This window comes from Phytophthora cinnamomi (assembly GCF_018691715.1).
Source record: "Phytophthora cinnamomi strain GKB4 chromosome Unknown Contig0, whole genome shotgun sequence".
Taxonomy (NCBI): domain Eukaryota; phylum Oomycota; class Peronosporomycetes; order Peronosporales; family Peronosporaceae; genus Phytophthora; species Phytophthora cinnamomi.
The window spans coordinates 3,081,401-3,223,417 of record NW_027150933.1 but is presented as its reverse complement, the minus strand read 5'-3'; the positions used below and the strand labels follow the sequence as shown (position 1 = coordinate 3,223,417).

Sequence of the window (142,017 nt, the reverse complement as noted above, 5' to 3'; positions counted from 1 at the left end):
GTTGACTTCACTTCCAGTCATGAGCTGGAAGCGCTTCACGCGCGACTTGCACGATGGACGCATCGAGCAAGTCTGCGTTCTTTCGGACAGCGAAAGAACGAAGAGCGAGCGAGAGCGAAGAGCTGAGGCAGCTCTTCATGGGAAGTACCACTGAGAGTGAAGACACTCTCAGTGCGAAGACGAAGCGAGAGCGCTTCGAGGAACAAGGTTGGGACTCGCTGAAGTCGAGTCCCTATTACGAATTGTTGAGGGAGTACAAAGACGTACTCCCGGAAGACATTCCTGCGGAGCTTCCGCAGGATAAGGGCATTCAGCACGAGATTGATCTCGTGCCGGGCACGAAGTACTGTGTCACGCGGCAGTGGCCACTGCCGCGAGAGCAAGTGAAAGCGATCGACGACTTCTTTGAAAGTCGTCGTAAAGCAGGACAAGTGCGGGAATCAAAGTCCCCGCACAGTGCTCCGACGTTCTGTGTCAAGAAGCCACAGGGCGGATGGCGCATCGTTCATGCTTACAACAAGCTGAACGATGCGACGGTACCGGCGCAGACGCCGATACCACGAAAAGCTGCTATCATCGATTCGTTGGCCGGGAGCACCGTTTACAGTGCTCTCGACTTGCGAGATGGATTCTATCAGATCCTAATGCGTGAGAGCGATACCCCTCTCACGGCAGTGAGCACGCCAAGTGGCATGCTCTGGGAGTGGCTAGTAATGCCACAGGGGCTCAAGAACGCCCCTGCGACCTTCAACAGGTGCGTGACGCACTTGTTGCCTCGGTGCGCGACTTCGCACCGAGCTACTTCGATGATGTATTCATCCACAGCCGGGCTGTGGACGAGAAGACCGACGTAGAGATGCACAGGGTGCATCTCCGGAAGCTACTTGAGCTTATGCAAAAGCATAAGCTCTACGCGAACCTGAAGAAGTGTATCTTCGGGGCGAGCGAGATACCCGTCCTCGGGTGTCTCGTAGGGAAGAATGGTGTCCGCCCTGACCCGGAAAAGGTCAGAGTGATCAATGAATGGCCAACGCCTTCAAGTGTCAAGGAACTGAGGCAGTTCCTTGGCTTGGCCACGTACTTGTGCAAGTACGTGGAGGGTTATGCGGGCAAGATCCGCCCGCTGTCACAGCTTCTTAAGAAAGAAGCTGTGTGGAATTGGACACCCGATTGCCAAAAGGCATTCGATGCAGTCAAGCGGGGCTTGACTGAGGCGCCGATCTTGGCAGTGGCTGACCAAGATCGCCCATTTCACGTAGTGTGTGACGCATCCGATTTCGCGATCGGATGCGCGTTGATTCAGCACGATCACGAGGGCCGTGATCGTGTCGTCTATTACCAGTCGCGTCAGCTGAAAGCAGCTGAGCGTAATTATCCGGTACATGACAAGGAACTCCTTGCCATGAAATATGCACTCGCAAAGTTCCGAGTGTATCTACTTGGAAGTAGACCATTTGGGGTCTACACCGACCATGCTTCACTGCGCACCGCAGTGAAGTCGCCACACATATCACAAAGAATGGCGAGATGGCTCTCATTCTTTGCGGAGTATAACTTCCGGGTCGAATACAAACACGGAAGATTGAATGTAGTGGCCGACGCGTTATCACGTCGGACGGTTTATGCAGAAGCTGCTGACGTCAATGCCATTGACGCCATGCGATCGAGCAAACCCACATCATCTCTGTTGGATGATGTGAAGGCCGCGTACGCGCACGACGCGGACGCGAAGCTCATGCTGGCCTATGGCACAGCGCCTTCTGACAAGTCCCGTCAGAAGTTGCCTAAGCACCTTCGTGCGCGTGCACACCGATATCGGGTGCACGACGGACTGCTTCTTTACAATGCAGTCGACGACAACGCGACCCGCGTTGTCGTGCCGAATGGCCATGAGGATCATGTACGAATATCATGATGCCCCGACTGCGGGACATCTCGGACGTGAGAATACTTACGTCCTTCTCACGCGCGATTTCTACTGGCATCACCAGTATAAGTGGGTGCGCAAGTACGTCCGTGCTTGCGAGGTATGCCAACGCGTAAAGCCTGCGCCGTTTGCGCAGGCTCCATTACAATCACTACCGACTCCGTCGGAGTGTTGGAAGTCCATGTCATTGGACTTCATCTTTGGTCTTCCCCCGGACAGCGGAGGGAATACCGGTGTTGTGGTCTTCGTCGACCGCTTCAGCAAGATGGTACATCTTGCTGCGGTGCCGGTAGAGGTGACCGCGAAGCAGACGGCCCGTCTGTTTGTCGACATGGTGTTCAAACACCATGGCATGCCGTCCGACATCGTGTCGGATAGAGACCCGCGCTTCACAGCGCACCTGTGGCAAGAAGTGTTTACACTTCTTGGGAGCCAGCTTTCCATGTCGACTGCGGATCATCCGCAGACGGACGGTCAAACCGAGCGCGTGAATCGCGTGCTCGTCGACATTTTGAAGAGCTACGCTCACTCGTTCCAAAACTGGAGCGAGTGTTTGTCGATGACGGAATTCGCCATCAACAACTCGGTGCATGCCTCGACCGGGCATACACCGTTTTATGTGAATGCCATGCGGCATCCCCGTCTGCCGAGTTTACTCGGAGTGGTGGCTCCCACTTTAAGTGGGGGAGGATCTACGACTGCAACACAGCAGTCGCAAAAAGCCGCTGACACTTGGACGGTGTCAACCGCGACAACAAGGACCAAGACAACCAGGTCTGCGCGGGGCGCAGACCTTGGCAGGAAGAACCAACGGTCAGCGCAGTGCGCTGACCCCCATAACAAGGAAAACGAGTCTGTGCTCTGCACAGACTCCACAAGGAACAAGGACCACGGGTCTGCGCAGGGCGCAGACACCGCGAAGAACCACGCAGAGGTCGGGCCTCTTGCGGAGAGCGAGCTGAACGAGTTCAGCTCGGATGCGATTGACTTTATCAATAAAAGACAAGCCGTAATTCGGTTTGTCCAGGACACGATTGCAGCTTCTGTGGATAAACAGAAGCTGAACGCCGATAATATTGGCAGGCACAAATGAATTCAACGTGAATTCATTGGTTTTGTTATCTACTCAAAACCTGCCCAAACATGCAGTTTCGGATTTCGGAGCAAGAAAGCTTGCTCCGCGCTTCATCGGGCCATTCACGGTGATGGCACGCCATGGTAACGCATACACGCTAGACATACCGTCTACCATGCGGCTCCACCCGACATTTTATGTCGGGCGGTTAAAGCCATACTTCCAGCACGAGCCAAGTGGCTCGTCTGACCCGAAGAGACAGACTCGATAGGGGAAACCCTCCTCTCCAGCGCGTAGTCGCGCTGGAGCAGTTAATACAGTCGGGCCTACAGCCCGACCGGCACGTTCAAGGCGGTCTGGGAGACCGCCAGAGCCGGGACACGAAGGAACAGAGCGGCAACCGCCACGCTCTGAATGTACTCCACGACCGTCACTTGGTCGTGGAGCAACACGAGAGGAAGGTCAACACGGCGTTGACCATCGGAGCGTGTTTCCACCACCTCCGCCACCGCTGCGAGACGCACGCGGAGAAATTCGCTGGATCGTCCAGCGAATTGTTGATCATAGGAAAACAATCCGAGGTCCGGATTGTTTTCGCATTCGTTGGAGAGGTTTCCCTCCCCAACACGACACGTGGGAACCACGGAACGTCCTGATGGAAGACGTTCCGGACATGGTGAAGGAGTACGAAACCCAACACGCACTACCAGCAAGAAGGTAGTGCGAGCGCTGTAGTAATCTACAACGCCTGACGCCTCGCGTGCTAGATAATTAGCACGGAGATCATTGAAGCTCTCAGGTATACATATAGTATACCTGTTGTGGTCGCGGTTGCTATTACGCACCGCCACCTGGACGGACAGTGCGCACGACGCACGGACACCAGCCTCCACCGCAACAGCGTGGAGTTGCTAATACTTGCCACTTCGAGAAGGACTCGAAGTGCTTTGGCGCTTGCTTACCCGATCACGGTAAGCAACAGAAATTCGCTTAGAGATGTCGACGCATAGACGCGGTCGACATCGAAGAATCGTACACAGACACTGTGTTGTATTTCCCCGTGGTAGCGGCGCACCTCGCGCTACCGCGCATTGTACACAGCAACAGAGAGTTTACACTCTGTTGCAATGGTGGTCTTCACCTTGATCGTGCTCATTGCGGATGAGCACGGAAACCCCAGCACAAACAATTGACAAGCAGTCAATATTAATTGACGTGTCGAGACCGACACGTCTAAGCTTAACGGGGGGGTGGTGTAACGGGGTTACACACACAAGTGACAACAGTCACTTGTGCACGATAACGGTCACAAGTGACAACTGTCACTTGTGCATGACATTTGTCACTTATGGTTTAACAGATAAATATCTGTTAAAGGTTTTAGATACTTCCTCACATTGGTGTAAGACACACCAATGGATACATTGAAGTGGGCCACCACAATTAGTGGTCCACACATACCCAAAGATCCTATTGGTAGAAAGCAGCATCTTTCTACCAATCAGAGTCATGCATATTAGCGGGGCTCTGACAGCCAGCCGCTGTCAACCCTTTCATAGATGATAAACAGTTTTTAGCAGATTTTAGAGGAAGATCAATTTACAAACAATACAGTTCTCATTTTACCTTAAACTAGCTACTTGGTGTTTTATCTGATTTATATTATACTTGTGGACTCAAGTATAATTAATTCAAATTATTAATAAACTCCTACGCTTCCTCATACACGCAGCGCGACGTGTAAGCTAAAGTAGTGAGCCAAAGTAGGCCCACTACACCTTTTCTCCATTGGCACGAATGACGACATTCAGGTAGCTTGTTGCTGTTTGCATCATTTGAACTCGATGATCTACCAAGGAGACATGAACGAGGCATTCCTTAACGTATGAAACAGCATATGGAAGCGGTCGAAGACTACCGGTGTGAAGATGATGGAATAATGTACATAGTCGAAAATACTTTGTGCGGGCTGCGCCGGTCCAGTCTAGAATGAAGCAGCGAGGTGAATCGCGGGTTTGTGGAATACGGCTTTAAGCAGTGTGAGGCTGAGCCATGCCTTTACTTCTACCACAAGACGGCGAGTTCGCCATCGTGCTTCTGTACGTTGATGAGATACTGTGCGCGACGAACAACGTCACGACGAGAATATTTGAGCTGTTAGACCATACCTATGGAGTAGAGGACCAATGTCTCCTCAACACATACCTCGATGTGCAGTTAGAACAATATTGGAATTCATCAGACGAAGTACTGCGAAGAAGTTATCGAGCGATTCCATTTATGGACACTCACCCAAGAAGGGTTTGATGGAAACGAACATGCGTTTGGCTGCGGAAGACACTGATATGGGTCGACGCAAGGAGGACTCGTGAACGGCAAAAACTTCCCGTTTCGTGAGCTGGCTAGATCCCCATGTAGGAGAACAGACCTTATGTTCTCTGTTGGACAGCTTAGCAGATACGTGCAAACGCCTACACAGCAGCACATTGGCACCGCCAAGAGAGTGCTGAGATACCTAGGTGGGACCAAGATGAAAGGAATTTTATACACCAGGAACAAGTCAGCAGCGCAAAACCCCGAATGAATTATTGATGCATATTGCGACTCCAATTGGGGCAGTGATCCTAACACGCGCAAGAGCATCACAGGGTTAGCTCACTGCATGCTGGGAGGTGCAATTTCGTGGACATCAAGACGCAAGGCCTTGTCGCGAAATAAACCGCTGTGGTGGAGTATGTTGCAGCATGCGAGGCATGTGTGGAGGGCCAAGGGCTATACAACATGCTGGTCCAAGTTTTTCCAGACTTGGAGTCCAGGTTTTGTACTGTCATCGATAACCAAGTAGCCGACGTAATGGCTACTAATCCAACCTACAGTCGCATGCCGCGCCACATCGATCTACGTTGATACTACGTGTGTGACAAGTGGCAAAGAAGTCATGGACTTGTGGGAGGTGAAGACTGACGTGAATCCTTCCAGTCTCATGAAGAAACCACTGGCCAGCGGTACGCTCGAAACATTGAGTGTTACGATCGGTTATCTAAGCAGCATCTTTCTCAGTGACTAGATTCACTTCGGAGGAGGACGTGTTGGAAACAGCACCACGTTTTGTCACAACCAGTGAAGTTGATGTCAGCTTCTGGAACAAGCTAGCGGTGGGATGGTAGAAACGTCGTAGCACTGATTTCGCGCTCGGCGCGTTCTCAGTCCGAAAGTTTCCCTAAGAATAGCAAGTTGTTTGTGAGTGAGTCCGATCCGCGCTCCGTTAGTATGTATGCAATACCACAGGGCGGTCGTGCATTTGGTGAATTCTGTCAATTGGTGGGATGCCATTTTTGCAAGTCTAGAAAGAGCGTCTTTTTCTTGCAAACCGCTACTTTTTGTAGTCTAGCATTCGAATTTGTGTGTCACACCAAAGACTTCAATTAGCTATACCACGAGCGTGGCTGGGAAACTTGTTAATGGTATAGACTGCAATTCAGCGAGTCGACTGCAGTTGTTTTTCCATTGAAAAGTAAACATATTGCAGCACCTTTGGAGATTTCTCTAATCCGTTTATTAAAACACACAAGCAAACGGGGAACCACATACTTGGGGGATATTTTGTACGCATCAAAGGGGTAGTTCAAAGACCTGTGCAACAACTTCGCAACCACTTTCACTTACTGAGTCGGCGCCAAAAATACTATCCGTTTGACCTAGCGGCACTCTCTCTAGCGACTGGTTCTTGATGATCCCGAAAAGTGTGTGTTGAAGCCTGCACACTAGCGCTTTTTTCGAGCCTTTTTGGGTGAAACATAAGAGCGGCCACCTTTCGCTAACCAAACGAAATCAACCACCACATGCTTGGTACCAGCGGTACCTATTTCTCCACATCGCGAGGTAATTCGTCCGTCTTGGCAAGATACACCTCTTGATCCCGCTAAGCTGCCGACAAAATTGCTTCTTCCTTCTGGCTGTTTGTGGTTGTAGATTGCCGTGAGAGTTTGTCATACATCGGCGACGCACTCTGCGTCTGTGGGTCTCGCATCTGTGAACACACCGTGAGTCCTCCCATCAACCAATTGGACCCACACATCCCCGTTGTTGAGCTCATTCGCCAGATTACAACAGCATTCAGCAATGCTTATAGCACGTTCTCTATCAGCAAAATCAGCACTCCATCGTCCAACTTCGTCACATCTCCGAGAATACTAAAGGATTTCACCGAATAGTACTCGGGTCACTATTTACTTGTGCCCCAAAATGCGAGCACTGTTAGGAGGGGGGCTTCTAAACTGTGTAGGGTCGTTAATACTAGAAATACGGTAAGGACTTTGATGAGAGGCACTCGTAGAGAAATAACTCCAACTCGACAAAGAATACTTTTTCAAATTCACTCTATAACAATTACACGGGAAATCCCGCGCTACAAAAATATCGGATTAGAATGTGCCGTTTTGCAGTATCGACTGTGCTGCTATACTCCGAAAATCGTGTAAATTATATCATTGAGGACCGTGTTTATCGTGCTCATGTTGTAGGTAGCGGAAGCGGCAGGAGTAACTTAGGTTAGAGCGGTGCTGACGAGGGCGTAGGTTCCCGTTGTCGCAGTAACACTATAGATAGGTTCGGAAGAGCTCCGAAGCGAGCAGACTGCAGCCTGTTCATTCGTAAACTTCCTCGCCGCAGCTAATCCGCCACGCGACGCTCTCATGATTGGCACAATGACAACTGAATCATTTGCCCCAAACGCGACAGTGTTGGAAACGATCATTCGAAGAAGGGTACATCAAAGCCTGTTCTGTATTATGTCGCGTTTAAAACGAAATGCATAATCGCCTTTCTCGGCAACGACTTCGACGTCGTCAAGTGGGTTACTGAGCTCCTCAATCACTCAATCAGCGACAAGCGTGCCACTATTTCCGTACTAATCCACCAACATCACAGATTAGGGGGCCAAACTACGAGTATTACAAGATGGATGCGCGACAGCTCGTAGAGCTGAGCCTAAACTATGGGATGCGGTGTGGTGGGTGCGACTAGAGCTTGGAGACGCGAAACTTGGAATGGCACTTCCAGAGCGCCCAGCGCGACCCGCGGCAGCTCGTCCTCGCGTCCTTTGCGAGGCGGTGGTTTCCAAACGGAAATCATCATTTCTCGCCTTCTCAAACACCCCATCCGGTGTATTGGTGGTTGACAAAAAAGGCAGCTCTCACGTCTGTCATTCATTCGATACCAACTGTGTCACCGGGTTTATATATTTTTTATTTTCTGATCCAAATTTTACAACGTGATCCGGTTTCTATTTTGTGAAGGGTTTGTAATCGGTGAAATCCGTTACACCCAGTACAAGAAAAAAAAAAAACATTTGTCCCGACAGTCTTTTCCTCTCCTCTCTCGAATGGGAGATCATGCTCATTGTGCTGACATATTTGCTCGGATGAACCTCACGATTGGAAAACATTCTCAAGGAAGGTATTCATACTTAAGTAAAGCGATTGAGCGCGAGACGGCTAGGTATTAACAACCAGTACTACAGTAGTAGTGCTAGTACTATTGTAGTAGTATTTTTCTCTCAAGTTATCTCTTGCACGGTACTACACGGTAATCGACTAAAGTCCGTCCCCGACGGACCCCTTCATTTCTCATTGTGGCCCATCAGATCGACGAAGGGGCCTCAACGTGACAGCTCAAGCACGGAGTTGATGAACACGAACTTCGTCCCTGCAGCACATGCCCTTATGCGCCATTTTGCGCCCTATATTGGCGCAGTTGGCCTTCGCCCACTCGCACACGTTGTAGGTGACATCGTCACTTCCACAGACGACATAGTCGTTCCCACATGTAATATGGTCCAACTGCGCGCACGAATAACCTTCGAAATTGTCAGCGGAGATTCCGACGATCAGGAGCGAGGCAAATACGGCAGCAATGGCGAACTTCGTGACTTCGAGCTTGGGACGCGTGCGGGAGGTCTTCAGGTGTGGCAGACGAAGAGGATATATTGGCGAACGCCTGTGGTGTTGGTGACAAATGCCGAAGTGAGTTGATTAGCCCTTTCGCGATCTACCTCGTAACTGTACCATACAAATCTAAGTCATTCAACTGTAAGGCCCTGGTTTCTCCGTCTGGGTCTGGATCTGGGTCTGGGGATAAATGAACATGCAATTCCCAGACGCTGTCCCCAGATTGCTGGTGCTGGGGATTATGTTGCTGTACAAATACCCTGTCAAAATCGTTTTTCTGGCTTGAGTCTCCTCGCACCATCCAGATCTCATACACAGCCCCAGGGAGGATGACTCCTCAAAGTTGGAAATTTGCGTCGCGCCGGCACGCAAACAAGCGTCATGAAGATGCTGTTGTCGCCCGCCCCGGATGCGACGCTCCCCCTGATGACTTCCCCACCCCCTGCGCAACCCGCCCGCGAAGAAGCTCCGGCTGAGACGAAGCGCGCTCCTCCCGGGGCCCCGAGTACGCGCCACAAGCGCTGCAGCGTCGTTGCCTTTGTCTTCCATGGCAACCACGCAATAGTCTGCCTCTCCGAATTGATGCCTATCTCGGAATAAAATCCTCAAACAATTCCCACCCCCTTGGGGGTGGGAATTGTTGGCTTGTCTGGGGATAAACAGCCAGCCAATCAGAATCGTTTAATTTATTCCGAGATCCAGACACAGACGGAGAAACCAGGGCCTAAAAGGTAGCAAAACTCGCCCTTTAGCGAAGCCACATTACTGTGTTCGCATGTCTCGTTGGAGATGTGCACAAAGATCTATATCTTGATATTTGTATTGCATGTGATTATGCCATGCACCACTGATGATTTGCCCGTGGATTTTAGGTGAGAGTTGGTAAAAGGGCGAAAATGCGCCCCTTTTAGCGGGAGTATTCGTACGCTGTTTTACAAAACACCTTACGAAAGGGTTAAACGGTTCAGGGTGAACCGTGCCGGAGAAAATCGCAGTCAAAGTACGATACGGTTGTGATCGTTTGATAGCGTGAATGGCCTCATGGCCCATGGAACTTATCGCACTGTAGATTTGGTTTGAATTAATGCGATAATGTTTAAATTCACGGCAACTTGTGCTGGATGAATCTTCGGACCCACCAAGGTCGTCGGTGGTCGGGTATCTCGACTGGCGCCGAGAACAACACGATGCCCAACCAGAAGTGTAACAGCTAGTGCCTGTCGCGAATACCCGGGGTCTTGTTCCAAAGAGGAAAGTTGATCAATGAGCAGAGTTATTCAGGTAGAGAAAGCAAACTACGACTGCCTACAACCCCTTCGGAGGTGTACTCCTAGTATGCTTTCGTTCATGCAGCGTGGTGGACGCGTGCCATCCACCACTAGAAACTCTTGACGCGTGCCTTGATCCAGTAAATCTAAGAAAGACCGTCCGTGCTTCCTTCATAGGCAGCGAGGCACACTCAGTGAGCTGCTATTCGACGGATCGGGATGTTGACGCTCCGCAGCAGCCTGAGCTTGATCATAATCCGCCGACAGCGCCCCCAAAGCTCTGTGATGCGAGGTGCGTTATTCAATCTGCTCGCGCAGATCGTCGTCACCGCTGGCATTGATGTATTCCCGAACCTTGGTGGGGACATCCTGATCCAGAACCGTAAGTGACTCCCATGAGTCTTCGATAGCTTGTAGACCCATCCATGACACAAACAATTCCCAGCGGTCCAGAGCTGCGTTAAAGCGGTGATCGCGGATGGCTTCGACGCCAAGCACCATTCCTTGGCGCGACACTATTTCCAGCAGCTCTTCAGTCTGGTTCAGCTCCGAATCCGCGTAGAATTTCAGGCGGGATGCATGGACGTCGTACTCTCGCCCTGAAATGAGGTGCTGGATCATGAAGGAGTGCGGCTTCGCCTCAATTATCTTGAACGGCCCAACCCACTGTCCCAGAAGCTTGTTATCCGGTAGACGCTGGTCAATGCGTGACCAAAGTACGTCGTCCCCGACATCGAAGTTGACCACTGAGCCCTTGTGTGCTGCCATATCTTGTAGACGTCTGCGCTCCTTCTCGTCCATAACGTCTTTGTGCATGCCGTGTAGAGATCGACGCAATGCATCTAGCTGCTCGTCGACGACTTCAAGGTTAATCTCTCGAACAAAGTCAGCGTCGTTGCGACGACCGACAACTGCATCCAGCTGAGACGAAGTTGGAAGTCCTGTGAATAATTCAACAGGCGAGTGACCTCCAATAGATTGTAGAAGCGTGTGGTTCAAGTTCCCCTGTAGCACCGGCAGTAGATAAGGCCATTCATGAAAGCCGAGGTCATACTCCAGCAGGAGGGCTCGCAACACTTGTAGGACGTCTTTGTTGAGTCTCTCCACCGTTCCATTGAGCCACGGGGAGTAGATCGGCGAGAATTCTTGCTCGATTTTCATACGTGCGCAAAGATGGTTGACTGTTTCGTTCCGAACGTGGCTTCCTTGATCGGACACAAGCGACTCGGGAACTCCAAATCTCGCACACCACATCGAGAGCAATTCTGCAGCGACGAAAGCCGTGGGTGTACTGCACGGGAATAACTCGCAGCAATGGGTCAGCTCGTCTTTGGCGACCAATAGGTAGTTCGTGTCACCATAGCCATTACCAAGAGAGAGAAAGTCCCAATGCAGCGCCTCGTTTCGCATCGTCGCCATGTGACTAGGTCCGCATGCCGGGGGATGATGCGTGGGCCTTTGACGTGCTTGCAAAGCAAGCATCCACGGATAACGCAGATACTTTCTCAGTGATACAAGCAATCCAGAAGTGGCGCTGTAGCAATGTAACCATCGGCTCCTGGCCTCACTGGCCTTGTGCACCGGTGTGAGCCACCACAAAAATCCGTGTGAGTAGCTCTCTAGCCCTATTCGGGATCCAGGGCCGGTCTTCCACGGTCACGATACCGTCCTCCTCCTTCAGAGTGACTCGCAGACGCGATTTTGCTTGACCAGCTGCATGTTGCGCCTCGAAAATGTCATCCAGAGTGGGAAATACAAACTCGGCATCAGACATTGGGCGAAGGGGAGAAATTGCTGCCAGTGGAGCAGCGCGTTGACTGCGCGTCTGTACAGCAGTCACACGAACCACCTCACGCGTGTGCCAGCGGGATATGATATCTGCCCAAATGTTATCTTCGCCAGCAATGTGCTCGATCGTGTAGTGTAGCCCACAAAGCCGCATAGCCCAGCGTTGGAGACGATCTCTAACGTGCTTCTTGAGAGCATCGTGGGGCGCGAAAATATAGACCAGGTTGGCATGGTCGCAGTACAGTCGGAATCCTCTGGGTCGCAGCAGTAGGTACTCCAGGTCCTGGCACGCCTTCACGATCGGGTAAGCCTCCTTTTCCACAATAGTCCAATTGAGCTCATTGTGTTTGAACATTCCACCTTTGCAGATTATCATCTGATGATGCTGTTTGGCGACAGGAAGCTCGGGATCCCAGTTGACAACTTGGGTTACAACGATCGAGTATCCGGAGAGACTTGCATCCGTAAAGACTAACAGTTCGGCATCCGGATCAGGCGACGCCATGAGGACCGAGTCTCGGACAAGCCAGAGCATCGCTTCGTAGGCAGCTTGTTCAGGCGCTACGCACACAGTAGCGACGTTTAACGCATTTCGACTGCGTCCACCTACGCGCTTCTTCTCTGCCGCTAACTTCTATTGGAGCGGGGCGATTATGCGTGCATAATCCGGCAGTGAGTCTTGGAGCCAATTGGTGGCACAAATGAAATACCGCAGGTCGGCTATCGTTGCAGGTAGTGGAAGTGTCAATAGCGCATCCACGCGATCGGGGTCATGGCGAATGCCTGCTCCTGAGATTAGCCGTCCGCACCAGAGTACTTCCATCTTGAACAGTGAACACTTCGACACGTTCAGCTTCATTTTGGCCGCAGCCACCAGGGAAAAGAAGTGTCCCAGCACCTCGACGAACTCGCTCACAGACGGCGCAAAAAGAATAACATCATCGACCCATACTAGGGCTGAGTGAGGTATCAGCGGAGCCAGAAGGCGCTGCATCTCACCTTGGATGTGCAGAGCTGAGTCGGTTGCCCCTTGTGGGAATCTGTTTGGCGTGAACACACCATCCTCAGTAATGAACGAAAATATCTCCCTGCTCGCTTCGTGCAACGGCAGCTGCCAAAATCCTTGGGTGAAGTCGAATGACCCAAAGACTTTCTTGCCTGCGAAGGCATCGGTCGTGGTCGCATTGGTCGGCATCGATCCGGCGATGGGAATAGTGACTCGGATCACTGGCCTATAGTTAATGGTCATACGAAACTTGTCTCGAGACCCAGGCTTGCGTACAGGAACTACAGCAGACGCCCACCGGGACGCATTGTTCTTCACGACCAAACCATTAGCAACCAGGCTCCGCACGTACTCACGTACGAAATCAGCCTGGAGCGGTGCGCATTTGCGAGGTTGGCTGCGGTACGGGACTGCATCGTCTTGAAGAGTTACTCGCAGCGGTTCAACATGCGCTGGCGGGTCAGGTCTGATGGCTTTACTCCAAATGTCAGGATACTTGGTCAGGACACTTCGAACCGCCTCGACGTGGTTGGCCGGGAGACCCTCCGAGACTGCTTGAGCGACCAGTCGATCAATAACCTCCCTAGGATCGTGCACATCTCGTTCGTTAGGTAGGCCATCCCCAACAGGAAACTCGTCTTCCTCTGCACCCTGAAGAGGCTGACCAGCTAGCTGGGCCAGTTGGTGATCGATGTCAATGCCCAATACCTTTCGGGCATCCCGCCCCAATAGGAATTCTTCGCCTTCACCAACCAAAATTAGACATGGAACAGAGCGGATTGAGACTGGTCCCGCAATAGTGATCAACTCGAGGTTCAGTAGCACTCGTGTTCACACACCAGACGTCGTCCATCAGCCATTTCCACGTCGACCCGCGTGCTCAGTGGGGTAGGTGTCAGCGTGGGGAGTACAGCCAATAGCGAATCCACTTGGGGAATTATGCTCTTGTCAGCCCCAGTGTCCGGTATGTATGGCACCTCCACGAGACCGTTGATCCGGACAGAGCCTGCCGGTGACTCATACCTGGCAGCTTTGGATCGGATAGTGTTGGACCGCCTCTCCTTAGCCTCACGGAAACGCTCCCGTGCGTCGGCTTTCTGGGCCTAGGTGGCGGTGGGGCAATCCTTCCGCCAGTGCGCACCAGACATCCGTCCTGCGGCGGAGGGCGCGAGGGGCGTGAAGCCCGGCCAGGTACTGGAGGCGGCGAGGCAGCCGGCGGCGAACTTCGGGTCGGCGCTGGCTTGGTGGCTCCAGTTCGTGGTGGCTTTTGTTCTGACTTGGTGGCTCCAGTTCGTGGTGGCTTTTGTTCTGACTTGGGATCCCCCTTCTTAGCATAATCCTGCGACATGCGATGAAATCGCTGCTGTGATTTCGCGTGTTCCAGTATCAGATCAAAGAGGGAAACATCATCAGATTTGCAGTGTTTCTTCTCTAAATCGATCAATCGAGTGATCTGAGCCTTGAGAACAGGAGGTTGCAGACCGTCGACCAGCAGACGGCAACGAGCCTTCAATCGACTTTTGTAGCTAGCATCAGACTCATTCCCAGTGCCAACCAGGCCTTGTAGACCATTGTCTTCCACGATTCCGTTGAAGTCCTCGTAGTATCGGAAAATTCGGGCGTCACAGTCATCAATAGACAGATCCATCTTCGGCTGTTGACGGAACAGAGACGTGACATCAGGCACAAACTCGTTCTTGAGCGTGCGGCAACGCGCCTGCACGGCCTCCATGATGTCAGCGTCGGTGACTGCGGACAGTGGCTTCTTCAGCACGTAGGTAGCCATGTTCCTCAGCGTCTTGGGCCTCACCGAGCTCTTGACGGTGGCCACGACGCTTTCAAACGTCTCGTTGGTGACGCCACAGCGGTGGCGGATCTTCTCCACGTAGCGCTCCCACTCACGGTGCCACTCAATGAGCGCAGCATGCTCCCAGCTGGGCAGCTCCGGGGGCCGGATCAATTAGAAGATCGGTTACGGAACCGTCATCTCCACATCACCGTCGGAGTCCACTGCGAAGCCGGGAATTGTTGAAGTCCACTTCAACCGCACTGAAGACGAAACGAGTGTGTTCGTACTTAGTCGGCGAAGATTGGTAGTCTTGGGTAACCTTAGGTCGACACGCGCACCGAAGAGACGAAAAACCGGACAGCGGTGTCCGGGATAAAAAACTAACGCTTCGAAAAGCGCAAAGCTAGCTTTGTCGCGAATACCCGTGGTCTTGTTCCAAAGAGGAAAGTTGATCAATGAGCAGAGTTATTCAGGTAGAGAAAGCAAACTACGACTGACTACAACCCCTTCGGAGGTGTACTCCTAGTATGCTTTCGTTCATGCAGCGTGGTGGACGCGTGCCATCCACCACTAGAAACTCTTGACGCGTGCCTTGATCCAGTAAATCTAAGAAAGACCGTCCGTGCTTCCTTCATAGGCAGCGAGGCACACTCAGTGAGCTGCTATTCGACGGATCGGGATGTTGACGCTCCGCAGCAGCCTGAGCTTGATCATAATCCGCCGACAGTGCCTCGGCTTCTCGGGCGACAACGACTGTTGGGGCTGGAACATTGGCAAGAGGCGTTGATGAGGAGGTCAATATACTGCAGGCTCAACCTGCGGGCCATCTGGATGGTGATGCACTCGACCAAGTACCGCTGCTACTGCTGTGACGTGGCGGCTGCTGTGAGCTCGCTATCGCCGAGGTGATCGAGACCAACAACAAGGTGACCACGCACTACTGGTTCTGCGACGGCTCACCACTCAGCCCCGGTGGCGACAATTTCCATTCCAGCCCGCTCGTGCGACTCCACCACGGTCTACGTCACGTTCATCGACGACTAGAACGACGGACCCAGCGCGATCGTTGAGCTCGACAGCTTTAACTTCACGCAGACGGAGCTCGAATCGCTCTACCAGAATCCGGAGGACTGCTAAGCCAACTGGCGGGGATCGCCAAGCAGCCTTTGTACCCACAACCATCAAACTGAAGTATATCTATTAAGTGTTTGGGGCTTGCCTACGTGGTGGTGGGGGGGCATTAAAACATACCAAACAGTGGTAGATCAAGCATAAACAGCTCGTCCACTCAAAACAATCAGCACGGTCGTCATCGTGGAATCTCCTCAATGATGTTACCAAACTGTACGCAATGAATTCTAAGAGAGTAGAACGCTTTACACTTGGCAGATATCGAAGAGTACATCCACGTGTTGCAAAATTGAGCCTAAACCTGTAGTTGCCCCTAATCAAATATTCAAGTTCGTCAACGACGGTTTCTAGATAACCTCTAGTTATTCTACTGGCTAACAATTTATCAACCAAAGCGTGACGGGTCGTGATGTGAGTCATATGAACGTACTTCGTCAAATTTGGTTGGGGCAGTCCAACATCCTATGCGTCTTGCTATCGTTTCGTTGCAATTCTCTTCGGCCTACTCTGGGTCATGGAAGCACCTGGAACAGACAACTGTTGTGCATCATTCGCCCGTGTCTGCTCTCTAGATCGAACGAACGGCTGATGTGGTGTAGATCCATTGCCTCAAACCTGGTTAAAGTTGCGATCTCCGACGTGCTGATGCTTTGCAGGAGAACATGGGACTCGCTCATAGAGCTGTCCCGTACAACGTAGACTTATTTAGTTGCAGAATAAGGGGGATTATCTCCCCCGCCTGGGACCACCAGTCCTCACTCCGTCTTTTAACTGCTAATACACAAGCACCTCCGGGCATCCTTCCTCCTCCAAGACCTCTTCCTTCGGCACCTTCACGCTGTCCTCCGCTGTTATATTCCTCTGCTATTCCTTCCTCTAACATGTCCAATCCAAAGCCTTAACAGGCCATGCGCCCAATGCTAACAAGAGGACCCGTGCGAAGCTGCCACATGTCAAGCAAGCCCGACGGACCACGTCTGCTCGATGGCTGCCACGTCGCAAGCCACTTCCGCTACGAGGCCATGCTGCCCCCATGATCCATGCTGCTCTACTTGGCCTGCTGCCCCCCTTGCGCCAGCCACTGAGCTGCAGCGCCGCACGAGTCACACACATACCGTGCTAGCCGGCTACTGCCGACTCGTGAGGCCACGTTGCCCACTGCGCCAGCCACCGTGCTGCTGCGCTGCGTTGAGCAGGACGTCTGCCACGCTATGCATAAGAGCCAGTAGAAATGCGCTGGACTCCGCGCCAAACGCGCTACATGCTGTGCCGGCCACAGGCTGAGCCCCTATGAGCTGTAAGACCGCCTGACAAGGCAGGCAAGCCTTTCGTACTCATGTACTAGTACTTCAAAGCGAGATACTATACCGCTGCTTCCACGTTTTCATGCGAAAGCTACCTTAGAGAGCTTTCATGTAAATACGCCCATGAGAGACTTGCACGACATCGCAAAGTCAGGCCTTCAGCACGAATATAGCAGTGGACATGCTACTCAGTGCCCCTGTCCATCTATATTGCTGCTACCTGAAAATGAACGACAAGCTCACATACACGAAGCATCTGTCAATAAAATTGAATTGCCTACATGACATGCTACACAATGCCTCTGTCAAAATAACATATCACATGAATATGAACAACAAGCAAACCAAATACAAAATCAAAATCATGAAGCCTCTGCCCATGAACTAAAACTAAGATCTACCCCCTTGCAATGAGCGACAAGCAACACACAGCCTCTGTCGATAGCGTACGATTTCAATAATATACACGACAAGCACAGAAAGCCTCTGTCAATGTCAGATACTGAAAAAAAAAGAGATAACATGAAATGAAATACTTCGATGTACATCACATTAAAGGGAAAATAATCCTTGCTCTCAACGACAAGCACACAAAGCCTCTGTCTTATGTCTCCACTATTGTAATACCTACGACACAAAACCAAAAACGAAATGCGCCGATCACAACGGCGTGTAAGGCATGAACCATGAACAGCCAAAACATTAAAGAAAAAAAAAATAGCTGTCGAGAGTCGCCACATTATGGTGATCCAGAAATGCCACAAAGGCTCTGCCGGTGGATTAAACTCCTAAACATGTGACATATACAAAATGTCAGGTTCTAAATAGACCATCTCTCAATGGATTCAGTCGCACACATACTTCCGCTAGTGCATGATATAAGCATAATTATTCACAAACGAGAAACATCTCGATAAGGACACTAGGGAGAGAAAATAGAATACCTCCCAAAGATATGAGCCCGCACATTTAAAGCGGAAAGCTGTGTTGCTACGGAAGATATTAAGTAGATGCAGTCCATGCTTCTAGAGCTACATGCTCCTACAAATGGCAAAGTAATTTACTCTAAGCGAACTATAAGTCGCTGAGCTGTAAGGAAAAAATCTACAAGCGTTAAATTAAAATCACATTGTCAACAAGATTATGTTGCAATTGTCAGTCTAAAGCGACTGGGTGGCTCAAAGCCTTGAAAATGTAATACTTTGACCAGATTGAGGAAACTGGGAGGCTCATAAGCCTACCTGTTGAGATGGCCAAGTCCTCTCAACGACTCATGTAAAAGGAGAGAATCGGGAGTAACATAAGTTACCGAGACTTCCGAAAGGAGACACAAACAAAACTAAGAGCAAAACATTCAATATCCACGAGCAAGAAGTTCGAGTAATGTACGCTCGGCGAACAGGTTTTATCCCAACCAGAAAAAAGGGGTTTCCTGAGTAGCCACTCAAAACCGCAAAGATACAAATAAAAAGGTGAATACGTGCAAAACACATCTACAAAATCTAGTACATGCAAATTATCGGTGAACAGGTTTCTCCTCCACAAGAAGGTTTTCCTGACTAGCCACGTACAGTCGCAAAGCAAATATCTGCGATCACGAGCAATACGTACAACACATTAGATGATACATAATCGGTGAACAGGTTTCTCCTTCATAAGAAGGTTTTCCTGACTAGCCACGTACAGTCGCAATGAAAATATCTGCGATCACGAGCAATACGCACAACACATTAGATGATACATAATCGGTGAACAGGTTTCTCCTTCATAAGAAGGTTTTCCTGACTAGCCACGTACAGTCGCAATGAAAATATCTGCGATCACGAGCAATACGCACAACACATTAGAGAATACATAATCGGTGAACAGGTTTTCTCTTCACAAGAAAGGTTTCCTGATTAGCCCACCATAGCTCAAACTAAATGACCAAACATTAAGCACAACAACCTTTGGCATATCGCCCTACAGGCGAAATAAGCCACACGGGGTAGAAGATCACCAATGGTGAAGGCACAAATTGCCCAAGCCAATTGCTAAGGTCACAATAAAAATGCCTAAACTTATGCAAGCTACAACCTAGCAAGCAACGCACGTTCTTCGATGTGGGAGGCTGTTAAAGTTGCGCATCTCCGACGTGCTGATGCTTTGCAGGAGAACATGGGACTCGCTCATAGAGCTGTCCCGTACAACGTAGACTTATTTAGTTGCAGAATAAGGGGGATTATCTCCCCCGCCTGGGACCACCAGTCCTCACTCCGTCTTTTGACTGCTAATACACAAGCACCTCCGGGCATCCTTCCTCCTCCAAGACCTCTTCCTTCGGCACCTTCACGCTGTCCTCCGCTGTTATATTCCTCTGCGATTCCTTCCTCAAACATGTCCGATCCAAAACCTTAACAAACCTGAACCATGTAGCACGTCAAAACTAAGCGCCTCAGCGAGCCCAAGCATATCACACCACTACTGGTCAAGCATGCCGGTCGCGATCCAGACCCCCGAGGGGTACAATGTGACGGATTCATGTAACTATGCATGATTCGTCAATTTCTTCATACGTAAATTGTCAATTGGTACATTTGGTGTACAAGTCAAGTGATAACTTGACCAATGATAGTTGAGAAGGAGTTTTTGTCAATCGTTTAGCGGACGTAGCTACAACAAGGTAGTGCAGCAACTTGCTAGCGACAGTTAAAACTTAATGTCACCCTTCAATTTTCCATCGTGAGCGCTAGTACCATTACATACAACCCAGTTATCGGCGGTGCCACCACCGTACATTACAACAAAGTATTGTATAATTGATTTCACAGATCAATAATAAACTATAAAGCCTTTGCAGCCTAAACAAACGTTGGTAAAATAGGATCATTTCCTCGGAAAGGGTTTCACACTGATGTGGTTTTCCTTTTCTCCTTATGGCTTCAGTACTGTTCGCATCGATGAACTAACTATAATGACGACTATGTAGTAGCAAACCGTTGCCAACATGCGGCCGGCACAAGAGTTGGCAAGGTCACCCAGTAGTGCCAGGCAGAAGCGAACAAACGTAATTTCTTGAGGAATACTTAGCACGTTAGTCAATAAAGCGAATAATAAGCGCATTTCGTCTATTAGTTGTGGAAACCATGGATTTTTAGTGCGCTAGTACAAAAGAAGTTCGATAGATGGCTATGACATAACGATCCTAGCGTGCCACACCATATGTTACGGTGTAAACTACCGAGCATCCCACCAAAGGCCCCAACTTGCGAGTCAAGCGAGCACATAGATTAAGGTTATATAGCCTCCCTCCTCCCCTCCCCCCCCCCCCCCCCGCCCCAAACGAGCACTCTCGCACAGTATCGCCTCCCTCTTCATTGACCAAAATAAAGAATCACAGCGGAGGAGGCCACCACCGAACCACCGACGCGCAGTCCAGACGCTGAGGCCCACCACCAAGAGCGACCCGCGCCGCGTGCGCCACGGTACCAGCCCACGGTGACCACATCCGCGTGCACCCGTACGCTGCTCATGTTCAACAGCCGCGAGTCTCTGCGCGACGACTACCTGTTCGAGACGCTCGCGGCTGCGAGGGCGTATTCGGCGCGCACATGACGGGCGGTGGATTTGGCTTCTTCAACGTGGCGCTCGTGCAGTAGCAGTACGCGCAGAATCGCATGGACGCCGTACGCCCCGCCGACAAGTTCGGCTCCGACATGCCCAAGCTCGATAGCTTCCCCACGCGCATAGGTGACGGCGCTCACGTTGTGCCGGCCGGCGTCCTCACCCCACTTCCGCCTAAATTTCCATCTGAACAGGATGATGATGTATGAGAGACAAGTACATCGGCGTGGTTTGAGTTCGCGAGTCAACGAGTGACAAACGTAGGCAGGACGATGAAGCATTCCGCTTGCCATAAATCGAGCCGGCTGCTGCTACTGCTGTCGAGTTCTTCGGCGCAAGGACACCGTGGCGTGGTGCGTCATCCCTTGGTGGCTGTTGCAGCGCTTTGACGGCCGCTTGGCACTGCAGTACACGCTCCTTGCACTCACCGCCGTTGAGCTCGTGCTTGATGTTCCAGTTGACCCTGGAACGCCAGATTCGACGGATTCGACGGAGACGATGAAGCTGAACCCGTGGCTGCCGCTGGAGTTCTCCTGGGTGGACGAGGAGCGTCCGCCTTTTGTGCCCGAACCGATTCCCCCCGTGTCTAGCATGTGCATGCGCTACGTGCCCCACGCTCGACTTGGTGCGGGTCGTCTGCTGGAAGCGATGCGGGATCCGACGACGATGGAGGGCTCGGTTACTGACGATGAACGTGAGGCGAAGGCTGAGAGCGACGCTTGGACGGAGGACTCGCGCTTCCCGCTGCCAACTCTAATGGTGGAAATGATTACTGGCTTGGACATTTGCATAAGGACAAACTGATGCGAACGGACAGTCTTCCAAAGTCATTGCCATGCGATGCAACATCTCTCGCCAATGCGAGCGCCTCCCTGATATCCATCGCAGCAAGTGGGATCCTCGTAGCACCCGAAGCCAAATCATGTGCCCCTCAAGTATGTAGTGAGATCTTAGATCCATTTTTTTGTGTATGTAGTGCGGCGGAACAAGAACGCCTGTGCCTCTCTGTACTGTGTCTTGCTTAGTGGCAACTCTAGATCTCCAGCACTCCCACAATTTTATAATCAGGAAAATGAACGAGGCGGAGCGCTGGGCAAAAAACAAAAACAAATGGTCATCTATTTCCGAACGGAGGTAGTAAAAGTTAAAATACTCGTAGAAAGCGAAAACAATTCTAATTCGATTGCGTTTTACACGCGCTTTCCGAATATACAATATGTTAAGAATGAAAACAGTGAAGTCACCCGCACCAAATAAAATCGCCACCGTTGGAGTACAGGATTCCTATAAACTTATCCATTTTGGTAGTACAGAATTCAAACAGGATTTTCAACCGAACGCATACAGGACGTAAGAAAAAAAAAACTTTCTAGTGTCTTCAACCCGAACCCACACACACAGCTTTCCATTTGGCAGCCGCTGCTCGCCGCTCCCCCGGTCAGATCACTAAGCAGCGCCGCCACTCCACCAAGCAACCGCCGCCGCCGCTCCTAGCAACCGCCGCCGCCGCCTCAAGCAACCGCCCCGCTGCGCCTGTCAGCGGTCGTTGCGCGCGCACCAAGCCGACGAGGGGACGTCTGCTAGCACCTCTTCACTTGCACAATGACGGGCACACGGCGCAGTCCACGGTTTGCGGCGCGCAGTAGCAACCACCAGACACCAGCACACACTAACTACGCAAGTGAGTGCCCACGAGCACGCGCCAACGTGCCAGCGATGGTCATCCCACAGGGCACGGCTTCCGAAGGCGATGGTGGGTCCGAGCGTGGAGTCGGTGTAGTCGGCAACGTCGACAACCGTGCCGATGAAGGAGTTAATTCTGCAGGTCGCGGGGATAGCAACCAACACGAGGATGTGAACGAGGAGAACACTAACGAGGGCGTAGAAATCTGTGATGGTGATGATGCTGGCGATGGTGACGACTGTGAAGACGTTGGTGACGGCGACAATGGTGGAGAAGCCGCAGCCTCCGACAATAGTGAACGGGTCCAGGATTCATCCACGATTCCTGTGTGGCTTCGTGCTCCAGAGCCGGTGTTCGTGGACGCGCCCACAACGTGGCGTAATGATTGGAAAGAATGAGACACGTCTTTCTCACAGTATAAGGAGCAAACACATCAGGTGTTGCCTCGATTTGTGGTCATGTCCAGGGCACAACGCAACAAGCGGCTACTAAACACGAATAAAGGCAAACAAGGTGATGTCGAGCTGGTGCCAGAGGGTCTAGACCCGTATCAGCGGACGTACATATGCAAGCATGGATGGCCTCCACGTTTGAAGATGCCTGGTGTGTTGGGAAAGCGTCCGCGACATACACTGAGTGTCCGTTCCGGTTCTTCGTGCAGTGGAGGATGAAGGACAACTGATGGCAGCTACAGGTGCGAGGGGGACGGTTTGTTCATAAGCACAGGGTCTCAGCGGATACATACAGTACATACCCCTGTGGAAGGGGTATAAAAGACGGGCGTGTCGAAGCACGCGTGGAAGGAATGCTGGAAGCCGGAGCAAAGCGGACTAAGATCTATGATTACCTACTGGAGCACAACCAGAACGGCATCCAGTCCGACGTGGACAACTTAGTGCGGACCCACTCGTCTGCGGAGTCATCCGCGAATGACGGTGATGAGACTTCTGCGGAGGTAGCTCAGTTCATGGCGGAGGACCCAAGAAACCTGGCGACCGTTGCTGCTACTTCGACGGGCGCGTCGGGGGTCACATCGCTCGCCTCGGCGCACATGCGGGAGCTGTACGAGCGTTTTCCTGAGATGCTACTCGTTGAATCCAGCTACAAAACCAATAGGTATGTCAGCAGCGGTATATTGATGTATTAGCTATATCAGCAATTTACCGAATGTGCTCTATGCAGACACAACTATCAGCTATTAACGATGATGGTGATGAATGAATTCGGCGAAGGTTCACCTGTTCAGCACTCCATTTGTGAAGCGAACGGCGATTGGCACTTGGAGAGAGCCATCGCACACTTTAAACGCATGTATCCGGACAAAACGAGGCTGCTTCGTGTGATCATGGTCGACAAGGATCTCAATGAGATTAAAGTGCTCCAATTAGCGTTTCCAGAGGCACACATTCTCATTTGCCACTTCCATGTCATTAAATGGATGAAGGAGACGCGCGAAAAACCCGAATACGGCAAGATTTCCAACGAGGATGCGGGTCAAGTGGACTAGGCTATACATGGAATGATCTACGCTGAACAGGAGGACGCATACAATAAGCACCACGCAGCATTCGAGAGACTGTGTAAACCCAGGGGACTGACGGGCATCTTCGCATACTTTGAGCGCAACTGGCGTCGAAGTCAAGAAATCTGGGTTATGTGTCACCGACACAAATTGCCTCACAACCACAACCATACGAACAATCGCCTTGAGAACGTTTTTGGCAAGCTCAAGGGATGTTCAGATGGGAACTCAAGCATGACAGCATGTGTCAAGGTGCTGGTGAGTGCAAGTCGTCGGGCGTGTAAAGAATACCAGTATCGAAGGTCGCGCATAGGTTGAATTTAAACCCTAACTACGACGAGGAGATGTCCACGGTGCTTCGGTATACAACTCACTACGTGGCTAAAGCGTTAGAACCCCAGTACGCAATCGGTTTGTCCAAGGCAGACAGCTACACATTCGAAGTTGACCAAGAAGATGCCAACTTCGTCCACGTGCGAGGGGATTGTGCGACCTACAGGCTATCTGTCGTCGACTGGAGGTGCGACTGTGACTTTGCTTCCTCGATGCCGTTACCGTGTCGACACGTCATAGCGTATCGTAAGCATGCGGCTGTACCAAGTGCTTTAATTCCACTTACACGTGTGGACCAGAGGTTTGTACTTATTGAAGTATCATACAGGATTCGTACGTGACTAAGACGTGACTCAATTTTGTTTAACGTTTTTAGATGGACAGTCCCCGCTGTGGATCTGACAGAGGTGAATCAGTTGAATACACCGATTTCGAGTCAGCCGCGAGGCAGCGAGCACGTCAGCGGATCCCACAGGAAAGATACCGAGAGGAAGTTTGGGCTACGGGCCTCATTTCAAGCGAACTCGCAGACATTTAGGACGACGATGAGTTCGACCGCATGATGGACTACGTGCTAATGCAGTGGCGTCATGTGCGAAAGAATAGCCATCGAAATCTCGACGCAGATGCAAGGATATGTAACTCAAATGCGATGTCGATCAAACCTCAGAACGGAACCACACCGATATTGCTCACGTAAACAAGAGCAGACCACCTTATCCAACCATTGTGCATCGATGGAAGAAGAGCGCAACGCCGGCGAGTCCAGTGATGAAGTTTGTAGCGCCTCAACAGGATCTATCGACCCGTGCGACGGCAGATCAACCTCGCCCGTGCGCATCCAGATCAACAAAAGGCAAGAAAATCAGGACGTCCCCGCAAAGTGGGCCAAAAAGAAAAAAATCGACGAACGCAATAGTCGTGCCTGGTATAACACCGTCTCGGCAGCGCGTGTGGCAGCAAAAGCAGACACTCTGAAAGGGTTGTTTTGTGCTCTAGATAAGGAACAACCCTCTGTCACTGAAGTGCGTTCCCGATTGAGTGGTCTTGTAGTGAAGACACCCAACTCCGAGTACAAGAAGCCAAAGTTCATGAATATGAAAAAATCCTGTACTAAACATGGACGCGTTCTATTTGCTGCCAGCAGATCTACTTCAATCCTGTATGAAGGTCTTGCCAGTGTCAAACTCTCCTCGGAGTGCCGTTTCCATCGACGAAGAAGACCAGAGCGGAGACAACAGCGAGCATGGGATAGCGATTGACGAGGTGATGATCAAGAATTATGACACCTACTCTCGATCGCAAATCGAGGCCTTCAAACGAATTGAAAATCTGAAAACCAAGGTATCGTTAGGCTTCCCGTTTAACAAGTGGCTTCTCGACGACGTTCTTCCTGCTATGCCAGTGCACCAGCATGACGTTGTGCGCCAAACAGCGGAAAAGATCGTTTGTACGTATCCTTACTCACCTATTCCAGGACTCGACTCCATGTTGGAAAATAACTACGCGATGCTGTACCGTGCAACACCACCGACGTGGTTGAGTGATGCTTGCATCCGTGCTCTATATGAGCATCTCCAGGAGGCATTTTTCGGCGGTATACACTCAGCAACGTCACGACCGCTTCGCATTTCTTCAAAGACACGCAGTTACAAAAACCTCAATATCGATGAGCACGTAGCTGAAGCCGTGCAGTCGGCTGTACTACATGATGGTAGCGCTTATGTATTGATTCTTGTCAACTTCGACAGCGCTCACTGGTGCAGTCTGATTGTCCTCGCCGAGCTGAAGCGTGTCTTTTACTACGGCCCGCTCGGTCTGAACAGTTATTTTATGGCGCTAAAGGCGATCGCCGAGAGTATTTTGTTGCGTGCGCTCAATGACAGAGGATTCATTGCGTTGGTGCTGAATAATCCGGTCCAATTTGACCACTTTAGCTGTGGAATTTTCGTGTCGTGGAGTTTCATCCGCTATGTAGTCCCAGACGTAACAACTGACATGACAGCAGCATCACTCACACGTCGACGTTTTGAGCTCTTCTTCTACATACTCACGGGAAGTCGCGACATTTTTTCTCGCGGACAGGTAACCAGCTTGCCCGATCTGTCTATCGCAAATCAAAGCAAGCTGAAGGCAACGCGACCTGGCAATGGTGATGGCACCGAGATAGCTGTGGATTCCGACAACGCGCCAGACACCAATATCAAAACGCTGGTCGACATGGAAATGCCAACCAGGGACAATAGCAATGCTACGTCCGTCGAGATAAGGGTACCAATCGACGACTCTGCTGAGGGCAGCGATCTTCCTCCCACTCAGGTGAGAGGTGCGTATAGCTTGTAGGTGCACGAGAATAAATTAACATTGCTTGGGTGGTTACTAGTGGCTGTAATGATCATGTTCGTCCCTGTCGACAACTTCACAACGTATCGTGTATGCTATATGCGTACTTCTGCTCGATAATGAGCTGACGTCGTCTCCAAGTCCCTAACGCCTTCAGTCAAGTAGGGTCCCAACCCTTTCATATCTTCGGTATCTTACCCATGTGTTTCATCTCGTTAGGGAGGAATTTAGCCTACAGGATTCGTCCTGTCCAAATATTGGAAAAGACAGGATTATCCCGTTTCGTCCATGAAAAAAATCCTGTACTCCAACACCCGCCAAATAAAATCCGGGCTTTCGGGGTTCCGTACATGGAGATATTATTTTCCGACCGATATTCTTAACATTCCTAAATGATCAATAGCTTAAATGGAGCGCAAGGCATAGCTCTTGTTGTACGGTTAAATCGTGCTTAGGTTCCTAAGCATATTGTGTCCGACGCAGACTCAAATAGAATTGAAGCCATCTGAAAGATGTAGCCATTTCTTTATCTGACACAGTCTTTAAATGAAACAGCGCCTCGGTTCGAGCCACATAGGTGCCACTATTCATATCGAAGCCGTTCGACGAGGCATCCTTGCTGAAATCAGCTCACGTTCGCTGTCCGTGAACTGGTACGTGAGGGCCACCTGCGAGGACACGTCTAACGCAAAGAGTTGGTAATCTTACGCATCCATTTCGACTGCAATATCGGGTGCCGGAAGCGAGTTGAAGTATTCTAGCGACACACCGTTCAAGTGGGGTGTGTGGAGCACATGTCACCACCACAGCAAATCCTGCTGTCTGTCAGGTGTAGCCGAGACACACTAAAACAAATGTAGATGGCTTTCGCGCTGGCGCTGGAGAAACGGCCGCGCAGCACGGAGGCATGTTGCCACGTACCGAACGCTTCTCATTAGTGCCGATAGGCCCGTTTTTAGAGCGGCGAAGCAGAGAAATTATCCACCACAACCCCCCGTGCCTCGAGCAACTTCTCCGGCGGCACAGATACTGTTTCCACAACAGAGTCCAATACGAGACCCATTACGAGTTGTTGTGTGTTCCAATCGGGAACGTCTTAGCTTTTATGGCGGCGTCAGCACCCAGGACCGCCACCACGACGTACCCTAGTGACCGGTTCGCATCATCACAAGATCTACCAACGTCTAAGGCCACATTGACGTGGTTGTTAATCCGGTTGAAATTGCAGATATCATCCTGGAAGATGTCAGTGGTGTGTGAACAGTGTACGTGAGCGACGGCACCACCAGCAATCTCGTAGAACCCCGATGACTGAGTCCAACCAAAACGCGCGGCGATCTCGATCACGATGTCGTCATCCTCCTCAACATGTGAGGTGAAAAAAAAATATACAGAGCAGAGGCTACGTCACCAGCCATCACAAAGGCCCGAGCATTTTGGGTGGTTTCGACTGGATATCAGGATCTCTGATGCCACCTCATCGCAGTGTGTATAATCCGGCTTAGTGATGCGGTCCTGGCCCGTACAGTCGTTGATGGAGATGGCTTCGGGATACGACAGATCGTGAATCGTCTGATCTGTGACGCTGGCGTCCTCGCCGCCCTTGTCAACCACTTCGAAGTGACGGATGATAATCTCGGGCCATTGCTTGAGGAGGTCCCGATCGAGCACGAGGCATCGCCCTGCGTCCCCTAACAGATGTTCTTGTGGATCACATTAAAACGGTTTCTCGCCGACCCTTCGTTTTGTGGGCGCTGCTCATGCCGCGGAGGCGTCTTACTTAACCAGACTTCAACACCGCCATGAACAATCTTCTGGAGCGCCTCAAAATCTTGCATATTTTGTTCAGCACAACTGGCACCAGATTTTTGTTTGGCCGGTAGTCGTTAGCCGTCTGCCCGAATACCATTTCGACAAAAGTCGGAAGCGAAGTAAACGACCGCCGTCTATATTCAGATAGTGCCGTCCGCAGAGGAGTATGCAGAAGAAACCCGAGTCCTGTCGCTCCCAGCCGCAATGGCGGGTAATCGTTCGGTGGCAACCTAATCCCATTATCGCCATAACTTGAACTAGAATGGCTCTGCAAGTCACAAGCCATAGATCACTTATTGCACGGATGTTCGGGCGCATTACTGCTGCAGCCTTGACGCCGACGACAGGGAGCAGGTGGCTGGGTCGCGGCGCGGTTCTAGTGTGCTGTTCACGTCGAGCGAAGCTGGACGATGAACAAAACAGACGCTCTCGCGGCAACTTTCGAGCTCGCGAGCCGCCGCCGGACCTCGATCTAGCCGATGGACACTTCATAGCCACCAGCGCTTTGGCTGGCTTCGTCTTCAGTGAGGACACCGTCTTCCTCAGCTTCTTCGCAGGTGGAGCCGACGGCTTATCGTCCAGGTCGGAGCCGGAGTCGTGGAAAAAGTCACCCGCAGTATTCCTTGAGGTCCCAGCACTCGATGATGCCGTGGCAAGCTTATGTGCACTTGCGCGTGTCGGTCGCACCTTCATCACAGATCACTTTCGGCACCACTCGCTTGCTCTTCCGGAGCGGCGCGGGATCGGACGTGCGCCTCGCAGGCTTCATCGTCCACGGCTCGTTCGCGCCCATGATGTCCACTACATTAGGAGAAGCGACGGCAGCAGTTGCCGCAGGGACCTCGCTGTGACATGTAGTCTCGCCAGTGTCGAAGCCCGACATAGGCAAGATCTACAGATCCTAGATGGCTCCTCTGCGTGGGGTTTCCGCACGCGGCTATCGGGTTGTAGTCAGCTATGCCGCACAGCGAAAGCGGGCGTGTTAGAGCTTCAGTATGCAGAAGTCAATCAATGGCAGTGAGCACGAGGGCTCTGTTTCCTGCAAGAACATGAAGGACATAGAGTAGATAGCTTTAGTATAGTTACGTTGATCTGAGTTTTATGCCAATACACGAACTGCTGGTGAGCGGTTGTTCCGGAACGAGGTTCTCACTTACTTGAGAACTTGACGCCTACGGCTGAAATGAGAACCCAAGCGAGCCGTTCATTGCTGTACCTGTCGTAGCGTTCCCCCTCGGCACTCACGTGCATTTTGCCTTACCTCTATCTAGCCGACTTAACTACCATGACTGTGACTCTACAACGTAGTAGCAGCATGGCGCGTAATGCGCCTCACTCGTTATCCGATGGGGTTGTCTCGGCTCTCGATAACGGGGAGATGGTTAGGCTGTGATGTGCGGGTCATAGATACCGCCAATGTACCAATATGAACCGGTATACCGGACGTACAACTTTGAAGTGGAAAACGCAATTCCCTCGCTTTGCCATGAAATATACGAATAATAGTTCATCGTATCTGGTGAGTGATGATGCCCGAATTCCTTGTGATGAATGATACCATGTGTCTTTTTTTTCTTGTTCCATACGATCATGTGATTGGACATCTGCATAAATGATTTAATTGGACGGATATTTATCACGAGGGTACCACAACAAAGAGAACATTTATCGCAAGGGTACCACAACGAAGGTGATTGGTAAAAAAAAGAAGTCATAATATATAAATACACCAGGCGAAACACCATCTCCGTGCTAACGAGCAGCTCAACATGCAAGCTCAGCAGGGGTCTCTCGGCAAGTTGGACTTGGTATCACGTTCTGGTTTTGAAGAACCGGCAATTGGAATATTCTTCACTAAGTTAGAAGACGCGGGCTCTTTCATAAGGCGCTATGCTTTCAACATGAACAAGGCCGTGAAGCGCAAGAAGGCCGGTGCGAATCACACGAAATGGCTGTGCTCGGATCACGAAGGCGGGTGTCCCTGGTTCATTTCTTTGAATCGCAAACGTGAATCGAAACTAAGTGCAGGCACGAGCAAAACGAAGCTCAAAAAGCCCAAGACAAAGTATTCACATGTTCCTAACAATGCATGGTTCATTTCAAAACTTGATGCGGAGCACGCCCGGTTTTGTAGCAGTTCTGCGCAGATGAAAAGTGAATATTTGCTAGAACAGCCTGGGTTCTGCGCGGCTATTGTAGAGGACCATAGTACGTCAATGGCACGTGTGGTTAACAATATGAGTACGATTCACGGTGTTGGCATGCAGAAACAGCCTGCAATCGTCTATAAAGCAATCCAGAATGCAAAAAAGAAAAAAGTGGATTCCGTCGCTGAATATGCTCGTATCCCAAATGTTCGGCTGGAATTCGCCACAAAAAATGCTGGTTCTCATGTTTGCTGCCAATTAGATGCACTGGGGAGATTTTTTTCGTGCTGTTTTGTCCATCGGTAGTGTTGTTAACATGCAAGACGCTCTATAACCGGTATGGGAGTGCGATGGAACTCACATGGAAGATCCTTTGTACAACGGAATTTGTTTGCCCCTGATAGGAAAGGATGGAGACAAACAAAATGCACCTGTTGCAGTGGCTTACGTGCACAAGGAGACAGTTGAAAATTTTGCGTGGTTTTTCGCTAACTGCTTTGTTGTTGGTTTGAAATTGCATGACCGACCCACCTTTTGTGATCGTGGTAAGCAGTTAGGTGCCCAGGCTGAGCTGGCCAAATTGGAATTGAAGGTGCACTTAAAATTTTGTAGTGTACACATCCGTTTTAATGTTATGGACAAATTCAAGAGTCTGAAGTTGAATATGCAGGCTGTTAACGATGACGTTTTCGGATTGCAAAGTGCTTCGACGACTGCAGGGTACGACCATGTTTCCTCAAAAATCGAAAATCGACACCCTACTGCGATTAATAAAGTTGCTACAGATCAGATCGCGGAAGAGCGGGTTTGCAGTTACTTGCGTAGTATTCACCCTACTGATTGGTGTGTAGTTGGCATATCTCTGAGGGGAAAAAAATGGCTTGAAGATTCGTGGGGAGGGGTGCCCAGTAATGGAGATCCTATGCAGTTCGTTTTTTGGTGTTCGAACAACCAGTGCTGTCGAGGGGGATAACAATGGGTTGCTCTGGAAAGGAGTAAGAAACAAACTGGTGCTTAGTTCGATGATGGACTACTGTGCACGTGCGCTAGAAGTCATTCAGAAGCGCAAGAGGCTTCTACAAAAGCCAGGGTGGGCATCGTACCTGGTGGCTATGTGGTCGGCTAGTGTCCATTCTCGCTGTATGGTAAGCGTGCTGAGTACGATCACCAACAAAACCTGTAAGCACGTACGATACAGGTGCATACTGCTCGATAACTAAAGAAATAAAATACCAATATTTTCTCTGACATCTTGGAAGGAACGTTTAACACAACAGAGTAGCACTACAACGCGCAAGGATCTTCTAATGTGCACCTCAAATCTAAAGCTCGTCCATGTCGGCGTTGCCATGGATCTCGTTCATACCATTGCCGTCCTCGTCCTTCTCGATCTCGTCCAGCTGCACGTCCTTGTCATCGCACAACCTCACCGCGTTGATCTCGGGTAGCTTGTCGAACACGACTGCTGACTCGCGCTGGACAAGCCGGTCACGTCGATGTCGGTGGCGTCGGTGCTGGAGCTGGTGTCGGTGACCACGTCGACAAAGGAGCTGTCGGTGGAGTTGGCGCCGGAGCTGGAGTCGGCGACCACGTCGTCGGCGGAGACTCGCTTAGGCAGAAGAATGTGGCTGTGCAGCCTCTTGCCTAGCGGCAACTTGGTCCGTCGTACGCGGTGAGAATGTCGCTCACACACGGCTTGAAGCACCCTATTGTGTTTGTGACCAATCACCTTCGTTGTGGTACCCTTGCGATAAATGTTCTCTTCGTTGTGGTACAGTGCGCGTCAAAACTATAGGACCACCCCTGTGCTCCCTCATAACTCAATCAATTTTTATCATTTTGTGGTGGAGTTTCGACAGTAGTTGTGAAAGACGCTGAGAAAGACCTGCTATACGCTAACACTCGCGGTTTTGCACTTTATCGGGTGGCTCGTATACAAGAAACTGTTTGTGCAAGGTCGACACAAATTAGGATCACCCCTATCCCAATACAAAATCCAATATTAACCGAAACCCCGCACAAGGCGATATGACTAGAGATTTGTAGTGGGCGTGCTTTCGGCAGTTAGTTAGACGCGTTAGCTCGTGCAGAACACGACAGTTACTCGCGATTCTACAAGCAATCTATTAAGTGCACTCGGATGCGAACCGCGGTGTCTGACTGAGGCGTAGATTGTAAGGTACGAGTAGCTATCGACTAAACCTCCCATGCACTGGTCGTTCTATAGCAAATCATAGGGATACTGCTGACTTACCACTGAGACCTAAGTTGGCATCGCTTCAGGCTCAACATCGCTTATGAGGCTATGTCGTGCTCCACTGATACAGCTAACACTATATACAATGCTAGGATACTGTCACAGCGAGCTCCCAGAGTGATAGTCTCAACGTGCGAGCACCCGAAAGCATGTCCACTACAAATCTTTAGTCATATCGCCTTGTACGGGGTTTCGGTTAATATTGGATTTTGTATTGGGATAGGGGTGGTCTCGACCTTGCACAAACAGTTTCTTGTATACGAGCCACCCGTTAAAGTGCAAAAAACGCGAGTGTTAGCGTATAGCAGGTCTTTCTCAGCGTCTTTCACAACTACTGTCGAAACCCCACCACAAAATGATAAAAATTGATTGAGTTATGAGGGAGCACAGGGGTGGTCCTATAGTTTTGACGCGCACTGTACCCTCGTGATAAATATACGTATATCGATGATTTGATGATCAAAACCATCTATCAATGGCACGAAAGTTGCACCTTTTGTGTCTTTTACCGATCTTTTCGATCAACCATGTGGGGATTACATGTATATACAGTAGATGCGTCTACTTTCATACTGTACCGAAGTCGTAAGTTTCCGGGTACTGTACACGGATGTCAACACGATTTTGATTCTTATGACGTAAGTTACCCTGACCAATCCCTTCAATCTTGTACAATGGATTTGACGTCTCTCGGAAACCGCCACATGTACCATCTCCGATTTTTTTCGTCATAACGAATTCCGACACGTAACTTACGTGTTTCGATGCCAAAGGGGTCAAGTCTGGAAACGACCTGGCCTAATTCTCTAAGGAGCTAATATAGGGGTTGGTCCCATCCGATTTTCGGTCCCTCTCCGCCTGCAGGGGGAGTGCTGATCTTAACTACCGGTGGACGAGGTTTCGCCTCCGTCCGCCCGCGGGAACTGCACCAGTAGCTCCGCATATCTCTTTAGTTCTCCGTGCACAGCCTAACTCTTTCCGATTGAACTTGTAGACTGCCGTATTTTAGCCCCTCATGCCCATTGATTTAGTATGGGTGGCAGCGAACTACTAGTAATATGTGCCAACTGGCATTGTTTGCGGCCATAGGAGCTACACATGTACTATGCACCAACTTGAAGCTAGCACAACGATCCTTGCGTACAATTGTATTGTACGCTTGTGAACGTTAGTGCCCCTTGCGTGCAATACCATGTGGAATTATGTAAAGCAGCGGCAATCTTGATGACGATAACGACATCTTACATTACGATAAGTGGGGTGTCCTTGATAAGCACTAGGAGTACAGCTCTTGTCCTATTCACTTTGGAATTTACCAGCAATACACCTGAAGACCTGCCAGCACACGCCAGAACTCGGAAGCCATGAAGTTCACCGTTGCAGCCGTACTCGCCTCGCTCCTCGTCGTCGGGACCTCCGCTGAAGGCTTTAGCTGCGCAAGAGTTCCTTACATTACTTGCGAGAATCCAAACCTACCAAGTGTCTGTGCAAGTAACGGTGTCACCTACTCGAATGTATGCGAATTCAACAAGGCTAACTGCGACAACAAGGGGTATCGGGTGCTGCACAACGGCATGTGCCGCAGGGACGAGGGTGGCCGCCGTTTAAGAGATACTCAGGCTTAACCTCTCGGATGGAGGCCCGTTGTCGAGCTGATGGGATTAAGCGGCCAACTGGGAGCGGGGTTCTGTCCGTGGCTTTCCTCCTCGTGCTTTAGCCGATTTCAGTGTAGTACCAAACGATAACCTTGCGAGAAAAAATGCTAGTAGTACTACTGCTATGGTGCTACTAGTACTTGATGTTGATTTTGGCCGTCTACCGTTTGATACATGTAGTAGCAACTCAATTGAATCCCCTATCGTCGTGGAAGACCAAACAGCGTAGCGTTAGGTGACACAAAAGGTGCAGGGAGATTTGGCGCCCTGATCGAGTATTCATGTAGAAATCTTGACGCAATCTTTCGACTTCAGGACTTCTGTGCTGATGCTATAAAGCGTGTCTTCAGTACGAGCTTCTATTCCCCGCACAGATGGACGGACAACTACGCCGCCGCTTGTTCTCGTCAGCGCGTCACCGATGCCTGGCAAGAAGACCATGCTCCATCTGCTGAACAGCAATATCCTGCACACTAGACCAAATGTGTTAGTTGATTTTGTGACTACAAACAAAAATACGTGTTGCTTCCCCCCCAAGCAAACAGAATGAAGCCAGGGGAGACACTATCCAATTACTTTAGGGGTCTGTACAAGCGCGATCTGAAGCGGTTCTCTGATAATGGGTCTGAGACGAACGTGCTCATTGGTGAAGTGCTAGCGACGTATGACAACGGTTTTTGGGTAGAAGTTGTAAGGTTTGCGTTACAACGGTGGTGTTGGACACGCTTCGGCACTGGAGATCTTGAGGAAGCTGATCGCGGGAGTCAGCATAGTCTTATCGTGGAAAAAACTCGAACCTAGTGTAAGTCATTCCAGCATGACTGGAGCTCAGCTTCCAGATAAAGTCGTACACCTTCATCAAGACTTCGTGCTCGAGGTGGGCTTCTGCAGCGACAAATTCAAGGTACAGAAAACAGCGTTCAGAGTCTAGAGCGTTCTACAACTCATACAACACCATGGTGTTAATTGAACAACTATCGTGTATAACACCCTCCCTTGCACAAGGGCGGTTTATAGCAATACACGGTCGTGTCCTATTCGGTTTTCTACGTTATATACGCTGACGAGAAACTTTTGCTGCAACTCACTGGCTTATGTATGACACCCTGATCAAATGAACACTTAATCTACATGGCGAAAGGCATGCAGTATCTGTAAGTATGGATGGGCACAGAAGGTAAACTATGACAATTCGCGTAGTGCGGTACACCGAGCTGTCTGACGACAGCACCAACGGCGACAAGGTGGACAAACTTCAGAGAATGACGGGAGCGCCACTACCACACGAATCATGTAGATGCATGGTTTCGGCGAGGACAGCGAGACACCGCTGTTGGCCATGCGTGCTCAAGCGCAGCATCAAGAATTACTTCATGGAGATCATGCCACAGCACGGGTTGCAGTGAAACAGCGCAACGGTTAGAGATCGCGCGTAACGCAGTAACTACCTGAACCTGCACGACCCGCCCAGCAAGGCAACATGCGCTACGAACGCGCGCGCCCCGGCGAGGCGTGGATGGGCTTCGCTGAGCACGTGGTGTTGTTGCCTAACGAGTTTTTCTGGTTGGGTATGCAGGTGACCTTCATCGCAAGGAAGTCCTCTGTCCAAGCTAAATAACATCGCGTGTATTGCGGGTGTGCCTTAGCTCTTCACCGTAGCAGTATGCCAGAAGGACAGGTCTGACGGTTAAACCTGTTCGACAAGCGCGTGGAAAGGCTGGGCACTACGCGCTGGCGAAATAATAGGACGAGGAGAATGGCGCTAGCCTTTTCCCGGTTCTTCAGTTGGCGATATTCTCATTACCGAAACAAAATTCAAGAATCGAGAGCAACATGTGCAGTAACCCCCACCCCCATATCTCGTACGCTCCGTCCTGATTGGCGCGGAGCCTGTCGGCGCTTGCCAATCACCACGCAGGTCTCGCTTCATTATCAGTCTGTCTCGCTTCATTATCGTTCGCAGGGTATCGGAGACCATGGAGCTCGAGTCGACTCCAGTGCTGACCAGCGTATCGCTCGTGTGTCGCTCTCTTCCGCGCATCGCTGCGTTGAGTCACGTCGTGCTGACCCTCGACGCGTTGCTGGACCCATCGAGCGCCTGGACCATCCCAGACGCCTGCAGATTCGGATCCGTGCGACTCCTCGACCGCCTTGAGGCTCGGCTCAGTGCCAATGGGGACAAGACGCACAAGGCCATAGGCACTCAAAGAGAGTTCCAGAAAGGGGTCTTGAAGGCCATGGAGCTGGGCCACCTGGAGGTGGTGCAGTGGCTGGTTCGACGGTTCCCCGGCGGTCAGGTACCGTCGAACGCAGTCGCTGCAGCCGCCAAGAAGGGGCACCTGTCGGTGCTGCAGTGGCTGTTCCACCACCACGACCACGTGTACTGGGGCGGGGACGAGATGTACTGCGCTGTGGCGCACAACCACTTGGAGGTGGCCAAGTTCCTACACGAGCACACGGCCCCTCCGTCGGACGACATGTTCCTCATCGACGAGGCTGCTCGCCACGGAGACCTCGAGATGATGCAGTGGCTGCACAGTGAACGTGGGGACCAGTTGACCTACGAAGGAGTGATGCGGGCGGTGGACCATGGGTTCCTGGACGCGGTCAAGTGGATGCGAGACACGTTCCCGGACAGTGTGGTGCTCAAGGATATCCGCATGGACAACGCTGCGGCGAATGGCCACTTGGAGATGATCAAGTGGCTGCATGACCAGTACGCGTGGTGCACCAAGCAGGCGATGAACCGCGCGGCGGGCAACGGGCACCTCGACGTTGTTAGGTTCCTGCATGAGAATCGCTCAGAGGGATGCACGACCGACGCGATGGACTTGGCGGCGGGAAATGGACACTTGGAGGTGGTCAAGTGGCTGCATGAGCACCGAAGTGAGGGTTGCACTGCTGTGGCCATGACGGATTCGGTCGCGAGTGGACATCTAGATGTTGCTGGTTGGCTTCGACAAACCTTTGGCAACGAAGTTTGAAGCGATGTCGACAATTTGAAGATGTTGGGCTGTTGCGTTATTAAAGGGGTGAATGTAAAAAAATAATCTTTGCTGCAATTATTCGACCTCCCCTGGCTTGCCCGGCTGCAGGCTCACTGTACTACTGGCAGTATGGCAGTATACTGTACATACGGGGTACCGAGCAAAAAGAATCTCAAGGCTACATGTACAATGCCGTAATGGTCGAGTTTCTGGGGTAATCGAGCGGTTCGGAATATACCCTGAAGGAGATAGGGAGGGTGATGAAGCGAATCTGTGCGGTAATTGGTGAGGCGAGCAACGTTTTCGGTGCCGAGCTATGAGTTCAAAAGGCGATCAAGGAGAGCCGGAAGAGTGGAAGAGGATAAAATGCACGTGCTGGTGGTGCTCTCGCGCTATAGCAGATTTCGTGGACGATATTTTCCGGCTTCTTACCGCAGATCACAACTTTATGATGCTCGTTTGGTGCGTATTCCCGAAGGACACACACATTCGTCGTAGCGGTGTTTGGACGAACGGGGGGGAGGACTACTGTTGTATCGCCGCCCATGACTTGTTGAGGAATTGAAAGCTCTTCGGCAGTACGTTGTGTCGCTGGTGCAGATCGAAGGACCTCCTGGAACGGACAAGTCATGGACCGCATTTGCCTTGCCTACTGCCTACTCTTCAAATCGCAGTTTTGCGAGAGCACCTTTGATAGAGTCGATACTATCCCGCTGCGACGGAAACACGACGGTAACAGACCCGCTTTGCAAAACCTTTTGCTGCAGTGAGAACTGCACGTTCTGCAATTCAGCCGAGTCAACTCCAGATGCATGTATGTTCGGTTCCTTCAAAATCAACACAACTCAGGACGATAACATATCCCAATCTCCAGAATTCCTGGAAGTCACGAAGTGTGAATATTAAATTGCGAGAATCTTACTGCGATGGGTCAACGTGAACACACACTATGGAGAGCTCCGAGTCATGCCAAAATAGGAGAGGGACGGGGACGTGATTTTATGCGTATACGCAGGGTGTAACCTTACGAGAAAATACAAACTGCAGTTCTCCTGTAGTACTACTTGTTCGTGTGTAGAGTGGGCAATGACTGAAGATTTTGATGGTGGAGAAAATGACCCCCCTTCCCTCCCCCATGAACGCTCTAGATTCGACCACTGTCACTAGCAACTTCTTTTGCTAACAAAAACTAATGATTGCTCTTCTTCAGCGGCCGACATCTAAGTTATCCTACCTTCACAACACCATATTCAAATTCGGGGGCCTTCGTAACACTACCCTTGGGCACTTAATAGCGAGAGGCATTTGGAAATGCCTTAGCATTTCCGTCAAAGAGCCCCCGAGCGTCTGCTAGAGTTGGTACCGTTGGGTAGATAACTCGTTGCGGATTGCTGCAGCTATTAGGGCAGTTACGATGCCCTGGCTATCGCTGCCGATACCGTACAGAAAGAATACTTAACAAATAGAATGCCAAAACCAGATTTTCGAGCATTTGGTTTCGTTTGATAGCTACTACTAGTAAGATTTCTTAACCCTCCAACGAAAACACATTCCAATAGCTGGTTAACATAACATTTGATGCATTATCGTTTTAATTAACTAACTAATGTTAGAAGCCCAAAATAGCATTACAATAACATTCGGCAAAAAAAAGTATGTCGTCTTCCTGGTCAGTATTTTTCCAGGACAAAAGATTGGCCTCACATGGGATGCCGCCTCAGCCAGCCCACACGTGCCAGGATGTGATCAATTATTTGGAAGTGAAGGGACTCGCGTATGAATTTATTACTGCTGGCTTGACGTCAATAATGCAGATCTGCGATTATTACGCCAACCGACCTCGAAAAGCTGCCATCAAGAAGACATTTCTACAGCGAAAGATCTCGCAAGCTCCTTTTCAGTCCTGAATGGGATATCGCGCTGACATATTTGCATTGATGACCCTCGCAGCTGGAAAACATGCTTGCAAGCTTCAAGGTAAGTAAAACGTTGTCAACCAACTTGACAACAAGTACTAGTCGTACTACAGTAGTATTAGTAGGATTACTAGCTTTTTTTCTCGCAATGTTGCACAACCCAATACCTACGGTGGAGTCGGTAAAAGCAAGAGGAGGAGAGTCCCCAGCAGAACCCCTCCCAACATGGCGTTTTAACCCCACCAGCTTGACAACGTCCCCCCCCCCCCCCCCCTCCCATTTGACAGATTAAGGCTGGGCATCTCTCAAACGTCGGCCACCCTCGCTCCTACTGCACATTCCGTTGTGCAGCACTCTCAATCCCTTGTTATCGCAGTCGGCCTTGAAGAACTCGCATTTATTATCGTAGGTGACACCGTCACTTCCACAGACTTTTGTAGTGTCATGGCCCCCGTCGCATCGAATGTAGGGAACCGCGGCGCAGGTAAAACCTATGTCAGCCGCTGCTTCAGCGGAAGTTCTGACAATCAGGAGCGAGGCGAGTGCGGCTGCAATGGCAAACTTCATGACTTCGCGTGTGGTGGTAGATGTTCAGGCCTGGAGGAGTCCTGGAAGTTCAGCTGTAGTGTATTGCTGGTAAATAGCAAAGTGAACCGGACAAGAGCTACTCTACTCTGTACTTCTACATACAGTGCATGTCGCGACTCCAACCACAAAGGAAACAGCACCTGCTGTAGTCGGTCGCTGGTCACCTGGATTGTCGTTATGTTCCATTCCATATGGTATGGCACGCAAGGATCGGTGTGTCGTCTAAGCTTCAAGTTAACCTTTTCGGTTTTCGTTATTTTTTGTAATTGATACAAGTTCTCTTGGCTACGCTGTGCGCGGAAAACTAAGGAAATCTCCCTAAAGTTCCGCAGGAAGGGAAGGGAAATGGCCGAAATCGATACCTAGCAGTCTCGCCACTCGCACAGCTATATTACGCTACATGTATTATCATGTAGGTACACTACATGCACAGCTACATGTAGTAGATGTGCTCGTGTACATTACTATAGCAGCGTTACCGTGAGTGTTTTACATGCAGTCCAGAGGAAGATACATTTCACAGAATGTGGATCCAAAATATTACCCAAAAGGTGTGAATAGAATGACACGAGTGGAACATTGTGTCTTTTAAGCCCTTAGGTGCCATACTACTGTTCTACCTTGATAATTGACGAACTTTAACAATGTATTATATAACCGCTTTGCGCGATTCAATTAAATGGATATATTTGAAATGCCTAAAATTTATCGTGTAAATTTTAGGCATTTCCAAATATATTTGGCTCTGATTTAGATAAATCGCACCTGAAGTATAAATAAGGGTGTCAAATCGGGCAAGAACGATTCGGTTAAGTACTGTAGATGCAAGCCTCATATATTATCAGCTGTTCGCAATCACTAACGACATCCTGGATGACTACTGACTGCGACGCAACGAATGTTGCATACATGTACCATACCACACCGTATACTTCCCATTAACGGCAAGCCAGATGACCAGCAAACGACAACATAAGGTCGGTTAACTAGTTAGTTTGCAATCAGCCAAATATCAAATCTTCACCAAATTGCATGTTGGACTGTATAAAATGGTATAGCACACGGGCGACAGACGCGTCTGTGAAGGAACAATCAATTCGGGGGTAACTACTCCTTTTCCCGTGATTCTCGATCTTTTCAGCTAAACACAATATCAAGTCCAATCCAAGCATCCCCGCTATCTCGAGCAACTCGGACACCTATCCCTGTACTTCTCCCGAGCCAGTCGACGCTTTTGTTTGAGCTTGATGCCGAGTTCAATGAGCTTGTTTTGCGACCGTCTGTACCAATCTCCATTTTCGCGCCGAAGAGGACAATGAGAGACGTGCACGTTGGTCAGTCCCACACACAGCCGAAGAGGACAATGAGAGACGTGCACGTTGGTCAGTCCCACACACAGTCGAAACACGTCGTCGTACAGCCGGATACCCGACGCGGCATTTTTGACTTGGTCTTGTATGTGGGCCCGAGAGAGACCGAGAAACTCGGTGAATGAACAAAACTATCGCCAAGAACCTCATGCGCTCGGGAGAGATGAGCTAAATCGCGATTTGACATCTCTCCCGAAGAAGATTAATCTCATCGTGTTGAACTAGGGTTTTCCCGTTAGAGAGAATGCATTGACATCTGTCACGACTTCCAGCGGGATCTTGTTCAGACCCCCCGGGTTATCCCGGTTATGCCAATTTTACAGTCAACTCGACAAGAGGTCTATAGATTACGTCAGGTGCGGCTTCCTTGGTTACAGGAGGCGTAGCAGTACAATAAATTTGCCACCGCATTTTTTTTATGTATCTCGCACAGGAAGTGCAGCTCATGCTCAACATTTCCACAGTCAATGCCATAGTGGAGTGGTTTCCACGCCTTCAACAAACCAAACCAAAATTACCAATGAACCAGGTTTGAAACGGTTTCGTGGTTTGGTTCGAAGCGGTTCGAACCGATAGAAACGCAGCAAACCAAAGCAAACCACGAGACTGTGGCTGACTAAAACCCTCGATTTGAAACTGTTCACGATGCGGCTCTTATCGAGAAATGATTTCTTCTTTCGCAGTGGTTTTGAGGAAATTCGCGAGCAATTGAACTCGTCTGGCTTCTACTCCATCCGACAACAACTAGGGGCCACGGCGTGGACATCCCCCCGAGGACTCCACGCTTATTCAAAATTCTATAGCAATCGAGATTCCACCCACCCGATCAACTAGAGCAGTGGGGTTAGTTCTGATATTAAGTACGTCTTGTGTGCTAAAGCATTGTCGATTCATTTACGACACTCTGAAGAGTTGAGCATCAACGAAGAGGAAGTACTTCAACGATTGGGATTTGATAAACCCACCCCAGTGTTTTAACTCCTCCTGCACGTCGAATTTGGATTCCTCGGATGTAATTTGAGTCTTGAGTTATTTGTCGCTAGTATAACTGTTATCGACTACTAAGGGAATCTGCCACTTTAGTGCACTAGAAGCATATTAGTGCACTAATAGAAACGACCAATCACGCCAAAACCCTACGAGCTCTGGTATATTACTGGATGAAATATTTGAAACCGTAAAACCTGCCATTATGTATACAGCTCCTGTTGGCTAACTCTCGACCACCCGATTTGTCTCGTCTGCTTTTGCAGTTAGTACTAGTGGCATGAGCTTAACTATTTGACTATCACTACCAAATTGACCTCGCCCCGAGAATCATGACCAAGAAGCGCGGAGACTACACCAAAAGCAAGCTAAACTCTACCGAAAGCTAATTAAGTGGGTAGGCAAGCGCAAGAAAGACGAATCGATGGAGTCTCAGTGACGTGGCCCTCAACCACGCCTGACAGCTGAGGCAGAGCAAAACCTTTGTGAGTGGATAATGGGGCGACAGCTTATCGGGAAGCCGGCCAAACGTGGGGAAATCATTGCCAAGGCCAGCACGATAGCTGAGATGACTACCGGCACTGGCGCTGGTAGCGGCTGGTACAGGCGCTTTATGAAGCGGCGCCGGCGTCGATTAAGCAAGCCGCTTGGCTTCACGTGAAGAAAACCGTCCAACAACAGCTTCTCGTCCTCCCACCACCACGCACGAAAGGCAGGAAGCGGAAGACAGCGACAGTTGGTGGACGATTGCTAACCCGTGAACTACTAGAGAACCTACAAGCAAAACCTCGAAAGGCACGGCAAAAAGGTTCCCGACTGACACCGGTTCATACGGAGGTTGAAAATGCTCCAGGCGCACCCGAGCAATCGCTGTTTGAAGTTTAGTCAAGAGATTAGACAGACAGGCAAATCAATGTTAGTTACTGTAAGTCAATTGCACACACAGATGAGCAGATAATCATACCTTTATAACAGTGCGGAGAATTAACGTGTCCGAGGGGACTCGAACCCGCGACAACCATGCTCCCCGTAGGGCCCTCATTAAGCCAGCGGCGTTAACCGACTGAGCTGTCAGCACTGTCGAAATGACAAATTATTTCCAAGATACATATCCTTTCAATACTGATGTGTTTGCGTTTTTATCGAGTATTATAGGTTACCTAACCACTGAACGAAAGAAACACTGTCCCAGTTTGAGAAATGCTGGTTCATACAAATACTAAGATAAAAAGGAGCACTAAACTGGCAATCAGCAGGAAATAGGCCATTCACTACAGTCCATCCAAACTACCCAATAAGAGCCTCTCCATACCAGAATTAATCTGTGAAAGAGAGTAAACAAACACCTGTCTGGGCATGCATATTGCACACTGAAACTCACAGTAGACTTTCGGCTATCGCGCCTTGACTGATGCCCTTTGAAAAGTGCACTAAATTGGCAAATTCCCTTAGTTAATCAACGTGTTTTCCTTGTGTGCTAACCACAAAATTTAAACTTATGAATACTAGCTATGTTGTAATCTCTGAAATCAATTTCAGATACAAGAGCAGCGAGGTTTGTGTCATGCACCTCCGCTCAGGTGCGAAGGTGTTGCGCTGGCATGGCATCCTGCAAAAGTTCAACCACCCTTGCAGCGGCTATCTGGGTATCATCTCCACACGAGTATAGACAAATGATGACCAGGCGTCAAGGTCAACAAAAAAGAGATTATGCACTGGAGTTATCACATGAAGGCGATGTCGCGAAAGCAGCGCATCATTTAGGTTGCCACAGGACTCCAGTACACGCACTTAGCAGATGCACTGTCGTTTGCAGGCCAGCTTTCCGTCCTCTATAATTATATACATGCTTGTTTTGATGCATCCTGTATTCACAACATTTGACAGTGTAAAATAGCAGGTCGATGAACAGCAACATCGCGCACTGCAACACAAACCAGCGGAGAGCCTATTCCACGGATGGACTCGGTTCCAGCGGAAAAATCAACCGTCGTTTCATTCCAGCGGAACTGCAGTGCGCACCTGCAGGAATAAGTAGCACCATCATTAAAACAGCACGTTCTCCCCCCCCCCCAAAAAAAAAAAAAAAAAATGCCCCGCGAGAAAATAGAAGAAGAACATTTTTTTTGCCCCACAACCTTCTCCTTTCTTGTCTTGAATGGGAGATCAGTCTAATTTTGCTGACATAATTGTGCTGATGCACATCGCGGCTGGAAAACATGTAGCAATCTCCAGGGAAGGTAAAACGATTCAGCGATAGATGGTCAGTTACATCAAGTACTAGTAGTGCTGCACAAGTAGTACTACGGGTAGTATTTTTCTCGCAAGGTTTTACCTCTTGCCTAAACGCACGGTGCTACAGTACACTACAGCACGTCCCTGGGAGTACCCCCTCCCATTTTGGCCCATTAACACTGACGACGGGCTCGTAACCCGATAGGTCAAGCCTGGGGAAGTCCTCTTTATTTTTGACCACCCTCGTCCCTGCGGCACATGCCGGGGTGCAGCACTGTATACCCCTTATTGTCGCAGTTGCCCTTGAGGAACTCGCAGTTGTTCTTGTAGGTGACGCCGTTACTTGCACAGAGGAGCGTATCAGGACCGGCGCATTCAATGTTGGGAACCGCTCTACAGGCAAAACCCTCGTCAGCCGCTGACTCAGCGGATGTTCCGACGATCAGGAGCGAGACGAGGACGGCCGCAATGGCGAATTTGATGGCTTTGGACTTCGGACGTGTGATGGGACGTCTTCGGGTCTGGGAGGAGGCGGCGAGGCCCCCGGAAGTTTAGCTGCGGTGCGTTGCTGGTAAATAGAAAAAGTGAATAAAGCTTCTCCTAGTGCTGCGGCCAAGGAAGCCGAGTGTTTGTTCGTAGATCAAATGCAAAAGGAGCTACCATCAGATCACCAGACCCACGTTTGGCTGTACATTTAGCAACAGCTGTAACATCCGGAGGGGGCCACTCGCAATCGTTGATAACACGGCCATCCGACGGACACAAAAATCTGGTAGATGTACAGCTGGACATATCCAGCCAATTAGAACAGAACAGTAGACTTGTTTAAGTACTTCGTATGATTTTTTTTGCGTTGTTTCTGACACCTTCTGTGTGTTTTATGTCGTGTTAATGTGATTTTTACAGTGGTGACGGACGGGGAATTCTCTATGGCTGTTGGCAAGAACAACTTTATCGAGACGAAAATGGTGGCTAAGTTATTTTCGAGCCCCAACTTCAAACTTTGGTCCAAACACGCCGCCCAGATAAACAAACAGGACCCGAAAGGTGCGATGATTGACGCGCTTCGAAATGTCTTCGGCGATAAAACGCTTGCGACAATGATCGTGCTAGGCAAAGATTCGTGGAGCTCAAAGAGTGTCGCTAAAAAGATGGAGACGGCGCTGTTTAACGCATGGTACAAGGAAAGCAAGCGGCCGGATGGGGTACTTGAGGACGTGCTTGGTGTGAAAATACGCAATATCCAGAGGCACCCGCGCGAGATGACCATTTGGGGAGATTACTCCAAGTATATCAGAGACCGAGTGTTGAGCCATGCTACCGCAAAGTAGCTCATGGAGCCGTCGCCATGTTCTACGGAGATACACACAAGCCAGTTTCGGAACGGCTATTAGCATCCATTGCAGCTTTTAAGCGAATGCAACCTCGTCTTCTTTGAAAAAAAAAAAATCTGCAACAACGCGAAAAGAATGATCAAAGGCACTAAACAATTCTACAGAACTTTTTGGATGGCCAGCGTTTTAATGCTGTAAATTTTGCTATCGAGTCGTTTCATTGTGACATACTAATGTACATCTATAGCTGCGGAATTATTCATTACTACGTACGGTACGAGGCTCCGCACAGTGGGTATTCCATTATCCTTGTCGCCAACTCCATTGGTACGCACTGCCAATACCGCCAAAAATGTTTTCGCTACACAGTCTTCACGAGTTCCAAGTATCAACTGCTGCTGGGTGGCAAGGATTGAATGAATGAAAACTGTTCTATTACGGGTTGTCGTTTCCTCAAGTTTTGCTAATGCTACACTCGGTTGGAGAGTTGTTCGTTCGAGCATCCGCAGTGCCCATTTCATCTGGGCCTCGGCAACTCGCACCCCGAGCTGCCAACCACTGTCGCTTGGGACCCATGTGCGACAACGCATCGACTGAAACCCCACCCAACCTGCTATGCCCAGCAGTGCATCAACTTGCAGTGAGCAAATGCGGTATGTGCGACAGGAGGTATCCGGAGGTTCAAGCGAAAAGTTGCTACGTCTGCAATGCGCAACTTTAGGCTGGCGTGTGGTGGCTCTAACAAGTCTCCACACCCACACCCACTTTTTCCCTTGGTCCAGAACTGTCGACGTCCAACCCATTACGATTCTTCTTGTGGCGCCGAGCGCCTGCAAGATCCACAGTGCAATACCATACACCTCACTTCCTGGCTTCATGCACGCCCGTACAGTCATGTGCACCTCAGTTTCATCCCCACTATAATCTGATAACCTACTTTATCCAATTACATTCAAACCACGCCATGCTGTATCTGTCCTGGTAAACCGTATTACCTACCATTTTCGATACCCCACCCCACTTGCAAATCAAGTATCACACTGTACGCCTCTAAACTGCCCAGCAGCCAATCAATCGCGACATCATTACCCAATCCGCCCGCGCGAGACCCTTCCGGATCAGCATGAGCAGCCCCGCCGACGCCGCCGCGACGGACGTCCCCCCGGCCGCCCCGGACGCCGCCGCGCCCATCAGCAAGAACGAGCTGAAGCGCCGTCTCAAGGCCGAGAAGGCGGCCAAGGCCAAGGCCGAGAAGGCCGCCAAGAAGGCCGCCGAGGCCGCCGCCAAGCCCAAGAAGGCCGCGGCTGCCGCCGCCGCCGACGACGAGGAGCTGGATCCCACCGCCTACTTCGCCAACCGCGAGAAGGCGCTCGTGGAGCTGGAGAAGCAGGGTGTGAACCCGTACCCGCACAAGTTCCACGTGTCCACGTCGCTGCCCGAGTTCCACGCGCAGTTCGGCGGCGTCGAGGCCGGCGCGCACGACGCCAGCGTCGTGGTGTCCGTGGCCGGGCGCCTGCACAGCAAGCGCGCGTCGGGCGCCAAGCTGGTGTTCTACGACCTGCGCGCGGACGGCAAGAAGCTGCAGATCATGTCGGACGTCGGCACGTACGAGAGCGCCGAGGCCTTCGCGCAGATCCACAGCATCCTGCGCCGCGGAGACCTCGTGGGCGTGCGTGGCCACCCGGGCAAGTCCAAGAAGGGCGAGCTGTCCATCTTCCCGCAGCAGCTCGTGCTGCTCTCGCCCTGCATGCACATGCTGCCCAAGAGCCACGCCGGCCTGGCGCTCAACCAGGACACGCGCTATCGCCAGCGCTACCTCGACCTCATCATGAACGACGACACGCGCGGCGTGTTCCAGACGCGCGCCAAAATCATCAACTTCATCCGCCGCTTCCTGGACGACCAGCACTTCCTCGAGGTCGAGACCCCCATGATGAACATGATCGTGGGCGGCGCCACGGCCAAGCCCTTCGTCACGTACCACAACGACCTGCACATGAACCTCTTCATGCGCGTGGCGCCCGAGCTGTACCTGAAGCAGCTGGTGATCGGCGGCCTCGACCGCGTCTACGAGATCGGCCGCCAGTTCCGTAACGAGGGCATCGACCTGACGCACAACCCCGAGTTCACGAGCTGCGAGTTCTACATGGCCTACGCCGACTACAACGACCTCATGACGCTCACGGAGAAGCTCTTCTCCGAGATGGTCAAGGAGATCACGGGCAGCTACTCGATCACGATCCAGAAGGAGCCCGGCGAGGAGCCTGTGACGATCGACTTCACGCCCCCCTTCAAGCGCGTCAGCATGGTCTCGGCCGTCGAGGAGGCCACGGGCGTCTCGATCCCCATCGACGACCCGGAGAAGTGCCTGCCTATCTTGGAGCAGCTCGTGACCAAGTACGAGCTTGAGTGCGCGCCGCCTCGCTCCATTGCGCGTCTGCTGGACAAGCTGGTGGGCCACTTCATCGAGGACAACAAGGCTTACTGGACCAAGCCCTTCTTCATCATGGACCAGCCCGTGTACAACTCGCCGCTGGCCAAGTACCACCGCACCAAGCCCGCGCTCACGGAGCGCTTCGAGCTCTTCCTGGCTGGCGCCGAGATTTGCAACGCCTACACGGAGCTCAACAACCCTAAGGTGCAGCGCGAGCGCTTCATCGAGCAGATGGAGCAGGCCGCCGCTGGCGACGACGAGGCCCAGCCGCATGACGAGGCCTTCTGCACGGCCATGGAGTACGGTCTGCCGCCCACCGCCGGCTGGGGCTGCGGCGTCGACCGTCTCACCATGTTCCTGTCCAACCGCTTCAACATCAAGGAGGTGCTTCTCTTCCCTGCTATGAAGCCGGACGAGCAGACGGCCCCGGCCCCGTCGGCTGGCGCCTCCGCCTCGCTCATCTCCGCCACGGGTTCGGTGGCCTTGGACGTGCTGGAGAAGCGTCTCGCTTCCTCCACCTTCGTCAACGGCTCGTCCCCCTCGAAGGACGACACGGCGGTCTTCGAGCGCGTCAAGGTTGTGGGCAAGGACATCCTCAAGAAGTACCCGAACGTCGAGAAGTGGCTTGACTTCGTGACTGCCTTCCCCAACGAGCTGCGTGCCAAGTGGTAGAGTTGCTGTAGGCTGAAGAAGGCGAGGGAGGGCGAATAACGGCGTTCGTCCTTCTCGATGCCCAAATGCTAGACTTGGAGGTTTGCGTGTTTGCCGCTAACGGCTGCGGCCTCTATCGTGCTAGTAGAAACACAGATGCATTTTCTCGTCTGCAATCAGGAGGAATTTCCATAAATCAGTGGATTTGTCAAAGCGATTGTGATAACCCTTAACTCTAATTAGTCATACGATGATTAATAATGGTGTAGGATTCTCGCAAGACAAAAACTAATTTTCAAAACACTTGTCTGCTTCATACATTTACAGTTTGGGGAAAGTAAGACCATCCTCGAATTCCCCTGACCGAGAGCTATCTAAAACCGGTGTTTTTGTTGCGATTTGAGCCTGAACAAACAACTTTGTATCTGCAGAAACTGAGGTTAAGTACGAAAGCACGACTATATTCGAAGCACGACTAATTAAAGTGAAGGGTGTACTTACTTCTTTCCCTGAAACAACATGAAACAACATCAAACAACACAAACAACATTTCGTTTCAGCCAATCATATGCATGCCGAACGAAATATTGAATAAACTAGCTCTTGATATAACGGATATATAGCGTAGGTTATCGTACCGATTCACCTCTCTATTCTCTGCATCTCCGCTTTTACAGCTATCTGGGCCCATAGGTTTAGTGAAACGCGAAAGATAATCCACATAAACACGTACGACGATTTTAGCGTTATACACGTGCGTACAAAGGTCATACCAAAAAGGACGCGTTCATACTTATTTGTACGTCGTACGTTTTGGTATGACTCGTACAAAATCGTATGACTAGTAGTTTTTGGTATGATGTCACTTTAAAACTCACCACAGTCTAAAGAAAAAATTCCAGCCAAACACTCTAGAAAAAGTAGCAGAACCCTTTTTCTGACCTGTAGTGGTCATTCATTGGTCAATTAACTTCGAACAACACCCAGATGTTGTTTCAGCACGAAGAAGTTGCTTCCGACGACTTTTGATAGTGCATGTATTACCGGGAATATCGTACAATCTGAAGTATAATATAACACCACACTGTAGACAAACACACAGCTGGGTCATCAACGGAGCTTTCCATTTCGCATTGGAACCTCGGACCTGTCGGTCGGAAGCAAGGCTGTGCGGAAAAGCGCAAATTCACAGTTCGCGTATTTCGGGATTGCCAGAAGGCGCTAACAAAATCGCTGGGATAAAAAGCCCTTTAATACTGCAGAGTAGTCTGAGAAGGACAGCGCCAGTCTAACAATTAAACTAGTGGGGATGATGCACGAACTTTGTAGCGAAGAAGCTGGAGACGACGTTCCCAAAGCGCGGCATTTAACTTGGGCAGACTAGAGTAGGTTCATTAATAATAAAAAATAGCCAACAAACATTAGATGGTGATTTATTATATCAAGCAGCACTCATCGTCAGGCCCTCTGTCATCCTTTACAGCATCCCTCGAAGGATTATGGCGCACGGATGGGATCTCTAGAAGGAGAAATCGACAACTCTGCAAGCGAGACGTGAAGAGCTGCCCAGACCATTTTCGATGTTGTATGGAGCAGCAAATGCCACCACCACCACACCCGCCGAAACGAGCCACCACGAAGTTCACCATCGCCACCGTCATTGCCACTAACGTGGTATCTACTTCCGCACAATCTGATGACAGCTCCTGCTTATCGAATCGCCCCAGCGGCGGTAAGTCGGTTTGCGCGAGCAATGATATTTCCTACGACAACGAATACCTACTGCACAACGCCGAATGCCTCAGCACCAGCGGTGATATCTACAAGACGTCGGATGGTCGGTGCAAGTAGACAACTACTATAGTGGAGGCCAAGAGTCAACGAACTACCCCATCTTGGAATCAAATTCGTCTGAACCCGATTCACTTGGAGGTAAATACAAACTTTACTTCGAACGATATCCTGTTTTCGTAATACGAATGCGAAAAGTTTGTACCCAATCAATTTCGAAATTTCGATTACCTTGCTCGGTCTCGGCTGCCTGCACTAGGTAAAATAGGCTTTCATAGTGTGATAAAAAGAAGAATGGGTACGCAAAGGATGATCAAAGCTCAAACGGTGTCAAGTCTTCCCAAGTCTTTGCATGCCGCCTCATTCCATAATCATGGGCCTTCAGCGTCGCCTGCAGTTTGTCAGCGACAAGTCTGGAGCACCATCCCAATATAATAAATAATACGATCATTGCACCACTGTCATTTTCGACACACAGCGACAACCCAGTGTCAAATTGCATTTTTGACAGCCAGCTCTCTATTTTTGACAAATCGCGATGGATCGCATGGCGGCGCAGATGGAGCGCGACCTGCGCGCCAAGTACAGCCACCTCATGGTGCAGTGGTACGAGGCCGTGGACTGGACGGAGCCGCTCGTCGTGGGGCTGCTCTCGTTCCACGCGGCGCTGCTGGCGGCGCTCTGGCTCACGCGCAAGTGGCTCTACACGCAATTCGCGCTGTTCGTGCTCATCATGTTTCTGCTGCTGAACACGGAGCGGCTCAACACCTGGGGCAGGGACAACTGGCGCCTCGTGGCCACGCAGAGGTACTTCGACCCGCAGGGGGTCTTCATGGGCATCTTCTACGCCGGGCCGCTGCTGGCCGCGGGCTTCTTCCAGCTGGTACGTCGAAAATGGCGAAAACAGTGTCGAAAATGTCAAAAAGACGCGTGCTCACGGCGTTCTGTTGGTGTGTGGTGCTGTAGCTTCTGAACATGAAGAACATGGTGGACATGGTGGTAATCGTCAAGAGGGCGGAGTACCGACAGCAGCTCAAGGCCAAAAAGGAGAAGTAGATGTTTGCATGGCAGCGGAGTTACAGTGCGGGTAATAAACTGGTCATTTTTCTAAAATGAATTAGGTTCTGTTATTTGTTGGTAAGCTTGAACCGGTTTTACTACGTTTAAACCTGGCCGTGCCTGTCATTAGGTATCTCAGCGGTTTTCATTGTTGCTGGAATTCGTATTAGTGCATACCAGTATGGATAAATCCAACGAACCGTAGCCTTTTCCTGGTAAAAAAAAATCCCGATATAGTATTTGCTTGCACAAGGCGTTAATTGTTCAGCAAATGCTTTAGCATTGATAGTAAACAGACAAAGGGGCTGCAAACAACACTTGTACCTTGCACGGTATGTTTTCATTTTTTACTATAAACTATACACCACGTACTTCTGCAAACGCCTTCTGCTAGACTGACCTCTCTGTCGGTCGCATTCTACACTTTTCCTATCCTAGTGCCAGCTTGGTGACGTCTTCTTGCCTAGTCTGAAATCTCTCACTACAACAATTGGTACAAATTTCCACCCGGATGCGACCACATATACCACAAAATGGGACGCGTCTTGCGTGAATTTCAGCGCGATCTTACCCTGTTACGCTTGACACTTGGGGGTGCTATCATTTCCGTGGAGTGCTCGCCGGCCAAACCGCCGAACTAGTATGCAAAGATCACTTTGAGTTTTACCTGTAAACTAGCAACACCGCTCAAATTTGATCAGAAGCACCAGCAGTGTTTCTAGGCCTACTACACTCCTGATGAAGCTGAACTTATACATCCGGTAATTTCCGACCGCTAGGTTTTGAGTGTAAACCACAGAAAATCTAATGGTTAAACCTAAATTGCCAGCTCTGGCATTGATGTTTCGGTATCTGATAGGCGACCCAAGTGTTGTAGTGTGAATTTGAGGCATGAAGATTGGAAGCGCTCAGCGACGGCTTCGCCTACTGTACATCAGAATAGCGAGCGGACCGCACGAAAGCTTACTTGGCGGAGCACTGGATGCAAGGCAAACTCTAAAATCTTGGAAAGGACACCTTGCGAAGGCGAGAGTCTGGGTCCGATTGTTCCTGTGCCAACCATGCTTCCGGACGCTTCAATTGGAATCCTCCGCGAGAGTGTTCCACTCAGAATGCGAGCTTTTGAAGAACGAGGTACGACCTCGCGATGAGTGTATTGCATGGGCATTGTAGAATCAAGACAAGCATGACTAATCACTTCTGAAGGGTACTATAACCTCTAATGGTTCTTCACTCTGTTCGTGACGTAGTTGCTGTAGTTGATCCAAACATACTTCGCTCGCGAGGACCCATGAATTTTGCTTAGCGTCACGCCGAACATGTTCTCAAGCACACCATCTGGCCGTTTTCCCTGCTTGTACCACGAGTTGAACTGGGCTGTCTCCAGTTGTTTTGCGATACTTCTTGAGCTCCTAGAATCCTTCCCCAACAGGATCATTGTCGCCAGATTCTTATCACCGAAAAGCGTTGTAAGCGTTGCTACCATTGCGCCTTGCGGATCCTCTGGTTTGGTCTGGGTAGCATACTTGGACCAGATCTTGAAGTTTTGGCTCGAAAAAAAATCGACCACCTTTTTCGACTCGACGAAGCCATCCGTGCCGACGGACACCGTGTTAAGCTTCAATTTCTTGAAGGTATCGATCACAGATTCATCAGCCTTCAGCAGTGCCTCCAGTTCCTTGGTCTTGCTTGACTTGAGCGCGTTTGCAATCTTCTCAAGACCGGGAATCTTTGCACTAAACCCTCTCTCTTCGCCATCGTCTTCATCAGTAGTATAAGGTCTAAGAAGCCTTTTGGTGGGGGTATCGTTCTCGAGTTCTCGGGAAGGGGTGTCTGGTGTCGTCAACTGCGAATGTCTGAACGCTGTCGCGGGATCAGTATTCGCGAGCAAAACGGCAACTAGCAGCAGGACAACGTGGTAGAATCCCATGACGTGCTTGATACGTGCCGTTTAGTCTTTAGAACCGAGTAGTGGGGAGCAAAACTGAAAGTGGCTGCGAGCTGGATCTAGCCATCATTCTAACGGGAGGTTTCCGAGATACACTGGCAAGCATAAACCACTTCGACAGCTGTACATCATCAGATGGGGTTTGTTCGCATAAAACGGCAATTTGTGATAAAACATATCCCTACTTTGACAAGAAGTTCTTGCAAACTTGATTCGCGAACTCTATATCATTAGTAGGTGCAGTAACCAGTATTGTGGTAGAATTATTGCGACACAGCAAGTGGGATTGAATTGCGATCGAAGCATAAGGACAATATTTGTGCTAAACACAACTTACAACACTGTGTTGCGCAAGAGCATCCGACAATTTTATGATGAGTCGTGAAAATTCGATTACTTGAGCTCATGGTACACACATTTGCTGCTTCACTATGACTTTGAGTACTTCCAGCACATAATATAATAGGACAGTAAAGCTTTAAGGATTAACGCTTCATAAACTTTAAATTATGCGTAAAATATGCTACTGCGGTGTAACTTCAGAACCCTGCCTGCTCAATTGATTGTCCCATACATGCACTACACTATTAGCATATGGATAATAATAGTAAGAGCCAGTCAACGATGGATGGCTCTTAGACGTGCGCAGGTTGTGAACAGTACTTGTAACATAGGATGACAACCCACATCAGGTTTGGCATTACAGAAGTAACTCTTCAACGTCGACAGCTGGTGCATCATTGGATTGGTTTCGTTCGCAATCATTGATTCCGTTATCCATTATCAGAAACAGCATCTCAAAGCCATACCAGGAGTCCTGCATTAACACTGTGTGGTGCAAAAGTGCAGAAATGCGGGGGTAGGTAGATTTTCCGATATTCTACAAATGTCTCGCATGACCAATCACAAGTTACGTGGGAATAACAGATTATCCAAGACTTATAATTGTGTCCGCAAAAAAACTGGTCATTTGTATGGGACCTACCATGTTGCATACAACTTATTTTGCCCAAACAAATCGACACGTGCCTAGACCCAGCAGAAACTTGTCCATATAGTCACACATACATGTTTACAGTGTTTTGGGAAGCATACTTCTGCCCGAACAGCACGTTTGCTAAGGGCATGTGCGTACCATGATATATGCCCCTTAACTGTCATCAAGCTATTCCTGTATGGGGTGTTGGAGGTTGTAAGTACGAAGCTGGGATTCGATGCTGTGCAGAACAGTGCTGTGGCGGAGCCAAGCCTTGTTTTGCTGACGCGTGAAGGCCACGATCACTGTGAAGATCTTGCTTGGTGGCTCGTGTGAATGGTCGAGGCACGTGAGCCACAGGATCTTTCACGAGCGGGCTCATTTGTCGTACGAGCCATTTCCAGATTTGCCAACGGTCGCACACAGCTCGAAGCACACAGCTCGAATAGGCCAGCCTCGACTGGGAGACGTAGCAACATGCGAACCCCTCCATCACTAATGCTCGCGCGACCGGAGGACTTTCTGGAGTCGTCCGCTTGGCGACCAGATCATCATGTCTACGTTCGTGCAATCCAAACAAGTGCCGACCACGCAGTCGTACAAGATCGCCACGATACGACGACGCAAGGTCTCGTTATCTTGTCAGCCGCCCAAGATCGCTCCGTGACCGAACAAGACGCTACGACTGCTACGGGGGAGTTGCTGCGCAAGGCAGTTTGTGGAGTAGTGCGCGGCACGAATGTGAATGGACAAGTGGAGGCCTACCATGGGAAGTCCGTTACCGTGCGTCATGGTGATAATGCCGACAGACTTGTGGCGTCTCGACTCGACAACATTGCCCCTGTCACATGTCTCCTACTTCTATCCTCCACTTTGAAAACAAGCGACATAACGCGAATTGCTCTACGAGACTTCAACAACACTGTGCTTGACCGTATTGAGGCAACAATGAATTTGCTGGATCCAGAAACATAGCCGACATCCTAAACGGGATCCTGCACGGAACCAGCAACCCCACGGCTCCGAGCTTCGCACCTGGGTCAATCCTACCACCGGGATCACGTCTACATTCGGTTGCAACACGCCGTAGACTACGCTCATTTCATCGATGGCGACCGCCCAGTCCCTGCGTCGCTGGAGCATGAGATCGGCGAGACGTTCACCGACGACCTTATTCATCGCGAAATCGCCGCACCTACAGAGGATGCATCGCCCTCTCAACCTCAACCTCGTTTGAGACCATTTCGCCAGTTGGCCACCACCAACGGAACTCGAACTCGCCCCGAAACTCGAACTCGCCCCGAAACTCGAATTCGCCCCGAAACTCAAATCATTCCCGAAACTCGAACCATCCCCGAAACTCGAACCCGAACCCGAACTCGTCCTCCGATCTCGCCTCCCGATCGCATCGTCACTCCCACCGAGAATACAACGCTTACCGCGCTGCTTTCGGAGCTCGAGGGAGACGGCCCCGACGAGAGCGAGACTATCGATGGCATGCCATCGCATGATACATCACCAGAACTTCAGGCAGAACTCTTGTCAACACTGGCGTCTAACCCTCGTGTATTGACGTATTTTATCTCAGAATTACTGGACCGGAACAAACGCACTGCCGACAGCAGCGACGCCAACACGCGACCAACTCAACACCATGCAGCAGGAGGTGCAGCACCCGTGCCATCATTCTCGGACGCACTCGAGAGAAGCCAACCGGGGACCAATTTCCGACCTACGGGTTTACAACAGGCAGTGCACAGCCTCATTGTTCACCCCGACTATACCAGTAAGACACCATCAGAAGTTATACAGCTAATGCTTTCATCGTCTGCGGCAGGCATCAAACCCCACCCAGCGATCCTGATGAAGCTTTTCGATTTTGCTTTCGGCATCCGTGGCCTCTCTCTGGCCCACCTGGAGCGATTCGACTTCTCTGCTCAGCGTCAGTGGCGCCGTGAAGGCGTCAATATGAACAACTTCTCAGCAAGTGTCGATTTTCCCCGACCTCGCAGTTTGACAACCATGGCTGAACTGTTCGAAGCGTTTTCGCTTCTTTAGGCCTTTGCCATGAGATTCTACAACGCTGTCACCCAAGAATTCATTTCCGCAGCGATGGGCTTTTCGGCAACTATTACAGGCATGGGCTTGTGGAATGTGTCGGCAGTGGACTTGATTACTTTCTGGTTTGATGGAGTACTCGATGACTATCGCGGTGCAGTAGAAGATCTGGCAATTACTGGTCTTGACAACCGAGAACGTGTTCGCGAAACGTTCTCCAAATGTGATCCAGATTTCATCAATACGATCCACTTAATTCACAACGAAATGTCAGGAGGTGCAGCCAGTGATCAAATACGTTCTGAGCGGACTGGTATAAGACGCCCTCAGTCTGACTTCAAACGTAGTCGTGTCCCTCAGAACGTTATCGCTTCGATTCCGACTCAGAATGGTGAATCTGTCTGCTTAAAATGTCTTACTCGAGCCGGTTGCCCGTCCCGGAATCCTGACCGATGTATTTTTGATCGCGCACACTTCGTTCCGGAACGGCTCAAACCCGTTGTACGTCAGTGCATTATTGATAAGATGGGGGGACCTCGTCGAGACATCCCCAGCGATCAATGAATCGCAGTGGGTGCCGTTTTCCACGGTGAGTTTGCAGTCAATATGGCTACTGTTGATCACGTAAGGGCAAACCTAGACGCTGCGCTTCGGCGAGAGGAAAGAGCGCCAAGACCGACTGTTTGCTCTTTTTCGTGACGCAGGACTCACGCCTCCAAACAGTACTCCAACCACTCCCGCCAAGGCGTCATCCCCACCTGAGATCAATCGAGACATGCAACGAGCACTGTCTGAGTTAACCCCCGCCGAAGACAGCTACAACTGGTTCAACTGGTACGAATTTTACGAAACGAGACCGTGGAGGACAGTAGGCCCAACAAGGCCCTCAACGTGGAATGGTCTCGAGCGTTTTTACTGGGATATCTGCATCATCACCTACTTGTCGATATTGTAAAGTACGGCGTTCGACACACCTTCGGCGACTGTCCGTGCGATTTCTTTTCCGAGATACCAGATAATCAAAAATCGGCCTCTTTTGCTGTCAACGCCCCTTGGTGGAGCATTCACGACGGTCAAGATGCTGGTACTTACCTCGTGATAGACCTTGCGGTAGCGCAAGGATGGCCTAACCTCAAATTTAGTCCGTTCGGATGTGTGCCTAAAGCCGGAGCTGACCCCCTTCTAGAAGCTCGGTTGATCCACGATTTATCACATCCTAAAGGGAAGTCGACAAATTCATCTTACGACCGTGATAAGCTTCCGTCCATACTTTACTTACATGTTCGAGTAATCGCGCGTCGAATTGAGGTCCTACGCAAGCGCTACCCGCACCAAAGAGTCAAAATGTTAAAAGGTGATGTTAAAAGTGCTTTCAGGCAAAACATGCTCGCCGCTGAAATTTCGCGGTGGTTCTTTTGCAAAATTCCCGCTGACAATGCTGCCGTCGTCGGCATGGCTCTCCCATTCGGCTGGACAGGGTCTCCCGATTATTATGGGGTATTTGGCGGTGCTATCTCGTATCGCATGGGGCGAGAGAGTCCTAACATCCTCGATCCGCTGTCAACGGATACTGATACCTTCTTCTCATATGAATGGGTCGACGACCACGTGTGTGTGGAAGTCGATACACCCAACCGACTCGAGCTGTGTGAGGCCGCTCTTCGTTTATCGATGGTGGCTTTTTTAGGCCCGAGAGCAATCAACGAAACGAAATTCTCGCGATGGGAGCAACAGTTGACGGTCCTCAGACTCGAGTGGAACGCCCTAGAGGGAACTGTCTCAATGCTGGAAAGCAAGATTGAGAAAGCCCTCGCCCGCCTACACAAAATTTTGGAGTCCAACACAGCAACTAAACATCAGCTGAACAAACTACTGGGAAGCCTCCGGCACGTGTGCTCATGTATTTATCCTGCCAAAGCGTTCTACCAGCGTATTGTTAGTCTGTGACAAGACTCCTCAACACGGCGCTAGAATTTTAAGTCGAGGAGCCCAGCTGGATATGTGGTGGTTCGAACACTTAGTATCCTACGGCCGCCTCCGTTCGGTCCCAACGAGCTTCTTCTGTAATCTGCCGGACCCCACCGTTTATCTCTATATGGATTCAAGCGATTCCGGACTGTGCGTGCTCCATCCCGCTCGCCGACAGTATTTACGGATGCAATTTAACACGGACGAACAATGCATGATTCAGAAATGCAATGGTGTCAGCATCGGGTCGTGTGCGGGTTTCACCATTAACGTTCGGGAGCAACTTAGCGTGGTTTCAGCTGTTCTCATTTGGGGAGCAGATTGCAGTTCACAATGCGATCGAAATCTAGCTCACGTTCGCTGTGTGCTTGACAACCAATCGGCTGTAACCTGGTGTAACAAACTGGCGAGCTCGAACCCATTTTCACAAGAGTTAAATCGCTGTTGAAGCCCAACATGACATTCGAATATCTGGTGAACACCTCTCGAGATCTCGGAATATATTGGAGGATTTAGGATCTCGTGCCTGGGTGGGGCAAGCCTAGATCAGTTTTCTAACTCTGTTTTGTCGTGGCAGGAAGGAGAAGTACCACATGCGATCCGGCGGATTTGCGATCCACGCTATTGGTGCTTCAGCTCAGATCCCTGGCAGCATCGTCGCAACGAACATATCGATCGTCATGGCAACAATGGTGCCAATATCGACGCTCACGTTATCTTTCGATCTGGCTTCCCAGCAATGACCCCAAGGAGCAATCACTACAGTTGGCTCTCTTCGCAGTGTACTGCTGGCGCACAAGCGGCGTTGGATACGCCACCATTCGATCCAAACTCAGCCATATTGGCTGGTATCATTGCATCAAGTACGGTATTAGACCTCGGTTCAACGACGGTCACCAACTCGCGCTTCGTGAACTCCGCCGAGAATCCGACACACTGCGGCCTCGCGCCCCCGTCAGTCAACAACTCCTCGTTGCTCTCAGCAACTCGTCGACTTTACCAGGCCACAGCACCGTGTGCTTTATGGGGCTACGGTGCTGGGCTTTTACTTTCTCCTCAGGCGCTCGGAGTATCTAGTGTGTGACGGTCGTCGGCATCTTTACTGCCTTCAAGTTCGGGATGTCAAGGTGGTTGACGGTGACGGTCACCCGACTTTAAATTACAACGCAGCACGGACAGTTCAAATTAATTTTCGCGGAAGCAAAACTGACCAATATGGCCAAGGGACCATCCGAAGTTTGCAGAAGGCATACCAACCGCCGATTTGGCCGGTATTCGCTGCCATTTTGCTGTTGAAAAACGCTGCAGATCTTCAGTTTGCACAAAATTATCCCCTGTGCTCATTATCCTGCTCACATGTTTCAGCGAAACTGGTGGATGCAACATTACGCCTAGCAGCTCGTCAAGCTGGTTGCGACTCCAATTTGTATTCTACGCACTCTTTCCGAATTGGAGGAGCAACGGCACTATTTCACGGCGGCGCCGAGCCGGCGTCAATCTAGTACCTTGGTCGGTGGCGCTTCGAAGCCTATCGTCGATACACAAGAAATCCTGAGCGACACACAAGACTGTTGACTGAAGTGATGACCAGTGGGTTAACGATGTCTATTGCATCTACGTCACTGAACCACCAATTGGAGCTGCACTCGGATGCTCCTCGGCGTGGTCCCGACTAGTTTGCTAATAGATATTGTTTACCCCATTTTCCCATTTCAGGCCGATGCGAGGAAGCAAATGCGAGTTTGCAACGAGGTCAGTGACCGTGGCTAGGGTGTCGCAGTGGAAGACATGTAAGTGCAGAACCAATGCAAGAAATGCGGCTCTTCTTCATCATGTCTATCGCCAACCGTTTACAAACGCTGAAGTCACTGTCGCATTCGTAACGCTTCGAGATATCAGACGTAGTTGACGGTCGAATGTAGGAGCGCGAGCGTAGAGAAGATGGTAGAAAACATAAAAAATCTGTGTTGGAAGCTTCATTAAAACAAAAATGAGATTAAGAAGAGTTAACACTTCTACTCCGACATTACGGATTCTCCGGAATATAATTTATTTAGAGGTGAAACTATTCGGCGATATCCGCAAACAAATTCTCAGCGAGCTAAATCCGCATATAGAAGTTTGTATGCGATAATTTTAAGCAGGTCAGATGTATACAGAGAACACCGGCTATAGTAGAGGTGTTTGGTCACCAACTCCCCAAGCTATCTTATAAATTTATAGCTGCTATAAAAGCGAACCTATCATTGAACATAAAAATACTACTCTGCATAGACACAACCTATAGTTTAACATAGATACTACTATTCCGCATGGAAGTACGAGATGAGCACTTCGAGGCGATTGCCATTCACTTATCTGACAAATTCGTAGGACAATAATCCTCCGATGAAGGAAAGGAATTTTATTGGTCAAAATTAACCTAGACGTTGTCATTTGTGCTCCGGTGCGGATGTTGAAGAAGTCCGAACTTGCTGTTGCCGCACCTCCCTCACAAGCCGAAGGATAGTAGTGACTGATAACTCGTTTACGCGTCTTTTTCTCTTCGAAGGTGCCAGTTGCAGATAGTCCATTCCTACACGAAAAACTTCCGCTGCCTGCTGCTCAGACATACTCGATGGAATAGCCAATCCAGCCGACACGACCGCTGCTTGAATGTGCCGAATCATGACCGTCCAGTCAGAGAAAGTTTTGTTCAATGCTTTGCTAGACAGATCATGTGCTCGAATAGTTTTAAAAGGAGGATAGCCTTTGTGGTAATCACCGAACCACCACAGTTTCCATGCTCCAAATGGACCCGCTTTTGGAAACTCAAAAGACTTCGGAAGTAGATGAAATATTCCGTCATAGTAGTGTACTGTTCGGCGGTTGTTTGTGTCCCCACCACTAGAGGCTGCTGGCGCCGGAGGTTACGCAATCCCTGCGCGCGCAAGTAGTTTATCAATGGTCCATTCGAGCTGCTCCTTGGTAATATTTCCAGCTGCAACTTCCTTTTCCTCAATTTGGTTACTGATTCCTTCCAAAAACACGGGCGGCAACTTGTCAATAGCGTTTTGCATTGCACGCAGCGGCTTGTACAGTTCTACGTGTGGCGGAATTCCGTTGGATTCATCCACGAAGACGTGCCCGTCACTAGTTTAGATCGTAGTTGACTCAATTCATTATCATGTCGAAACAAGTGCGTTGAAAGCAGTGAGCGAGTAGCTGGCAATGTCTCTCCGAGGTACTTAGCATGTTAGCCGAGATATGCTACGCACAATTTTAGGATATCTTGAAGTGTGCTAGTGGTGTGAAGTGCGGGGAACATTTCAGCTACGCAGTTACACAGACTAGAATCTTGGAAGGAGGAAGAGGGATCTGATTTCGACGGTAAAGATCTTTGAGAGCACTTCGGTAGCTGTTCAGCGTGCTAACACTCACTGTTTTCTGCATCTCCACCAGAAACGCTTCAAACGCTTGCGATGCGAAGTGGCTAAGGTCGATCTGGCCGCTTCTGTCGAAAAAATAACGTGCTTCATTGTTCTCGGTGCTGATGATCCAGCGCGATATGGTTCACAGACTTCCTGCGTAGTTGGGCGGTAATGTCTCTACGTGCATTGGTAGCGATCGCCTCATCAACAGCTAGGACGCCGCTCTGCTCTTCCGCAGCGAGCACCAAATTCAGTCTATCGCAGTCTCCTTAACTCCTGGAGCAACCGCTGGAGTGGGAATGCTGTCCACGCCCGAGGTGCACTTCGTCCCTTTGCTACAGGGCCCCGGCTTGTCCGTCGTTTGAGACACATCACTGGCATCATTGAGCACGGGGGTGCAATTCGTGGGCTTTGAGCTCGGAATGACGATGGCATTGCCGTCCTTAGCAGTAGTCAAGGCGGCAGCTACATCAGACGAAGTGGCAGCTATGGTGGTGTTGGGGGAGCACGTATTGGTCGTTGAGTGACGGGTGACTGCTGCGGACACTGAGACGTCCTTTGAGGACGTTGCCGTGGTCGGGAAGCGCTTGAGAGTGCTGCCGGAGTGGGTGAGGACTGATGAATCGGTAGGGAGGTCGTTCTGCATACTGCAAGTGCGGATCGTGCGAGAAGTGCGGGAAGTTGGCTTTGCGTTTGGTGCTCGCGTTTATGCGAGTCACTGTCGACTATTTCCCGTCGGATGTTTCTCCTACGAAACACACGCCACTCAAGCACCATACAGCAGCAATACAAACTTCAAGGCATTAGCCTTCTCCTCATTTATAATGTCAGCAAAAACGTCGGACAAAATTCCTACGATCCAATACAACGAAGTAGATACTGCCTACGAAACATCGACATTCTCTGGTGGCGTTGACAACGTTCTGTACGCTGATGCCCCGCAATCCGTGGGCAAACAGGTACACCTGGAGCTTTTGCGCCCCTTCAAGTGCCTCTCTGTGCGAGTTCCTCTTCACCAGCACCGTCACTCTCGCTGTCGCTTGAAGACTGCTCGCGTGTGTCGTCTCTCTCTCTCTCTCTCTCTCTCTCTCTCTCTCTCTCTCTCTCTCTCTCTCTCTCTGGGTTTTTCTCAACAGCATATTCAACAGAACGGATCCAATAAATCTAATCTAGATATCAAAAGATCTAGATCTCCAAGCTTCGTGTCTCTACCTGGTAGTCGGTTCACTGTCGCTCTCCAACCTAGCGCTCATGCTCGTTGACACGATCTGAGTATGAAGCAGTGTCGAATTACCGTCTCCTCAACAGCTTTCCACGCGACGCAGTTTGTTCTTTTAGTGGATAGTGAGGTGCTGGCGCGACGGTACCATTGTTGTACTCCTGATCGTGTTTAAAAATGACCCACGTGTCTCCCACTCCTCTTACGTTGTGTAGTTTTGGTTTGGCGGGGGAGCTCTCTTACCCTATTACAGCCAAATAGCCGGTTTGACTTGATTTTACTATAGTCACGATTTGGGATCTCACGGAAGAGCTCTAATAGTCGATTTCCTCTTATAACCAGCGCCACTAAAGATATCGCATGCGACACGAAGACTCTCGGAAAGGGTTGGGGGACCAGATATAAATCTCCAAAGGAGAACGCGAGGCTGTAGCCAGCCTTTCATTCCGAAATCAGCGCCCGAGAAAATACCATCTCCCTGGGACCCTGTACGCCGAGAAGTCGTTTCTGCAGATATGGAGCGAGTTGACGAAAAAGTGCTGGACCTACAAGAGACTTCGGGGTTCAGTAATGACCAAAGGTACCTGCCTCCTGGTGGGAACTTCAAAGGAACAGAAGGCATCGACTACTTTGTTGGTACGTTTATTTTGCCTCGCTGAGATGGATTGTCACTACTAAACTACGATTCACTGGTCAGGTGAAGCCAACTTGCTGCGTTACTGTCGGCGTCAAGGCTGGTTGGGTTTGGTCAACTCATGGCCTCTACTATGCCGGCTCCGATGGCAACGATGACTACTGCGACTACTCCGACGGCCACGGCGACTGCTGCGATGGTGACGGTCAAACCGCCACTAGTTGAAGCAGCAGCTAAACAACCGGCGGCGGTGAACCTAGACCAGCGGCAAAGTCGACACCTACTGCTCCCCCATCGTCTTCAGCGAGGGTTGATGTTGCTCCATCCAAGGTGGCTGCGAATCGAGCGTCCAGATCTTCTAGCAAGGCTGTAAGCGGTGTAGCGACGACTAAGCGGAATGCGGCCACGACCAGGCTCCTTCGAAGCGACGCAAGAAGGGTACGATGTTGCGACGAGATCGACTTGTTGTACATATATTGACATCTATAGTTGTTACGCATTCTACAGTGTCTGCAGAAACGGAGGCGCCAGATGATCTTCCGGAACCTACGGTAGAAGATGTTCGGGATGTGCCGGTGGATGTTGCAAAGACTACAGATCGAGATGTAACGGAGACAACGGTGGCAACTGAGGATACGACTGAAGCAGTTGTTACGGAAGTCCAGCATACTGTGCGTCGAGTTCCAGAGGTGTTAACCACTGTCCCGCCTGACGATTTTGACTCATCCAAGAAGTTGGTTCGAAGAGTCGATCACGTCCCAGGGCATCCAAGAAGTTGGTTGAGTTCGAAGAGTCGATCACGTCCCAGGGCATCCAATAAGTTGGTCGATGCCCTGGGACGTGATCAACTCTTCGAACTCAGGGTGCTTATGATAATGAGGTTCCGCTGGAGTTTGATCTCTCAGACGACGAGTTGGATCGCCTTGGGGCGAACGGACGGGATACATTTGATGAGCGCCGTTCGGATAAAGTCCTTCACGACGCCGCCCCACACTACGAGGGACCATGGGGCCCAACATGTGCGGCACTGGCGTATGCCGAGAACCCCCCTACAATATTCTATTTCTTCCTTCCGAAGGAGCTTCGGCCGAAAATTGCGCAAGCAACCAGGAACTACCGCGATGAGACCATTGACGCGATCGCCCAAGGAATGCGAGCACGCGCTCGTGCACGACGGGAGCCAACACCGTCGACTATTGTGTTATCGGTGGAGGGGTACACGGCCAAGTTGCGACGAAAGAACCTATGGAACCCCACGAGCCATCGAGTTCACGCAAGAGTAACGTCCGAAGCGTATGCCGCGCGATAAATACCGCAGTGTGGTATGGCGAGTCCATCCGGAGGTTGTTGCACTTGCTTGGATGGACAACAAATCCGTACACTTCCTCGATACAGGGTGTGCTACACATCGAGCGGAAGTAACGCGCCGAGAGTGCGATGGCTCGGTCTCTGTCGTTCAGTGTCAGAGGCTTGTTCGCGACGATCACGAAGCAATGGGGGGAGTGGACCTACATGATCAATTACGGCTTCAAAGGTACTCTATTCAACGGGCTATTTGGATGTGCAAGTACTACAAGCAATTTTCTCGGCATGGTCGATTTGGCCATGGTAAACGCGTTCATCGTGCACATGATCGCTCTAAAACGTCGCAACGAGCCTATCCCCACTCACGGTGCATTCATGAAGCGCCTACTCACCGAACCCCCACATTCTGGAGAAGACCGAAGAGATGAATGGCGTCAAGCGTCGACAATGGTTGTGCAAAGTGTGCTCTGCGGTGCTGGCGTGCGCAACTACGAGACGATCTACTACTCCGCCACGTGCTCGCGCGAGATGAAAGAAAGGGTCACGCTCTGCAACAAGCCGCGCCGCCTCGAGCATGGTAGCGCCCTTGCCTGCGACCAGGTGTGGCACCAGAGCTGGACGAATAGCACCGCAATTCCCCCACAATTGCAGCACAAAATTAAGTTTGTCAGAAAGCGCAGACCGGAGGTAGCTGAGGAGGTTGAACAGGAGCAATCAGAAAGTTAGGTTGGAGGAGTAAGTGAATGGAAGTCCTCTTTGCTAAATGCTTGTCGCGTTGTCGGTCTCGTCGTTGCAAGAGGGAAAACGTTTTTGTGGGGAGATCGCAATTGGGGGTATTTTGGACATGTTCTGTAATCTACATCCCACTGCATTGCCCAATCAAATATCCTACTGGGGCCACGTGGCACCCCAAAAGGGCTTCATACATGATTTATAGTACTGATTTTTCGGTATATGTTAATTCATATATTAAGAATTACGGATTCTCCGGAATAATCTTCGGATTAGAAGGGTTAATAGAGCAGCAAGACTTACTTGCTGTTTACTACAAATCATTTGGGCTTGAACATCAGATTGTAGAGTGCATTTCCCTGTCATTATAGAGGATTACAGTGTCACGGTACTATGTGTTAGAGCTGCACCTTTGACTAATGCCGTGCTTACAAGGGGAACCTCTGTATTTTGTAGGAAGTCTAGAGTCAAATACATACGTTGAAAAAGAAAACAAACACAGAATGTTGTGTAACGTAGAGTCCATCAAACGCATATCCTGTCCTACGCTACGCTCAAGTCCCCTCATCCGCGAGCATCTCCGTTCGGACGACTTTCACGACAATAAATTAATTCAAATCTCCGTGAGATATCGATAATGTTGCACTTAGCAACAAGCAACATCTACCTTGTTTGCATTAGTATAGCGGTTATTAAGTATTAAAATCCCGTACGATTGATCACTCTGACCCAAAACGACTTCACTTGATTACAAACTAAGGTCGGATACTTCAACTTGCATGAAAATTTGATAGTCCTGTTATATAAGAATATAACTGAATACTCGAACCCAATAGCTCGTTTTATCCTCGTCATAACCGATCAGCATCGAGGATAGATTAGTTGAAGGTTGCCGAAGCGGCAGGAACAACATAGGTTAGAGTGGCTGCCAAACCACGTGAGCTCTGCTTTGCAAATTGAGAACTGAGATTACCCTGGCATCTTACCAGCTGAGTAGCGACAACCACTAAGCTACGAGTGAACCCAATGGCAGGGTCGTTCATGATCTTCAAAGACGAAGGTACGCTGGCGTCACAGTGGCGTGGGGGTTGCCATTCTCCCTCATTCCAGGAAATACACGAGTGCAGGGTCAACGCGGGAAAATACGACGGATGTTGACGCGGTATTCCCTCGAGCCAGTGTCAAGGCGGACTGTGCCATTGTCAGCGACTTCCTTGATGATGAACGGCCCCTTAGAAACAGGATCAGTTTTCTTGCGACTACGAGCAGGGATTCGCAGCATAACTTGGTCGCCGGCATGGTAGAAGGGATGGATTCTTTTCATGTTTTCACGATCGTTTTCTCGTTGGATGACGATGACGCGCTGTTTGCAGATGAACCCCCAGCTGGAGAAATGAAGTTCGCGAGTGCTCATATCTTCGCTGAACAACAGCTGCGCAGGTAAAGCTCGCAGCACCGAGTGGTAGCTTGCTCGCATGGCGTACGCAGTGTAGTCCAGTGCCACATCAAGTTGGTCTTGTAGATCTGGCATCACTCTCAGGATATTCATGATCTCCAAGTGAACTCGTTCACAGATAGCATTGGCCTGAGGGTTTTTCGACGCGCTTGGCTTGTTTTTGATTGCCATGGATGCTAACAACAACGAAGTGCATCGACCGTACATTCAGGACCTAGGTCATGCACAACGTATTTAGGGCGAGAGTACCGGCACAACCATGCACGCTCGAAGCTAATAGCAGTAGTTTTTGAAGTCTTGCCTTGTTGCATGATCACCTCCAACCAGCGGAACTGCTGCTCAATAGCTGTTAAGCATTAGTGTCATCTTCTATTGGCCCAACCAAGTCGACATACACAACGCCGAACGGCCTGTCGTTGTTGGTGGCAGGTGGCGGAATTTGATCGTAGTATCGCGTTACGCCGTTAAGCTTAGCATGTTTGCATGTAATGCACTTCCTGACGAACGCGATTACATCTTTGTCCATGTTGGGCCACCAAAACGTAGACATGGTGCGGAACCACTTTTCACCACCCGGGTGTAGCAAATTGTCGTGGCAGAACTCAATCGAATCTAGGCGCACGGACCCAGGAACCATGACACGTTTCCGATAGTGAAGCAGCACTATTCCGAGTGCGCAGCGCAGTGCGTAATCTGGATCTGCGTTTTCCCGCTCTAGGCGCTCGATGATCGACTTGCACGTGGGGTCCTCGAGCTGGTGATTCTTCATAAATGCCCCATTGATGGATAGTTCTTCTCCTTCGATGGCTGTAGTGAGATGTGGACTACGTCTCCACCCTCTTAGGCAAGCTTCACATGGCAACTCGTCCTCTTCCTGGACTGCCCAGACAAGGGCAGGTAAGACGATGGGGTTGCCATGGTACCGTTGGTCTCTTGCGATGATTGCAGGTCATACTGTAGACGGGAAAAAGCATCAACCCCAACGTTTTGAGCTCTTGGCACATATTTTACAGTCAGACGATATTCTTCTAGGAGCAACTTCCACCGCTTGATACGAAGGGAGTATTCACGCGAGTACAGCAGGGTTTTGTGATCCGTATGAAGCCCGAAAGGAACCCCCAGTAGCATTTACGATATTCTTTGAGGATTTCGACGATAGAAAGAAATTCCCACTCCATTGTGGAATATTTTCACCTGTGTCTCTGTCATCGTTCTCGAGAGACACGCTAAAATGCGTTTGCCGTGCGCAATTACTCCTCCAATTTGATGACCGCTTGCATCCGCCAATACGTGAAACCTACTATGATAATCAGGAAAAGCGAGCCACACATTGTGCGCCGGAGCAGATTTTACAGCTTGAAAGCCTGCCGAATCTTCATGTGCCCAGGCAAAAGAGACGTTTTTCGACGTTAGGCAATTCCGGTGACTGGTTAAAGCGGACTTATTAGGGACCATCTCGCGATAATACGCTATCATACCGAGGAACCGGTGCAAATCTTTCTTACCGTGCGGCCCCGCGATCTGCAGTATCGTCTCCACGTTCTTGGTCTGGGGCTGGATGCCTTCAGGTGTCAACGTGAATCCGAGATAATCAACTTCGAAGAATGTGGCATTTTCTGCATTCACGGTGACGTCGTACTGGTACAGGCGCTCGAAAATGATACACAGGTGTTCCAAATGATCCACAGGGTTCTCCGAAAAAACGAGAAGATCGTCCAAATACACAATAACAAAAGGCAGATCCCCGAGAATCCATTCCATACACGCTTGATACTCGTCGGGTGCGGTCGAAATACCCATGGGCAACCTCGTGAACTGGAACTTCCCAAAGAGAAGGCAAAATGCAGTTACCGCCCGGCTCTCCTTGGCGAGGCAGCGTGCAAAATAGCACTTATTAGCGTCCAGTGTGCTCATACACTTGGCTTTGCCCAATCTAACCAATATTTCGCGAATCTTGGGAACGTAGTATGGCGATCGCTGAATATACTTCTTCAGCGCGTGGAAGTCCACCAGCAAACGCGATGATCCGCTCGGCTTAGTCAGGAAGAAGGCTAGGGCAGCGGCTTCAGAGCCATAGATTTGCTAGATTACGTCAAGCTCGACACGCGCTGGATCTCATCATACGCAGCGCCCTCTTCGCTCCGTGGCACTGAGTATTGTTTGACGTACATAAGTTTGTAATCAGCACACAGGGAGGGATGCAGTGATTGATGCGGATTTTGTCAAGATGGCCGTTGTACAGATCCACATATTCCTCGAGCAGCTTTAAGTAACAGCGCTGTAGAGCCTGATCAAGGTGTTTAGGAAGAAATCAAGATTCTTTACTGCAGTGGCTTCTCCAACGAGAATTTCATCATCTCCGGTGAGTTCTTCTTCATTTTCATCACTAATTGAGCTGGAACGATCCGCAATAGGGACTAACGGGAGCGAATGGTTTCTTGGGGTGTAGACCTTCTTCTCGCTTCCATCCCACGTTATACGATCGGCTCCGAAATCAATCACAAGTCCGGGTGCGGCCATCATATCACAGCCGATGGTCATGCCATCAACTAGCGAGGCAAAACCTCGAACTGGTCGACAATAACCGAATCCCGCTTGAGCTGGGGAATGCAAAGCGGACGACCGTAGTGCCATGACTATGAGTCAACACCTTGACCAATTCGAACGGAACATCGGAGTTATCTAGGGCGGCGCCTTGTTGTTGTAGAGCTCATCAAGCAATCGACTTTCACGATTCATCATAAAGTTGTCAAATGATATTGCTCAATACAGTATTGTAAGTTGTTGTTAGTACAAATATTTTCCTTATGCTTCGATCACAATTCAATCCTACTTGCTGTGTCGCAATACTTCTGTAATACTGTACATTGTACCTACCAATTATAGGCTATCGATGATAGTTCATCATACATCGTTCGGCAACCAAGTTTGCTGGTACAATAACTTCTTGTGATAGTGCATGTATTACCGGGAATACCGCACAATCTGAAGTATGATATGAGACATTTTATTAAAAGCATTACCGACTTCCTTTGTTTGTTACTGACAACCATGTTGTTGGTACAGGGCTGCATAGAACATACATTAAAAATGCGATGTTCATGCCTACGACTCGATGGGAATGTTATCGCAGTTCACCCAACCAATGATATATCTATCGTCGTCAACTTGCCCGACACTGCGGCCAATCAAGCTTAGGCTGGCTAGCTCACCTACTAATGCACTAGCAACCACCTCAACCGTGGGCACATCGATCCCAGCCCTCGAGTAACCTGCGGCAATCGTGTGGGCGTTCAGCTCGGCGTGCTGGCGAGATTCTCTGGTGCCTGCTGCCCTTGGCGTGTTTTGGTACGCATAGACAATTTGAGACGCGCTTTGAACGCCTTCACCCAGGACCATGATGCGCGGAAGTAGTCACATCGTAGGCAGCAACATCTAATGCCTGCAAATGAGTCATCACAGTCGAGATCGGAACGCCCCCCCCCCCTCTCAACTCATTGATCCAAACCACCAGCTCCTTCTCCGTGTCCACGGGGAGGGCGGCACCACTTCCGCGGCGGCGTCCTTCTTCTTGCGTCGGCCCTTGACTGTTTTGCATGTAGCCTAGATGTGGCCATGGTGTTTGCGCCACGGATAGATGAGTTTGAGTTGCTGCTCGTGCGCAAACGAATCAAGCCCTGGGTAAAACGTGGCAATAACAACATTGACATCGCCACATTCCGCCCAGACCGACAGCACTCTCAGCTGCTCGCCGGCTGAGATTGCTGCGTCCTGTGTGGCATGGCGCCAATTCGATTCTGATGGCCAGTACGCAATGTGGTGATGCTGTCAGTAACAAATAGAGGAATAAAATGCTGCGATTTGATTGGGTCAGAACTTTTGTCAGTAATAAGCAGGCGTCAGTAACAAACAAAGGAAGTCGGTACTATCGTGTTTTTGACTTGTTTTAGTGACAAGCACAGGGCGAAAACCTCCTCTAGCGCTATTTACAACTCTGAATTCGAAGTAGAAGAGAAGTTACGGCCGATAGCCCGAGACAACGAGACTAGACGACCAAACACTAAAACAAATGTTTTTGTAGTTTCAGAAAGCTAAGATCCTGGGCTATCCGATAAACTAATCAGCGACTTCTGAATCGTGCGAGAACATTCTAAAAACATTCCTAGAAGATCCTAGATTCTCTTTGTGAAAATGTTACCAACCAAGAGCTTCCAGTTTCTCCACGCCAGCAGCGATAATGGCGCACGGATGGGTCTCTAGAAGGAGAAATTGACAACTCTGCAAGCGAGACGTGTAGAGCTTCGCATACCGTTTTCGCTTTTGTAAGGAGCAGAAAATGCCACCACCTCCACACCCGCCGAAACGAGCCACCATGAAGTTCACCATCGCCACCGTCATTGCCACTAACGTGGTATCTACCTCCGCACAATCTGATGGCAGCTCCTACTTATCGAATTGCCCCAGCGGCGGTAAGTCGGTTTGCGCGAGCAATGATATTTCCTACGACAACGAATACCTACTGCACAACGCCGAATGCCTCAGCACCAGCGGTGATATCTACAAGACGCTGGATGGTCAGTGCAAGTAGCCAACTACTATAGTGGAGGCCAAGAGTCAACGAACCACCCGATCTTGGAATCAAATTCGTCTGAACCCGATTCACTTGGAGGTAAATACAAACTTTACTTCGAACGATATCCTGTTTTCGTAATACGAATGCGACAAGTTTGTAGCCGAAATTTCAATTACCTTGCTCGATCTCGGCTGCCTGCACTAGGTAAAATAGACTTTCATAGTGTGATAAAATAAAATGGGTACTCAAAGGATGATCAAAGCTCAAACGGTGTCAAGTCTTCCCAAGTCTTTGCATGCCGCCTCATTCCATAATCATGGGCCTTCAGCGTCGCCTCCAGTTTGTCAACGACAAGTCTGGAGCACCATCCCAATATAATAAATAATACGATCATTGCACCACTGTCATTTTCGACACACAGCGACAACCCAGTGTCAAATTGCATTTTTGACAGCCAGCTCTCTATTTTTGACAAATCGCGATGGATCGCATAGCGGCGCAGATGGAGCGCGACCTGCGCGCCAAGTACAGCCACCTCATGGTGCAGTGGTACGAGGCCGTGGACTGGACGGAGCCGCTCGTCGTGGGGCTGCTCTCGTTCCACGCGGCGCTGCTGGCGGCGCTCTGGCTCACGCGCAAGTGGCTCTACACGCAATTCGCGCTGTTCGTGCTCATCATGTTTCTGCTGCTGAACACGGAGCGGCTCAACACCTGGGGCAGGGACAACTGGCGCCTCGTGGCCACGCAGAGGTACTTCGACCCGCAGGGGGTCTTCATGGGCATCTTCTACGCCGGGCCGCTGCTGGCCGCGGGCTTCTTCCAGCTGGTACGTCGAAAATGTCGAAAACAGTGTCGAAAATGTCGAAAACAGAGTCGAAAATGTCAAAAAGACGCGTGCTCACGGCGTTCTGTTGGTGTGTGGTGCTGTAGCTTCTGAACATGAAGAACATGGTGGACATGGTGGTAATCGTCAAGAGGGCGGAGTACCGACAGCAGCTCAAGGCCAAAAAGGAGAAGTAGATGTTTGCATGGCAGCGGAGTTGCAGTGCGGGTAATAAACTGGTGATTTTTCTAAAATGAATTAGGTTCTGTTATTTTTTGGTAAGCTTGAACCGGTTTACTACGTTTAAACCTGGTCATGCCTGTCATTAGGTATCTCAGCGGCTTTCATTGTTGCAGCAGTTCGTATTAGTGCATTCCAGTATGAATAAATCCGAGCCACGATAGCCTTTCCTGGTAAAAAAAAATCCCGATAAAGTATTTGTACAAGGCGTTAGTTGTTCAGCAAATGCTTTAGAAAGAATAGTAAACCGACAAAGGTGTTTGCAACAACACTTGTACCAAGTTTTCAATTTGTACTATGTAGCGAATTCCCAGCTGATTTTTGAGGCTATAAACTACTTCAAGTATAAATCACGTACTTCTGCCACCGCCTTCTGCCAGACTGACCTCTCTGTCGGTCGCATTCTACACTTTTCCTATCCTAGTGCCAGCTTGGTGACGTCTTCTTGCCTAGTCTGAAATCTCTCACTACAACAATTGGTACAAATTTCCACCCGGATGCGACCACATATACCACAAAATGGGACGCGTCTTGCGTGAATTTCAGCGCGATCTTACCCTGTTACGCTTGACACTTGGGGGTGCTATCATTTCCGTGGAGTGCTCGCCGGCCAAACCGCCGAACTAGTATGCAAAGATCACTTTGAGTTTTACCTGTAAACTAGCAACACCGCTCAAATTTGATCAGAAGCACCAGCAGTGTTTCTAGGCCTACTACACTCCTGATGAAGCTGAACTTATACATCCGGTAATTTCCGACCGCTAGGTTTTGAGTGTAAACCACAGAAAATCTAATGGTTAAACCTAAATTGCCAGCTCTGGCATTGATGTTTCGGTATCTGATAGGCGACCCAAGTGTTGTAGTGTGAATTTGAGGCATGAAGATTGGAAGCGCTCAGCGACGGCTTCGCCTACTGTACATCAGAATAGCGAGCGGACCGCACGAAAGCTTACTTGGCGGAGCACTGGATGCAAGGCAAACTCTAAAATCTTGGAAAGGACACCTTGCGAAGGCGAGAGTCTGGGTCCGATTGTTCCTGTGCCAACCATGCTTCCGGACGCTTCAATTGGAATCCTCCGCGAGAGTGTTCCACTCAGAATGCGAGCTTTTGAAGAACGAGGTACGACCTCGCGATGAGTGTATTGCATGGGCATTGTAGAATCAAGACAAGCATGACTAATCACTTCTGAAGGGTACTATAACCTCTAATGGTTCTTCACTCTGTTCGTGACGTAGTTGCTGTAGTTGATCCAAACATACTTCGCTCGCGAGGACCCATGAATTTTGCTTAGCGTCACGCCGAACATGTTCTCAAGCACACCATCTGGCCGTTTTCCCTGCTTGTACCACGAGTTGAACTGGGCTGTCTCCAGTTGTTTTGCGATACTTCTTGAGCTCCTAGAATCCTTCCCCAACAGGATCATTGTCGCCAGATTCTTATCACCGAAAAGCGTTGTAAGCGTTGCTACCATTGCGCCTTGCGGATCCTCTGGTTTGGTCTGGGTAGCATACTTGGACCAGATCTTGAAGTTTTGGCTCGAAAAAAGTTCGACCACCTTTTTCGACTCGACGAAGCCATCCGTACCGACGGACACCGTGTTAAGCTTCAATTTCTTGAAGGTATCGATCATAGATTCATCAGCCTTGAGCAGTGCCTCCAGTTCCTTGGTCTTGCTTGACTTGAGCGCGTTTGCAATCTTCTCAAGACCGGGAATCTTCGCACTAAACCCTCTCTCTTCGCCATCGTCTTCATCAGTAGTATAAGCTCTAAGAAGCCTTTTGTTGGGGGTGTCGTTCTCGAGTTCTCGGGAAGGGGTGTCTGGTGTCGTCAACTGCGAATGTCTGAACGCTGTCGCGGGATCAGTATTCGCGAGCAATACGGTAACCAGCAACAGGACAACGTGGTAGAATCCCATGACGTGCTTGATACGTGCCCTTTAATCTTGGGAACCGAGTGGCGGGGATCAAAATTGAAAGTGGCTGCGAGCAGGATCTGGCCACCATTCTTCTAACGGGAGGTTTCCGAGATACACTGGCAAGTGTGAACCTTCGACAGCTGTACATCATCAGATGGGGTTCGTTCGCATAAAACGCAATTTGTGATAAAACATATCCCTACTTTGACAAGAAGTTCTTGTAAACTTGGTTGTCGAACTCTATATCATTGGTAGGCACAGTATACAATATTGTGGTAGAAGTATTGCGACACAGCACGTAGGATCGAATTGTGATCGAAGCAAAAGGGTATTATTTGTGCTAACAACAACTTATAATACTGCATTGCTCAACATCATCGTCATTTTTATGATGAGTCGTGAAAATTCGAGTGTTTGAGCTCATTCATGGACAACGAATTGCTACTTCACTAACATTTTGAGTATTTCATGTAACAGGTCAATAAAGCTTTAACAGGCGATCCAGGTAAGAGGGGGACTTTTTGGGGGGAAATTAAAAAAAAAAATTAAATGCGGAAATTGTCCTATTTCAATGAAATTTTTGTCGGAACATAACTAGAATTTCTAATGACGAATGAATCAAGCCCGGCTTTCGTAGCTGCACTGGTTGTGCCATGGCAAGGCATGCAAGCAGCGTGCCGATACTAGCGCTGTTTGAAGCATTTGTAGGGATTTGGAGGTATGAGACATTTGATAATGGTACAGACGGCTCGGTCACGTGCACGTCTCGATGCGTTGGAGGAGGGGATTTCTCAGTGGCGCAGAATTCCAAATGGAGGGGGGACGAGAAGACTCTGGTGGCGGAATCTATCCGCTCATTACCTGAGCCACAGAGACCGAGTGCAAGGACCGAAGGCGGTGCTTACTGCGCGCTCTCCCTGCCGAACTGCGCGATGGACAAATTGTTCTCACCCTCCCACGAGCCCACCGCCGTCTTGCCGTCCTTGTGGAGACGAAACTACACATTGTGGAGAGATGGGGCAATGCAGACCACTCTACCTCCTCGTTTTCCGAATTTAGACATGCATCGCATGGCAATCAGGCGGAGGCGCTGTTTTCAAGCGCTCATGCTAAGATGTGAGCTGCGTTCAAGTGAATAAAGACAGCATATTTATAGGTTTGAAATATCGATCTATCTGATGATGCTAGTTTCACGACCTGAAAATAAATACCGCAATTACTTGGCTCGACGATTTTCCCCATTTTGGGCCCATTTTTCCTTCTTCTTAACTGGATCGTCTGTTAAGTATTAACGAAGGATAAACTTGAAATTAAGCATAACATATGCTAGTGAATCTTCAGAACCCTACCTATTAATGCTCACTTGACATACATGTACTCGATTAGGGGCACTGCCTAGTCTATCGGATCATCAATGCCGCAAGGGTGCTTGTTGTACAGTTTGCACGTGGTGATCTTTTGACCCAACTTGAGTCGCGTGTACACTCTTTTCGATGGCGATCGCATGGTAAGCAGATAGTATACAAAGGCCAAGTCTACTGATTGGTTGGATATGTCTAGTTGTTCATCGCACGACTTTGTCTACCGGATTTTTGTGTCTGTCGGGTTATCAACGATTGCGAGTGCCCCCTCCCCGATCGCGGGGATGTTACAGCTGTTGCTACAGCCAAACGTGGATCTGGGGATCTGATGGTAGCTCCTTTTGCATTTGATCTACGAACAAACACTCGGCTTCCTTGGCCGCAGCACTAGGAGAAGCTTTATTCACTTTTCTATTTACCAGCAACGCACCGCAGCTAAACTTCCGGGAGCCTCGCCGCCTCCTCCCAGACCCGAAGACGTCCCACCCCACGTCCGAAGTCCAAAGCCATGAAATTCGCCATTGCGGCCGTCCTCGCCTCGCTCCTGATCGTCGGAACATCCGCTGAGTCAGCGGCTGACGAGGGTTTTGCCTGTAGAGCGGTTCCCAACATTGAATGCGCCGGTCCTGATACGCTCCTCTGTGCAAGTAACGGCGTCACCTACAAGAACAACTGCGAGTTCCTCAAGGGCAACTGCGACAATAAGGGGTATACAGTGCTGCACCCCGGCATGTGCCGCAGGGACGAGGGTGGTCAAAAATAAAGAGGACTTCCCCAGGTTTGATCTACCGGGATACGAGCCCGTCGTCAGTGTTAATGGGCCAAAATGGGAGGGGGTACTCGCAGGGACGTGCTGTAGTGTACTGTAGCACCGTGCGTTTAGGCAAGAGGTAAAACCTTGCGAGAAAAATACTACCCGTAGTACTACTTGTGCAGCACTACTAGTACTTGTTGTAACTGACCATCTATCTGTTTTTGTTTTTGTTTTTGTCATTGAGGTACATTGATGTCACTTAACGTCTTGGCTAACGACATCTATGACCTAGTCGGAGCTCGTCTCTAACCATGCTCCCTACTGCGATGCCCTGAGTTGGTACACTCAGTGCCGCCCCCAGCCATTAAGGTGTGGAGGCTCCGAACCCCGAAGAGTTCTCATCACTATTGCGCTCCAGCCAGTGACCTACGTCACTAGCAGCAAAGGAGTGAATATCCTTCCAAAGCGAGGTGGAGCCGATGACTCGATTGGGTGAGCATTGCATACTACGTCGTGTGTCCATCGCTAAGTTGGCTAGCGCATCGGCCGTTTTGTTGTAAGAGCGTAAATGGTGCTGCCAAGTGAGCACCGCAAGTTGATCCGCAACCCTTCGACTTCGCCAGTACAGCGGGATAAGATGTTTAGCCTTCGGAGGTCATCGCTTCTGCTGTTGATGTAAAATTAGCGTGCTATCCCCTACCACGTGAAGTGGCACCCACTTGTATCTGTAACAGGCGTGCAATCCTGTTAGCAACCCCATGTTCTCCGCAACGTTGTTCGTCGTCGACGTTGCCGCGTAAGACATGCTGGCAACCCAGCAGATTTCAAAATCACACCACCCCGGACCACCGCTGCTTCGCTGCCACCAGGTCCGGGAAACTGACTATTATGTCAGCAAAATTAGACCGATCCCCCATTCAAGACAAAAAAGGAGAAGGTTGTGGGACAAATATGTTCTTCTTCTATTTTCTCGCGGCGCTTTTTTTTTTGGGGGGGGAGGGGGGGGGGGGTGTAGTTGGAGTGGGCGGTGGGCTGACGGTATGATGCTGGAGAACGTGCTGTTTTAATGTTTGTGCTACTCACTCCTGCAGGTGCGCACTGCAGTTCCGCTGGAATGGGCCTAACGGGGAGCATTTAATCATGAACCGCTTCGACAGCTGTACATTATCGGATGGAATTCGTTCGCATAAACAGCGATTTGTGATTAAACATATCGCTACTAGTTATTGTAAACGTCGAACTATATATGCATTGGCAGCTACAAAATATAACGTTAGTATTGTAGAAGTATTGCGACACAGCACGTAGGTTAAATTGGTGAACGGAGCATTAGGACGATATTTGTGCTAACAACAGTTTATAACGCTGTATTGCGCAAGATCATTTGTCAACTTTAAGATGAATCGTGAAAATTCGAGTGTTTGAGCTCATTCATGGACAACGATTTGCTGCTTCACCAAGGTTTTGAGTATTTCATGTAACAGGACAATAAAGCTTTAAGTATTAACGAATGATAAACTTGAAATTATGCATAAAGTATGCTAGTGTAACTTCAGAACCCTGCCTACTCAGTTGATTGTTTCATGCATGCACTACACTACTAGCATAATAATATTATGCTAGTAGTTGAGACCACGGGAAACAAAATGTTGCTTATCAACCATTTAGAGTTTTCGAGATAATCGCGTTTACAGTTGACCAATCAAAATTCGTACATAACCGGACATTTAAAATTTAAAACTAAAAACACTCGCAGAAAGCGAAAACAACTCTAATTCGATAGTTTTTACACGATCTTTACGATTATATACAATCAGGTAAAATTGAAAAAATACTGTGGTCACACGCCCGAAATAAAATCAGAGATTTCGGGGGTCCGGAAATGGAGATATTGTTTTTCGTCCGATGTAACTCCACGAGTTCTCAACATTTTCTAACGATCAATAGCTTAAAAGAAGCACAAGGCACAGTTCTTTCGATTCATGCGATTGAATCGCGATTCGTACTTAAGTTCATAAGAATTTTTTTGTTTGCCGTATTCTCTCCATATTATATGGATGATAATAGTAAGAGCGAATCAAAGATGGCTGGCTCTTAGACGTACGCAGGTCGTGAACAGTACTTATAACTTAGGATGACAACCAACCCAAACCAGGTTTGGCATTGCAGAAGTACCGGAGACCACAAGATATTTGTCCGACCCACAATTTTTGTCCGACGTGTAAAAAGTCGAATACTATAGATTTTCAAAGGTACAACTATAACTTTATGCTAAAACTTGCACGAAAAAGCTAATTTTTATTCCGTCTTGTTAATGACAAATGCACCGGTGTCCGAGCGTGGGCCGACTGGAATGAGCCCAGCCTTGACGAAACCACGTCGAATCACATCGACTGGCACAGATTCCCACGCAGCAACCACGATGTCTGTAATAAGACTGCGTCGCTGCGTGGGATTGGTGCAAAAATCGTTATCTACATGGTACCTCACATACATTTCCCTAGTAAAGTGCTTGAACACACGCATTACCGCGACATCCATCGGCTGGGAAAGGCCTGTGATGCCAGGAGGGATGAACTCAGGTTCCGTACAGCAGGCTTCGAGCGATGCTCGCGTTGAAGCCATCTTGTGGACCTTCAAACTGTCGAGCAGAAGCAGTGATGGGCCACAGACCGATGTCCTCCACACCTATCATACAAATTGTAAGTCATACAGTAGGCACCGACACTGAAATAAATCACGAACCTCTTGGATCCACTCCTCCATGACGTGCTGGTCGCAATACGCGTTCGCCTGCACCGTGAGCACTACCTTGTCCGAGCGGTGGGCAGGATGACGCTCGAGCTCGGCTTGGACGTGGTAGCCAGGCTCGCCCTTGAACACGACTAACGGGGGCAGCTTACGCCCCGTAGCCGACGCACACAGAAACACGGAGGCTCGGAACGAGTTCGCTGACATAGCTAATCAATACAAAAATTAATTTAAAGTAGTACACTGCGCATTGAAATGGTTAGAGACTTACACTGGACAACGTCAACATGACGTTCGCCCCGAAAAGAGATCGTGGTGCTCGGGTTCATGTCGATGTAAATCGACGTTTGGTCCATATTGTATACATAGTTGTACTTATCGTCACCAGCCGTGATGGACACGACACTGTTTATCTCAAACGCGTAGCGCATGGCGCACCCGAACGCGTCGGCCACCACCTGGTTCATACAAATATCAATATAAAATATCAGTACTGTAAATAAAATCGAGCACACGCTGGCACAGTACCTGTAGCTCCTCGCGCTGCTTGACGCCGCGGTGGGTGATGCGGCGAATGGACAGCTTGTTGCGGTCTCGAAACCGCCGCAAGTACTCGTAGGCAGCGCGCTGAGTGCGCTCACCTAACAGCCGCGGCTCAAACCGCGCGCCCATGACTAGCAAACACTGGCTCGTCACGCATCTTGCTCTATTTTTTCTCATTTGATGCACCCATTCTAGCAACCTACAATAAACAGATCAAAGGTCAGTCAACTCATAGCCGTACAGTAGGATGTGACGAACTTGCCTCCTCTCCATATCAGGATACAGTATCGGCGGCCCTCGCCGTGCGGCGCTGCGGACGAATTTCCGCGAGGGCGGAGCAGCCGTGATCGCAGACGCTGCTTTTCGCCAGCGCAACAGCGTGCGCGGCGTCACCTTGTACTCAGCCGCCACGTCGGCAAGGCTGCTGTCGTTCGCAACGGCATCTTCGCTCGCGGCGATGGCCTGCATACAGTAGAGTAGATGATTAGACGTGGTGCATGCATCTCGTTTCGCGGGTGAACTCACCTTCGCCTTAACGCTGTTCTTTTGGTGGGGGCCTCTCACCATCCTGCAAATAACTGAATGGTGGCCGCGTGGCCAGCAACGAATTAGTGGCGACGATGCAATGCTCCCGCGCGCTGAATGACAGTTTTTACCATACTTTTTACGTTGTAATTTATGTTTTTACGATCGGACAAATATCTCGTGGTCTCCGGTAGTCCTTCAACGACAACAGCTGGCATCCTTGGATTGGGTCCGCACAATCATTGTAACGTTATCCGAGATCCACTATCAGAAACAGCACCTCAAACCCATACGGAATTAGTACCGTAGATCACGGCGGTCATGTAACGTCGTAAAAAGTCCAATACATAAGCGTAAAAAGTCTCGTAAAAAGTTTTTCGACGCTGAATTTTCTTGTCGCTTTCATCAGAGAGATGGAGAAACGTGTGGCACCCCTATCAGATAGGGAACACCTCCGTGTTGGCATCGAGAAATCTTTTACGATACTTTTTACGCTTATGTATTGGACTTTTTACGACGTTACCTGATCACCGTGATTTACGGTACTACGAGCGCTAAAAATTACATGTACAATGGAATCAGTGCCAATCCTACAAGTACGGAACCGGATACGGGAGTCCTGCATTTACACAGTGCGGCGAAGAGAAGAGGATCTGTTTACTTGATAAAAGCGAGAGTGGGCACGGATCGACCTGTCGTGTATCTGTCGAGGCGGCGCAGAGTATTGGCTTGCTTTATTTCGCGGGGGCGTTTTAGACCATAGCTGATTCCAGCAGCTGCTACTGGCTGCCTGTGCAGGTTACAAATACATGTATGACGCAATTGCTTCGGATAAGACAGCGATGCGCAGGGCTGGACTCGTATACTCGTGTGTCTACAATGTTGTCGTCTTGGTGTCCTGGTTGCTTGGTATATCTTCGTCTTGTAAATTGCCTCAGCGTTCTTGTCAGAAACTCTAAGAATATCTTAGAAACTTTTAAGAGCACGGCTCGACTTTGTGTTGTTATCGCCGATAGTTCAAGCACGCAAATTACAGCGCCTGAATGAATACGCTGCTGAGGTATCATGCTAGCGTTCACCTGGTTGAACTGGGCAGCTAATGTCGTAGGTTGTTTTCCCCAGGTTGCCCTAGCCACACAAAGATGAACGACGTGCATGCTTGTTATTTTGTTATTAAAGGTCAGAGTACACGAAAGGTGTATTTCAACGTGGAGCCAATATTGGCAAACACGAGTGAAATTATGGTTTCCAAACAACACTGGGCGGGTTCGCCGGCCGTCGGCCACAAGCCAGCCATTCGTACCCTCGACGCTAAGAACCGACCAGGAAACAAGACTGCCACTCCTCGTCCCAATTCGGATAGAGGTCTAGCCATCGCATCAGCGTTCTTAATGAGGTAGTGTCTTTGTCTCTCAAATTGAAGGGGAAATCGCTGTCGGAAATCGCGATCGGCAGCTTCATCTGCAGGCGATAGCGGGGATCCGCCCAGACCGCCTAGTCCCGCTCCACTGGTTTGTACTGGTATTTGGTTCCGGTGGTTAGTACCGCGCAATTCCAGCGCTCCTCCATGAGGAAAGTTGCCTTTTGGTCGGGCGTTGGATCGAAGTGTGGAGGGTAGTGTGACGTGCATCAACTCAACAACTGATATACTTCACTTTTCGTATGAGGTATTAGGTACGACTCAGCACAGGTAGCAGCCAACTGCTACTACAGAAGTGCTCAATTCGTGTTGTTCATCTTGCGTCTCCATCCAACACAACACAAACTTCACCAGTTTTACTTCACCTTTTCGAAACCCGATTTCTGTTTTGCAAGCCCCACGTGTATCAATGGGGAACATTCGCAGGATGTTCAAGTTGCCTGGGAAGATGAAGGAGTTTTGTACCACTTCTATCTCCGCCCGACCAGAACTCAAGGGCCGTAACGGAGCTCCACACACAGCTAAGTAGGTCTACCATTCTCCAATTCTCCTCAGTTCGATAAGTGCCACCGCTCCAAGCTCCTCGCGACAACACCGCAGTTCTGCTATTCGCCACTATGACAACGTCCAACGTCATTCCTGGTGCCCTTGCCTTCGTGGGTCCTCCCCACGTATCGATCCTGGAAGGATTTACCTACTTGTCAGTCATCCAAGTCCAAGGTTCAAGCGCAGTTGTCAAGAAGGCGGGCCCAGATGCGGGTGACAGCGAGCCGGAGCTCGAGGTCAAAGTATCAGTGCTTCGTCACCGCATTGTCGAACCCACGGAATCGGAGCTATGGCCAGGATCCTACGTCGGCCAGCCTATCGCCTTCATCCAAACGACAGGCGTGGCCTGTGATAAATGGGCTTATGGCCTGGTTACCGGTTACTCGATGGAGGGATCCCTGGCACAGCTCAACGTACACCAAGACGGGCACGCGTTGCACATTCGACTCCTTAGTACACCGACAGTGACTGCAGTCGATCGACTCAACTACGCCTTGCAAACCGGTGCTTCTGTGAATGGTAGTATTCTCAACGCATTAGAACCAAGTCATCATCGCGTACGGCAAAAACAGATCCGGCCTACCCGCCAGCGTGACCTCATCGATGCTCAACATACGTTTCGAACCCGACCAACGCGTACCTTTGATTCGACTAGACACGATGGTGATCACGTATGTCCGACGCCAACACATCGTCGATTGCGAACTCATGGGACGTGGGAACAGCCCGGGTGCTGTCTTTAAGGATCCGCAATTTAAGGATTCGTCGACTGTTAAGGCCACCAGGAGCGGCCACACTGGCAAGCGGCGAGCTGCTAACGATATTGACTTAACGTTTAGCGATACAGATGATGAAGAGTACATGTCCACGGAACAGGCCGATATCGACATGGTGCGTATACACAACCGCCTCCCCCCCCCCCTCGACGACATCGACGTTCCAACTTAGGAAACACGCCGCGACAACGCTGCGTTCCGACCGTCCCAAATTGAGCGCCAAGTCCACAACGCTGTCGTTCACCCGTCGCTCGTAGGTAAGGATGTTCAGGCCATCCTTGAATCAGCCCAACAGAGCCGCAATACCAAGTTCCTCGGCACTGCGTGGAGCGTACGACATCTGTTTTGGCGTCCGAGGTCTCTCGTTGATGCACTTCCAACGATATTTCGAGCAGCTCGAAATGGAGAAAGCGAACAATGCCGTCAACATGACCAACTTTGGGTGCTCAAATGCTCTACAGCCAGCAACACCGCCAGCCAACATCGCGGAGATCCTAGACGCCTTCAACACTTTGCTCCACTTTGCGAAGTTCTTTTACAATTCGACTGTCTACAAGTTTATCGAGGCTGGGGCGGACTTCGTGGAGATATATGCCGCCTTCACACGACCCGACGCCGTGACATGCAACATGCTCGTGTTGTGGATCAACTCCAAACTCGGAAAATTTCGGAGCGAAATTATCGCCACAAACCTGCAAACGGCAGCACTCATAAGTCAAGAGTTCCCGCAAAACGATGATCTCCAGATGGAGCTTTACCAGGCGCAACAGGACCGCCGAGTTGCCGCGCTGATCACAGCGATGCCAAACCGCCCTGCAGCAGCTACTCGATTGAGCCAACGAGACTCTCGTCCATCAAAACCGTCGTCTGTGCCTAGAGACCTCCTGGCCACACTACTAAAGCAAGGCAACAAAGTTATGTGCATGCGATTCCTCTCAAAGAAAGGATGTTCCGGATCAACACCTGGCCAGTGTTTCGACCCTCATAGAGCTCACTCCAAACCGATGGCCCCACCTGCTGATGCAAAAACTTGGATTGATAAGCATTTCCTCGGCTTGGCTCCAGAATTTCAGGATGTCTGACGCCAACTAGTTCTGGTGACGTCGGAACAGCCACCCGGGAGCGAACACAAAGATTAAACTCTCACGGAAGCACCCACGCTGCCACGCACAGTCACCCCCAGGTCGGCATCACGTGATTTCGTCGTCGGACACCGTGACATGCACAACTCCACAGAATACACATCATTCAATAAGCAACAACTACGTGCTTACAACAGATTTACTACTTCCCAGCTCGCCGTGAGCAGACAGCTGACAGCGATCCGCAGAAAACAATATCGCTATCTAGCTTTGAGTCACATGATTCGCCTTCCTGACGAGGTACAGTCCCCCAGCACAACGCTTGACGGGAACCGATATCGTGCGGACTCCAAGCTTGCTCGCGTCCTACAGTGGTCGCTTGCTGGATTCGTGCAGGCCGGGGCGAAACTGTAGATGACACCCGGCCTAACAAGGAACTCTTCGAGCTCTCAGTACCCTCCGATCCAGTCCTCCGTGAGTCGACTACACTATGGAACAACATTGTACGGGAAGGTGTCAAACCTCTGTGGTTGTCAAAGAAGCCGACTACGCAGATTAATCACACACACACACACACACACACACACCAACCACTCTTCAGTCAATGATCATCTATGAAGCGTACGACGGCGTATCATTAAAGGTCACAGAGATGGACACTATCTCGTGGTTGCGGCGGAGTTACTGGACCAATGGTGTAACGGGGTTACACACACAAGTAACAACAGTCACTTGTGCATGACAACGGTCACAAGTGACAACTGTCACTTGCGCATGACGGTTGTCACTTATGGTTTAACAGATAAATATCTGTTAAAGGTTTTAGATACTTCCTCACATTGGTGTAAGGCACACCAATGGATACATTGAAGTGGGCCACCACAATGAGTGGCCCACACCTACCCAAAGATCCTATTGGTAGACAGCAGCATCTTTCTACCAATTAGAGACGTGCATATTGGCGGGGCTCTGACAGCCAGCCGCTGTCAACCCCTTTCATAGATGATAAACAGTTTTAGCAGATTTAGGAGGAAGATCAATTCACAAACAATATAGTTCTCATTTCACCTTAAACTAGCTACTTGGTGTTTTATTTGATTATATTATACTTGTGGACTCAAGTATAATCAATTCAAATTATTAATAAACTCCTACGCTTCCTCATACACGTGGCGCGACGTGTAAGCTAAAGTAGTGAGCCAAAGTAGGCCCACTACAAATTGTGTAACATATTCATCAGTCCAATTGGGGTGGTGAGCAAGCCCGGGAACACAATCGATGTTCGAGTAATAAATGACTACTCGTCTCCAAGTGGAGCTGCTGTCAACGACTTCACAGACCGTTGTAATTTTCCCAGTATTTCGTATAATCCACCCCGTGATATAGCACGGTGTATCTAGGAACTACGAGTCCGCTTCCCCGGTCATCCAATACTTATGATGCTAGGAGATGTATCTGGGGCCTTCCGACACATACCGATGAACGCCGAACACGTCCACATGTTCGCATTCAGGTTTGACAGCTACGTGGTCATTGACTTGGCGTGTGGGTTTGGCTGGTGTGGATCACCTGCATTTTATTCGGTAGCTGGCGCGCTGATCAACAGGATGTATATGAGCCAGCGCCCCCGGTTGATTTACTCCCCACTTGACACCAGCCCGTTCGCTGGTAATATATGGTGCGACGACCACACTTGTGTCGAACTCGACACGGGATCAAGATGCACGGAAGAAAATCTAGCGTTGCGGAAAGCTATGGCGAGCGTCCTAGGCCCCAAAGCGCTGAATGAAGAAAATTTTACAACGTGGGCGACACGAACAAAATCACTAGGCTTGTTATGGGACACAAGCAAGGGCACCGTATCCATCCCCCGCGAAAATTATGCAAGGCCCAGGACCGTATCAACGAAGTACAGCAAGCTTCAACATGTACATCATCATCGCTCAACAAGCTGCTAGGAAGTCTTCGCCACGTGGCGACCTGTTGTCCTCCTGCTCGAGCATTTTATCAAAATGTCCAGACGCACACCACGATATTCCGTAGTCAGCATGAGCACAGAAGCGTGTCTGAGGTCGTTCGCGACGATTTGAGGTGATCCCTCGCTGTTCTCTCAGCGACACACCGATTCAACTCCACACCAGTCGAGCAGCTCAGCCGGATCCAGCCACCGTCCCGCCACGTGTTCATGGACACGTCGGACACTGGAGTCTGCGCACTCGAGCCCCAGCTACAACAATTCATCCGCGTTGAATTTAGTGACGCCGAGCGTGCCAGGTTTTCAACCTCAAAAACGGACAGCTCGATCAACGTGAGAGAACCCACGAGCGCCGTCCTTGCAGTAGTTCATTGGGGGAGATCGTGGGCCGCAACCGCACGAGATCGTATTCACGTCTGCATGCACATTAATAACACAAGTGCGGTAGCGTGGCTGCCAAAACGATCCATCATGGATGCATAACCGCTTAATCTCCCTGGTGGAGTTCAAGTACTCATTAAAAGGTAACCTCCAGTTGGGGTCATATACGGTACAGATCAGGTATAGGATCAGACAAATTACCCTAGCAGTGGTCAGGAAGTGATCAGACAGCTCATCCAGGTAAACAAACGTGTATTACTCTCCTCGATTAGGTCTACCTGCTTGCTATAGCACCTCCTCATTCAGCCCGCCAGGATCCTCATCGGGCTCGGAAGCGCTGTCAGTTGGCAGCTCGACTGCTGCAGGCTCCTCATCCTCGGAGTCATCAGCAATGTCATTTGGTATCTCAACCGGCATAGGTAGCTCGATTCGTTCGCGTGGTAGGCGGCGGGCGCGCCCACGAGGAGCGTCAGCAAGACGCTGTACATACTGTGCAGATAGCGTCTTAATGACACCCACAAAGCTCGCCATACTTGGGCGAGGCTTAGGAAACTGACTATTGAGCTCCCTATTAAACCTCTCAAGAGGATTATTCGTCCGCGCAATGAGCTCGTTGTTTAGGCCGGCAACATTCCAGACACTCACATCGTAATACTCCAGCCACGTTCGCTGAAAATACCCCCAGAACCCTCGCCACTTAGCTTTCGAATAGGATATCCCAGCCTCACCGCAACGCTGGCGAATTTGACGCTTCACCCACTTGATAGCTTGCTCTATCAAACAATGCTCAACGACAATCAGCATGTCAACGACACCACGTGTCATAGCGATGCAGCACTCCTCCTCAGGAATCAGAAACCTCTTCATAGCGCGTCTGAGCGCCTGCTTAAGGTGAAATAGACACCCCAGCACAATTGCGTTGGGAAATTGCGTCTGAATCGCTTCAATTAAGGCGCTCTCAAAGTCGCACACGACTTCGGCAGGCTCTAGTTGCTGATCTGTACCTTGCACTACAAAATACACCATGTCCCAAAACGAATCGCCACTACGAGAAGTACTCAAAACGTAGTAAACAGATACAAAAAGTCCTGAAGCTCTGTCGTGCACCATGAAAACCACGCATTGTTTGTACCCTGACGGTACACAGCGAAATGTACCGTCAACAAAAAGCGTAGTTCCATTGTAGCGTAGGAGGTGGATAAGGGTAGGGTGCGCCCAGCCGATCAGTCGTGTAGGTTTGCTGAGATTCTCGCGGTTCATCGTGATATAATGAAACTGAAAGAACGAGGCAGCTTCGTTCAACGCCAATGAAAGTGGTGGAATTTCAATCGCTCCATGTACATCTCCACTGAAGTGCCTGCTTCTTGCTTGATAAACACGCCGAAGCACTTGGGTCTCAGACAACCCACGCACCACATGCTCATTATTCGCACCATAAAACTCGTTGCGGAGATCTTCCCAAATACGTCGCGCAGGTAGCGCAACCTGATCAATTGCTAGCATGTCCGCTCTATCCTTCATCAGACCGGTGACATCCACAAGGCTACTACCAGCAGCATCAACCTGGCGACAGGTGTGAGGGCGTCCTGCCATGTAGCCCATGGTAGCGATGAAGAAAGCCATCGTGCCACGGCAACCTTGGCGCCAATGAGAACAGCGGTAGGATATCTTCCTGGACGACGCCCACGCGCGGGTGTACTTGAAGCCGCGAAAGTAGCACGTGGTCTTCTCTTGCCGCACTTGGCCCCTCGGGCGGCTTGATATGACGCTGGACAGCGTCCCCACGTCACCAGGAGGTTCAGCGTTGCCCGATAGACTGAGTAGGTGCCTGCATGTTACCGAATGAGCGCTACTTCACAGCGGTCCCGCAGGGACCACCGTTTCACGTGGTCGCCTTAGGACCGTGCATTTTCAGATCTCACACCTGATCATTTCAAAACCTACATCTGTTCACAAAGCAGATCTGTACCGTATATGACCCCAACGAGGTTTTACCCATTAAAACGTGCTCGGCGCAGCACATCGCGGGAGAACTGAATACCATGGCAGACGCAGGCTCAAGGGCCTGGACAGCGGATCATCATCTTTACAATACTTGGGCTAACTTATCGCAATCATGAACACAGGCCAAAATTCAGCCCCCATTCGACAATCTCTGGAACGCCTGGGAGAAATGCTTCGCGGGAGAACTATTGCGGACACGACCGGTCGAAAGTATAGCACCAACTGGCAGCAATTGTATGAATTCTCGCAGAAACTCGGTTGGTCTCCATGGCTCTCTCAGCCCGGCCGACCAAGTAATAAGACGTTAGGGTGCTTCGCAATATACTGTCGGAGGCACGGCTGGAACCGGACAAACCGAGGCAACACGTACGGCACCATCAAGCTGAAACTTGCAAGTGTTCGTTGGTACCACCGACGCTTCATGGGTATCGCCTCGCCGGAAATCACGCTTCTAATGCAAGGCATCAAACGATTATCACCTCCCGTACACTAGCTTAAACCCATCACGACGGCATCCCTACGCCTACTTCACCGAGGAATCGACTTTCAGCAGTCGCGACAACGTCTTTTGTGGGGCACCGTCTTGATCGATTTCTTCTTTTTACTTCGGAGGTCCGAGTATCTGAAGATTGGTTCCACGCGGCACTTCTACTGTTTAAAGCAAGAGATCGTCTTTTTCTCCGACCAGCGCAGCAGCCGAGCGTCACGGTCATCGGCGACGTCCGTCACGATTGGGCTAGAAGGGTCGAAGTGCGATCAATACAGCCGCGGATCCTGGCGCACAATGCATGCCTCCGGTGACTCAGTTATCTGCCCACTAGCAGCGCTAACACACATCCTGCGCGCCCAAGCAGAAATCGGAGACAGTGGAGAATACCTGTGCGGCGACACCAGCTCGGCCGACGTCGCAACAGCACTCAAGGCAACAGTGGCAGGTGCCGGTGTTCCCACAGCCAATTATTCAACGCATTCCATCAGAATCGGAGGAGCCACTGCACTATTGGCAGGCGAAGCCAGCCAGCTATCCATCAAGCTACTGGGTCGCTGGGTCTCAAACTGTTTCGAGCAAGATCCTGTACAAGCAGCGGAGTCGACACGAACACTCTCACTGCGAATGGTTGTAGATGGCCAGCAAACAACCCATGCCTGAAGACGCGTTCGCCTTTTTCTTGGGGGCCGCTCACCACGCCCTCCGGCGAGGCTGGCCAGCCTTTGCCCCCCCCCCCCCCTCCCCCCTAAACGAGTGAGTCGCAGCTACGGAAATGGTAGGTTCCCAATCATTCGTAGGTTCTACGCCAATGTTGTATCGTAGTCCTTGTTAGTTCATCCCAGCGCACAAGTTCTCTGAGTTAATTCAGACTGAAACCACTGAATATTCCAATGGTGTGTCTGGGTCGTTTGAATCTATGATTAGATTCAGGATTGATACCGGCAAGTGGGAACTGGAATTGGGGCCGTGGCTTCGGTGGTTTAAGCTCAAGCCTTTTGGTGTGTATCTGACGACCTACAACCAAACCACTGAAAGAACACGCCCGAGTCTGAGTTGGAGTGGCAAGTGTTGAAACAAGTCATGTTTACAGTGGGGAGCTACCCATGAGCTCCTGCGGCGACTCGGTCAGAGATGGCAATGAAAGACGACTCATTGACCATCTACTGAAAATGGAGATAGTGAACATATTGAGTAACGGCAACCTGAGAATTATGTCCTCATTATGCATCGATTGTGTATAGAGGGAATTCCAAAGCGGAAAAATGTTCTTTTGATTCGATTCGACCGAAACCATTTGTCGCGATAACCTTCTCTTTTCCTGTCTTGAACCGGAGATTGTGCTAGTTGAAGTATTTGCACTGACTTGGTTTTTGCCTCCAGGTAGTTCACAGTTACATGTCGTTACCCGTCATCAATCTTCCAAAGAGCTTTTTTGCATAGGAAGGAAAACGTTAAAGGCAGTAGACGGCCAACTACACCACGCACTAGTAGGTACTAGTGTGTAGTAGTGTATCCCTATCAAGGTTGCCACTTGTTATGCAAACGAACGGAACTCGTCTAAAGCATGAAGGAGAAGTCCACGACAGAGTCCCTCCCATTTTGGCTTTTTGACCCCATCGAGAGGAACTCGTTCACTCTCGTTTCAGCACATGCTGTTCCGTAGCATTCTCCACTTCTTGGCTAGTTGGCCTTCTATTCTCGTACTGTACTACAATAGGTGACACCATTATTTCCATCAAATTTGTGTATTAGCATGGCCCTCGCCGCTGTCAGGGGCGTTTTCACAGGTAAAACCTCGTTGGGGTCATATACGGTACAGATCTGCTTTGTGAACAGATGTAGGTTTTGAAATGATCAGGTGTGAGATCTGAAAATGCACGGTCCTAAGGCGACCACGTGAAACGGTGGTCCCTGCGGGACCGCTGTGAAGTAGCGCTCATTCGGTAACATGCAGGCACCTACTCAGTCTATCGGGCAACGCTGAACCTCCTGGTGACGTGGGGACGCTGTCCAGCGTCATATCAAGCCGCCCGAGGGGCCAAGTGCGGCAAGAGAAGACCACGTGCTACTTTCGCGGCTTCAAGTACACCCGCGCGTGGGCGTCGTCCAGGAAGATATCCTACCGCTGTTCTCATTGGCGCCAAGGTTGCCGTGGCACGATGGCTTTCTTCATCGCTACCATGGGCTACATGGCAGGACGCCCTCACACCTGTCGCCAGGTTGATGCTGCTGGTAGTAGCCTTGTGGATGTCACCGGTCTGATGAAGGATAGAGCGGACATGCTAGCAATTGATCAGGTTGCGCTACCTGCGCGACGTATTTGGGAAGATCTCCGCAACGAGTTTTATGGTGCGAATAATGAGCATGTGGTGCGTGAGTTGTCTGAGACCCAAGTGCTTCGGCGTGTTTATCAAGCAAGAAGCAGGCACTTCAGTGGAGATGTACATGGAGCGATTGAAATTCCACCACTTTCATTGGCGTTGAACGAAGCTGCCTCGTTCTTTCAGTTTCATTATATCACGATGAACCGCGAGAATCTCAGCAAACCTACACGACTGATCGGCTGGGCGCACCCTACCCTTATCCACCTCCTACGCTACAATGGAACTACGCTTTTTGTTGACGGTACATTTCGCTGTGTACCGTCAGGGTACAAACAATGCGTGGTTTTCATGGTGCACGACAGAGCTTCAGGACTTTTTGTATCTGTTTACTACGTTTTGAGTACTTCTCGTAGTGGCGATTCGTTTTGGGACATGGTGTATTTTGTAGTGCAAGGTACAGATCAGCAACTAGAGCCTGCCGAAGTCGTGTGCGACTTTGAGAGCGCCTTAATTGAAGCGATTCAGACGCAATTTCCCAACGCAATTGTGCTGGGGTGTCTATTTCACCTTAAGCAGGCGCTCAGACGCGCTATGAAGAGGTTTCTGATTCCTGAGGAGGAGTGCTGCATCGCTATGACACGTGGTGTCGTTGACATGCTGATTGTCGTTGAGCATTGTTTGATAGAGCAAGCTATCAAGTGGGTGAAGCGTCAAATTCGCCAGCGTTGCGGTGAGGCTGGGATATCCTATTCGAAAGCTAAGTGGCGAGGGTTCTGGGGGTATTTTCAGCGAACGTGGCTGGAGTATTACGATGTGAGTGTCTGGAATGTTGCCGGCCTAAACAACGAGCTCATTGCGCGGACGAATAATCCTCTTGAGAGGTTTAATAGGGAGCTCAATAGTCAGTTTCCTAAGCCTCGCCCAAGTATGGCGAGCTTTGTGGGTGTCATTAAGACGCTATCTGCACAGTATGTACAGCGTCTTGCTGACGCTCCTCGTGGGCGCGCCCGCCGCCTACCACGCGAACGAATCGAGCTACCTATGCCGGTTGAGATACCAAATGACATTGCTGATGACTCCGAGGATGAGGAGCCTGCAGCAGTCGAGCTGCCAACTGACAGCGCTTCCGAGCCCGATGAGGATCCTGGCGGGCTGAATGAGGAGGTGCTATAGCAAGCAGGTAGACCTAATCGAGGAGAGTAATACACGTTTGTTTACCTGGATGAGCTGTCTGATCACTTCCTGACCACTGCTAGGGTAATTTGTCTGATCCTATACCTGATCTGTACCGTATATGACCCCAACTGGAGGTTACCTTTTCACAAGGACAAAATGTCAGCAGCGGCGATCAGGGGCGGAGTAAATGCCTTTTGCTCTACTTACTTAACCGCTCACACGTTGCTTGAATCAACATAATATCGTATTGCGCACGTGAAAAAGACTTTGGTCGTTGGTCAGCTCCAAAGCGAACACCATTCCTCGAGCGCTTGGGTTAACAACGTTAGCCCTGGGTGCTGTAGGAGGTTTCGGACGAGTTACTCGAAGAAGCATATCTCAAGACTGCGCTCACGTTGACACCCTGCCGCACAGCCAGCAACTTGGAACGGGCGATATCAATCGCACTCATGCTTGTCACCTCGCTAATGCACGCTGTGCAAAAATTAACCTTGCGCTGCGTCATCTTCAGGTCTGGATCCACAAAGCTCAACTTCTTGACGATCTTACAAGAGCTGCACACGAAGCCAAAACACAACTTGCACTCATGCTTGTCACCTCGCTAATGCACGCTGTGCAAAAATTAACCTTGCGCTGCGTCATCTTCAGGTCTGGATCCACAAAGCTCAACTTCTTGACGATCTTACAAGAGCTGCACACGAAGCCAAAACACAACTTGCACGTGCTATTGGGCTTACCAAAGTCACCAAGACGACGTCCAGTCACCAGGGACGAACACGTGACGCAGGTGTTGGTTTTGTTCGGAGCGCCGCGAGACTTCGACTCCGCGTAGCGCTTTTCCAGCATGTAGGACAACTTGCGCATCTGACCGCAGTACGCGTAATCCAGACTCCCGAGGAACAAGTTCGCCACAACCGAAGGTACCATCTTGCGAACTAAACCATCGTCTGCGGGGTCGATGATACCCGTCGCGTACATCTCCATGCTGTTGTTGCTGATCTGGCGCCAGTATGCGATGAACGAGATGTTGCCACGCACGCGGTTCGGAAGTGAGCCGGTCTGCGGGAAGTTCACCGAGTGCAGCAAGCTGTAGCCGAAGCGTTCACCCGCTGCATTCTTGACGATACCGATGCCCTCGACGTAGACGTAGTCGCGGTTCTTGACCAGTCCGGTCGACTTGAAGGGAATATCGAGCTCCATCCACTTGACAACGAGCGAGCGGAACGGGTCCTCGACAGTCGGCATGACCACGCCGTCGAGCACGGCGGCGGCGCTGAAACTGTCTGCGTACGAGGCCTTCAGACGCATGGTCTCGAGGTCTTCGCTGATGATGCCGAACATGAGGTCGTCCAGCTTCCCCTCCTTCGTACCGACGCAGAGGATCGTGGGTAGTCCCGCTCCCGTCGCCTCGTCCGCAGTGGCCAAGCCCACGCTTTTCCGCCGTTCGGAGTAGACCTTGAGCACTTCCTTCTCCTTGAGAGGCTTCCAGCGTCTCGGGTTCACCTTTCTGCCGGAGTTCATGAACTTCATGCACAGGTCGAGGTTAGACACGATGTAGTCGTTGGCGAGATCTTGGAGAGAGGCCTTGTCGGCCTCAGATAGAGCGAGCTCCGGGAATGGGTTGACGGTGTATCGCTCTTTCATTTTCGCGTCCGTGCAGGTGTAGCTGGTGTTGTGCAGCTTTTGAGGCGGTGACTTCTGGAGTGGGCTTGCTGACTGGGTGGCTTCGATGCTCGTAATTGTATGAGATGATGTTCACGACCCGTGAGTTGTTTGTAAACGAACGAATGGGGACTCGGTGATCTGTTAAAAATGTCGAGGGGGCAATGGTTGAGCTCCTGTTCGCAACCTGGCGAGTCGGTCTACGGAATTGCTCAGGTATAGAGAACGGCTATCAGCCGTCTATGCATATTACGACAGTGTGAAACCTTGGAAGGCCGATGTCTTGTCCTGTACGATCTGATATTCCTGTTGGTAATGTCGACCAGATGATCCTTCCACCAACAATGTCGGGCAGACGTCAGCCCTTATGGCGTAGATATTGACTTGTGCAACGAAATAATTACCCCACACCCGCACTACAGATTCTTCGATCTCCTTGGCATTTCGATATCGACTACAAGTTGTAGAACCCCGCACCGTATCGACAGCAGCTAGTCGATACTGGAATGCACAGGCTACCAACAAGCGCCCACGTCCTATCGGCGACCATTTCGCTGCACGCAGACAAACACGCTCATCGGTAAGTGGCATGCAAACATTGCAAGCGGCTGTGATCTACAGGTATTCACGACCTCGACGACGTTTGACAGGATGGAGTACTCGATATGTTGAGGCGTGGTAATCCTCCAAAGGGATACAGGGTGCAAAAGTCAGGAAAAGGAAACATCTGCATCAATGAAATGAACACCATAAATCGCTGAGATAATTTTTCAAGGGTGAGTGAAGGTTATCGTTTTTTACAGTACATCTATCAATACAGTAATATGCTAAGTAAAGAACTATAACAACGTTTAACCTTAGTGTATGCGTTGTGATACTGTAGACTTACACATCCTAATTTAATTGATATAGTAAAGTACCTTTACAATTTTGTACATATTCTTTATTGCCACAGTCAAAGAAAGCAATCAGTAAGGCATCTTTAATGTCCACAAGCTCTTTCTCTCAAGGGTCTTACCGGTGCTGAATGCACGGGTACCTACGCCATCGTCCCGCCCACAAATGACTGGTGCACCAAACTGCACCATAAGTGACCAGTGCGTCCAATCCACGAGGACCGCAACTATTATGCATAGACAGCGACCAGCCCTTCTCTACAATACAGCTGATAAGCTCACCAGCCAAAAGAGACAACTATTGTCCCCTCGACATCGTTTGACGGTTCACCAGCAAGTTCTCATCCTTTGGCAAGCATTCGAGCCACCCCTGTCAGCAAGCCCACTCCAGAAGTTACAGCCTCAGAAGCTGCACAACATCAGCTACACCTGCACGGACGCGAAAATGAAGGAGCGATACACCGTCAACCCATTCCCGGAGCTCGCTCTATCTGAGGCCGACAAGGCCTCTCTCCAAGATCTCGCCAACGACTACATCGTGTCTAACCTCGACCTGTGCATGAAGTTCATGAACTCCGGCAGAAAGGTGAACCCGAGACGCTGGAAGCCTCTCAAGGAGAAGGAAGGGCTCAAGGTCTACTCCGAACGGCGGAAAAGCGTGGGCTTGGCCACTGCGGACGAGGCGACGGGAGCGGGACTACCCACGATCCTCTGCGTCGGTACGAAGGAGGGGAAGCTGGACGACCTCATGTTCGGCATCATCAGCGAAGACCTCGAGACCATGCGTCTGAAGGCCTCGTACGCAGACAGTTTCAGCGCCGCCGCCGTGCTCGACGGCGTGGTCATGCCGACTGTCGAGGACCCGTTCCGCTCGCTCGTTGTCAAGTGGATGGAGCTCGATATTCCCTTCAAGTCGACCGGACTGGTCAAGAACCGCGACTACGTCTACGTCGAGGGCATCGGTATCGTCAAGAATGCAGCGGGTGAACGCTTCGGCTACAGCTTGCTGCACTCGGTGAACTTCCCGCAGACCGGCTCACTTCCGAACCGCGTGCGTGGCAACATCTCGTTCATCGCATACTGGCGCCAGATCAGCAACAACAGCATGGAGATGTACGCGACGGGTATCATCGACCCCGCAGACGATGGTTTAGTTCGCAAGATGGTACCTTCGGTTGTGGCGAACTTGTTCCTCGGGAGTCTGGATTACGCGTACTGCGGTCAGATGCGCAAGTTGTCCTACATGCTGGAAAAGCGCTACGCGGAGTCGAAGTCTCGCGGCGCTCCGAACAAAACCAACACCTGCGTCACGTGTTCGTCCCTGGTGACTGGACGTCGTCTTGGTGACTTTGGTAAGCCCAATAGCACGTGCAAGTTGTGTTTTGGCTTCGTGTGCAGCTCTTGTAAGATCGTCAAGAAGTTGAGCTTTGTGGATCCAGACCTGAAGATGACGCAGCGCAAGGTTAATTTTTGCACAGCGTGCATTAGCGAGGTGACAAGCATGAGTGCGATTGACATCGCCCGTTCCAAGTTGCTGGCTGTGCGGCAGGGTGTCAACGTGAGCGCAGTCTTGAGATATGCTTCTTCGAGTAACTCGTCCGAGGCCTCCTATAGCACACAGGGCTGATACCAATACCTTGTGTAATATACGGGGTGATGACAATCTCAACGTGCTTGAATGAACAGGCTTCGCCTGATCCACACGCACGTATGTGCGTTGTAGTGTGGTTCGGCTCGCTACTTCGGATGATAAGGAATGTCGCCAACAATACCACAGTACTAGTTAGCAACTCATCCAAACTGCGATTTTCGATTATCCGTGGAACATGGTGACTCCTGTTGTAAATATTTACTATTGTGCAGTGAAGAGCAACGAGACTCGGCGGTAAGTCCTTGGGATGAAGTTGGCAAGTTTAACCTCAGAAATCCCCGATGCAGTAAATAAGGCTTGCGCGATCGGGTTTCGAATTAAACATTTGTTAAGCAGGTTATGGTACTGAGGTGCAAGATGCACCACCGACACCGGGCCTGGGGTTGTTTGCAGAATTCAATTAGGAGTTCACTTCAAATTTTTCTCTCTGCTCCTACCCAAACCTTTGAAGAACGCCCCCCCCCCCCCCAAGCCCAGCAATGAAGTTCTACCTCGTCTTCCTGTTTGTTGCTGGGCTACTTGCGAGTGCTGATCCCGCTTCCACAGAGTCGAAATTGATGACTATCCACTCGATGACAACCCACTCGCCGGCTCACACATCTGATAACAACATCCAGATGCTTCTTGGAGCGTATGAGAAAGAAAACAAGAGAGGGGTGTTACTGCGAAAACCCCGGGTTTCGAAAATATATCAAGGCCAAGAAACCCCAGAGACTAGTCATTGCTGACGAAGCTATAGGCAAGACGTTCAAGACTGAAGCTTAGCACTATCGGCAAGAATGGCGTCACGTAGTTGCCTTTTTCTCGAGCCCCAACTTCAAGATTTGGGCCAAGCATGCCGCCAAGATACACCCAGTGTGCGATGCTAGCAGCGCTCAACAACGTCTTCGTAGAGAAACAAGTAACGACAATGCATGCTGCTGCCAAGTTGGAAAAGGCGCAGTTCATCATGCTCAAGAACATCCTGGGCGTCAAGAGACGCTAGATCCAGATGTATCCCCGATATGTGGAAAGTTTCCACTGGATACCTGGACGGACTATGGCGTTTACACTATTGACACTACTACAAGGAAGACACTGGAGCGGTCGTGAGGAACCCCTTCGTTTCATGACCGATGAGAACGGATTCAATACCAAAAGCTCGCCACTAAAACAAAATCAGAACAGCAATTAAAAAACAAAAAACAATGAAAACCGTGAGCTTTGTTGGCGAACTCGGGCCTCAATCGAAAGAAAAAAATTGTCGACTACACCTGTCGATAGGAAACATCGCGTCTCTCGTCTTCACTCACCACTCACAGCTCGTCGGCCGCGCTGTCCACGACTCCGTCGATCAGCGCTCGGATGGAGGAGATGCTCTCTGCGCTGCCGTCCACTCGGGACAAGATCTCGATGGCCGAGGCCCATTCCTTGACCACCTTGGCCTTCTCGAGGGACGAGGCCATGACACTCCTCAAGTGCCCAACTTCCTCCTCGAATCTCTCGTCACTGCTGCGTTCCACCCTCTCCTTCTTGGGGGGTTTCTCCTGCACAAACTCCTCTCCGTCCCTACTTCTCTTGGGCTTCACCGCCCCCATCTCACCCTTCTTCACCTTCTTTTGCTTCTGCTTAGGCGTATTCTTATTCTTAGGCGTCGCCTTGGGCTCCACCCGCGCGGGCGCCTTGGGCGTCACCGCCGGCTGCGGCTGCTTCGTCTTGGGGGCCACCGCCGCCGCGTCCTGCCAGTAGCTGACCAGCAGCGACACGAAGTTGGCCTTGGTGGCGGTTCTGTGGGGCTGCATCTCCAGCAGCACGCACGTCGAGCGCAGCGTGCGCGACTTGCAGCCGTTCAGCTGGTCGCGCAGCTCGTCGGCCGTGCCGTCCGGCGGGAACTGGTCCACGAAGCTGGCGAGCTCCAGCACCTCGCCGTCTGCGGTTTTAGGCGACGATTTAGACGCCGTTTTAGCGGTGCTGGTGCTTGGTTTAGTGGCGGGTTTAGTGGTGGGTTTAGTGGCGGCTGGGGCCTCGCCCCGCCAGTGCGAGACGAGCGCGGAGATGAAGCCGCCCTTCTTGTTGAGCTTGCGCGGGATCTGCAGGCCGAGGCGCAGGCAGGCGACGCGCAGGTCCCGGTGCGTGTAGGCGCTGAGCTGGTCCTTGACCTCGTCCACGCTCTCGCTGCGCGGCACGTCGGCCACGTAGTGCAGCAGGCGGTCCACCAGGTCCATCGTGGCGGGTGGCGTTGGCGTTTGCGCGAATGGAGAGATGTTGGTTGGGTTGATCCAAGATTTGGCGCGGGTGGGTGGGACCTTCGGAAATACGGGTCGGAATTACTGGTAATCAGGGTGGGGGTGGGGGTGAGGGGGTGCTCTCATTGACGATGAGTCATTGTGCAACAGGGCACTTCTCCGCTACAGGTGTCGATCGTCCCCGGAGCTAGTTCACCCGAACACAACGTTATGTACGTGATCCCTCCGCCTACCATCCGTACGACTTGGGGAAAAAACATGCTCGACACTAGAGATTCATCTGAAATCAGCAAAGACTAAAGACTAAGGAGCCAACAACACCAGCCTCGCCCTGATCTGTTAAGGTTGTGCAGCAACCTGGTCACGTTAAGTGAGTCATTGATGGTATTTATGCAGTGATCGCTTACTGGTGATTGCGTTTAATCGCCAGTGACGTTCATTGTGAGCTGCCATCTATATGTAGTTTTCGATCACTGCTGAAGAGATACCTTCCTAACTGACTGTTGTCGCCACACTATGGAATAACTACGGTAGCTCCATCAGAGAGCTATGCGGCTGATTCGCAAAATCCATAGCAAAGGCACACCAACTTGTTTTGATGGACGCCAAAATTGACATAGCATCGCACGACCCCAAAGTTCTCAACTCCTAATTTACAGTTAGTTCTGAGGTCCACGTTCTAAATTCTCATAAATCGGATCAGCTCTCTCTAATTCCTTCGCTATTTCGTAGCAGGTTTCACATCCTTCGCCAGTCGCCACCCTTACCACCATGGCGACTTGCTCGGAGGTGCAGCTCGTCTGCCTGTCGACGACGCTGGTGATCACCAGCGCGGACAAGTGCGTCACGCGTGACGCCACCGCGCCAGCTTCCAATGTGACTGATACCGCGCCGCGCTCGGCGTTGGCGCTGGTGCCGCCGCTGCTGGAGCTGCTCTTCTACACGCCGTCTCGGCTCCACCGCGACGAGGACGACGACCGCGACAGCGACCACGAGCGCCTGCGCTTCCTGAGCTACGTGGAGACGCAGCACGAGGTGTCGCTGGTGTTCGAGGAGCAGCTGCTGGCCAAGTTCCCCGACGGCGCGCTCGAGTTCGAGCCGCTGCGCTGGAAGGCGCTGCAGGTGGCGTCGGCCGGGCCCGGCGCGTTCCTGAGCCAACTGGCGGTGCTCACGCAGCTCACCACGGAGCTGGCCACGCACGGGATCAGTGTCTTCCAGATCTCCACGTACCAATCTGATTATGGTGAGCGAGCGTGTAAATAAGATCAGGATATCTGTCAGGGAATCTTATTTGGTGTGTGGGTGTGTGTGTGGCAGTGCTGGTGAAGGTGGAGGACTTGGATGCAGCCATTGGGTGTCTGCAGAGCTTCTGCTCCATTGAGATGGAGAGTGGGGAGGAGTTGAGGGTACCAGGCGGTGGCGATTTACCGGAGCAAGACGCAGAGCAGAAGGAAGACCCGTTGGCGGTGCACCACCACCCGCTCAGTGTGCCAAACGTGAAGCTGCACCTTGTGCAGTTGAACCGCACGTTTGTGAGGAGGCATCTGTACTCTTTGGTGGAGCTGCTGTTCAAGCCTACGGAGCTGGAGAAGGAAGGAGCGACGCCGAGGTTCTTGAGTTACTCCGAAACGGGGGACGACATCTCGGTCGTGACGAGTGACGAGAACTTTCTGGACGAGGCGAGAGCGCTCATGGAGCAGGGAGACCAGGGTGTGCTGGTGTCGCCCGACTTTTGGAGACCCGTGCAGATTGGAAACACGAAGCTGGGCTTTGCGGAGACGGGCATCGTCGCTGGTCAGACGCGCGTGCTCGTTAACGCAGGTACCACCGTGTTTTACCTCAGCACCTACGCCACGGTATGTGGACATTTCCTCCGTTGATGAGACTTGTTTGCTAAAAAAAAAAGAAGCTAACTTTGTTTTACGTGTGATCGCTTTGTCGGATCCATCTAGGACTTCATGCTGATCAAGGAGGATGAATGGGATGACGCGCTACCGATCCTGCGAGATCATTTCCGCCTCATTGAGGGCGCCTTCGCGCCTTTGACTGCCTGAGTTAGAGCAAGGTATTTATGACAGGCAAGATGAGAAAGCAAAAGTACGATGGCGATCGTAGAGGGGCTAGCCGTTCAGAACTCTTTGCTGGTTACTTCGTATATTTGCGACGATTTGTTCAGATCAAGCTTGCAATGTTTCGTAGGCATTCGTGGTGCTAAGTAACTGCATCTCGAACGGCACACGCCCATGGTCTGCTGTGGTATGTGCGTGGGAAAGGGCCACGTTGCCCGTGTTAGCAAGCTGCAGAGACGCGAGAAAGAGCCGGCAGACCTCGAATTGACTCTTGCCTCCCACCAGCGTCTCGAACGGCACTGTTTCACGTTCCTCGACGTCTTCCGAAACAGGTTCCAATCTAGCACGCTTGTTCTTGTCTCGCTTCGTGGTTTTGCTGTGTTTGTTGAGGCTGCTGTTCTTCTTTTCCTCCGCTAAACGCTCCATAATGGCACGGCCGTAGTGGTGAATATCGAAAGGCGGGTGAGCGTCTTGTTGCTTCAGCAGCGGTGTTAGCTTCTCCTGCCAGTCGCTGACCTGTTTACTCAGATCGGTCTCGCGCACATACTTCTCAGTACCGGACATGAAGGAAGCCAAGTGTTGCCTGCAAATCTCCTCGTAAGTGAGAGGGCCACCATCACTACCAGCAGCGGCGGCGGCAGCAGCCTCATACGATCCCATCGGGTCGTCCATATCGTTCCCTTGGTCCCAGTCGCCACCGTCAAAGCCATCGTCGTAGTCGTTGTCATCTGCGTTATTCTCCTCTTCGTCGTTATTTCCATTAGCATCATTCCGGAAAGCCATGTCTAGTCGTGCCGTGGCGGTAGATAGTGTCAGCGCCTGCATGTGGTCATTTCCATCAGTTTCCTCCTCCTCCATAGCTTGCTCACGCAGCAGCATTGCTTGAGCACTCTGCTTCTCACGAGCTTCACAGCGACGCATGATGCTGCGCCATTTAGCTTCACGTTGCCAAAGTGCGTCGCAGCTCTTGACAAGAAGTGGTGCCCGGCAGAATGTGCGCTTGCACATTTTCTCGAGCGAGTTTTCGCTTCCCGTCTCAGTCCAGACCCACGACGCCCACTGCGGGCCATTCGAGCCCATGAAGAAGCGATCCTGGAACGCTGGGTCAGAGAGACCGTCCTGCTCGGCATCGTCGTCCATACCGACAGCACCTTCCTTGTTGCTGAGAGCCGCCTGGCCTGCCTTCTTCTTCTTGTACGCCGGCACGCGCGGATACGACCGACCCTTCTTGAACGGCCTTGCCACCGACGTACTAGCATCATAAGCATCCAGCGGCGCCCATGGGTCCTTTTCACCCACTGGCAACGCTGTCATCGAGCGCGTAGTAGGACGAGACGGCTCTTCATTAGGCATCTCCTCCTGCTGCTCGCCATTCGCTACCCCATCGACCGGGTCCTCCTGCATCTGCTCTCCGCCATCAAACTCGTAGTCCGGTTGTTCATCGAACGCATTGTCATTCGCGTCCTCGTCCTCGTTCGCGTCCATGTCGTCAAAGTTCAGCGCCATGGACGGGTTTTCTCCATCCGCGGCGACCCACATGCCTCCCTGTCGTCCTGGGGTCTCTCCGAACGCGAGCGGCTGGTCCCCGGCCGCTCTCTGCTTGGCGCCCAGGTACTTCTTACTGGCCTCATCCAGCAGCAGCACGCCGCTGGCATGCAAGTTGCACGAGAGCAGCTTGAACGTCTCTCCGTGGTCTCTTTCGTCGGGTACGAGAGACCCCATGAGCGCGATGGAGGCCTGGATGTTGTTCTTGCTGCGGTTGAGCGCCGCGGCCTCCTTCCTCTTCCTGCGTCGGTCGCTCTCCGTCTCCTCGTCCTCCTGCTTGGCCCTCTTGAGAGCGATATGGGTCTCCTTGGCCTCCTCCAGCTCGTCGTAGAGCGGCAGCGGGTTGTTGAAGACGCCGGCGCCGGCGTCCTCCTCCTCCTCGTCCCCGACCTGCTCTGCGTCCGCGTCCTGCTGCCTCTGGCCCTGCTGCTTGTCGTCCTGCTGCTTGGACAGGTGCGCCAGCGTCTGGTACACGAGCGCGTGCAGGTACTCGACCTTGCGGCTGTAGATGACGCTGGTGCCCTGGATCAGCAGCGCCGCCTCCGCGAAGTTCATGACGCCTGCCTCTGCGTCGCCGATGCTGGCGCCGTCCTCCGGGTCGAACGCGATGCTCAGGTGCTCCAGCTTGTCCATGTACTCCTCCAGCTCGGAGGCCAGGTCGATGTTCCAGTTCTTGCTCAGGTCCCTGCGGGTGGCGGCGGAGCAGGTTAGACGCGGAGAAGGGGAGAGAGGAGAGAGGCAACAGGCTGCGGGCGGACGCACCGGATGGGCTGCAGCAAGTGCTGCAGGCGGCCCTCGCTCATGGCGGACGCGAGGTGATGGAGGTGCGCGATGCGATTGGGACTTGGGATTATGACTGGAAAAGGCGCGCGGGCAGGAATTAATACTACCTTGCGTCGGTTTTATTATAGTAGTATACTATTTGAGTCCTACCAATCAAATAGTAGTCTAGGGAATGATTTTCATTCTACTACATTCAGTAGTATTTTTCTGACTATTACTATCGTTGATCACCTAAACCGAAACGCTCATTCGCCTTGCACAACCACATTTATGGCGGACTTTCGACTACACCTACATATCAGGATTCGATCTCAGCGACGGCCATGTATTTGAGAAGGAAACAAATACATGTGACCGACCACGAGTGGGCACTTGAATAAAATATTACCAGGTTCCCATGATTGGACTATCGTGCCAGAAGTCTCTCTTCTCGTCCTGTTAACCGACAGCAGCGAACATTCTGGTGAGCTCTAGGCACACGTCAGGCAAGGACGGAACCGTATGATAACGAGTTTGGGAGCTCGTCAAGGGACTGAGTAAGTCGAGTTTGCATAACGTCAAGGGGGGGTTAGTGATAAGTCACGTACGAACACGGATTCTGGTACATGTTTTATTGATTCCAGCACAAAACCTGTATAGTTAATATGTGGTCCAAGTCATTTTTTCCAAACCAAGCTCGCTACATTTCATCACTACAGTAATATAATTTGCAAAAACAAGAACCAACTTACTATTTTTGGCGTACTGTATTACTGATATCAAATCGACTTGAAATTTGTATACCAGTCCAATAATAAGGCTAATTTAAAACTCATCAGTAGTACCAGATAATTATCACAATCGTTTTGATAAATTTCAGAAATTCCTCGCAGCTACATTCTGTCCGACGCTGTGCCCGAACACGTATTGTGCCTTTCTGACGTTTTGCCTCCCCCATTTTACAAAGTCCGATTTACATCGCAAGTACATGTACCGATCTAACCCTTGCAAAGCATCGAGGAGCATTGTAAAACGTACCCAGCTCCTCTCGATTTCATTTAATCAACATGCGACACTTCATTTTGTGGTCATCAGCTGGCCGGCTGGCCAGAAGCCCTAATTCAGAATCAAGCTGGCCTGGGAGAACGACGCTGAGGACGCACCAAGGACGACGCCAAGGACGGCGACCACGGCGACTACGACTGCCGCCACTGGCCTCTGCATCTGAGAGCTACTTGCCCCCGCTGCTCTCGCCAAGAAGCGCCCTCGTAGCTTAACGGAAAAGCCCCGTTTGCGGTGATAGAGGTTCAATTCCTCTCGAGGGCAAAACTATTGAGAGCAATGGTATCAAACTTACCTTCCATCTTTTGAAGTCTCGTCGACGAAAACGAGCTGATCAGGTCCACTGTAAAAAGGAGCAAGACGTTGAATGTACTCTCGTCGCTCGCGCGGCAGGCTTTCCCTTGCGCGTTTGCTTAGTACTTTTCGAGTTCGTTTGAGGTCGAACTTCAACGCACGGCATATTGTAGAGTCGGAAACGCATATAGAGTCCTTGAACCGCGACCGTAACTCGTAGCGCAGCTCCTCGAAGTAGAAGCATGGATGTTCCTTCACATATTGCTCCACAAATGCACATACGTCGCGAGGCCATCGCGAAGTTTTCACACGCTGCTCAGCTTTGAAAACATTACCAGTCATGCGAAATAGTTTGTACCACCAATTGAAACTTCGCTAAGAGAAACCCAGCACAGTAGCTACTGTAGCAGTATCAACTGAGTATACGTAGATAAGCACAATGTCGCATATCTGTAGAGTAGGTCATCTTAAGCCCTCGCTTTCGAGGAAATCTCCGAATGCCGAGCATTCGCCAGCCATTTGGACATCGCGTTGCTGAAAGCCAGTTTCTCAGTCAGACGAAAGTCCAATGTCTGCGTTTAAGCCCAGGGATACATGTATTATCATCTTATTCTAAGCTTAACCGGTAGGTCTTGCTTGTCAAATCTTTAGGCTACCCCTAGCCCAGCGTCGAAAAAGGTAGTTTTTCAAGTCCGATTCGCCAAAACTCCTGAAAGTCATCATCATCACATCATCAAATTTCGCCGTTCTATACCAACAAACCCCATCTGATGATGTACAGCTGTTGAAGCTGTTCAAACGTGCGAGTTTATTTTGGAAACCTCCAGTTGGAAATGGTGGCCAGATCCAGCTCGCAGCCACTTTCAATTTTGCTCCCAACCACTCGGTTCTCAAGACTAAAGGACACCTATCAAGCACGCTATGGGATTCTACCACGTTGTCCTGCTGCTGTTTGTCGCGTTGATTGTGAGTACTGATCCCGCGACAGCGTTCAGACACTCGCAGCTGACGACACCGGAAACCCCTGCCCGAGCACTTGAGAACGACACCCCCACCAAGAGGTTTCTTAGAGCTTATACTACTGATAAAGACGATGGCGAAGAGAGGGGGGTTAGTGCGAAGATTCCCGGTCTTGAGAAGATTGCAAACGCGCTCAAGTCAAGCAAGACCAAGAAACTGGAGGCACTGCTCAAGGCTGATGAATCTGTGATCGATACCTTCAAGAAATTGAAGCTTAACACGGTGTCCGTCGGCACGGATGGCTTCGTCGAGTCGAAAAAGGTGGTCGATTTTTTTTCGAGCCAAAACTTCAAGATCTGGTCCAAGTATGCTACCCAGACCAAACCAGAGGATCCGCAAGGCGCAATGGTAGCAACGCTTACAACGCTTTTCGGTGATAAGAATCTGGCGACAATGATCCTGTTGGGGAAGGATTCTAGGAGCTCAAGAAGTATCGCAAAAAAACTGGAGACAGCCCAGTTCAACTCGTGGTACAAGCAGGGAAAACGGCCAGATGGTGTGCTTGAGAACATGTTCGGCGTGACGCTAAGCAACATTCATGGGTCCTCGCGAGCGAAGTATGTTTGGATCAACTACAGCAACTACGTCACGAACAGAGTGAATAACTATTAGAGGTTATAGGACCCTTCAGAAGTGATTAGTCATGCTTGTATTGATTCTTCAATGTCCATGCAATACACTCATCGCGAGGTCGTACCTCGTTCTTCAAAAGCTCGCATTCTGAGTGGAACACTCTCGCGGAGGATTCCAATTGAAGCGTCCGGAAGCATGGTTGGCACAGGAACAATCGGACCCAGACTCTCGCCTTCGCAAGGTGTCCTTTCCAAGATTTTAGAGTTTGCCTTGCATCCAGTGCTCCGCCAAGTAAGCTTTCGTGCGGTCCGCTCGCTGTTCTGATGTACAGTAGGCGAAGTCGTCGCTGAGCGCTTCCAATCTCCTTATCTCAAATTCACACTACAACACTTGGGTCGCCTATCAGATACCGAAGCATCAATGCCAGAGCTGGCAATTTAGGTTTACCATTGGATTTTCTGTGGTTTACACTCAAAACCGAGGCGGTCGACAATTGCTGACTTTCAAGTTCAGCTTCATCAGGAGTGCGTAGGCCTCGAAACACTGCTGGCGCTACCGGGCAAATTTGAGCAGAGTTGCTAGTTTACAGGTAAGACTCAAAATGATCTGTGGGTACTGGTTAAACGCCTTGGTCGGCGAGCGCACCACTTGGATGATAGCACCCCCAAGTGTCAAGCGTAACAGGGTAAGATCGCGTTGAAATTCACGCAAAATGCGTCCCATTTGTGATGTATATGGCCGCATCCGAATGAAAATTTGTATCAATTGTTGTAGTGAGAGATTTCAGCCTAGACTACTCACCCAAGGGGAGACGTCATCAAGCTGGCACAGGATAAGAAAAGTGTAGAATGCGACAGAGAGGTCAGTCTGTCAGAAGGCGTTTGCAGAAGTACGTGGTGTATAGTTTATAGTAAAAAATGAAACATACCGTACAAGGTACAAGTGCTTTTTGTAAACACTTATGTCTGTTTACTATTCATTCTAAAGCATTTGCTGAACAACTAACGCCTTGTGCAAATACTATATCGGGATTTTTTTATCAGGAAAGGCTATGGTTCGTTGAGTTTATTCATACTGGCATGCACTAATACGAACTCCAGCAACAATGAAAACCGCTGAGATACCCAATGACAGGCGCGACGGGCAGTTTGAATTCTGGTCCGACGAGTTTTGGTCCGACGTTTTTTTTGGTCCGAAAATCGATAAAGGCGATGGCTACACAGAGATAGTAACGACAATTATTCTGAACTTCTATTACCAGTACTGTAGCTTTCCTGTGTGATGTAGTCGAAGCTTGGGCTCGTAGAAGGCAAAAAGAAAAGTGATATTGTAACTTAAAGTCCGTACTCTCTTGTACTCTAGACTAGCTACTCACTTCATGGCCACTCCTTGTTGAATGCAATTGTTAGTTGACGGGTCGCCCCGTAAACTTCGTCCCGTAAGCCGTCTCGTAAGCTGTCCCGTAATACGTACCGCAACAAATATAAATTACGTACTCCGTAATAAATTACGAAACCAGTAATATATAACGCAGTGCGTTACATTCTGTAAAAGAAAACGAATTATTGTGTCATAAGTTGATCGAGATTAGGAGAGTTGTGCTCTATATGCATATTGTCGCTTTCAAGAATTTTGCGTTCTCTATCCGTCTTATAACTCGTCCTTGTGGTGTGGCAAATCATTATACATGGACAATTAAAAGCATACATTAGCTTGCACAGTAACTTAGTACTGGTAGTCTAAACTTGACAGCGCCCACCGCTGAGGAAAATTACAGACTTCATTGTATCCTGCGTTAAATGCATGCATTCCATCTAGACAACAGTTTGGCTGGACTAGGTAGAGGTACTTGGCAACTACTTTCGACTTATGTTGCAGGCTGCAACTTGCTGCTTGGAAGCATTACGAAAACGAATGGCGGTTAGTCCACCCGCCATTCGCTGTATTGAATCGGTAACTCGCTGTCGTTATATCAATTCGCCCTTCAACTCACTAAACTGCTATTCACCTACAGCTAAGTCGTCGAAATATAAGTCATCTCCGTCAAAATTCTCGAAACCTACCGTACCTCAAGTTATTATAATATTATAATATTGTATGTACCTCGGGGTACATACTCCTATTAGAGCAAGCCGATTAAGTCAGGGTGTCTTAAATTGCGCGGCCACTAATGAGAAATAAGTTGGTGACAATAACTCACAAGACGCAAAAATGATACAGTGTTGCATACCAGGGTAAAATCATCGGCACTCCGGTTGGTGGAGGTCTGCTATACTCAGGATAGCTTCCTGCAGAAGTTGCAGATAGCTGCGAGTAATATTCGCGATGTAATACATCAGTGCGTCTTTCCTCTCGGCAGCCATCGTTCCCTCTAGGTTTTCATGAAGCTGGTAGTAGGATTGAACTACACAGGACTTGTTGGGGTCTGTCGGCGCCGGAGAGATGATTGTCCAGTACTTGTCTTCGAAGTCTAAAGCATCCGTAGGGAGGAGCCATCGGATCGTTCCAACCACCACAAACCGATTCGGCTCCACGTGTTTGCGGTACCTGCTGATCGCTTCAATACACAGAGGTGCGCCCATTAAGTTTTGAACGAAGAGCGACAGCGTGTATTGCATTTCTTGCGACAAATCACAGTCCTCAACCGGTCTAACTCGAGCCTACAGCACACCAGGATACGAAAGTGAGCACTCAAATCACAACAACGCAACTTCGAAAGACGTACGAAGTTGAACGAGCTCTCGTTGTCCGCGTCGTCGCTCTTCGTGATAAAACGCCACAAAAAGTCCCCAGCTTCGTGCACCGGACACGCTACCGGAGTGTTTGAAGCTACCTCCATGAAATGTTCCCCCGTTTCATGGCGTTTACGCTGACAACGGACAGAAATGCTGTTGGTGCTGGGCGGCAATAGCTCGCCCGAGCCGAGGTACAGCTTGTCCAGATGACTTGCTAGCTCCTCGAACATGGGTTTGCAGAAGTCCATCTGAAAAAATGGCAGGTCCACCGTTGGTGATGACTGCGAAACAAATTCTAGTCCCTGAGCAATGAGCAAATTACGATTAGAACGTTGTATAAAAGCCAGTGATAGTAAGATAGCCATACCTTCAGCACGTCTTTTGCTCTTAGCTCTTTCCGAATGAAGCGAAACGCTTTGAAATTCTGTAGTAGAACGGCCTTCAGCTCTTTATTCGTGCGCTCAGCGGATGCTCGTGCTTCACATTCGTCCATTACTCGGCTATACCACACGCGCCGGCGCTGTCGCGCTTCAGGCAACTCTTCGGCCGAGTCCAATGCTTTGTTTTCATCGCTGTTTTTCACAATATGTGCCAGCCTTGTGCTTAGTTGCTGAACTTCCAGTCTGAGGGCACCCAATTCTGCTTTTTTGCGCCGTTGGAGCTCGGTGGAGTACGGGAGTGGCCCTACAATTCGCCCTCGAGCTTGCATCTCTCGGACCGGTTTTGTTTGATACACGAGGTTATCGCCGAAGACGTGCTGCGGTGGCTTATCGGCTCGTGGGGCTAGCAAAACTGCGTGCTCGCCAACGTGGAACGAATCGTCTGACTCGCTAGAGCTGAGACTGTCGTATATGTCGTCCAAATGTTGCAACAGTCCCGACAGCACCTCAGGCCCGAAGTCTTCCATGACAAAAGAGGTTGTTGTTCGTTGGCGAAATCGACAGTGAGCTCGAGTGCTTGAGGGGCCCATTCAGTTACGCAAGCAGTGCTCACGGCCTTATGATCAGGGGTGCGGGAACGGCTGCTGTGCTTTGACCGGAGCACTATGGATAATTACAGACAAAATGCGGATTCATTTCGTTACGGGGCTCTTTCCGTCGTTGTCTGTGCCGGTAGGCCCATTCTCAACCACGTGGTCGAGATCAGTGCTTCTGATGACCGTGTTTTAAGTTGAACGCACTGTATTAATGCAGTACATGACAAGCTGATAAACGAGTGGTGAGCCAATATACAAGACATATACATGTACAGCGCATAAAGTGTACTCTAAATTACGGACCACTACACCGATTCGACACAGCTCCTGGAGTACATTCGTTCGCTGATATGGTAGTGCTAGGACTTTAAATTTCGAGTTCGACGTGATAATGTAGAGGTGTTGTCCCCAACCAAAGCTGAGATTCGATGCGCTCAAGGATCCTCATGCTCACGCAGCGTGTGACAGTGTGGCAATGCGTTGATTAGACCTTCGGAGCGGGCAGATGTTCTGCTCCTGCAGCTGGACTCCTGCCTGGAACTTCCTGCGACTTTTGCCAAATGATGGTACGCTTTTGATAATGTAGTCGAACGACAACCACCTTCACCAAATGTTGGCAGATTGCCAACGCGCGAGTGTCCTACCCACTTCCATATCAAGTAGCTAGGTGCAACGAGTAGGTCAGTTATGGTGTGGTAACCAGTCACTACTTATTAACCAAGATCCCTGACGGGTCCTGAGGCAGCATGGCACTTACCCGTTATCGATCTGCCTCTTTCGAGAAGTAACAACACCCAACACGGTAATTCTCTGTATATAACTACATACTAAGTAGTTAGGCACATATAGCTGCCTCAGGCCCCATCTACATCAATATCCCGTCTGTTTCTCGAGCGAGGCATGTGTACACTCACTGTGACTCAGTTTCTAGTCAGACTTGTAACATAGCTCGTGAAAAACGTAAACGCATCTGCCCCGTCAACACCGACAAAGACAACACTATCGTTCACTTATGTGCCTCGCGAATGCTCTGAATAGCAGGACACATTCAACTGCTTTGGCGGGGTCGATCACTTTTGATTTCGCGATTCTACAACCCTTATCCTTATCCGCTGCATCTTGACTGGTAGTCACGGGGTTCAGGAGTCATCACCACGGCGCTGAACAACACTTTCAGTGTTTTGTGTTACAACGTGGCCGGTATACCCTGTGTTGCTCTCGAGTGGTGATCCATCGACTTACATCGTGGACATGGGCAAGCGTATCGATGGCTGGGACATCGTGAACGTCCAAGAGGGTTTCGATTACCACGGTGCACTGTACTAGGAGAACGCGCACGAGGAACGTACTCCTACGAGTGGTCTCAACACGCTGTCGCACTTCCCGTTCAGTTCCGTGACAAACCTCGAGCGTGTCAAGTGGAATTAGTGCAGCAATGTCGACAAATGACCCCGAAAGGGTTTCTGTTTGTGGCGTGATAGAAGCCGACCTAAAGGCTAGACCTTCCAACCTAGCTCAGTTGAGCGACTTTATTTCGGATCATTCATCCGGGAACGCTGTGATCGTCGTGGGTGACACAAACACCCGGTACACGCTCGAGAAAGATAGCATTCGCGAGTTCACTGAGAGTCAGAGACTTACCGATGCGTGGGTGCAGCACGTTTGCAACGGGACACCTCCTGATAAGGGGTCCGGCTGCAATATTGCCACAATGACGAATAAGTGCGAGTACGTCGATAAGATTATGTTCCGTGGCAACAAATATATCAATCTTGAATTAGTCAACTGGAATAACGAGAACGCAGTCTTCCTTGGCACTAACGGGTCGCCGCTGTCGGACCATCCACCAATTGCATCCACATTCTCCTGGACGCTAAACCCTGACGTGCGCTTTGGTAAGACGGCTGGTGGTCCACATGGCATGCGCATTTCGGATATTGGATCGCTGGTTGCTGGACAAGACATCGGGTCAATTACGCTTCGCTTCGGAGAGAGGTGCCATGGAATTGAACTCCAAGTCTCGAGCCTGACAGAGCAAACTTTCGCTCATGATGGCTCTGGTGGGCATGTTGCCACCCTTGCTCTCGGTCCTGGCGAGTGCATTACGTCGATGGAGGCTCACTGGTGGAAGCGCAAAGAGGCTACACGCGGATTTTCCATCAGTGTTTTGAAACAAGTGCAGGAAGAAGAGTGTCCGGTAGATCCACGACAAATGATAAGATGACGATAACTGCGCCAGAAGGCTTTCAGTTGGGTGGGTATTATGGTCGTCAGGGTGGTGAACTTGATCTGCTCTTGGCTCCAGGGAATACACCACGTCGATAGAGGCGCATTGGGGGAAACACAAAGACCGCACGCGCATTTTCTCTTTGGGGTTTAAGACCTATACAGGGAACTCTGTCTCCGGAGGGACGACGCAGATGACAAGCAAACCGTCACAGCGCCAGAAGAGTATCAAGTAGGTGGATTTTATGGTCGACAAGGCGACGAGATCGATTCTATTGGCGTGATCTGGTCAAAGATTTAGTGCCGATATGTATTACACCAGCTCTTCTTTTTGCACAGACAAACTGCGAATGCTTGCATCACCTGAACTTACATCCCAACACGTGGAGTGTCCAAGCTAGAGACGGGTATTACCTATAGTGTACTCCACTAACATGTTAGTGGAGTACACTGGACACTAACTGTTTACTTCGAAACTATACGTCTTGGTACTGTATAGTTCAATGCCTACTATTTATTAATCCGTGAGCCTCCACGTCGTCGTTCCTCGTGTTCTCGATAGTATGCGCTCAGAAGATATTTTCCTAGTTAATTCCTGTCGTTTCTCGCAAGCACAGGTCTTTATGAGATCATTGGATGTAATTTATATGCTGCTCGATTATAGGTCAACAGCAGCTTGTGAGATTTTACTGAACAGTGCGCTTACCATACCGTACTTCACAAAATAAATGATTTGGTCATTTTAATCTTGATGTTGAAATACTTCCAAAAATATTAAAAATCCTCTTTACTCGCTATGATAGGTTGATAATATCATATAGCCCTTGTTTGTTATATGTTTTTTAAACTAAAAAAATAAATTATAATAAACTAGGTGGCACTAGCACCAGTAGCGATTCACTTACCAGTGTTTCAAGAGAGCCCCACTGTGCTTAGAAGCGCTCCCTGCATCGATTGCGCATCACAGCGCGCCATATTTCCGATGTAGTGCGTGAGCACATCCTTCTCGTTTTCCGGCATAGTTCCTGCACTGATCACTTGCAACTGGTAGTAGGACTGAACCCCGGAAGAGTACGTGGGGTTTGTGGTAGACGATGGCGATATGACTGTCCAGTATGTATCCTCGAGCTCGAGCTCTTCCGTGGGCAGCAGCCATCGGGTCGTTCCAACCACCACAAATCGATTTTCGTCGGTGTATTTGCGGAACATTCGGATAACCTCGACGCACCGAAGCACATTCTTGGTGTCTCGAACGAAAACTTGCATTTTGAAGCGCCTTTCGCGAGTCGTATCACAGTCCTCGGCGGGTCTTGCTCCAGCCTACATCACATCGATACATGAAAGTAAGTACTCAGACCATAACGACGTAGCTGTCAATATAACGTACAATGATGAGTGAGTTCTCGTTGTCCGTGTCGCCTCCCTCCGTGATAAAGTTCCACAAAAACTGTCCAGCTTCGTGTACTGGACACGCAAGCGGAGTGTTTGAAGTTATCTCCATGAAGTGCTCTCCCGCTTCACGGAGTTTGCGCTGACAACGAACAGAGATGTTGTCGGTACTGGGCGGTAATAGCACATCCGAACCGAGGTACAAGGTGTCCAGAATACTGGAGAGTTCCTCGAATATAGACCTGCGGGAGTCAAACTGGCAAAGTGGATGGTGTACCGTCGGTGACGGCTGGTCAACAAACTCCAGCCCCTGAGAAAACAGCAAACAGATCAGTACCGGGGTACGGACGAACACTATCGGTAGAAGAAAGCTCACCTTCAACACGTTCTTGCCTTTCAGCTCTTTCCGAATAGAGCGAAACGCCTTGAAATTCTGCAGTAGAACGGCTTTCAGCTCTTTATTCGTGTGCTCTGCAGAGGATCGTGCTTCACATTCGTCCATTGCTCGGCTATACCATAGGCGTCGACGCTGCTGCACCTCTGGTAGCTCTTTGGTTGCCTCCTCGGCTCTGCTTTCATCGCTTTTTTTCACGATATGTGCCAGTCTGGTGCTCAATTGATGGGCCTCCAGCCTGAGTGCGTGGATCTCCGCCTTCTTGCGACGCTGGAGCTCGGTGGAGTACGGAAGTGGGCCCAAAATTTCCTTGCGAGTTTTCCTTTTATAGGTCAATCTCGTTTGCCAAGGATCCCCGATGACTTGAAGTGGTAGCTTTTCAGATTGTGCTTTAACCAGGGCAACGTCCCTCTCGAGCTGGCAAGGATCGTCCGACTCGCCGGAGCTGAGACTGTCGTATATGTCGTCCAAGTGTTGCAGCAGCATAGGCAGACCCTCGGATTCGAAATCTTCCATCTCTACGTAGCGTCGTCCGATGAATTTAGATTGAGGGGATAGTTGGCAAGTGAGTACCAAATTACAGGTGATAGATATACCACGCCCGCTTGCCGTGAGAGTAATCACGCAAGCATTGTTTGCAGCCCATGTGGTCAGGGGTGCGGGAAATGTTCAAGACACGTATTATAATAGCCTCGGATATGTATTGCCCTCGTCTCACAGCAATTGGCAGTCTGGGGCTTTGATCAAAATAGTGTGTGATGAATGTACTCCACCAGAACTGAATTAGTTCGAGGTATGGCATACAAGAGTAGGCATCATGCAGGTAAGGTGGCAATACTGCGCGATATGCGTTTACACTGGTGCCGAATTAGAGGTGCACGACTGTACTCCTCAGCATGACTATCCCGGACTGGCACAATCAAGAAGTGTTGACGCACCCACAATTACATAAGATCGCGGTAAGGGATCCGTTGCTTATAATGTTTAGATGTTCCAGGCTCGTTTCTGACGAGCGTGACTACAGCTTGTAGTCACGCCCTGGATCCTTGTAGTCCGCAAGGATCCTGTGTCCACCAATTCAATAACTCACTTATGAGATGAATTCACGCTACGATATCTCCACGTTTTTCCAGCACCAAACACAGTTTTGTGTGGATTCAAGGTCAATTTGAGATCATGGTGACGACAATTAACAGGCACGATACTGCTGAATTAGTGTGCAACTCGAAACGTGTGTCGTTGCTTTCTCGTGGCACTGAAAATCTGCCGAGTAAAACGTTATGCATGCACAAGGGCTTGGCTGTTTACATCTGCTCGTGGTGTGCTAAGCTCAAACCACGTGACACACCACGGAGATTCGTTCTGACAAGTCACGTAACTTTAGTGTTGTCCTTGGATTGATGACAGGCTCACATCTCGACGAAATCGGACAAACAAGCTGAACACCACGGCGGCAATAATGCAGTGGTAAGAAGGGTGGTTAAGCTACAAGTATAATACTACTGTACCTACATGGGCCTGGGCCAGAGTTTTGGCGAATCTGCCCGAGGACTACATGCACAAAGACAATGCTTGGCTGTCGTGGAGACGTCACGACTTTAGATTAGATGTTCTAGTCACTTTTATGACTCGGATCTGACCGATCCAAATCGATGACAAATCCCTTCTACTGAAGTAAAACCACTGCTGACAACCGTTGATGAGTCTTCGAAAGCTCGGTGGGAATCTGCTGTACCGATATAAGTGCCTCATATATAATAACATAATATGTTATATTAACATAGGTACGACCGAGTATTACGTGTATTCTAGCGAGACGGATACCGTTCTCATCACGACATCATATCTCGACTTGTCGATATCGTGAGCAAGGCGAATAGATGTAGTAGCGCAGACGTTGAAATGGTGCCCAGCCAAGCGAGCCGCGGCTGAAGGCTCGATCTTGGACTCGAGCGAGCGACGCGATATCAATCGATCATAGTCCGACTTACAACTCGCCTGCTGAGCTACTGATAGAGCAGGGCTCCAGAATCAATTCGCCACAGTTGGCGAAGAAGGAGACGCCCGACTGAATTGGGTTGCAGGGAAGACATGAATCGCCAACGACAACGGTTGGTCTCCAAAGAAACAGGATACAGTACAGACATATTCGGAAAGATCTGTTCCGACTGCAGGATTTGAAACCAGGGGTCTATAGTGAGCACAAGTATAACCCTATCAATCAGGACAACGAACGAGCAACAAGAGGACGTTTCTGTACACACGGAAAAACGGTTGGATATTTCCGAACACCTACGACTCAACACGAAGCGGTACCTCGCCCTGGAGGTGTCCTACCCAACGAACTACACGTACAGTGATGTAGTGGTAAGCCCGTCGTTCGTTGCCAGCTCGAGCCTTAAAAAGCGTCGTCGTTGCTGTACATGTACATGATTTTTTTTTATTTGATTGCGATTTACACGGCTGGCTGTGCCCAAAATCGCGCTGAGCGCGACTCGCCGACTCGCGACGGGTATACCCGTGACAGTACATGTAGCCCACGCCGTTACTACATGTACGTAGCTGGGCTCTGTTGGTGCTTGGCAGCGGATACGCGCACAGTCTCCTGAGACAGAACCACAATTGAACGTAAATTCCACTAGACACTTTTTAACAGTCTGACAACAACTGCGGCAACCCGGGTCACCATTGGTGACTCACCAAAACAACCCAGGCTCGCAAATCCTATTCAGATGCATAATTATTCAGATGAAATTACGTAGGTATCCTCACTAAGCAGAGTGCGGACTGTTGCACTTTGCAAAACCTAACCAGCTCTTGGCGGAGTTCTGGGTGGTAATTGTGTGGTCTCGGACTTGACGATGGAATCAAGTATCGAGACGGACTGCTTTCGTGGCAGTCACCGTGATGTTACTGAAGATGACGCTAGCACAAATCAAGTGGCGAGGACTGGTACAACCGAACAAGCGCAGTCGCTCAGGCTGGATGAAGGCCTGGCCGGTGATCGCGCCAGCAGCAGGAGTGTGAAGCGTCAGGCTTGCATGTAAGCTAAGCTGAGTAGTGAGGAGGACTAGCAAGGCTAACTCAAATTTACTTTCCAATTTACTATCAACTACGCAGATCGACCTCGAAGGCTTCTCCTCGGCGGCAAATTCCTCGCGGGATTTCTCAAAGTGCAACACGGACTAAGCCGACTCTTTTCATCAGTCCCGCGGTGGACGAGTTGGTTGCTGTGGTTGTCTGCTTGGCTGAGTCGCTTCAGTGCTTTTTACGATCAGCAGATGCAGAATGGTGTTGTCGTACCTGTGCGCAACGGCTTGAAGAACGACAGTTTCGACGAGTTCTTGGTGTACACTTCCTTTCTGCTTTGGTCTTCCTACTGGTTTCTTCTTATTCGTAGCCGACGCACCTACAGCAACTTTTTTCTTCTCTCCAGATTCAACAGTATCGTTTTTTTTTCTGCAGAGGTTGTTTTGTCGGATGGAGACTGGTAGAGCTGGGTAGTAGGTTGGGTCTTTCGCTGAAATCGAGAAAAACGTCAGAGATAACGATTTCATCTCAATTTCAGCTCCGGCTGTCGTTGAAGCCGCACTTCAGGGGGGTCTGCCATAGTTCTGTCAAATGGAGATATGGTAGCTGCAAGTCTGACCTGGATAAAATAATTCATCCAAATTTGCTTCACTTTGTTTGCGGTGACCCGGGTCATCGCCAAACGCTTCAACTGTTAACAGTATCGCAAGGCTTGATATTGAAAACAGCCACACTGCGAGCGAGCGCAAGTTGCCCTGCCGGTAACGACCGCCACCAACATGGTGGCCAAATCCTTGCAGACTATTGGGCCTCAGCGAAAGCGGCAGCCTTTGCCTTGGAATCTTTGCACGCTATAAGCTTTTACTTAGTACTGCTAAAAGTTTGCTTAATATGTTTAGTAACGAAGCAACTAGATAAGTTTGGGTAACATTTATCCCCTGGCTACATGGCCCTTAGATTTCATTCCTGCTCATTCTTACATCTATCTTAGTATGCTTTACCAAAGCATACTTCCCTTCTTCTACGGTATTATCAACAGTACTTCACAACAAAATAAAAATGTTTAGCACACGCAGTACCACAGAAATGGTTACCAGCCGCCCTTCGCTCGGGTTATAAAGTTAATCTGTCCTGGAATGTGTAGTGAGCGGTTCGCTGGAATGCTCGGCACTGGATCCGCCTCCGCACATACCGCGCGGCCCTGCTTCGGTGCACCCGCGCAGGTTTTCTGCGGTTACGCGACCTCGCCTCCGTTGGCCCCGCAAGCACAATTCCTCGTACTAACAAAAAAAAGTAAATGAGCGTTCGCACACACGCAAACTACCAGGAGGTCGCTTCCTTTCGTCATCCTCGCACCGCTTGCTTCCCATTCGTCCTTTTCGCAAATGAATTGATGGCGACGAGCGCGCAGCCTTAACCAATCCCACAGCCGATCTCAGCGTCACCAGCATCGATGCAACTTTTGTCGCGTTCGACAAGACTGTGCTCTCCTGCTCGAAGGGACACGCTCGCTGATTGGCCACGCGTTGACACGCTGTAGCCATTTCGGTGCTTGACCAGCATGATGAGCAGGGGCACGAGTGGTGGGCGGCGGCTCAACATGCCGGCCAGCGCCTTCCTGCGCGTGGACGCCGCCGGCCCGTGGGTGCGTCGTCGCTGCGTGGTCGAGTACGACGGGGCCGACTTCTGCGGCTTTCAGGCGCAGGACCAGCCCGGGGCCATGCGCACCGTGCAGGAGGCCATCGAGGACGCCCTGAGGCGCACCACGGGCGAGTTGACGCTGCCCAGACTGCGCTTCGCTTCGCGCACCGACACGGGCGTGCACGCGCGCGGCCAGGTGGTTGTGTTCATGAGTCGCTGCTGCGAGTCGGACCGCGTGTTCCGCGACGCGCTCAACACGCGACTGCCCAAGGACGTGCTGTGTCGCAGCCTGGCCACCATGGCGGAGGCCGAGGCCGCCTTCGACCCGTGCGCCGACGCCAAGGCCAAACGCTACGAGTACGAGCTCGTGGCCAGCGGGCTGCGGCCTGTGGCCGACCGGCGCAACGTGTGGCACGTGCGCAAGCCGCTGGACGTGGCCAAGATGCAGGAGGCAGTGGACCTGCTGATGGCGCCGCCCACGACCAAAGACTTCTCTTCCTTCACGCCCCAGAAGGCCGCGGACGGAGACCGAGGCAACGTCTGCACGGTTTCAGCTATTGAGCTCCATGCTGAGAGGCTGGGGGATGGAGGATACGCCCAGTACGAAGGGGACGTGGCCACCAGGATACGTCTCGTGTTCGAGGGCAACCGATTCAGGTACAAGATGGTGCGCAACTTAGTTGGCACGATCGTGGATGTCGGCCTGGGCAGGCTGAGCCCCGATGACATCCCGAAGATCCTGGCAGCCAAGAACCGAGGAAAAGCAGGACAGGGAGCGCCGCCCCAAGGGCTTACGCTCGTTTGGATCAAGTACGACTAACAAACTCGATGGCTGCACAGCTTGGAAACTCTCAAGCCAATATATGCAACTTGTTAGATGTACAGTTAGTTCCCCCTGCCTGCACACCTTTTCGTTAAAATTCATACCACTTTTTGTTGGCGTTCTTCTCGTTGAACGCTTTCATCGTCTGATAAAAGTCCTCCGACGTCTTCTTCATTTGCTCGGTCTTGAGTCCCAGATCATTCAGCTTTTCACCGCGCTCCGCGAGCCGCTACACACAATTAACGCAAGAACAATGTCAGCCTCGGCACAGCGTTTGATAACGGCACACAGGTCACGGCATACCTGCTGCGCCTGCATGAGCGCGTCCTTCGTGGCGTTTAGCCCTGTCTCAGTCTTAGCGGTGGCGCTTTCAGCAGCTGCAGCATCTTTGGCAGGAGATCGATCTCCCATCAGCCGCTTCCGCTCGTCGTCCTCGGTAGAAAACTGGAACACCTTGTTCAAATCTGTAGCCTCTTGGGTGACGCTGAGAACCAGCTTCTTGAACATCTTGCCAGCATCCGCTGCGATACCCCGCTTTTTGCCGCTATCGGTCGCTGAGGGAGATCCTGCTTGGTCAAATATGGCAGATCGCTCAGCGAGATGTAGTCGGGTCTTGATAGACATACGTTCGAGCATAGCACTTTCCATTGCTGTCGCCTCGGCGAATAGTGAGAAACGCTCTATCTCGCCGAAAGCGTTAGCCACTACAAGCTCCCCACCGTACGAAATGTCTGCCAACACCCCGTCCACTAGGCCGCTGTGTCCGAGTCCGAAGCCGAAGTCGTTGCATTCTGCCTCCCACACAGGCTTTAAGGTGAGTAGCGAGAGGATGTACACACGGTTGCTCTGGTCGATGATAGCAAGGCAGTTCTCAACGCCTTCACCAACCGGGACGCGAACAATCGAAGTGACAAGAACTGGACCGCGCAATTCAACACTTGCGAGAGGCTCCGCTGGGATTTCCTTAGGACCCATCGCCATTTCTGCAGCTCGAGGGACTGTCGCGAGAACGACATGGATTGTCTTACCACACGTACACACTAAGAATCGCGGTCTTTCCATCTCCGCGATGTTTTTTGTGTCGACAACTAGACCGTCGGAAACTCCGATCTCGTTGGATCCCAGAGCATCAAAACCCTCAGCGAAAACAAGCACCTTCTCGCGTTCCCGGAGCTGCTCGAGTATGCTACACACGGAGTCTCGGTTGAGCGATACGACTTCCACGCCATTAATCGCGGTAAGTGTATGGCCAGCCCGGACTCCATTGTCTGAAAGCAAAGCAGCCGTGCTGTTGTCTTCAGCGAACCCCTTCACCACTGCGTGCTGCTCTATCTCCATGAATAGATGCAATCCCAGCGACCCTGAAGGGACTGTAACCTGGATGATATTACTTCGTTCCCACATTCGAGCTTCAGAAGTTATAGCCGACTGCGCATTTATGGTCGCGAGTACAAGTTGCTGAGTGAACTCAAAGTCGACACTCACCACACCAGTCTCTCCGTCTTGCGTCAGCTTTGGTTCGATCATGTCCGGCGAAACGACTGGATCAGTTGGAGCTACTCCACCCTTATCACCACTTTGTTGTCTGTTCTGTTCGATCCATTTGCGCCCAGGAATCTCGATGCGCTTGCCATCGCCGTCCACCATGATAATAGACGACAAACTCGTAGATTTATCCGGATCTACGAGCGTTTCTCCCATTTTCGTAGCGGATTGCACGTGATACATTTCCAGTTTTCCGCTACCACGTCCAACGAAGAGCACAGGGATGACTTCGCGGTGCTGAATCACGTTTTGACGCTGCCCATCGGAACCAGAAATACTTGGTTTACCAGGGGAGCCTTTTCCTCTGGCTCCAGGTAGTGATGAGGGTGGTGATGACCCACTACCAGGGATTTCGGTCGTTTGTACAAGCTCACTTAGCAGCAGCGAATCAACGGACATTGGCTCGTCAGATGCAGGAGCAATGTCACAGACCAATAGCTGAAAAACTTGCGTCTTTAGATCAACCAGCGATACCATGCCTACTGCATCTGCAATAGCAACGTATCCATATGAGGACGATAACACCAATTTCGAAATGGCCTCAGTGTGCACATGAAGAGAAAACAGCGTGCGGAATCCAACGGCCTCTTCTTGTCCTGTTCCTTGTAGTGGCGGGTCACTGGTGGGAATTCCTGGGTCGGGCTTTTGCTCCGGGTCAAATACTCTGCCTTCACTTTCACCAGTAACAGCTAGGTCCCGCTGTTTTAGTCGGTCAAATTCCAGTACCACGATTTCACCAGAAGCGAAGCCAACAATTAAAGTGCGAGAGTCAGCACAAAATGTTAAGCACGTAATCTCCGAGTTTACTGGAGGCGGAGACATTTGTAGTGGTGTATCCACGACGTGAAGGAGGCGGATAGCACCTTTGCTGGCGCGATCGCCCGCTGTCCGCGCTTCCCAAAACAGCACACACCCATTGGCATGGCCCGTTACCAGCAGCATGCTGTTCGGAGCAATCCCAGTTCCAGCGTCAAGAGCACCACTTGTCGCGAGAAATCCCGTTAGCATCGGTTCCAGCACGCTCCCGCCATTGATAGGCCATTCGAAGTCTCCGCTCTCGCATAAGCGGAATATGGAGTCGTATTTCTCTTGGTTCCACGTTGACAGCAAGTCATCCTGAAGCGAATTATCAGCGTGAGAAAGGTTCACAACGGCAAACGTCTTGAGCGGACTAAGCTGCAACAGCGGCGGAATAATCGCTGGTTCTGGGAGGCGATCCATTCGCCACTCCCACTCCTCCTTGTCGCCGTCACACAGCTTGACGAAGCAAGGCAGGCATTGGACGCTTACAGTCGGCAAGCAGCCGTCTAGCGGGTTTCCGGACAGCAAAATCAGCGACAGCGGCGCCATTTTCGCGCAGTAGTCCACTTGATCTTGTGCCGCCTCGAAAGCCGCGATTTCCGCGTGGTTCGCGGACTCGATCGTGGCCACCAGCCACGTCAACTTCTCCGCCTTGAACAGGTCCACCAGCGCATCGTCGCTGCTGCGTCCGTCACTAGGCGGGTAAACCACCGTCAGCAGCTCCGACTCGGCGCGCCCGCCAGCGAAAATAATTGCGCCCGGGAGCGCGGCGTGTCTGGACGAGGGCGGTGCGCAGACCCACTTGATCTGCTTCACGGTGGCCAGGCCCTGGTCTCCCTGGCCAACGTGGCGGTACAGGCCGTGCGCCTTGTCGGCGCGGAAGACGGCGAAGCCGCCGTACTTGTAGCCGGCCACGAAGCGTTTGCCGCTCGAGTGCCAGGCCAGCGACTGCGGCGAGTTGCAGGCGCCGCCCGCCTCCTCGCCGCCCGAGGTCTCGGGCGACAGCGACGCCAGCTTGTGCGCCTTGCCCGAGGGCGTGAACTCGCGCAGCACCTTGCGCCTGGCCAGGTCCCAGAGCAGCACGGCCGGACTCGTGTCGAAGGCCAGCAGCAGCAGGTTGCTGTCGCGCGGGTGCGCGGCCATGGCCGTCACGCCCTCGGCCGCCAGCTCCTGCGGCCGGATGCAGTATGTGCTGACGCGGCCCGTCTCCTCGTGCACCACGTGCACGTGGCCGTCGTCCGTGGCCACGAAGAAGAAGGGCAGGTCGGCGTAGCGGAAGGGCTCGAGGCCCGTCACGGCGCTCGTGGTCCAGCTGTCGGCCACGCAGCTCAGCGGCGCCGAGCAGTCGGCCAGGTCGAACACGCGCAGCGAGCTGTCCGAGTAGCCCACGACCAGCCGCTGGCGGGCCGTGAAGCGTAGGTGGGTCACGCCCACGGCCAGGTGCGTGGCCGACACTGGCGCGGCCAGCAGCACCTCCAGCCCGTGGCCGCCGTAGAGCTTGACGGCCCCCGCGGCCGTGCCCACGGCCAGCAGCCCCTGCGGCCCGCAGAAGGCCAGCGCGCGCGCGTTGCTGGGCACGCCGTGGTGGGCCGTCGCGTGCAGCGCGAACATGGAGCTCTGCAGCGCGCTGGGCCGCGCCAGCAGCGCCTCCAGCGCCAGCTGCGACGCCGACGTCGAGCGGCTCGCCTTGTTCCCCATGGCCCGCGACTTGTCGGAATGGCTTCAAGGTGCCCGGGAAGGATCAGTACGCGGAAAAGTGCGCATCGTTTTGCCCGTATAAGTTTGGGAGTATTGCGCTAAGTTAAGGAGTAACACTGCAGTCGAGTTCTGAAGTAACGTTTGTTCAGAATGACTACCTTGTTCACCGATATTCTCTTCAGCACGAAAGCCTTGTTTTGTTAAAAGACAAGCACGCTCATAGTTTCATACTATATAGTTATTGACGACCACACACGCGCCGTTTATCTACCACATATCATGGTCGACGGCCTTCCCTGTCCGCACAAGCCAGTCGACGCAATAGAGGTCGTGGCGCTTTGCGATGCGCAGCAGGCGCGCCGACGGGATCGGCTCCGGGTAGTGCTCGAAGAGCCACTCCAGGATTTCCAAGTGGCCCTCGGCCACCGCCTTGATGGACACATCGGCTGTGCATGAAGCAAGCCCCTCGCGGTGGAGGAAGTCTAGGATGTCAAAGTGCCCGCCGAACGCGGCTGCCTCCATCGCGCGGTTGTTGCATCCCACCCCGTAGTTCGAGTGCAGCCATTGCAAGATATCGAGTCGCCCTGCGCCTGCCGCGTTGTTCATGGCGAACAGGCTGCAGCCTTCGTTGCGGTGCACGTGAAGCCACTTGATCATCTCGAACTTGCCTTGTCGTGCAGCGCGGTCCATAGCGTCGGTCGTGCAGCCCTCCTCGCGGTTGTCGTGCAACCACCGCACAACGTCCATGTGTCCAAACGCGGCAGCGTTATCCATCGCCGTGGTGGTGCAGCCCTCCTCCCTGTTCTCGTGCAACCACCGCACCATGTCCAGGTGGCCGTTCAACGCTGCGTCGTCCATCGCATCAGTCGTGCAGCCCTCCGAGCGGTGTTCATGTATCCACTTGACCGTCTCCAGGTGCCCGTTCGCGGCAGCTTGGTCCATGGCAGCAGTCGTGCAGCCTTCGGGCCTGTGCTCGTGAAGCCACTGCACGATGTCCAGGTGGCCGTTCATAGCGGAGTTGTCCATGGCCTTGGTCGTGCACCCCTCGGTGCGGTTCGCGTGTAACCACTTGACGACGTCGAGGAAGCCTCTGCGGGCGGCGCCGTTCATCGCGATTGTCGTGCACCCTTCCGCCCGGTTGGCGTGCAGCCACTGCACCACGTCCAAGTGGCCGTTCACCGCGGCCTGGTCCATCGCCGCGCGCTCGCAGCCTTCGCTGCGGTTCGCGTGCAGCCACTTAACCGTCTCCAGGTGGCCGTTCGCGGCCGCCATGCCCATGGCGCTCGTCGTGCATCGCGAGTCGTGCTCGTGCAGCCAGCGGATGACCTCGAGGTGGCCGTTCGCGGCCGCCTGGTCCATGCGGATCGACGGGCACTCCCCGTGGAAGCAGTGCTCCGCCAGCCACTGCAGCGTCTCCAGGTGGCCGTTCTCGGCCGCGTGGGCCACCGCGTTCACCGTGCACTCGTCGGGCGCGCCAACGCCGTGCAGCCACCGGATCATGGCCAGGTCTCCGTTGCGCGCGGCCTCGTCGATCAAGAACTGGTGTTCCGGCGGTGTGGTGTGTCTATGCAGCCAGCGCGCCACGTGCAGGTGGCCGCCGCGGACGGCGACCAGCATCTCCCGGGCTCCCCAGCACACGTCCAGCGCCTCGCGCTGCTCCAGCTCACGCAGCCACTGCAGCACGTCCACGTGGCCGTTGCGGGCCGCGGCCTCCACGGCCTTGGTCACGCGCGCGCGCGGGAACATCTCGGCCAGCAGACGCAGCACGGCGACGTGGCCGTTGGCCGCGGCCGCCGCCATGGCCGTCGTGGCTAGCGCCTGGCGCTGCAGCCTGTCCATTTGGCACATGGCCTGCGCGTCCCGGGCGGCGATGCGCGTCACCAGGTGCTCCAGGCCGGCCGCGCCCGCGCGGGCCAGCGTCCACAGCTGCGAGCAGTCCAGCAGCGCGTCCAGCTCGCGCGTCACGTGCTCCAGCGCCTCGACGCGCGGCCACTGCCGGCAGACGAAGGCCACGGACGCGAGCAGCGGCGGCGAAGCGGGTGGGAGGCGGCGGGAAGCTCGGGCCATTGGTGTCGAGGGCGGGCCGGGGTCGGTAGTAGCGCGCAGGTTGCAGACTGCCTGGCATCCTGAAGAGATGCGAGCGCCAACAGCTGGCGCGACCAAGCAGAAAAAATGAGCAAGCGACCTTCGTGGCGGCCCGGCTGTGCGCTTCCCGGCGGAACGGATCCGATTAGACGGGCTTCGTGCAGCGATTGGCTGGAGAGATGCGAACTCATTGGCCGAAAACACTGTTCTTGTGATATTCTTGTGGCGACGCCTCGTGGACGCATCTCGCTGGAAGGACGCCATGTCGACTCGACCGTTCTGGTGCAAGGCCCGAAGGCTGCAGGTACACGTAGGCTGTTGCCTCTGTTGAGGCTTGAAGCACTGCAATGACCAAGATCATGTTTTCCCCCGGCGGGCGCAAGTCCGCTGCTGTTGGAGAGGGCCGAGGGGTCTAGAACCGATCGACACTCCCGCGCCGAACTAACGAACGGCACGTAGGGGGCGAGCGGTTCTGAGTTGCGAGCTCTTAGGCAGCCAGGCAGGTAGCAGAGAGTGCCGAGTCTGGCCTTCAGCACCCTCGGGTGTTAAAATTTAATGGGAAGCGTGTCGCCTTGGTAATCGCAAACCGCAGCATTGCGCTCGAGTGTATGTCGGCATTGTGCGTCCAACTCTGTTGCTTTGCTGGCAGTGACTGCAGCACGGCGAGGGCAACCACGCGCCATCGTCGACCTCAGCCGCGTGCAATCAACGCCGTCCAGGTTGAAGCTGCTTGATACATGATCGTCCATGCTTTGGCGCGTGGCGTACACCACTTTCACACCAACTCCACCGTGGAGTCTCCACGTCGTGCACTCGCATCAGCTAAATTCCTCACCAAGTCCCACACAACACAATCGTATACATTTTACCGCTAAAGTTACAGTAACCCTACGCAGCGCTACATTGCAAAGGCTCCAGAGCGGCAAAAATAACAAAAATACCCGACGGACGGACACATTGGTTGCTCCTACACACTGCATTACAGCAGAAATAACCCCCAAATAGAAGGCCTTTCACGACGTCTCCACGTCGTGCTCGAAGCCTACGAAATCGTAGACTACGATTCGAAGTGAACTGTTAGTGCATGGGCAGCTAGGTACCAGAGCTCGCAAATGGTGATTTTCGGGTTACCCGCCCCGCCCGATCGCACTCCTTGGTTCACCTCGGGTACCCGCATCCGCCCGACAGCGCATTTCGGGTACCCACACCTATCCTGCCCATTATATTCTTAATACTACAAACAGAGCCATTCTGACAAAGCGTGCAATATATTGTCGCGATTAGATCTCACTACGAGAATATCATCTAGCATCGATGGCTTGAGGGAACTTCGCGATTTACACATTACGGTTCCCGCAGTGGAGAAATTGCGTTCCGATACCGCGCTTGATGTCGGAATGCACAGCGGGCTATACAGTACCGTCAAATGACAAAATACCTGCATACCAAGGACAAAACTAATGCATACTCGAGACAAAACTCATCCATTTAAAAAACGCAGGGATGGATACTTTGTCATCATCTGCACCATATGGTATTTAAAACTGGTACTCTGCCTCACTCGCGATGTTGCTCGTAGCAACACCAGTGTCGGAGTCATCTGCACTATTGTATCTAGCTACCAGTTCGTCTATCATCGTCATCGTCAGCCTCTTGAAGCCGTACGACTGTTCTACATCAGCTTGATGCTCTGGTGTAAATTCTGTGTAGCGGTCAGGAAGATAGCTATCTAGCAGGTGCTCAAGGTTTTTGGGGAGCAACGGGCAAAGGCCCGTTTCATCACCGCTATGGCTGGCTTCGTAAAGCTGTTGTGTGAAGACCGGAGTACGATCTTAAACATACTTTACAGACCGTAGCCAGCAATACGTTTTAGCTGTCGCTCTTCTGATGCTGCCATCACGTGCTCACCTCCCTCCACAGCTAGACGCAGCTGATCAAGTTGGCGTTGCTGTTCCATCCTCTTACGAGCTAGACACTCCATTTGCTTTCTAGTCTTCTCCGCAGCAAGCTGGTCGTGCTGATACGCCATCGTGAACTCCTCAATTTGGCGTTTAACCCACTGGCGAGCATGCTGTTCGGCAACCCGTTCTTGCTGCTGAAGACGACGACTGTAATGATCTGCACGTGCAAGAGCAGAAGCAACACCACATCATCAGTTGAGTCCGCGCACGGTCGCCGCCTGCACACTTACCAGGTTGCGCAACCGTTGGCTCCAGCAAGCCACAGCCAACCAATGCATGTTTCAGACTGCGCGCCACGAGGGCGCCCTTGGGTAAATGGATAGCACAGAACACAGAGATAACCACATCAATTCAGTTTCCAATTTTCCTTCAAAGCAACAAGCACAACCAAAAGCCTTTCACTTGGTAGCACTGGCGAAGCCGACGCGCGCTTCAGTCCCAGTTCCAGTTCCAGCCCCGTTCCAGTTCCAGTTCCGTCACGCGTCGCCGTTGTGCACGCTCGTCCCGCCTCGTCCGTTGCGCGTTGTCGTTGCGCGCGCAGACCTTCCCGCCTCAGTCCCTCCGGTGCGCCGCGTGCGTACATCTCGCCCTTCAGCTCCTCCGGATACGCCGCGTGCGTGACCTCTTCCGCCGTACCGTTCGACTCGTCGCTGACGAGACCGTCATTTTCGTCGTGCCCTCTCCTTTTCTTTTCTGGGGGAGGAGTGGAGACGCACATTGTCACACGTCACTTCGTGTCAATATCCCATTGGTGCATTTGGCCCAATCACTTCCGCGTGTCCATTCACGGCACCCACCTCAACCCACCGCTTGTCGCCTCGGCTGTCACTTGCAAAGTAGCAGTGCGCAACCGAGTGTAACATCTGCGTCGGTGGCCGTTACGGGTCTAGTAGTAGGAGTCTCTAGTGCTCCGAGGCGGGCTCGAACAAGCGCCGAACGGAATTGCACCAGTTGCTTCCTTCGGGACACTGGCTACTGCAAGTGGTTGGCAGTAATTGACGGAAACAGAGCTCCGGGTCGAGCCTCTGTGACTTCGTTGGGGCTTAAAGACATTGTCGGAAGCAGCGCTCCAGGGAGTGCCTGCGACTTCAAATCTTTGATTGATTTGGCTGAGGAGCTTGCGCGCCCCAGCCATCTATTGACGACGTGTCTAGCGTAGGCGCAAACATGGACGAAGTCACGATGCAACACGCGGACAGTGTGCAGCAGATGTTCGCCTCTCTCGCGGCGATGATGCACGAGCAGCAGCAGTTCATGGCGCAGACAGCCGAGCTGCAGCGACAGATGGCGGCGACACTGCAACAGCAACAGCAGCAGCAGCAATCCGTATCGCAGCAGCAGCAACCGCCGTCGCCTGAACCTTCACCACAAGACACGCGTGAGTACCGAGCTGAGGGCATCACCATGCCGAAGTTCTCCGGTACCAAGGACGACGACGTCGCGGACTACCTGTTCAGTGCCAAGTTGTACTTCGAGTCGAAGAACATCAAGTATGGCGTAGACTCGCCGCAGCAGCGCCCCTTGTCGCTCTTGGTGGCAAACTTGAAGGGACCAGCAGCGGCTTGGTACCGCGAGTATGTCTCCCACGACGGGAACTTCTTGCACTCGGTTACGCAGTTCGAGGAGCTGTTAACTAGCGAGTTCACGACACCCGATCGGCAAGAGCACTTGTGTGACCAGCTCCTACGCCTGCGCCAGAACCAGAGCGCGCTCATAGGCGCCCCTCGAGGTGTGGCCGCTGATAAGTCCACGAGGAGGCATGAGCTTCTCCAGGAGCTGTAACAACTTCACCTGTCTTGAGGATTATGTGTCGGCCTTCCGGCACATCATCTGCAAGGTGGAAGACATGTCGGACATTGACAAAGTCATGCACTTCCAGAAGGGCTTGGTCGTAGAGATCAGACAAGAGGTGAAACTGCGTCAGCTCCGAGACACGACGGACGCGATTTCTTTTGCATTCATGTACGACCGCTCGCACGCGATAGGGTCGCGTCGAAACCACACGAATCGCGGAGGCCAAGGTCCCCAACGCCTTCAGCAATCGGTACATCACGTCGAGGAGCCGACACCAATGGAGATCGGGAGCTCGCGCTTTGTTTCTCGCGATGAGTGCCTGAGAAGTAATGTAACGGGGTTACACGTACAAGTGGCTGCAAGCCACTTGTGAATTTAACAGATAGGTTATCTGTTAAACGTTTTGGATACTTCCTCACATTGGTGTAAGACACACCGATGGATACATTGAAGTGGACCACCACAGTGAGTGGTCCACACATACCCAAAAGATCCTATTGGTAGAAAGCAGCATCTTTCTACCAATCAGAGACATGCATTTTAGTGGGGTTCTGACAGCCAGCCGCTGTCAACCCTTTCATAGATGATAAACAGTTTTTAGCAGATTTTAGAGGAAGGTCAATTTACAAACAATACAGTTCTCATTTTACCTAATCTAAGTCACTTGGAATCCTTTCTTACTTAACTTATATTTGTGTATTCAAATATAATTAACCTAAGTAATTACTCAGTACCTACGCTTCCTCATACACGTTGCGCAACGTGTAAGCTAAAGTAGTGAGTCAAGTTAGACCCACTACACCTGGTAGCACTTTGTAGTCCGTCCAACGACCGACTGCTTGACGTTCGTACGCGGTGTACGAACGCGGAGCCGAGAACCACATGAGCACGGAGGTGCCCATGGAGAGCTCCAACACGCCTGCAACGCATGTTGCACGCGCGGACTGCCCCCAGGTGTCTGACCCAGAGTGGGAGGCCCTCCAACGACTGTCAACAGTCATTGGAGAAGCGGCGATAGCTACAATGCTGCGTACGCTATCGCCGACGGAGCAACATGGTGTTGCTCTGGGATTCATCATGAAGGAGCAGCGTGACGCTGCTTCCTCAGTGACGGCGTCGTCAGGGACGACACCGCGTGCTCAACCATTAAAGTTGAGCGTAAGCAATTACGTGGGAAGAGAGGGGGAGCCTCACCTCCGATGGCTTGTCGAACTCGACACAGCCATAGCGGCTCGACGCATCGTCGACCCGCTGTCGAAGGTCGCGTTCGCCATGTCCTGCCTTGGCGGACGCGCAAGGAGTTGGGCATATGGACGCCGACTCTCCGATCCTACGTGCTTCAGCACGTACGAAGTGTTCAAAGAGGAGCTCAAACAAGCGTTTGAGCCCCCGCAAAATGAGTTCCGGTCGAGGGCGGAATTCCTCGACCTTCAGCAGGGTAAGCATGACGTCCATGCTTACGCGCAGCGTGCACGGTACTTGGTCTCGAACATCGTGACCAACCCGATAGACGAGGCGACTAAAGTCGTCACGTTCATGAAGGGACTGAGAGATGGACCTGTGAAGACCTATCTCTTCCGAGAGTACCCGAGTACTCTCGAAGCTGCGATTACTCTCGCAATGCAAGAAGAGTTTAGCCTGCGGCAGGCTAAACTGCATGCGAATGTGCCGAGGTCGCAACCGCGCCTGGTAGTGAGCACGGGAGGTCCGGAACCAATGAACCTCTCGAATGCAACGGCTGCTGGTCACCAGCAGCACGGAAGTAATGTGCGATGCTTCCGTTGCGGAAGGATCGGTCACTTTGCACGGGAGTGTACAGCTCCCATGCCCCCTGGAGGTGGCCGTCGTGGCGATGCTAGGCATCGCCGCGGACCAACAAAAAACGCGAACATCCAGTAGGCGCGGGGCGCCCTACTGGTAATGCAGTCGCGCGTGCCGACATCGGACACGCGACACTGAGGACTGCAGCCCCCAGCGAGACCAGCTCTCACTGCAAGAAACAAGATGACAGGCCAAACCTAGTCATCTTGAAGGTTTACTCGAAGAGAGCGAGTGACTCTCTTCGAGCATTGGTAGACTCAGGCGCGTCGAACAACTTTGTTCGACTACGAAGCCTGTCGAGACTTGACTTCGAGGAGGTAGATACACCTCGAAGTCTTCTGGAGGTACGACTGGCAACAGGTGCCATCGTGAAGACCGAGAAGCGCGTCGTGAACGTGCGCTTCTCGTACAAACAACGAGTGTTTGTCGAACACTTTATCGTCCTGGACCTGGACGATAAGTTCGACGTGGTAATGGGCATGCCGTGGCTTGCACGGCATGATCCGGTGATAGACTGGAAGAAGCGCACGCTCGTGCGCTTCGGACGCGACAGCGGAACAGAGAGCGATGGCCCTGTTACCGCAGCGCGCGCACCTGCTGGTGCGCGCGGCTCACCAGTCGAGACAGCGCTTTATGCTGCTGTCCCGGAGTGCCCAAGAAGTGCGCGAGGGCGCGCACAAGTGAGACCCACGTCGGCAATGCTGCCGACGTCAGAAGAAAAAGATATGTTGGTTCCGGGAACCAACACCCACGTTCAAGCGTGTAAGGGACAGTCCCTGACCCGAAGCAGTCAGGTCGACAACGACGCGTCGGCTCCGGGAGCCGACGCACCCTCAGTCATGAGGGGCTCCGCCAATGAATGGCGTCGAGGTGATGAAGGCGTGTCAACTCCGGGAGTTGACGCTGCAAACAGTGCGGACGGTTGCAAACGTACCGCACTGACGCAATTTGCATGCTGTCGTGCAGCCGGGCTGCACGACGAAGCGCCATGCGATCAAGCCGGGCTTGATACCGCGCGCCCGCGGACAGGGTCCGCCGGCGAACAACTGTCCACGGCCGGGCCTGGACCAGAAGAACAACTGTGCGGAGCCCGGCTCCGCACAACAAGAAGACGGCGCATGCGGACAACGCTGCGCAAGTCTCGGTCCGGGACCGAGACGCCACGAGAACAGTCTGCTGAACAGACTGAGGCGATGACGCCGGACGTCGAGACGCTAAGCGTCTTGACGCGTACCGATACTGGATTCCAGTATCGTGAAATGGAACTCGCTAATCCTCCGACGACGGCGTCGGAGTTGACGTCGCTTCCAACCACGAGCTGGAAGCGCTTCACGCGCGACTTGCACGATGGACGCATCGAGCAGGTCTGCGTTCTTTCGAACAGCGAGAGAACGGAGAACGAGAGCGAAGAGCTGAGGCAGCTCTTCATGGGAAGTACCACTGAGAGTGAAGACACTCTCAGTGCGAAGACGAAGCGAGAGTGCTTCGAGGAACAAGGTTGGGACTCGCTGAAGTCGAGTCCCTATTACAAATTGTTGAGGGAGTACAAAGACGTACTCCCGGAAGAGATTCCTGCGGAGCTTCCGCAGGATAAGGGCATTCAGCACGAGATTGATCTCGTGCCGGGCACGAAGTACTGTGTCACGCGGCAGTGGCCACTGCCGCGAGAGCAAGTGAAAGCGATCGACGACTTCTTTGAAAGTCGTCGTAAAGCAGGACAAGTGCGGGAATCAAAGTCCCCGCACAGTGCTCCGACGTTCTGTGTCAAGAAGCCACAGGGCGGATGACGCATCGTTCATGCCTACAACAAGCTGAACGATGCGACGGTACCGGCGCAGACGCCGATACCACGAAAAGATGTTATCATCGATTCGATGGCCGGGAGCACCGTTTACAGTGCTCTCGACTTGCGAGATGGATTTTATCAAATCCTAATGCGTGAGAGCGATATCCCTCTCACGGCAGTGAGCACGCCAAGCGGCATGCTCTGGGAATGGCTAGTAATGCTACAGGGGCTTAAGAATACCCCTGCGACTTTCAACAGGTGCGTGACGCACTTGTTGCGCTCGGTGTGCGACTTCGCACCGAGCTACTTCGATGATGTATTCATCCACAGCCGGGCTGTGGACGGGAAGACCGACGTAGAGATGCACAGGGTGCATCTCCGGCAGCTACTTGAGCTTATGCGAAAGCATAAGCTCTACGCGAACCTGAAGAAGTGTATCTTCGGGGCGAGCGAGATACCCGTCCCCGGGTGTCTCGTAGGGAAGAATGGTGTCCGCCCTGACCCAGAAAAGGTCAGAGTGATTAACGAATGGCCAACGCCTTCAAGTGTCAAGGAACTGAGGCAGTTCCTTGGCTTGGCCACGTACTTGTGCAAGTACGTGGAGGACTATGCGGGCAAGATCCGCCCGCTGTCACAGCTTCTTAAGAAAGAAGCTGTGTGGAATTGGACACCCGATTGCCAAAGGCATTCGATGCAGTCAAGCGGAGCTTGACTGAGGCACCGATCTTGGCAGTAGCTGACCAAGATCGTCCATTTCACGTAGTGTGTGACGCATCCGATTTCGCGATCGGATGCGCGTTAATGCAGCACGATCACGAGGGCCGTGATCGCGTCGTCTACTACCAATCGCGTCAGCTGAAGCCAGCTGAGCGCAACTATCCGGTGCATGACAAGGAACTCCTTGCCATGAAGTACGCACTCGCAAAGTTCCGAGTGTACTTGCTTGGGAGTAGACCATTTGTGGTCTACACCGACCATGCTTCACTGCGCACCGCAGTGAAGTCGCCACACATTTCACAAAGAATGGCGAGATGGCTCTCATTCTTTGCGGAGTATAACTTCCGGGTCGAATACAAACCCGGAAGATTGAACGTGGTGGCCGACGCGTTATCACGTCGGCCGGACTATGCAGAAGCTGTTGACGTCAATGCCATTGACGCCATACGATCGAGCAAACCCACATCATCTCTGTTGGATGATGTGAAGGCCGCGTACGCGCACGACGCGGACGCGAAGCTCTTGCTGGCCTATGGCACAGCGCCTTCTGACAAGTCCCGTCAGAAGCTGCCCAAGCACCTTCGAGCGCGTGCACACCGCTTTCGTGTGCACGAAGGACTGCTACTTTACAACGCAGTCGACGACAACGCGGATCGCGTTGTCGTGCCAAATGACCATGACCTGCGACTCAGGATCATGTACGAGTATCATGATGCCCCGACTGCGGGACATCTCGGACGTGAGAAGACTTACGTCCTTCTCACGCGCGACTTCTACTGGTACCACCAGTATAAGTGGGTGCGCAAGTACATCCGTGCTTGCGAGGTATGCCAACGCGTAAAGCCTGCGCCATTCGCGCAGGCTCCACTGCAATCACTACCGACTCCGTCGGAGTGTTGGAAGTCCATGTCTTTGGACTTCATCTTTGGTCTTCCCCCGGACAGCGGAGGGAACACCGGTGTTGTGGTCTTTGTAGACCGTTTCAGCAAGATGGTACATCTTGCTGCGGTGCCAGCAGAGGTAACCGCGAAGCAGACGGCCCGTCTGCTCGTCGACATGGTGTTCAAACACCATGGCATGCCGTCCGACATCGTGTCGGACAGAGACCCGCGCTTCACAGCGCACCTGTGGCAAGAAGTGTTTACACTTCTTGGGAGCCAGCTTTCCATGTCGACTGCGGATCATCCGCAGACGGACGGTCAAACCGAGCGCGTGAATCGCGTGCTCGTCGATATGTTGAAGAGCTACGCTCACTCGTTCCACTACTGGAGCGAGTGCTTACCGATGGCAGAGTTTGCCATCAATAACTCAGTGCATGCCTCGACAGGGCATACACCGTTCTACGTGAATGCCATGCGGCATCCACGTCTACCGAGTTTACTCGGAGTGATGGCTCCCACTTTAAGTGGGGGAGGATCTACGACTGCAATACAGCAGCCGCAGAAAACCGCTGACACTTGCACAGTGTCAGCTGCAACAATGGACAAACCACGTGAGTCTGCGCAGGGCGCAGACTCCCCCAACAACAAGGCAAACGACCACGGGTCTGCGCAGGGCGCAGACACCGCAAAGAACCACGCAGAGGCCGGGCCTCTAGCGGAGAGCGAGCTGAATGACTTCAGCTCGGATGCAATCAGTTTCATCACCAAAAGACAAGCCGTGATTCGGTTTGTCCAAGACACAATAGCAGCTTCTGTTGATCAACAGAAGCTGAACGCAGACAATGCGGGCAGAGGCAACACAAATGAATTTAAAGTTGGTTCATTAGTTTTGTTAGCTACACAAACCTGCCTAGACATGCAGTTTCGGATTTCGGAGCAAGCTTGCTTGCTCCGCGCTTCATCGGGCCGTTCACTGTGTTGGCACGGCACGGCAACGCATACACGCTAGACATACCGTCTAGCATGCGCCTCCATCCGACCTTTTACGTCGGACGGCTGAAGCCATACCGGCAGCACGAGCCATCTAGGTCGGCTGACCCGAAGCCTCGGCGACGAGCAGCCTCTCCTTCAGCGCGCGGACGCGCTGGAGCAACCCCTTCATCTGGGTCCCCAACTCGACCTGGATATTCGAGGCGGTCTGCGAGACCGCCGCGACTTGGGCCTTCTGGTTCATCAGCTCCTGCTTCAGGGCGGCGAACTCAGCGCCCTGCAGACGCTCCACGGCGGTCACCCGGTCGTGGAGAGGCGCATACTGATCAGTCCGGGCCTGATCGTACCCGGGGCGTGTTCCCACCCCCGCCACCGCCGATCCGTGACGCCCGCGGCTCAACCCGCTGGATTGTTGAGCGGATTGTTGACCATAGTATCCCGAAAACGAACCCTCAAGGGGCTCGTTTTCGTATTCGTTGAAGAGGATTTCCTCCCCATCGAGATACATGGGAGCCGCGGAACGTCTTGCTGGAGGACGTTCCGGAAATGGTGAGGGCGTACGAGGAGCAGTACGCGCTGGCGCAGCAGAAGTAGAGCGAGCGCTGCGATCATCGCTAGCGCCCGAACCCTCACGTGCTAAGAACTTAGCACGGAGCTCTTTGAGACTCTCGGGCACACGGAACGACGTGTACCCGTTCAGGTCGCGGTCGCTCAAGCGGACCGCGACTGGGAAGCACTTCGTGCACTGAAAGCCCTCGGGCACAGCGCACGGCACATTTGCCTCCTCAGCAGCAACATGAAGTTGCTCCAACTTTCCACGCTTCGAGTACGTCTCGAAGCGATCACGCGCTTGCTTAATCCGCTCACAGTAAGCACTCGGCCGCTTGTTGAAGTTTTCAACAAAGGCATTCCAACTTTGACAAAGTGCCTGCCATTCGGGCACTTTGCTGCGAGAAGATGTCTTCTTGCTTTGAAACCATCGGAGCTCATGAAAGAGTCCGATGTAGTAATCGCGCCTTTGATGCGTTTCCGCATCGAAGTACAGCTCGGCAGCCACAGCGTCATCTTTGATGGCGCTGCATACGTACAGCGGCACCTCATTCGGAGGTACCGAGTTCCCATACCGGTCCGCGATCTCGGACGCGGACGGCATCCATGGATCGCGCGCTGCAGGCGCAGCGCGCGGAGAGCCTTGAGCTTTGACATCACGCGCTGCAGCAGCAGCGCGCGGAGTACTGAGAGCCCCAGCGGAAGCGAGTGGGGTATCGCTCTCAGTACGCGAACGCTTCGAACTCGAAGCGTCCGATTCGTCCCCTTCACGCGGGCGAACGTTCTTGGCGTGAGGGTCGAGCGATTCGCTCGACATTGGGTCTTTACGCTTTGAGGGCGAGTCCTCCTCGCCCTCCATATCTTCATCGTCATCGTCGAAGTCGACGACGTCGCCGTACTTCGCCTTCTGGCGTTCGAAGTAGTCGTCGATGGAGACATGACTCCCCACCGACTTTGCGGACTTCTTCTGAGGCGCGCTCATCGTTGAGTGAGCGCGGATTTCTTCTCCAAACGCGGAGAATTGACGAATGGTCAATTCCAAAGATTGACGTGCGGGGACCCCGCGCGTCTAACCTTAAGGGGGGGATGGTGTAACGGGGTTACACGTACAAGTGGCTGCAAGCCACTTGTGAATTTAACAGATAGGTTATCTGTTAAACGTTTTGGATACTTCCTCACATTGGTGTAAGGCACACCGATGGATACATTGAAGTGGACCACCACAGTGAGTGGTCCACACATACCCAAAAGATCCTATTGGTAGAAAGAGCATCTTTCTACCAATCAGAGACATGCATATTAGCGGGGCTCTGACAGCCAGCCGCTGCCAATCCCTTTCTTAGATGATAAACAGTTTTAGCAGCTTTTAGAGGAAGATCAATTTACAAACAATACAGTTCTCATTTTACCTAATCTAAGTCACTTGGAATCCTTTCTTACTTAACTTATATTTGTGTATTCAAATATAATTAACCTAAGTAATTACTAAGTACTTACGCTTCCTCATACACGTTGCGCAACGTGTAAGCTAAAGTAGTGAGTCAAGTTAGACCCACTACAAGTAATCTCTGCTTCTACTGCAAAGAATCCGAACATCGCCTGGCGACGTGTCCTAAGCGGCCAGCGCGCAACAACCCCCCAGGCCCATCTCGTCCTCCGCCAGGACGCGGGTCATTCCGCGCTAACCAGGGCTTATTTCGCCGCATTGTCGATGATGACGACGTATCGGAAGAGGATGGCGATGACTACGCTGACAACCGTGACGACCACGTCGAGGTCATCGACGGTTTGCAGCTGAACATGGTGTCGGTCGGCGCTGAGTCGTCGTCCAACCGTGAGCTATTGCGGTTTGAGGGGACGATGAACGGACAGGCCGTGCGAGTTTTGATCGACAGCGGTGCGGAGCGCAACATTGTGCGTCCTGGCCTCGCTCAACATTACATCAGGCCCACCAAGGTCACGGCCGAGCGATTTGACAGTACAACAACACCGGCTCGTACGGCACAGCAATGTTTGGAAACTATCAACTTTGCGGGCAGGGACTTCAACGGTGTTTCTCTCATTGAGTGGGAGGTGTCGACAAATCAAGACATAATTCTCGGCCTTCCATGGCTGGTGCAGTTCAACCCGATCATCGACTGGCAAATTGGAGTGATGCGATTCCCCAACCAGCGTGTAGTGCACGACTTCAGCTCGTTGAACGACAGTCTCCAGGTGTCGGGACCGGCAGTGACTTCAGTGGAAGTGAAACCGGAGTGTCTTCAGCGCCCTCTTCCCCAGCACCTGCGACAGCAGCTCGATGAACGTGTCAAGGCGGGATACTTCAGTATGCCTTTGGGACCGCGCTCGATAACAACACTTGGATGTCAGCCTTTGTCGCGAATCTTTGACAACGGTAGCGACGATGCCACGGACGTGTCGTTGTGTGTCCTTTCGGCAGCGGAATTTGAAACGAAGGTGAAAGCCGAACAGTATGCCGAATTGTATCAGGTCACGGTGAAGACTTCGCCCAAGGTGAAGACCGTTCCGTTGCAGCTTCAAGCGGTACTCGAAGAGTTCGCAGATGTCTTCCCAGCAGAGCTGCCACCTGGATTACCACCGAACCGCTCAATCGAGCACGAAGTAGTGTTGAAACCAGGTGCGACACCTAGCAACCGAGCTCCCTTCCGCCTCTCGAAGGTCGAGCAGGAAGCATTGGACATCTTTGTGGCAGAGCTGTCGAAGAAGAACTGGATCGAGGTGTCGGACTCATCATGGGTATCAAATATCTTCGGCGTGCCCAAAAAGGATCCCACTACTGGCAAGTTCCCATCCCGCTTAGCGTGGCTGCATTCGAACAACCCGCACATGCCGATTCGATGGGTCATCGACTACCGCTTGGTGAATGCTGCCTCGGACGTTGCCAAGATACCGCTACCGCACATCGAACAAATCTTTGATCGCATGGTGGGAGCAGTAGTATTCTCGATTCTCGACCTCGCCAGTGGATACCACCAGATGCGCATGTCTCCTACGTCAAAGCAATACACGGCATTCAGGACGAACCATGAGATATATCATTGGAACGTGGCGCTTATGGGTCTGGCCGGCATGCCGGGCACTTGGACGCGCCTGATGCGCAAGCGGCTGAGTCATCTACTGTTCGTAGTCGTTTATCTTGACGACATCTGCATCTTCTCGCGATCAATGGCCGACCACGTCGAGCACTTACGGCAGGTCTGCGAAGTTCTTCGCGCTAATAAGCTTTACGCACGTCCTGACAAGTGCGACTTCGGCCAATCTTCGGTCGGCTTCCCTGGCCACACGATCTCGACTGATGGTTTGCACGTGGACGCTCGTAAGACTCGAGCCATAGCAGAGTGGACAGAGCCTGGCAACAGCAAGGACCTCTAGCGCTTCTTGGGCCTCGCCGGGTATTATCATCGCTTCATTCATCAGTTTGCGACGCTTGTACTGCCGCTGAGCGCTCTGGTCAAGAAGGATGTGGCTTGGATATGAGATGAACGCCAGCGCCAGGCTTTCAATGCCATCAAGCTTGCGCTCCAGCACGCACCGGTACTCCTTTCAATGCCATCAAGCTTGCGCTCCAGCACGCACCGGTACTCCGGCTGCCTGACTTCGACAAGCCGTTCATCGTGACAACGGATGCTACCCATGCGTGCATTGGTGGAGTGCTCTCTCAGCTTCATGATGGCAACGAACTCCCCGTGGCTTTCTTCAGCAAGAAGCTTGGACCTCATGAACTGAACTGGCCTGTTCACGAGAAGGAACTCTTTGCGATCAAACAGGCGCTCACTCGTTGGCGTCATTATCTCCATGGAGTATCGTTTGAAGTCTACACGGACAACTCGGCGTGCAAGTGGTTTTTGCAGCATCCGCGTCTGTCCGGTCGCCTGGCTCGCTGGCTAGACTTTTTTTGCGTCCTTCCAGTTCACGCTACATCATCGTCCAGGAGCTTTGAACGTCGTTGCTGACGCGTTATCGCGACCCCGCTGCGGCTCCCTCAAGTCCGGGGAGGAGCCAGAAGATGGTGAGCCCAAGACAGTGCCGGTTTCAGTGTGTACGGCGTGTTTGACATCTCCTTCATGCACCAGCATTCGTCACGCGGTCTCGCGACGGGCCAAGGCTACTGAGAAGCTCCAAAGCATATCGACCCGCGATCAAATCGTGATGCTTGCCGTCAAACAGCCAGCCTCAAATGCGCTTAGTGTTGGCACGGCTCAGTGGCGGATGAGATTGAACGCAGCATCGATGGAGGACAGCACGGTGATAAGCTCTCTTCAACTGGATAGCCAAACGAAGCGGGCATTTAAGAAGACATACGGCAAAGATTCCGTCCTCAAACATTTGAGGAAGTCAGGCCGCTCGTCGAAAGAGTAGGAAATCATCCGCGGGCTGATCTATTTAAAGAGTGACGACAGCCTACGTCGCCTTTGCGTGCCAAACAACCGGAAACTTCGGCTCGATGTCATCCACAACGCGCATGATGCTGCCATCATGGCACACCCAGGAATCCGTCGCACACAGCTTGCTGCAGCACAGTGGTACTACTGGCCGAGCATGGACCTGGACATCAAAGCCTACGTTCAGAGCTGTGAGTCTTGTATGAGGTACTGTAACGGGGTTACACGCACAAGTGGCTACAAGCCACTTGTGAATTTAACAGATAGGTTATCTGTTAAAAGTTTTAGATACTTCCTCACATTGGTGTAAAGCACACCAATGAATACATTGAAGTAGGCCACCACAGTGAGTGGTCCACACATACCCAAAGATCCTATTGGTAGAAAGCAGCATCTTTCTACCAATCAGAGACATGCATATTAGCGGGGCTCTGACAGCCAGCCGCTGCCAACCCCTTTCATAGATGATAAACAGTTTTAGCAGTTCTAGGAGGAAGATCAATTTACAAACAATACAGTTCTCATTTCACCGTAAAATAGCTACTTGGTGTTTTATTTGATTGATATTATACTTGTGGACTCAAGTATAATTAATTCAAATTATTAATAAACTCCTACGCTTCCTCATACACGTAGCGCGACGTGTAAGCTAAAGTAGTGAGCCAAAGTAGGCCCACTACACCTGGTAGCACTTTGTAGTCCG

The 142,017-nt window shown here is 51.3% G+C and overlaps 21 protein-coding genes across 21 annotated transcripts; 12 read left to right on the top strand and 9 right to left on the bottom strand.

Moving 5' to 3' along the window:
- Positions 1-22,441: 22,441 nt before the first annotated feature.
- On the top strand, positions 22,442-22,921 carry IUM83_02122 (uncharacterized protein; the record flags this gene model as incomplete). Its single annotated transcript, XM_067926020.1, has 1 exon — positions 22,442-22,921. The coding sequence occupies one exon, from the start codon at positions 22,442-22,444 to the stop codon at positions 22,919-22,921; it is 480 nt and encodes a 159-aa protein (XP_067801040.1).
- Positions 22,922-23,328: 407 nt separating this feature from the next.
- IUM83_02121 (Dynein heavy chain) lies at positions 23,329-24,030 on the top strand (the record flags this gene model as incomplete). The annotated part of the gene is made up of 2 exons (XM_067926019.1): positions 23,329-23,639; positions 23,706-24,030. The coding sequence occupies 2 exons, from the start codon at positions 23,329-23,331 to the stop codon at positions 24,028-24,030; spliced, it is 636 nt and encodes a 211-aa protein (XP_067801041.1).
- Positions 24,031-24,590: 560 nt separating this feature from the next.
- On the top strand, positions 24,591-24,941 carry IUM83_02120 (uncharacterized protein; the record flags this gene model as incomplete). The annotated part of the gene is made up of 2 exons (XM_067926018.1): positions 24,591-24,679; positions 24,755-24,941. 2 exons carry the CDS (start codon positions 24,591-24,593, stop codon positions 24,939-24,941), a joined length of 276 nt encoding a protein of 91 aa, XP_067801042.1.
- An 11,627-nt stretch (positions 24,942-36,568) lies between these two features.
- On the top strand, positions 36,569-37,576 carry IUM83_02119 (ankyrin repeat-containing protein; the record flags this gene model as incomplete). The annotated part of the gene is made up of 1 exon (XM_067926017.1): positions 36,569-37,576. The coding sequence occupies one exon, from the start codon at positions 36,569-36,571 to the stop codon at positions 37,574-37,576; it is 1,008 nt and encodes a 335-aa protein (XP_067801080.1).
- A 9,556-nt stretch (positions 37,577-47,132) lies between these two features.
- IUM83_02118 (lysine-tRNA ligase) lies at positions 47,133-49,115 on the top strand (the record flags this gene model as incomplete). The annotated part of the gene is made up of 1 exon (XM_067926016.1): positions 47,133-49,115. The coding sequence occupies one exon, from the start codon at positions 47,133-47,135 to the stop codon at positions 49,113-49,115; it is 1,983 nt and encodes a 660-aa protein (XP_067800789.1).
- A 2,308-nt stretch (positions 49,116-51,423) lies between these two features.
- On the top strand, positions 51,424-51,941 carry IUM83_02117 (Transmembrane protein 18; the record flags this gene model as incomplete). The annotated part of the gene is made up of 2 exons (XM_067926015.1): positions 51,424-51,768; positions 51,852-51,941. The coding sequence occupies 2 exons, from the start codon at positions 51,424-51,426 to the stop codon at positions 51,939-51,941; spliced, it is 435 nt and encodes a 144-aa protein (XP_067800787.1).
- A 1,222-nt stretch (positions 51,942-53,163) lies between these two features.
- On the bottom strand, positions 53,164-53,874 carry IUM83_02116 (putative secreted RxLR effector protein; the record flags this gene model as incomplete). Its single annotated transcript, XM_067926014.1, has 1 exon — positions 53,164-53,874. The coding sequence occupies one exon, from the start codon at positions 53,872-53,874 to the stop codon at positions 53,164-53,166; it is 711 nt and encodes a 236-aa protein (XP_067801063.1).
- Positions 53,875-56,311: 2,437 nt separating this feature from the next.
- IUM83_02115 (Serine/threonine protein kinase) lies at positions 56,312-56,926 on the top strand (the record flags this gene model as incomplete). Its single annotated transcript, XM_067926013.1, has 3 exons — positions 56,312-56,363; positions 56,457-56,534; positions 56,706-56,926. The coding sequence occupies 3 exons, from the start codon at positions 56,312-56,314 to the stop codon at positions 56,924-56,926; spliced, it is 351 nt and encodes a 116-aa protein (XP_067801074.1).
- Positions 56,927-72,704: 15,778 nt separating this feature from the next.
- On the top strand, positions 72,705-73,243 carry IUM83_02114 (Transmembrane protein 18; the record flags this gene model as incomplete). Its single annotated transcript, XM_067926012.1, has 2 exons — positions 72,705-73,049; positions 73,154-73,243. 2 exons carry the CDS (start codon positions 72,705-72,707, stop codon positions 73,241-73,243), a joined length of 435 nt encoding a protein of 144 aa, XP_067800713.1.
- Positions 73,244-74,491: 1,248 nt separating this feature from the next.
- On the bottom strand, positions 74,492-75,202 carry IUM83_02113 (putative secreted RxLR effector protein; the record flags this gene model as incomplete). Its single annotated transcript, XM_067926011.1, has 1 exon — positions 74,492-75,202. The coding sequence occupies one exon, from the start codon at positions 75,200-75,202 to the stop codon at positions 74,492-74,494; it is 711 nt and encodes a 236-aa protein (XP_067800715.1).
- Positions 75,203-98,814: 23,612 nt separating this feature from the next.
- Positions 98,815-99,723, bottom strand: IUM83_02112 (uncharacterized protein; the record flags this gene model as incomplete). The annotated part of the gene is made up of 1 exon (XM_067926010.1): positions 98,815-99,723. The coding sequence occupies one exon, from the start codon at positions 99,721-99,723 to the stop codon at positions 98,815-98,817; it is 909 nt and encodes a 302-aa protein (XP_067800714.1).
- Positions 99,724-100,515: 792 nt separating this feature from the next.
- On the top strand, positions 100,516-101,798 carry IUM83_02111 (GATS protein 3; the record flags this gene model as incomplete). Its single annotated transcript, XM_067926009.1, has 3 exons — positions 100,516-100,987; positions 101,062-101,600; positions 101,697-101,798. The coding sequence occupies 3 exons, from the start codon at positions 100,516-100,518 to the stop codon at positions 101,796-101,798; spliced, it is 1,113 nt and encodes a 370-aa protein (XP_067800788.1).
- Positions 101,799-101,921: 123 nt separating this feature from the next.
- On the bottom strand, positions 101,922-104,161 carry IUM83_02110 (Condensin-2 complex subunit H2; the record flags this gene model as incomplete). The annotated part of the gene is made up of 2 exons (XM_067926008.1): positions 101,922-104,043; positions 104,121-104,161. The coding sequence occupies 2 exons, from the start codon at positions 104,159-104,161 to the stop codon at positions 101,922-101,924; spliced, it is 2,163 nt and encodes a 720-aa protein (XP_067801075.1).
- A 2,236-nt stretch (positions 104,162-106,397) lies between these two features.
- On the top strand, positions 106,398-107,108 carry IUM83_02109 (putative secreted RxLR effector protein; the record flags this gene model as incomplete). The annotated part of the gene is made up of 1 exon (XM_067926007.1): positions 106,398-107,108. One exon carries the CDS (start codon positions 106,398-106,400, stop codon positions 107,106-107,108), a length of 711 nt encoding a protein of 236 aa, XP_067801061.1.
- A 2,201-nt stretch (positions 107,109-109,309) lies between these two features.
- IUM83_02108 (uncharacterized protein) lies at positions 109,310-110,711 on the bottom strand (the record flags this gene model as incomplete). Its single annotated transcript, XM_067926006.1, has 3 exons — positions 109,310-109,729; positions 109,795-110,106; positions 110,172-110,711. 3 exons carry the CDS (start codon positions 110,709-110,711, stop codon positions 109,310-109,312), a joined length of 1,272 nt encoding a protein of 423 aa, XP_067801062.1.
- A 3,207-nt stretch (positions 110,712-113,918) lies between these two features.
- IUM83_02107 (uncharacterized protein) lies at positions 113,919-114,897 on the bottom strand (the record flags this gene model as incomplete). Its single annotated transcript, XM_067926005.1, has 3 exons — positions 113,919-114,326; positions 114,394-114,705; positions 114,772-114,897. 3 exons carry the CDS (start codon positions 114,895-114,897, stop codon positions 113,919-113,921), a joined length of 846 nt encoding a protein of 281 aa, XP_067801060.1.
- Positions 114,898-119,380: 4,483 nt separating this feature from the next.
- On the top strand, positions 119,381-120,280 carry IUM83_02106 (tRNA pseudouridine(38-40) synthase; the record flags this gene model as incomplete). The annotated part of the gene is made up of 1 exon (XM_067926004.1): positions 119,381-120,280. The coding sequence occupies one exon, from the start codon at positions 119,381-119,383 to the stop codon at positions 120,278-120,280; it is 900 nt and encodes a 299-aa protein (XP_067800680.1).
- Positions 120,281-120,374: 94 nt separating this feature from the next.
- On the bottom strand, positions 120,375-124,327 carry IUM83_02105 (Syntaxin-binding protein 5; the record flags this gene model as incomplete). The annotated part of the gene is made up of 3 exons (XM_067926003.1): positions 120,375-120,512; positions 120,587-122,527; positions 122,762-124,327. The coding sequence occupies 3 exons, from the start codon at positions 124,325-124,327 to the stop codon at positions 120,375-120,377; spliced, it is 3,645 nt and encodes a 1,214-aa protein (XP_067800678.1).
- Positions 124,328-125,859: 1,532 nt separating this feature from the next.
- On the bottom strand, positions 125,860-126,394 carry IUM83_02104 (Alpha- and gamma-adaptin-binding protein p34; the record flags this gene model as incomplete). The annotated part of the gene is made up of 2 exons (XM_067926002.1): positions 125,860-125,866; positions 125,964-126,394. The coding sequence occupies 2 exons, from the start codon at positions 126,392-126,394 to the stop codon at positions 125,860-125,862; spliced, it is 438 nt and encodes a 145-aa protein (XP_067800804.1).
- A 1,861-nt stretch (positions 126,395-128,255) lies between these two features.
- Positions 128,256-129,091, bottom strand: IUM83_02103 (alcohol dehydrogenase; the record flags this gene model as incomplete). Its single annotated transcript, XM_067926001.1, has 3 exons — positions 128,256-128,530; positions 128,604-128,659; positions 128,955-129,091. The coding sequence occupies 3 exons, from the start codon at positions 129,089-129,091 to the stop codon at positions 128,256-128,258; spliced, it is 468 nt and encodes a 155-aa protein (XP_067801130.1).
- Positions 129,092-129,540: 449 nt separating this feature from the next.
- Positions 129,541-130,155, top strand: IUM83_02102 (uncharacterized protein; the record flags this gene model as incomplete). Its single annotated transcript, XM_067926000.1, has 1 exon — positions 129,541-130,155. The coding sequence occupies one exon, from the start codon at positions 129,541-129,543 to the stop codon at positions 130,153-130,155; it is 615 nt and encodes a 204-aa protein (XP_067801059.1).
- Positions 130,156-142,017: the final 11,862 nt, after the last annotated feature.